Source organism: Armigeres subalbatus, chromosome 1 (genome assembly GCF_024139115.2).
Source record: "Armigeres subalbatus isolate Guangzhou_Male chromosome 1, GZ_Asu_2, whole genome shotgun sequence".
NCBI lineage: Eukaryota > Metazoa > Arthropoda > Insecta > Diptera > Culicidae > Armigeres > Armigeres subalbatus.
In genome coordinates, this window is record NC_085139.1 from 58222879 (window position 1) to 58367057 (window position 144179).

At 41.1% G+C, this 144179-nt stretch overlaps 8 protein-coding genes, 2 long non-coding RNA genes and 1 pseudogene across 17 annotated transcripts in view; 5 read left to right on the forward strand and 6 right to left on the reverse strand.

Moving 5' to 3' along the window:
* Positions 1-19350: 19350 nt before the first annotated feature.
* Positions 19351-38562, reverse strand: LOC134225904 (RNA-binding protein 25). 6 transcript variants are annotated; one of them, XR_009983353.1, is made up of 11 exons: positions 37933-38562; positions 37408-37742; positions 36405-37346; positions 36193-36343; positions 35466-36105; positions 34987-35399; positions 21097-21235; positions 20431-20591; positions 19765-19919; positions 19682-19704; positions 19351-19573 (listed from the first exon to the last, which is right to left on the reverse strand). XR_009983353.1 is itself a non-coding variant. In XM_062706350.1 (9 exons), the coding sequence occupies exons 2-8, from the start codon at positions 38008-38010 to the stop codon at positions 21143-21145; spliced, it is 2652 nt and encodes an 883-aa protein (XP_062562334.1). In that variant the 5' UTR covers positions 38011-38044; positions 38158-38562; the 3' UTR covers positions 20230-20591; positions 21097-21142. The 6 variants fall into 6 exon arrangements, 2 of the variants coding, with proteins under 2 accessions (XP_062562334.1, XP_062562326.1); XR_009983350.1 differs by lacking the exon at positions 19682-19704; XR_009983351.1 differs by having other exon boundaries at positions 19682-19919.
* A 7024-nt stretch (positions 38563-45586) lies between these two features.
* On the forward strand, positions 45587-49593 carry LOC134206190 (RNA-binding protein spenito-like; annotated as a pseudogene).
* A 2368-nt stretch (positions 49594-51961) lies between these two features.
* Positions 51962-53025, reverse strand: LOC134213262 (uncharacterized). Its single transcript, XR_009979467.1, has 3 exons — positions 52808-53025; positions 52566-52660; positions 51962-52492 (listed from the first exon to the last, which is right to left on the reverse strand). It is a non-coding gene; the product is annotated as an uncharacterized LOC134213262 (long non-coding RNA).
* Positions 53026-57203: 4178 nt separating this feature from the next.
* LOC134213692 (ADP-ribosylation factor-like protein 6-interacting protein 4) lies at positions 57204-58044 on the forward strand. Its single transcript, XM_062693376.1, has one exon. It carries the CDS (start codon positions 57367-57369, stop codon positions 58000-58002), a length of 636 nt encoding a protein of 211 aa, XP_062549360.1. The 5' UTR covers positions 57204-57366; the 3' UTR covers positions 58003-58044.
* A 1347-nt stretch (positions 58045-59391) lies between these two features.
* Positions 59392-81721, forward strand: LOC134225928 (zinc finger protein 26-like). Of its 2 annotated transcripts, none has more exons than XM_062706382.1 (4): positions 59392-59639; positions 59706-60058; positions 60417-60531; positions 80480-81721. In XM_062706382.1, the coding sequence occupies exons 1-4, from the start codon at positions 59617-59619 to the stop codon at positions 81483-81485; spliced, it is 1497 nt and encodes a 498-aa protein (XP_062562366.1). In that variant the 5' UTR covers positions 59392-59616; the 3' UTR covers positions 81486-81721. The 2 variants fall into 2 exon arrangements, with proteins under 2 accessions (XP_062562366.1, XP_062562359.1); XM_062706375.1 differs by having other exon boundaries at positions 59396-59639; positions 60405-60531.
* A 1722-nt stretch (positions 81722-83443) lies between these two features.
* Positions 83444-85322, reverse strand: LOC134214615 (zinc finger protein 135-like). Its single transcript, XM_062694229.1, has 3 exons — positions 85065-85322; positions 84661-84994; positions 83444-84570 (listed from the first exon to the last, which is right to left on the reverse strand). Exons 1-3 carry the CDS (start codon positions 85229-85231, stop codon positions 83533-83535), a joined length of 1539 nt encoding a protein of 512 aa, XP_062550213.1. The 5' UTR covers positions 85232-85322; the 3' UTR covers positions 83444-83532.
* A 6714-nt stretch (positions 85323-92036) lies between these two features.
* Positions 92037-92757, forward strand: LOC134216724 (uncharacterized). Of its 2 annotated transcripts, none has more exons than XM_062696503.1 (4): positions 92037-92116; positions 92172-92296; positions 92381-92527; positions 92593-92757. In XM_062696503.1, the coding sequence occupies exons 2-4, from the start codon at positions 92205-92207 to the stop codon at positions 92684-92686; spliced, it is 333 nt and encodes a 110-aa protein (XP_062552487.1). In that variant the 5' UTR covers positions 92037-92116; positions 92172-92204; the 3' UTR covers positions 92687-92757. The 2 variants fall into 2 exon arrangements, with proteins under 2 accessions (XP_062552487.1, XP_062551825.1); XM_062695841.1 differs by having other exon boundaries at positions 92075-92116; positions 92156-92296.
* Positions 92758-93206: 449 nt separating this feature from the next.
* Positions 93207-95018, reverse strand: LOC134215644 (zinc finger protein 62 homolog). The gene is made up of 2 exons (XM_062695049.1): positions 94856-95018; positions 93207-94796 (listed from the first exon to the last, which is right to left on the reverse strand). Exons 1-2 carry the CDS (start codon positions 94888-94890, stop codon positions 93686-93688), a joined length of 1146 nt encoding a protein of 381 aa, XP_062551033.1. The 5' UTR covers positions 94891-95018; the 3' UTR covers positions 93207-93685.
* Positions 95019-104077: 9059 nt separating this feature from the next.
* Positions 104078-105076, reverse strand: LOC134218273 (uncharacterized). Its single transcript, XR_009981353.1, has 3 exons — positions 104947-105076; positions 104525-104709; positions 104078-104408 (listed from the first exon to the last, which is right to left on the reverse strand). It is a non-coding gene; the product is annotated as an uncharacterized LOC134218273 (long non-coding RNA).
* A 9913-nt stretch (positions 105077-114989) lies between these two features.
* Positions 114990-136002, reverse strand: LOC134225940 (uncharacterized). The gene is made up of 4 exons (XM_062706396.1): positions 135820-136002; positions 134815-135748; positions 120178-120764; positions 114990-120118 (listed from the first exon to the last, which is right to left on the reverse strand). Exons 1-4 carry the CDS (start codon positions 135897-135899, stop codon positions 115153-115155), a joined length of 6567 nt encoding a protein of 2188 aa, XP_062562380.1. The 5' UTR covers positions 135900-136002; the 3' UTR covers positions 114990-115152.
* A 3748-nt stretch (positions 136003-139750) lies between these two features.
* Positions 139751-144179, forward strand: part of LOC134225947 (E3 ubiquitin-protein ligase RNF19B-like) — a 198116-nt gene continuing 193687 nt past the window's right edge. Inside the window, exon 1 of the mRNA XM_062706409.1 lies at positions 139751-140457. The gene's annotated coding sequence lies outside the window, so the exon portion shown is untranslated. The remainder of the gene's footprint in view (positions 140458-144179) is intronic.

Genomic DNA, 144179 nt, shown 5'->3' on the forward strand with positions numbered 1-144179 from the left:
TAGTATACAATATAAACAAAAAAATAAATCTTGCAAATATACTGCGGCCCGCTTCAACGAATGCTGGGAACCACTGCTCATCGGGCATATGAGGCCATAAAACCAGCCGGTAGGCAGTTTTTAATCCTCCCATATTTATTTAATTATGCTTAACAATTATGCTGGATAATGCGTACCATTAGTACGTCGCGGTCCTTTGAGGAATACAATCCAGTTTTCCACATTCGCCATAATGGCGGATGCTATAATTTTTTTGACATTAACTGCTTCCAGACACTGAACTGTAATCTTCATCCGAGACAGCTTTGATGTACTTCGTCACCAATGACAGCCAGAAGTTTGTTATTTCTTGTCAACACGAAAATCTATACGATATTATGTTTACCATTCATAAGAGGAAATAAATAAATCTCAATTAATCTTATATTTTATTTTTTCAGATATTGTATAAAAATTTCTGATGTTTTCCCAAAGACATTTTATGAGTATGGAGAGTCCAGCCCACCACATACAAAAGATTGAGAGTTTGAATGAAGCTTTTTCTAGTAAAATAGCTTGAGCTTGAGCTTGATTGACTGCTCGTAGTTGCTACTCCATTATGACCAGATCAGCTGTTCTTGCACAGGGAACCAACAGATGTTTGCTTGGGACTAGCACACATCTTCAATGTACAAGTACTGGTGATCTCATTTGTTAGTTCATACTGGCGCCTGCCACGTCAGAATGCAAGTCAATGTAGGGAAGGGGGAGGAAATGATGATGCAATCACTCGCCCACTGCAAGCCGAATATACCTCTGCACTTGCCACGAGTTCATGCGGAATTTGTTGGAATTTCTGGGTTAGGTTGGAGAGGCAGAGGTCCGTCTTGGCTGCCAATGTGATAGATAGTAGAAGGTAACTGATGGAATTTCTAATTGGATATAGGAAACGAGCTCTATGGTTCATTTCCAATTTAGGCAGATTACTGTTAGAATACTCAAGTTGAAGGTATAGGAATAGTAATGGAAATGGTATGGAAGTCCATTTCCAGTTCTAGCGATTGCTAGAACATGAGAAATAAAGAGAAAGATACAAAGTAGGAGAATAGAATGGACCTGGGATTGAACCCACGACCTCCTGCGTATGAGGCAGAAGCAGTAGCCAGATGACCACCAAGCCCGCTTCATGAAGCTTTTTCTAGTAAAATAATACATAAATTGGTTTTGGAATTCGTCTCAGTCAGGGCCTCATTCAGTTGGGATCCTATTCTTGTAGGAGACTCTTAAAAAAATATGTTTGCTGTGGTACACAAGCTTTTGTGAGGGCCTGGACACATGCTCAAAGCGCCCCCTCCCGTTCCTATAGGATCTGACAAAGGTGTAGGCAAATCATTACAGTTCAGGAATATCAAGATTTGTAACAGTTTAGTTTGCTTGCTAAATAGCTTACACAACCTCACTTGATCAGTACAGTTGCTGATGAAGAATGTGTATAGCCACCAGACATTCTTGATACTCACGCTCCTCTAATGTGGTAATATTTGACTATGCGTCCAATTTGGGAATCTCAAGCTCGTTCAGTAGCCGCTAGGTTGCGAAGGCCGACGGAGGTCCTTCGTAGCTTAGTTGGTTAAAGCACCAGTCTAGCGTACTGTAAGGTCATGGGTTCGAGTCCCATCGAAGGGAAAGTTATTACCTCCAATACATTTTCCAAATCAATATCTTCCACATAACGTACATATTTACATATGAGTTTTCATAACTTAGAAAATTACTTCAGGAATTCTTCCGGAAATTTCTTTATATATTTCTTTGGAAATTCCTTACGAAATTTCTTACGATTCCTTCAGAATTTCCATTACCGATTTCTTCAGAAAAACCTTTACGAATTTTATTCGGATTTCTTTAAAGAATACATACGAACATGAGTGCAGGAATTCCTACGAAAATTCCGTTGAGAATTCCTTCGGAGAATCCTTAAAGAATTCCTTCGGAAGTTTATTTAGCAATGCCTCCAGAAATTCCTTAAGAGTTTCTCCAAAAATTGCTTACAAAATCCTTCATTTTTTAAAAGCAAAACCTTTGGAAAATTCCTTGAGAACTACTTCGGGAATCCCTCCTTTTGCAATTTCTTTGGAAGTTATTCCATGAATTCTTTAAATAAATTCTTCAAGATATTGAATAAGAAATTCCATCGAAATTTCCTTAAGGAATTTTTTTAGAATTACTTCCAGCAATCCCTTAAAAACATTCTCCGGGAATTCCTTAAAAACATTCTCCTGCAGGAATTCCTTCGAAAATGCCTTCATGAGTTCTTTTCGAAAATCTTTCAGTAATTCACTCTGATTTTTTTTCTACAATTCTTGCTGAAAGTCTTTTAGGGTTTATTATTACCAAAAAATATAACAATGAATTAATTTTTAGATTATTTAATGAAGGAGGGGTTCTCAAGTATATTTTTGGAGGAGTTTTTGAAGAAAATCATGGAGGGTTTTGTACAGGAATTTCCAAATTAACTTTTGAAGGCATTTCCTAAAAAAGAACCTGAAAGGTTTTTGTAAATAATTCCTGAAAGAACTCCTAAAAGAATTTTTGAAGGTATTTCTAAAAGACTTTCCAAAAAAAAATCCTAGAAGAATTTCCAGAGGGATCCTTAAGCAAATTTCTGAAGTAATTTTTGAAGGAATTTCCAGAGAAATTCTCAATGGCATTAACGAAAAAATAGTGCCTACTGGCATTCCTTTGGACAGAAAGTCTTTCAGAAATTCTTTCGGTATTTCCCCCAGAAATAAATTCGAAATTTTCTTCACGTAATCCTTCAGAAATTTGTATACGAAAATCTTGGGAAATTCGATAAGGTATTCTTCAAAAAGTAAATTCAGAAATTCTTCTGAAAATTCTTTTGGAATGCCTTGCAAAGTTCTTGGGCGAATTTCTAGCAAATTCCTTAAGAATTCCTGAACAAGTTTCTGAAAGAATATCCGAATTGTCAAAGCCTCTCATGAAGGAACTTCCGACAATCTTGAATTTCTTCAAATTCCGTCAAGAGTCCGTTGAGAAATCCCTCTAGCGATTTCTTCGGAAAATTCGCATTTTTTTTAGGAAATGAATCTAGAAATTAAATAAATGTTGAAAATTCTCAAGATATTCCTCCAAAAATTCAAAAAAGGTTTTTTAAGAACTATTTTAAATCTTCCCTCAGGAATCGTTTAAGAACTTCCAACAGGATTTTTTTTAGGAAATTCCTTTAGTAAAACTTCTGGAATTCCTTAGCAATCCTGCACAAATTTCTTTTGAAATATCAACAGAAAATACTTTAGAAGATCCTTCGAAAATCCGTTTGAGAATTCCATAAAAAATTAACTAAAAATTCCTTCTGAAATTTATTTATGATTCCTTCGCAAGTTCCTTTAGGCTTTGAAAATTTGCTTAGAAATTTCTCACGGATTTTTTTTAGAAATTACTTACGAAATTTCTCAGAAATTACTCTATGGGTTCCTTAGCAAGATTCTAAGCATTTTTTCCTGAAATTCCCATAATAATTCTTTCAGAACAACCTTAAGCAATTCATTGGAAAATTCTCAGGTAATCTTCCTTTCATTTCCCTTAAGTTAAGTAATTCCTTAACTTTTGATTTTTTTCGGGAATCTCTTCAGAAATTCATTCAAAAGTCCTTTTAAAAAATCGGAAATTTCTTTGAAAATTCCTTAGAAAATTGCATTTGGGATGCATTAGGAAATTATATTATGATTTTTTTGAAAATGTCTGTCTTCCGGAAATTCCTTCAAAAAGTTTACCGGAAATGCTATCACAAACTCTTTTGGGCATTACATCAGGAATTCTCTCAGAAAGTCCATTAGGAATCCTTTCGAAAATTCTTCATTTAGGTAATTCCTTCGGAAATTCTTTTACGAATACCATCGGAAACTATTTCGTTTCTTAGTAAATTTCCGAATGAATTCCAGCAGGAATATTGTATGATTTTACTGAAGAATTTCCCAAAGAGAACATGAATGGATTTTCGGAAGAATACCTAAATGAGTTTCCGTGGAAATTCTAATAGGTTTTTACCAAGACGAGCTCGGTGGTCTAGTGGCTATCGCTTCTGTCTTATAAGCAGGAGATCGTGGGTTCAATTCCAGGCTCGTCCGTTTTCCTACTTTGTATTTCTATCTTAGTTTTTATTTCTGTATTTCACGTTCTACCAATACGATTCCTACCAAACGACTCCAAAACGATTCCACGCTAACAATTCCAAAACCTTCTGTGCCACCAGAAATCTCTGCATCTTTCTTAAGTAGGTGTCAAACTAAACGATGGTTTCTGGGGTCCTCCTTGGCCTAGCGGTAAGATTCTCGGATATAAAGCAAGAAGCTCGCAGTTAATAACTGTGGAAGCGTTAAATGAACACTAAGCAGCGAGGCGGCAATATCCCAGAAGTACATCCCCTTCTACCAATAAGAATACCAATAAGAAGAGGAAGAAGAAGTCCAACTAATAATCCTTACCCTTCCCCAGCGTTCGCCAGGACGTGGCCAGAACAGATCTTACCTGTTGAAGGGTGCCTTGCTTCCATCTAGTGATAGTGAGATAGTGATAAGTCTCTTATAAAAGACTATGTTTGTACCACTGGCGGAGACAGAGGTGGGACACCACGCGATGCAATCACACCATTGTTCTCGAAGGCTATTGTTCTTGCGCTTAGTGGTGCCCCACCAAAAAACAATAGCTGGCTCTGCCAGTGGTTTGTACCACCTGAGAATTTGTGCGAATTGCTCAATGCTAATGCTAAATTCTCAAGGAATGAAATTTCCCAAGTAATTAGGAGTTCCAAGCATAATCCCGTTTTTACTTCAGAAATTCTTTCAGGAACTCTGCCAATAACTTTTTTGGCATATTTAACCAATTTCAAAAATCCGCGGTAAAATTGATTTTTTCAGCCATTGATTTTTTCATCCACGCCGGTTCACGCCGCCGCCGCCGCCGCCGATGAAAACCAACGGCGCGCCGCCGTGACGCCGCCGCCGGGGCAAAAGTGACCACCACGCCGCCGCCGCCAATTATATGACCGGCGCACAGGTCTAGTGTGGTCTATTCATTCGCCTGATTATTTAAATATAACTCTGAAATTGAGACATGCTCCGATTATGTATCTGCAGTCGATGGTCGATGGAAAAGTCGATTATGTATCTGCAGGATCCGGTGCCAAAATAGAAAAGTTTTGAGAGTTAAAAACGGATTAAGTTTATTTTCTTGCTTCAAATATTTGATACATTTAAAAATGTAAAATTATAAAATAAGTTGTGTGCGCTTCATTTACCGAGCCCTGGCCAGGCCATAGTAAAAGCCACGAGGAGTAAAACTCACAAAAAAAAACCGCCCGTGCGGATTAATTGAAATTAGTGATTAATTAATTGATGCTAGTGCCTCACATACATAGATCATTCCAAATCTCGCCATCCTCCGAAATATGTTTCATTAAATAACAAACTCTCTGCTCTATGGACTAATACTGACAATGAATTGCAAGCACGAAAAAAATTTGAAAATGCGAGTATATTCGTTGAAACGGAGCCTTCTTGATGTACGGAATAAACGTAGTGCCGATATCGCGTCTGATCATCACCTCCTCATCGGCGAAATACGCCTGCGCATTGCGCGGATTCGTCGGCAGGAGGAAAGAGTTGGACGACGATTCAACACACGCCGACTGGAAGATGCCACGGTGAAACGGTCCTTCGTTGAAGAACTGGAGACGCGTGCTGCAGATATTCCGGAAGGTGGCAGCGTGGAAGACCAATGGACCACAATCAAGAATGCCTTCATCGCCACCAGCGAGAACAATCTGGGCGAACTACGCACCCAGAGAAAACAATGGATCACCGATGAGGCCTGGAAGAAGATAGAGGAGCGAAGAGAAGCCAAAGCCGCGATAGAGCGATCGAAAACCAGAGGAGCCAAAGTCTTAGCCCGTCAACGATACGCGGCTTTTGAGAAGGAAGTAAAACGCTCATGTCGACGGGACAAGCGAGCGTGGGCAGACTCTCTGGCCGACGAAGGAGAGAGAGCCGCAGCAACCGGGGACATTCGCCTCCTCTACGATATCTCACGACGCTTAAGCGGGGCGAAGATGAATGCAACGATGCCTGTGTTCGCGCCCAAAGCGAACGTGATAGAATGTTTGTCCCAAGTTACCAATCCTAAAGTTAATCACCCCAAAATCCCACATCCCATCCTACTAACCCCGAGTCGACCGCGGGTGTTTCGGTCCCATTCCTACTAACAACCATTTTGAAAATGAACACGCACTCCTCATCCAAACGGCAATTGATAGCTTGCATGCTTGGCTCGCGAAGTCCCGTTAGCGGAAAGTCCCGTTATGAAGCTGACGCCACCAGCAAGGACAAAGAAGAAGAAGAAGCCTAAGACGAGAGCACCGTCAGCAATGACGACTTGGCAACATGACGCACGGTGATTGGCCGACCAATCAGGAGGCAGATAAGATTCAATATCTTGTATATAAGAAATGTGCATTCGCTCAAGAGCATTCAGTTCCTTGTAAACTATTCTACGAAATACATCGTTGTTTTTGGATTAACCGGTTTGTTTTTCTTGGACAAGCCAAACAGCCTTTCTCAAGGCTTCAAGAGTTAAAGGATAATTTTCGTTTGTCGCTATCGTACGGATTTGGAGGCCCTTCAGCCGAAGGGCATTGAATACAGTCCACATCCCCTACCGAGCCAACTGGTGGCTCGTCCAGGCAATACTTCAGTAGGAAGGTTGCCACTGTCGAGGTTAATATTCCGCCTGTGAAAGACGCGAATGATCAGTTATTGACCGACCCAACTGACCAGCTGAAACGCTGGTTCGAGCACTTCGAACAACTTTTTCAAGTGCCAGCCAGGCCATCACCACCTCGGCATGATCTGCCTAGGATCCGACGTATATCACGCGTCAATACCGAAGCTCCATCACTGCTAGAGATTCAAACAGCCATCCAAAGCACGAAATCGAATAAAGCCCCAGGGGTCGACCGCATATCAGCCGAGATCCTCAAAGCTGACCCCATGACAACCTCTCAACTACTGCATCGTTTATTTCGTAATATTCAGGACACCGCAACTTTCCCGGTCGACTGGATGCAAGGTATCTTAGTAAAGGTGCCCAAAAAGGGTGACCTGACTGTATGCGATAACTGGCGAGGCATTATGTTGCTGTGTACCGTTCTCAAAGTTCTGTGCAAAATTATTCTAGCCCGGATTCAGGAGAAGATCGATGCGACTCTCCGGCGGCAGCAAGCCGGATTCCGTGCCGGAAGATCCTGTGTGGACCATATTGTCACGCTCCGCATCATTCTAGAGCAGGTCAACGAATTTCAAGAGTCTCTTTACTTGGTATTCATTGACTACGAAAAAGCTTTCGACCGTCTCAATCACGAGAATATGTGGGGCGCCCTGAGACGCAAGGGAGTTCCTGAGAAAATCATCGGCCTCATCGAAGCACAGTACGAGGCCTTTTCGTGTAGAGTGCTGCACAATGGGGTCTTGTCCGACCCTATCCGGGTCGTAGCTGGTGTGAGGCAAGGATGTATCGTAATCGACGCGATTCTGGTAGATGCGATTGACCGTGAACCAAACCGCGGACTGTTATGGCAGCCTATAACCATGGAGCACCTAAATGACTTCGAATTGGCGGATGATGTTGCACTCCTCGCGCAACGGCGCTCTGATATGCAGAGTAAGCTCAACGACCTTACCAAGCTTTCCTCTTCGGCAGGTTTAGTCATCAACGTCAACAAAACCAAATCGTTGGATGTAAACACGGTGACTCCTTCCAGTTTCACGGTAGCCGGGCAACCAGTGGAGAACGTTGAAAGCTTCCAATATCTTGGTAACCAAATGGCGTCAGGCGGCGGTACCAAGATCGACATAGGCGCACGGATCAAGAAAGCAAAGGCTGCCTTTGCGAGTTTAAGAAATACAGTATCCCCCCGCTTATCCGGACCTCGCTAGTCCGACGACTCGTTAGTCCGGATCTCGCTAATTCGGAATTTTCCGGATTAAAAAGTATCAACACCCATTTGAACACATTATGCTGTCAGTTTTCAAATTTGTGCTGTGATTTTGTTTTGGTTCATTTGTATGGATTTGACAGTCGGATTAACGAGAGAAACCCCGATAGTCTGGCCATACATTTGTCGGATCAGCGGGGGTATACTGTATCTGGAAAAACAGGCAGATAAGTGAACGCATCAAAATAAAAACTCTATCGTGAAATCTGTGCTGTTATACGCTAGCGAAACATGGTGTGTATCAGTGGAGAAAACTCAACGGTTGCAGGTGTTCATTAACAGATGCCTGCGGTATATAATTCGGGCCTGGTGGCCTCACAACTGGATCTCAAACAACGAGCTCCATCGTCGTTGACAAAAGAGGCCGATAGCAACAGAAATTCGGGATCGGAAGTGGGGCTGGGTCGGCCACACTCTACGTAGGGGCGGAAACGAAATCTGTAAACAAGCATTAGACTGGAACCCAGCGGGACACCGCAGCAGAGGCAGACCCAGAGGCTCATGGCGGCGAAGCCTCAATAAAGAAATAAAAGAAGTCGACCGAAATCTAACCTGGCAACAGGTTAAAGCGATAGCCGGGCAACGCTCAGGATGGAGATCTTTCAAGTCGGCCCTTTGCACCACCGGAGGTGTACAGGATCCATAAACAAAAACATTCGTTGAAAAGAGTGTAGCACAGTGTTCCATCGTCGACCCTGATAATTTGATTAGCTTGAAATGGTATCTAAATATCTAAAATGAATCAAATATTAGTATAAGTATCCAGAATGTAAATTAACGAGAAATATCCAATAGAATTTCATTAACCAATTTTCTGGCGTATGATAAACAAACAAAATATTGGCTGTTATTGGCAATGGAAAACATTTAGGTATGCATGGTTAGCTAAGATGAAAATTTCAGTTCAGTGTCGGGAAGCAGTTATTGTCAAAATTGGCCATTATGGCAATTTCTTAAAATCGATGCATTTTGTACCTGGTGGGATGCTGCTAGAGGGGTCGCATATTCAAAAAGTTTGGGAACTTCTGGTCTAGAGACATGTGCTGTGGAGTGTGGGTTCGATTCCCGACCCGGTAAGGAGAAAACTTTTCGTAAAGCGAAAAGTTCTCCACTGGTCCACTGGGTGTTGTGTAAATGTCCTGTCCGTTGTCTAATGCTAGATGTTAAGTGTTCAGTCTATGCGACCTCTGGTCGAAGACGGTGACCCTGTCTTTTATATCCCTAACTCCTCGTGATGCTAGCCGGGCTACGACAACCTTAGGGAAGACGAGGTAACCAACCCCGATGGAAACTATAGTCGTATGATGACAGGACCTTCCCTGTTTCCCTGGAGGTGCAAATCTGAGCTAGCTTCTGTTCTCTTCGCGGCCCTTCAACGCGATGTAGATAGCGCAATTATGGTAAGTTAGCCTTCCGAAGATTCTACTAAAAGGATTCTAAAAACCCAAATTTATCCCCCTGTGGTGATTATGCCTTTCTCGATTCAATGTGTTGAATTCGAATTAGTATGGTAAATGCAACGTAAATTGCCTATATTTAGGCGGTTAATAGCTTTGATGCGATTTTATCACGCTCAACTATGAGAGTAATGGATTGCGTCACGGCTAAATTGATTAATGATTTAAAATGTGCATGTAAACAGCGTATTTGATAAAAGAAAAATAGAAATATTACTCAAACCGTATGAGATATTAGCAAACAAAAACAATAGTGTCCAACTAGGAAAGTTTCTCCGTCGAACGAAACTAGTTGCACTCGAATCGGTCAAGTCCTTCTATATGAAACGTGTTTAACAATAAAAAATTCCCGGGGTTACACACACACACACACAGGTCAGACATGTGCTCAGTTTTTCGAGCTGAGTCGATTGGTATACAACTTTTGGAGTGAAATTATAGCCTTCTGGTACAACTTTGTTGTACGAGAAAGGCAAAAAGGCAGAGCAAACGAATGGATTCAACGGCAATCAAATATGGTGTATTTAAGGAAAGCACAATAGTAATGGTCAAATAGTAAATGAGTTCCGGATTCCAAAACAGGCCATTTTAATCCTTTAGATCGTGCACGTTCCTAGACCACTCATGCTGGCTCTTTTGTGCTATGTTGCAACCGATGTTTTTCCACTAATGTTGCATAAAATACCACAGCAGGTGTGCTGTTTTAACCCGTTTCGGTCTGACCTAGAAATCAAAATTGAAATAACCCGTGTAGGCTCATTTTTCGTCCGATTGCCATGAAATTTTCAGGGAACAAGCGTCATCATGTCTATTTTTTGGCACATGACTTGATTTGACCATGGTGCCAATCCGGCCGGATTTATTAAGGGGGGGTCCTGGGTCAGATGCAGTCAAAAACGGGTCATTTTTTTAAAACCATTGATAAATGAACGAAAGTGACCAGAATGCTGATGCAAACGTGGTCAATCATCATTGACCAGCATCAGAAGTTAGTTTTGATACATTTGAATCACCAGGACATGGTTCCGGATGTTCCGGAAACCTGGTTCCCAGGGGTATCCCTGGGGTGGTGGACACTTTTCAAGTGAACACAACCCAGTCTTGCGACATATCAAACTTCATGGTTTTGGAAGGGAATCCTAATAGATGAGTTTTTGGGAGGTTTTGGACACATTGGCCACATCCGGAAGTGTTCCCGGGATCCTGGTTCCCTCAAGGAAGTGGACAAATCACGATTAGCACCGAAACCCATCTTGCGGCATATCAAACTCCATGATTTTGAAATACAAGCTCAATAGATGAGTTTTTGAGAGGTTTTGGACAAATTGGCCACGTTCGGAAGTGTTCCCGGGAGCCTGGTTCCCTCAAGGAAGCGGACAAATTTCGATTAGCACCGAAACCCATCTTGCGGCATATCAAACTCCATGATTTTGAAATACAAGCTCAATAGATGAGTTTTTGAGAGGTTTTGGACACATTGGCCACGTTCGGAAGTGTTCCCGGGAACTTAGTTCCCTCAAGAAAGTGGACAAATCTCGATTAGCACCGAAACCCATCTTGCGACATATCAAACTCCATGATTTTGAAATACAAGCTCAATCGATAAGTTTTTGAGAGGTTTTGGAAACAGTGGCCACGTTCGGAAGTATTCCTGGGAGCCTGGTTCCCTCAAGAAAGTGGACAAATTTCGATTAGCACCGAAACCCATCTTGCGACATATCAAACTCCATGATTTTGAAAGAAACGCACAACACATGATTTTTTGAGAGGTTTTGGACACATTGGCCTCGTCCGTAAGTGTTCCCGAGAGCCTAGTTTCCTCAAGGAAGCGGACAAATTTCGATTAGCACCGAAACCCATCTTGCGGCATATCAAACTCCATGATTTTGAAATACAAGCTCAATAGATGAGTTTTTGAGAGGTTTTGGACACATTGGCCACGTTCGGAAGTGTTCCCGGGAACTTAGTTCCCTCAAGAAAGTGGACAAATTTCGATTAGCACCGAAACCCATCTTGCGACATATCAAACTCCATGATTTTGAAATACAAGCTCAATCGATAAGTTTTTGAGAGGTTTTGGACACAGTGGCCACGTTCGGAAGTATTCCTGGGAGCCTGGTTCCCTCAAGGAAGCGGACAAATTTCGATTAGCACCGAAACCCATCTTGCGGCATATCAAACTCCATGATTTTGAAATACAAGCTCAATAGATGAGTTTTTGAGAGGTTTTGGACACATTGGCCACGTTCGGAAGTGTTCCCGGGAACTTAGTTCCCTCAAGAAAGTGGACAAATTTCGATTAGCACCGAAACCCATCTTGCGACATATCAAACTCCATGATTTTGAAATACAAGCTCAATCGATAAGTTTTTGAGAGGTTTTGGACACAGTGGCCACGTTCGGAAGTATTCCTGGGAGCCTGGTTCCCTCAAGGAAGCGGACAAATTTCGATTAGCACCGAAACCCATCTTGCGGCATATCAAACTCCATGATTTTGAAATACAAGCTCAATAGATGAGTTTTGAGAGGTTTTGGACACATTGGCCACGTTCGGAAGTGTTCCCGGGAACTTAGTTCCCTCAAGAAAGTGGACAAATCTCGATTAGCACCGAAACCCATCTTGCGACATATCAAACTCCATGATTTTGAAATACAAGCTCAATCGATAAGTTTTTGGACACAGTGGCCACGTTCGGAAGTGTTCCTGGGAGCCTGGTTCCCTCAAGGAAGCGGACAAATTTCGATTAGCACCGGAACCCATCTTGCGGCATATCAAACTCCATGATTGTAAAATACAAGCTCAATAGATAAGTTTTTGAGAGGTTTTGGACACAGTGGCCACGTTCGGAAGTATTCCTGGGAGCCTGGTTCCCTCAAGAAAGTGGACAAATTTCGATTAGCACCGAAACCCATCTTGCGACATATCAAACTCCATGATTTTGAAAGAAACGCACAACACATGATTTTTGAGAGGTTTTGGACACATTTGCCTCGTCCGTAAGTGTTCCCGAGAGCCTGGTTCCTCAAGGAAGCGGACAAATTTCGATTAGCACCGAAACCCATCTTGCGACATATCAAACTCCATGATTTTGAAATACAAGCTCAATAGATAAGTTTTTGAGAGGTTTTGGACACATTGGCCACGTTCGAAGTGTTCCTGGAACTTAGTTCCCTCAAGAAAGTGGACAAATTTCGATTAGCACCGAAACCCATCTTGCGACATATCAAACTCCATGATTTTGAAATACAAGCTCAATCGATAAGTTTTTGAGAGGTTTTGGACACAGTGGCCACGTTCGGAAGTATTCCTGGGAGCCTGGTTCCCTCAAGGAAGCGGACAAATTTCGATTAGCACCGAAACCCATCTTGCGGCATATCAAACTCCATGATTTTGAAATACAAGCTCAATAGATGAGTTTTTGAGAGATTTTGGACACATTGGCCACGTTCGGAAGTGTTCCCTGGAACTTAGTTCCCTCAAGAAAGTGGACAAATTTCGATTAGCACCGAAACCCATCTTGCGACATATCAAACTCCATGATTTTGAAATACAAGCTCAATCGATAAGTTTTTGAGAGGTTTTGGACACAGTGGCCACGTTCGAAAGTGTTCCAGGGAGCCTGGTTCCCTCAGGGAAGCGGACAAATTTCGATTAGCACCGAAACCCATCTTGCGACATATCAAACTCCTTGATTTTGAAAGACACGCACAACACATGATTTTTTGAGAGATTTTGGACACATTGGCCACGTTCGGAAGTGTTCCCGGGAACTTAGTTCCCTTAAGAAAGTGGACAAATCTCGATTAGCACCGAAACCCATCTTGCGACATATCAAACTCCATGATTTTGAAATACAAGCTCAATCGATAAGTTTTTGAGAGGTTTTGGACTCAGTTCGGAAGTGTTCCTGGGAGCCTGGTTCCCTCAGGGAAGTGGACAAATTTTGATTAGCACCGAAACCCATCTTGCGACATATCAAACTCCATGATTTTGAAAGAAACGCACAACACATGATTTTTTGAGAGGTTTTGGACATATTGGCCTCATCCGTAAATATTCCCGAGAGCCAAGTTCCCTCAAGAAAGCGGACAAATTTCGATTAGCACCGAAACCCATCTTGCGACATATCAAACTCCATCGATAAGTTTTTGAGAGGTTTTGGATACGTTGATCACGTCCGAAAGTGTTCCCGGGAGCCTGGTTCCCTCAGGGAAGTGGACAAATTTTGATTAGCACCGAAACCCATCTTGCGACCCATCAAACTCCATGATTTTGAAAAAACAAGCTCAATAGATGAAATTTTGAGAGGTTTTGGACACATTGGCCACGTCCGGAAGTTTTCTTGGGCGCCTGATTTCTTCAGGGGACCAGACAAAGTTCGATTAGCACCGAAATCTTGCGGCATGTCAAACTCCATGATTTTAAAAGACAAGCAAAATATATGAATTTTTGAGAGATTTTGGACACATTGGCCTCGTCCGTAAGTGTTCCCGAGAGCCTGGTTCCCTCAGGGAAGCTAACAAATTTCGATAAGCACCGAAACCCATCTTGCGACACATCAAACTCCATGGTTTTGAAAGACAAGCTCAATAGATGGGTTTTTGAGAGATTTTGGACACATTGGCCAAGTCCGGAAATGTTCCCGAGAACCTGGTTCCCTCAGAGAAGTGAACAAATTTTGATTAGCACCGAAACCAATCTTGCGACATATAAAACTCCATGATTTTGAAAGACACGCACAACACATGATTTTTTGAGAGGTTTTGGACACATTGGCCTAGTCTGTAAGTGTTCCCGGGAGCCTGGTTCCCGCAGTGAAGCGGAAAAATTTTGATTAGAAACCCATCTTGCGACATATAAAACTCCATGATTCTGAAAGACAAATTGAATACATGATTTTTTTTTTGAGATTTTGGACACATTGACCACGACCGGAAGTTTTCTTGGGAACCTGGTTCCCTCAAGGAAGTAAACAAATTTAGATTAGTACCGAAACTCATCTTGAGACGTAACAAACTCCATGATTTTGATAGTCAAGCAAAATAATGAAGTTTGATATGTCGTAAGATGGGTTTTGGAGCCAATCGAAATTTAACCGCTTCGCTGAGAGAACCAGGCTCCCGGGAACACTCCCGGACGTGGCCAGTGTGTCCAAAATCTCTCAAAAATTCATGTATTGTGCTTGTCTTTCAAAATCATGGAGTTGGACATGCCCCAAAATGGGTTTCGGTGCTAATCGAAATTTGTCCGGTCCCCTGAGGGAATCAGGCTCCCGGGAACACTTCCGGATGTGGTAAATGTGTCCAAAACCTCTCAAAAACTCATCTATTGAGCTTGTCTTTCAAAATCATGGAGTTTGATATGTCGCAAAATGGGTTTCGGTGCTAATCAAAATTTGTCCGCTTCCCTGAGGGAACCAGGCTCCCGGGAACACTTTCGGACGTGATCAACGTGTCCAAAATCTCTCAAAAAATCATGTATTGTGCTTGTTTTTCAAAATCATGGAGTTTGATGTATCGCAAGATGGGTTTTGGTGCTAGGCAAGATTTGTCCACTTTCTTGGGGGAACCAAATTCCCGGGAACACTTCCGGATGTGGCCAATGTGTCCAAAACCTCTCAAGAACTCATCTATTGAGCTTGTCTTTCAAAATCATGGAGTTTGATATGTCGCAAGATGGGTTTCGGTGCTAATCGAAATTTGTCCACTTCCTTGAGGGAACCAGGATCCCGGGAACACTTCCGGATGTGGCCAATGTGTCCAAAACCTCCCAAAAACTCATCTATTAGGATTCTTTTCCAAAACCATGAAGTTTGATATGTCGCAAGACTGGGTTGTGTTCACTTGAAAAGTGTCCACCACCCCAGGGATACCCCTGGGAACCAGGTTCCCGGAACATCCGGAACCATGTCCTGGTGATTCAAATGTATCAAAACTAACTTCTGATGCTGGTCAATGATGATTGACCACGTTTGCATCAGCATTCTGGTCACATTCGTTCATTTATCAATGGTTTTAAAAAAATGACCCGTTTTTGACTGCATCTGACCCAGGACCCCCCCTTAATAAATCCGGCCGGATTGGCACCATGGTCAAATCAAGTCATGTACCAAAAAATAGACATGATGACGCTTCTTCCCTGAAAATTTCATGGCAATCGGACGAAAAATGAGCCTACACGGGTTATTTCAATTTTGATTTCTAGGTCAGACCGAAACGGGTTAAGGAGAATGACGATTGAAGTACCCAAGTCTATTCACATTACATGCAATCAGCGTATTTATGGCCTTCAAGGAAGTTCCTATTGGTAACATTTCGTGGATAAAGGGCGGGCTTTTCTCCCCATATATTGGGTCAATCTGTTACCAATGAGGATATCAAAGTTAATAAGAGTTCAAACACTAATAATAAAGGTTTCTGAGGTCTTTAAGAAACATTCTGGTGATTACCCTTAAGGACTCCAAGAAGTATCCAAATTCACACAATTTTTAGTCATTAATTATAATTATAGCACGTATAGGGTGCTTGGTGGCCTTGTGTCACTGCTTCTGCCTCATAAGCAGGAGATTAAGGGTTTGATCCCTGGCCCTTTCCAATTTCCTATTAGATAATTTCGTTGATCATATAACTCAATCTCTTTGCAAATCAAATTCTCATTGCTAGCAAGTATGATTCTAAATATAGAATTGTTATAAAAAAACAAAGCTGCCTGTTACTTAGTAGCAGTAAATAAAATGTAAAAATAGATTGGTATTCATTTGTACCCGCATACGAATGCTATATACGGTCGCTATGCTCGTGCAGGCCTCATACAAGTAAGAATGTGTGAGGTTGATGTACGGGTAGCGATGGTGTGGTAGACGTGTGCGTGGTAATAGAATCCAATAGCATTCAAATTCTAATTGTAAAAAATGAATCCCATTAGAATTCACTTTAATTCTTTCTCATTACTCTAGTACTTCTAATTCTCATTCATATATTCCTATCCCATAGATCGCATCACTTACCAAAGTGAATCCAGATAATATATCCCTTCATACTAACACAATATCCTATCCTAAGACTATCGTGGAGATGCAGAGGTATACTCGGTCTCTAGTAGCAACGAGAGTTGAACTAATAATCCTTCCTTCCCTTGATGACCGTAAGGACGTGGCCGGCGCCGTAATTGACTTAGTAAAATGCATTGAATTTCCGAAATTTGCACATTGAGAATGATAGCTAAGCCCAAGCTCCATTCAATTGGTTTCCTGTGCAATTTCGCAAGTTCTAATCAATCACGGAGTAGCAACTACGAATTGTACGGTTATCCTGCTCATGCTCATGCTCATTAATTATAATTATAGCACGTATAATCAGATTATTAAAAGCATTCAGGAAAAAGATTTTCAGAAACCGGAAAGGGTTTATGGAAATCTAAGGAAAGACTTGTATCTCTAAGCCCGCATAAAATCTCGTTTTCAAGGACTCCCCAAAAGATTATTTGATGATCTTACGATTCCCTGGTAGTATTGAGTGAAACTCGGTTTTTGTCTTTATGTCTTTTAAGTAGCGCCGTCCAATAAAACTTTTATTAGCCTTCCAAGGCGACTTCCTGTACACCAGCGGTTCTCAACTTGCGGTACATGTACCCCTGGGGGTACCTTTGCCGGTCATAGGGGTTACCTCGACTCAAAATGCGTAATGGCGGATGTATTCCCATAAAAACTTATCGAAACAGTTTTGATAAATGTGTAATTTTAGATTCCGAAACATTGTATTGTACATAATACAGTCGCGATTCGCTGGTTGGGCCACGACCTCGGCCCAACTAACGAATTCGATTTTTTAATTGGGTCAACTGACAGCCATTTGAAGACGTGTATTTCGACTTGAACATCACAAATGATGTCCAGTGACGCCCAATCCCGTTTTCCGTGTTTACATTGAATTTTGACGTTCGGTTGCTTTTTGGTTGGGCCATGGCCCAACCAGCGGAGGCCCAACTAAAAAGTGACCCAAGTATTAAGATCCCAACCAGCGGATCCCGACTGTATGCATAAAACCAGTAAATCAAAACCTCTTAATCCGGCCCATTACAACCAGCATAGTGTATGAAGGGTTTTGAAACAAAAGATTGGAAAAAGTTGGATGACTAAAATCTAGAATCTAATGGTTTGAAAGGCTCGGCAGCCTCTTTTCAAAAAGTTTTAGAAGCCTTCTTCTAAGAGGCTGGGAAAACCTCCTTTTTCAAGAGGCTGGCAAGCATCCTTTCAAAACTGGGATGCCTTTTTCAAGAAGCTCGAAGGCCTCCTTTCAAAAGGCTTGGAAGCCTCCTTTCAAAAAGCTGGGAAGTCTCATTTTGAGAGGCTCGGGAGCTTCATTTCAAGAGGCTGGGAAGCCTCCTTTCAACAGGCTGGTACGCCTTTTTACAAGAGGCTCTGAAACGTCCTTTCACAATACTGCGAAGCCTTTTTTTTAAGGCTGGGAAGCCTTTTTCAAGAGGCTCGGAAGCCTCCTTTCAAGAGGCTTGGAAGCCTCCTTCCAAGACGCTCGGAAGCCTCTTTTCAAGAGGCTGGGAGACCTCCGTTCAAGTGGCTGGGAAGCCTCCTTTAAGAGGCTCGGAAGCCTCCTTCCAAGACGCTCCGAAGCCTCCTTTCAAGAGGCTGGGAATCCTCGTCTTAAAATGCTCGGATGCTTCTTTTTAAGAGGCTGGTAAGCCTCCTCTCAAGATGCTGGGAAATCTCCTTTCAAGAAGCTCCGAAGCTTTTTTCAAAAAGGCTCGGAAACCTCCTTTCAAGAGGCTCGAAAGCCTCCTTTCAAAAGGCTCGAAAACCTCCTTTCAAAAAGCTGAGAAGCCTCCTTTCAAGTGGCTGGGAAGCCTCCTTTCATAAGGCTGTGAAGCCTCCTTTCATGAAGTGCAGAAGTCTATTTTTAAGAAGCTCGGGGGATTTAAGAAGTCATAAATAATATATAACTTTAATTTGAATTGCAAAATTGCATAAAATAACGAAGACTTCAGAAAACATTTTGAAGAGCCATATATTGCGTTGCGTTATAGGTCAGTTTCCATATATCTTATGAGTTATGCTTATTTTCATAACCAGCGAAAAAATTAGGGGGTACCTCAATGAACGTAAAAGTTCGAAAGGGTACCTCTCAAGAAAAAGGTACATCTACTACCATCCCAGCTAAACTGCTACCCTTCTTTTTCCTTAGCTTACATTGATTGTGATCAGTTATCGTTTTGACATGCACGAAATGAACATTCACTCTAGTTGGAAATGCAATAATTGTCGTGAAAATCGAGTAAAAAATCACAAATTATGTGAGGTTTGAGGGAAGGTCTTTTGAAGTACAAATATTTTTAAATGCACGGATTTTTCAACATTTGAATTTTTGTCCAGATTGGCGTTTCATCTATTTATCCTACCCACGACTTGAAACGTGGCCATTTTTGGTCGTTCATACAACAGGAGTTTGATGGAATACAAATAATAATATAAGCATGATCAAATAGTTTATCAGATATGACCAGTGCTACTGACAGGTGCCTTGCTACAATAGATAGTAGTATTAGCATCATAAGCATTCATTGAAGTTGCTTTACGCTGCATAGACTGAATCGATTCTTCCTCTGAATTAAGGCCAACTTGCATGTTTTTGACGCAAAATTTTTGATTAAAATCTATAATTGACGACTTTTATCTTTATCATTGGATAGTAAACCCCAAGAAAACAATTATACGATTGTGTACGATCTACTGTACACAGTCGCAGAACCAATTATTAAATTAATAAGACTTACATCTCATTAGATTAGATGATGTGATAAATGCATTTACGGATAATTCGAATCAACAGTCCAGCTTTGGGTGGTTTATTTGAATATTTAACAAATATGTGTCGTCTAGCATTAATACTCACCGTTCGTTATTCCAAGAGATTCTCTTATCTACCAGACGATGTCCTTCAGGCGAAACCGACGAACTGCACAAATAAACCGTTCAATTCATTACTTTCATAATAAAATACTTACTAGCCGCAAACGGAGGACATCCTTTTGAAAAATGTGCCCGAACGGTACCTGTTACAGGATTACAAATCAAACATTAGTGAATGCCCCAGTCACTTCGAAATATAACAAAGTGACAAGCGACTAGTACAGAGAACATGAATCAAAGTGGCATCTTACCTTCATGCCTGTAATCAAGAGCACTTATTTATAGCGTACGATGTAATTTGTAAGTTAACACTGACAACAGTGTGGATACTTACCTGATCCTCGGAGAATCAGTAACAAGGCGCGCGAAATCGAATCAGAGGGGTGGACAAATAAAGCATCGCCATTAACTCCATCTTCGATTCAATGGCAAGGACGACGACGACGATGATGACGGGCCGCCACCAATCCCAAATGCCATCGGCTGGTGCTAGAAGGCGCGAAATTTGTTTGGGAAGGCACGCACCACCGGAAGAGGGAAAGCAACCGCATTAGGAACATTTGTGGTCTTTTGTTATACATTTCAAACGGGAAGGTCAATTGGACAGGAGGGTATCAAAATGGAGTGGTACACGCTATCGGGTAGGAGGTGATATTTGGATACCGAAGTCTACTCTGAAATCTGATACGGTACGTTTTTTTTTGGGTTTGGATGTTTGGGCAATCGTTAACAGAGTCAAGAAGAGGGATCAAGCTGCTTTCTTTCGAATCACACGAAGCCCCGAAAGAAGTCAGCGGTCTTCTTATTTGAAACTGTTGCATGATTTTGTTTATTTTTCAAATATTCTGCTACATGCTGTTTTGCTTTCAAGTTAGCAACTAAATCTTGCTCCATTCCAGTTTCTCGTTATCTTAATATTCTCAAGAGTTTGTATAATTTGATTCTTCTGTATGTCGTTTGCTTTTTTTTTTGTAAGAGTAATTAGCTGATTTCTACTCACATATCAATCAGAGTTTCAAGGTCTGCTAAATCGTCGTGTCAATCATTTCGTCAGTGGATCATCACGATGGATGGGGTTTTTAAATCCTGGTCCGGGGGAGGGAAGCAGCACCGCCACAGCGGACGAAACGGTTATCTCAGCTCGCGTTCGTTCATTGATGCCTGCGTGTGTGAAATTTACTTGGGTAAATTTACTGACTTGGTGCGTGAGTAAATCGATTATGTAACTGTGATAGCTTTAAGATTTATTGATTTTAGATACTGTTTTAAAAGATAAAACACACATAGCTTTTTTAGGGATAAAACTAAAGCCTTTCCACGATAGTACTGTTTTTAATTAACAACATCTTCTTCGATTCCATATTTTCTACAATAATACGTCAATTGCATTCTTTGCGTAGTTTATAACATTATAAATTCCACATTATTTTATATTACATCTAATTGAGAGTGGAAATGAAAACTCGAGAAAACCTCCTACGACGTGACTGAGCGTGAATTCGATGAAGTAGACTAAAGCAAAACTCGAACACTCGTGAGCCTTCAGTCAGGAGCGTCTCATTTCTCAAATAAAAAAAAAAGATTTAAAAGAGCCCATTCCCTACCACTAATGTCGCGAACGATGCTCTCGGGCTAGCTAGGAGGTGCAACTAACACGGGAATATACCTGCAGTGAAGTGAAGCGAGTCGTCTGGATGCTGGGTCTGGTGTCCTTACTTTGTGAGGCCAACCTTCTTGGCTTCGACTTCGTAGATCAGCAAGCGCCACATTTTGACCACGAACACTTCGGCTTCCTCGTCGAGAACCTGCGGAATGATAAAAAAAACAAAAAGATGTCAAATTGGCTGATACTACGGTGGGTATCCAACTGGAGGGGATGTATTCAAGTATAATACAAACGGAGACTTCTTTTTCGCAAAGATTATATGGGCCATTCATGGCAGCTGTGGTATAAACTAAAACAGTGGCACCGGGAGTGGGTGGGACTGTGGGACAAGTAGGACATGTCCTACGCATGAATTTTTCTGGGTGGGACAGTCAAAGCATTGTCCTACCCATGATTTTGGTAAAAACATATGAAGTCATTGGCTGGCAAGAATCTGTGTGTTAGCAAAAGGTGAATTTAAAACTAATCACAGTCTCAACATTAATCGTATAGGATATAGGTTTCTGGGATCCTAAAGAAATACACTACTGATTGTTCTTCAGAACTTTAGTCACTTTATAATCACGAAAGTACACATATGTCGAGTCAAGTACGAGACACTGACTGTATCTGTCAAAGGTACAATAAAGTTTTTGTATGGAATACACTGCAGTGAATTGCATATATGTCCCATCTTTGCTGGGTTTCCTATTCATATGGGACAAATATGCGATTCACGGCAGTACACTAAACTGTTGAAGGAATATCATATTCATCCACATTACGACACTTTCTTCTCCCAAAAGAACGTTTTGGATGGGTGGCCCATACTGCCCCAAATGGTGGCCCACATTGCCCTGTATAGTCGGGAGCACACATCAAAAACAACACATTTTCAAAAGTGCATTCCAACATTTTGTAAACGCATTTTTCATCAATTCTCAACGTAATATGAAAGGTAACACTCCCTAGCATGAGTCAACTACATTTGAATGACGATTTTTTGAGTTTTTCGGCGCTTTTCGGAACGATTTCCTTACGTGCCCCGATCACCCCTACACTTTAATCAATAATGGTCGGTCGTCATTGTCCCTGAGGAATAAGCTTGCTGTCTACTAGGAAATTCCCCCTCCCCGTGGGAGTGAACGAGTTAGAAATGCATAACAGGGTTGTTACTGAGATCCTGAAATATGTTCCGCGCCAAATCCGCGCCGACTAAAATCAAATCCGCGCTATTTCCGCGCGACATGAAATCCATTCAGCGCCAAATCCGCGCGATCCGGAGCTGAATTTTAAGCGAATACACGTGAAATATCAATTTTTGTATCACAATTTTTTGAACGTCTTCTAAACGGACGCTGTTTTAAATCGGTGTCAAATTTTTTCCGCAATATATTTTTTCAAAAGTTTAGTTTAGAGCTGAGAGTTAGAGAAAATCCAGTGAGAATATTAGTCGCTGACGAGCGTAAATCTTTGTCGGCTGTCGGCGTGTGAAGACGACTTTTTGAAAATCGTTTCCGTTCATGGTGCCGGTTGTAGGTTGATATTGGTGGCATTAGCGGTCTTATCTGCTGCAGTTTGATAACTCCAACGTTTGTATCAAAATGCAAATAGGACTAATAAAACGCTGTAAGTATTACAACCCTTTTGAATGGCCCTATTCACCACTAGAAGTACTGAATCCAAGGGAACAAGAACTAAACAGTCAATCCTTTTTGTTTTTTAATTGTAATCTTGTAATCTTGTAATCTTGTAATATCAACGCACCCTCTGACCATAGCCTATCTGCGTTGTATTTAAATACCACTGAGCGATACGTCTACTGGGCAACACGTCCGGTGTGCACTGCACTAAGATCTCCTTAGATGCAACCGGACCGAGATCTTACTTAAGGCTCCCAAGGGTCCGTTTCTTTGTGATATGTTGCCATAAAATAGAAATATATGCACTTGCTTTTCTAATCTACGGCAATATTTAAATTTACTAATGATATTGATTAGTGACAAGTAAATTCATTCATCGATCAGATTAGAACGAGCTCAGTGCAATTAAAATATAAACGCAATACTTATCTGCAATTCACAGAAGATGTTGGGATTGTCCTTGAAGTAATCACGTTGTGAACACAGACTTCCTGTATTGACGGTGGTTGTTATGAATATGAATACCACTGCTGATACCGGAACAATAAGATTTTCTTCATCACTGGTCGTCTGGAAAGAGGTAGATAAAAGAATTGGGCCGCTTTCACTCGCCGGCCCGCAAAACATTAGTAAGTAATTAATCTTACTACAAAGACAAAAATACAGTTCTAATAATTCTGTCTTATTAATGGATATCACACATGCCCACCTGATACTCAACTTAACCAAAAACATATCCTCAATACTTAATAAAATGATAACTGTATATAGTTTCTATTATTGTCCATATATACCTACTATTCAATCTAGGATTCCAAATCGGATAAATTAATTCAGTTGCTAACTAGAAGCTTATCCTCAACGCTTTGGCTGTCAATAGTCTCCACAATATGAACCTTAAAGGTTATAACTTTGTTCAATCCTACATCTGTTTATATTAAAACTCAATCCTAACTGCTCCGAAACCGCTTTCAACACATAACTGCCCCGAGCACAGCCACTAAATGCGACCCACAGGACCCCAATCGAGGACGGCCTACACTATACCGTTGTGAGCTTACACCCTCTCCTGGGCTGTGCGACGCTGAAAACATGCTCCTAACGTTTGATGCCTAAAAATAAAAATAATTAAACTAATTACACTAAATCTTACACTTTTGATCGAACCCGGCTGACATTCGCGTTAAACAATGTGTTCCATGAGTGCTGATCACTCATGATAACGCCCCGAATCGGCGAATAAAATTCAGTTTAACGCAGAGTTTAAACCCTCTCTTGCGCTAAGTAATGCTGAAAACCTAACTTCTAGGAATTTTATTCGTAGAAACAAATTATACTGAAATTGGTGCGTGGCAAAATAAGTTATACTATTAGCTAATTTAGTTAAACCCTGACTACCCCACATTATACTGGCCCGTTTGGAGTCATCCAGTGGCACTTGGTCTTAGCATTCGTTTTCTTTTTAAATTCTATAACAATTCTCCACGCTTACCCCCATATTAGTAATATGTAGAACGAATGCTTGACTATTACTATACTAAGTATAGTAAAAGACCGGAAGTAATAATTGGGCCAGCCACCACCAAACAGTCAATCCTTTTTGTTTTTTAATTGATATACAAATTAATGTTAAGGCCAGATTTTATCATAATTAATTGAAGAAAAACTTTGCAAATATTTAAAAATCTGCAAAAACCGGAATTACTTCTGAAGTAATTAATTATGCTTCTTTGTTGTAGTTATTGATCACAAGATAAATCTGCGTTATTAAGGAATTAGACAATGAAGCTCTGTTTTTTAAACAAAATTTCTGTAAAATAATTCCATATCAAGAAACAAAAAATACAAAATCTAACAAGCTCCGTTGATTTTTAATTCAGAATTCCAGAGGAATATCAGCAGAAGTTTCTTTGGAAATTCAGCAGAATAATTTGCGTAAACTCCAACAGAAATTAGTCCGTTATTTTCTTCTTCAATTCGACAAGTTTTTCTAAAACTTCATACAGAATTTTTTTTGATCGTTTTTACTGGAATTTCATCCAAAAACTCCGAGACTCCTGTAGAAATTCATCATTCGTGCGCAGATTCATCCCAGAAATTTCTGCGTTTAATCCTCCGGAAAGTTTCGTGGAAATTTTCATGAAAATGTTCAAAAAAATCCAACTGCTCTTGGATCTGCTGAAGTGCAAAAGTCGATGCAAATTGTCTGTGAAAATTCTTCCGAGAGCGTCTGTAGGAATTCCTCCGAGTGTTGTTATAAAAATTCCCCTGTGAAGTTATTCTGTAATTCATTTGGGTAAATTCAAGTAAATTCTCAAAAATCAACCTTCGGAACACCTTCAGAGCTTACTTGCAGAAATCTCTTCAAGAATTCCTACGGAAATCGCTTTACAAATTCTTGCAGAGATTGATTGATGACTTCCCAGTGCAATTTTTGAGCACTTGTTACAGAAATTCCTGTGATAATCGCTATAACTCTTTTGCAAATTCAAGGCGGCATTTTTTCGATTTTTTATAGTCATTCCGCGGAAATACCTCCAAAATGTCTATATATTTTTGAGGATTTCAAATGCTGCAGCAAACCTCTTTAGGCTTTGGAAATTTATTTACTACAAATTTATACATGGATCATAGGTCCTTGTGGAAATTTCTTTAGGAGGTTTCTTCGTTTTCTGTTGGTAATCCTGTAAAATACCATCGGAGTTAACCGAAAAAAAAAATATGTTTTGTTGTATAAACCATTATTCGTTCTAGATGAATGTAAAATGTTCCAACATTATGAAAGAATTCATGACGAAAAACTTTTGAAGCATGATATAATATCGTAAAATAAATAATAAATAAGAAACTGACAAATATCTTGGAATTACAAAAAAAATTGACAAGATGAAGATGGGTGTTCATGTCCTTCAATAGACATGGTTTGTGTGCGTTTTAGAATAGATTAAAAATGACAACAAGTGGGTTATCTCTCCTCATAACATTTGTTTAAAGAATGACTCAGAATGTAATTCATGCCATTAAATATGGACTTGGACATATCCGAAAAATATTATTATTATTTAATCAGACTAAGGCCGAAGTGGCCTGTGCGGTATATAAGAGTCTTCTCCATTCGGCTCGGTCCATGGCTACACGTCGCCAACCACGTAGTCTACGGAGGGTCCGCAAGTCATCTTCCACCTGATCGATCCACCTTGCCCGCTGCGCACCTCGCCTTCTTGTGCCCGTCGGATCGTTGTCGAGAACCATTTTCACCGGGTTACTGTCCGACATTCTGGCTACGTGCCCGGCCCATCGCAGTCGCCCGATTTTCGCGGTGTGAACGATGGATGGTTCTCCCAATAGCTGATGCAATTCGTGGTTCATTCGCCTCCTCCGCGTACCGTCCGCCATCTGCACCCCACCATAGATGGTACGCAGCACTTTCCTTTCGAAAACTCCAAGTGCGCGTTGGTCCTCCACGAGCATCGTCCAGGTCTCGTGTCCGTAGAGGAATACCGGTCTAATTAGCGTTTTGTAGATTGTCAGTTTGGTACGGCGGCGAACTCTATTCGATCGGAGCGTCTTGCGGAGTCCAAAGTACGTACGATTTCCAGCCACTATGCGTCTCCGAATTTCTCTGCTGGTGTCATTTTCGGCAGTCACCAGTGAGCCCAAGTACACAAATTCTTCTACCACCTCGATTTCGTCACCACCGATGCAAACTCGCGGTGGGTGGCTCACATTGTCTTCTCTTGAACATCTTCCTATCATGTACTTCGTCTTCGACGTGTTGATGACTAGTCCGATCCGCTTAGCTTCCCTCTTCAGTCTGATGTAGGCTTCCTCCATCTTCTAAAAGTTACGTGCCATAATATCTATGTCGTCGGCGAAACCAAATAGCTGGACGGACTTATTGAAAATTGTACCACTCATGTTAATCCCTGCTCTTCGTATTACCCCTTCCAAAGCGATGTTGAATAGCAAACACGAAAGACCATCACCTTGCAGTAACCCTCTGCGGGTTTCGAAGGGACTCGAGAATGCCCCTGAAACTCGAACTACGCACATCACCCGATCCATGATCAACCGTGTCAGTTTATCCGGAAAACCGTGTTCGTGCATTAGCTGCCATAGCTGGTCCCGATCGATTGTATCATATGCGGCTTTGAAGTCGATGAATAGATTATGTGTGGGCACGTTGTATTCGCGGCATTTCTGCAGTACTTGGCGAATGGCGAACACCTGGTCCATGGTGGAGCGTTCGCCCATAAAACCCGCCTGGTACTGCCCCACGAACTCCCTTGCAGTTGGTGCTAGTCGACGGCATACAATTTGGGAGAGTACCTTGTAGGCGGCGTTCAGCAATGTGATTGCGCGGTAGTTGCTACAATCCAACTTATCGCCCTTTTTGTGGATGGGACACACGACACCTTCCATCCACTCCTGCGGCAAAACTTCCTCCTCCCAAATCTTGGTAATGACCCAGTGCAGCGCTCTAGCCAGTGCCTCACCACCGTGTTTAAAAGCTCTCCTGGTAGTTGGTCAACCCCAGGGGCTTTGTTGTTCTTCAGCCGGCCAATCTCCTCCTGGATTTCCTGGAGATCCGGAGCCGGTAGAATTATGTCCTGCGCGCGTTCTCCCAGGTCCATCAACATACCGCCATCTTCGTCTGCCACATCACCATTCAGGTGTTCTTCGTAGTGCTGCCGCCACCTTTGGATCACCTCACGCTCGTTCGTAAGAAGGTTCCCGTTTATGTCCTTACACATATCAGGCTGTGGCACGTGGCCCTTACGTGAACGGTTTAACTTCTCATAGAACTTTTGTGTGTTATTAGCGCGATACAGTTGCTCCGTTTCTTCACGGTCTCGATCTTCCTGCTGGCGCTTTTTCCTCCGGAAAATCGAGTTTTGTCTGTTCCGCGCCTGTTTATATCGTGCCTCGTTCGCCCTCGTGCGGTGTTGAAGCAATCTCGCCCATGCTGCATTCTTCTCTTCCACTAACTGCTCACATTCGCCGTCATACCAGTCGTTTCTCTGATCCGGGGGCACCGTGCCAAGTGCAGCGGTTGCGGTGCTACCAATGGCGGATCGAATATCTCTCCAGCCATCTTCAAGAGACGCTGCGCCTAGCTGCTCTTCCGTTGGAAGTGCCACTTCCAGCTGCTGCGCGTATTCTTGGGCTAGTCTACCATCTTGTAGCCGCCCAATGTTGAGCCGCGGCGTCCGACTTCGACGCGTGTTGTACACCGTCGAGAGTTTTGAGCGCAGGCATACTGCAACGAGGTAGTGGTCGGATTCAATATTCGCACTGCGGTAAGTGCGGACGTTCGTGATGTCGGAGAAGAATTTACCGTCGATTAGAACGTGGTCGATTTGGTTTTCCGTTTCTTGGTTAGGTGATCTCCATGTGGCCTTGTGGATATTTTTGCGGGGAAAGAAGGTGCTTCGGATTACATTCCGCGGGAGGCTGCGAAGTTTATGCATCGTTGGCCGTTGTCATTCGATACAGTGTGCAGACTATCCGGTCCGATGACCGGTCTATACATTTCCTTCCTTCCTACCTGTGCGTTCATGTCACCGATGACGATTTTAACGTCCCGCAGTGGGCATCCATCGTATGTCTGCTCCAGCTGTGCGTAGAACGCTTCTTTCTCGTCGTCGGGTCTCCCTTCGTGTGGGCAGTGCACGTTGATGATGCTATAGTTGAAGAAACGGCCTTTAATCCTCAGCTTGCACATCCTTGCGTTGATTGGCTGCCACCCAATCACGCGTTGGCGCATCTTACCCAGCACTATGAAGCCGGTTCCCAGCTCGTTGGTGGTGCCACAGCTTTGGTAGAAGGTAGCCGCTCGATGCCCGCTTTTCCACACTTTCTGTCCTGTCCAGCAAATCTCCTGCAGCGCCACGGCGTCGAAGTTGCGGGGATGTAATTCATCGTAGATCATCCTGTCGCAACCTGCGAAACCTAGCGACTTGCAATTCCATGTTCCAAGCTTCCAATCGTGATCCTGTATTCGTCGCCTAGGTCTTTGCCGATTATATCGAGTCACATTATCTCTTATATTGTTCGTAATGATTGGTTTTCTAGGCGGCTTATTGGGCCAGCGCAATCCTCCTGTCTCGTCGGAGGGCCGTCGTGCCAGGACTTGGGCTTGTGCGCTTTGAGCGGCACACGGTCGCTTTGGTGGGGCCTACTTGCGGATACATGCAGCTTTTTATAGAGGTTTAACAGGGCCCACTGTCAAACCCCACCACATCCTAGGCAAGCCCCACTAATGTTAATTTTTTTCAGATAATGAAAAAAAATTTCATCGAATTTTAACACCGGACGATACGCAAACGTTATCGTAGCCAATAATATCCCCCAATGCAAAATTTGAGCAAAATAGGACATGACTTAGGGGTGCTCAAAATTATTCCAAACTTTTTTTTTCTCACAAGGGGGAAATACTTTTTTTGTTTTTTGATGACAAAGGACTCAATGCATAAAACTTTGAGAATTAATTTTTTGAAAAAAAAATCGACTGTTTTGGGACTTTGAAAAAATTTCTTGTGACAAAAACAATTTTTCATCGAATTTAAAAACAGGACGTTACGCAAACATTCTCTAAGCCCTAGAATATGCTATGCAAAATTTGAGCTCCATCGGACATAATTTAGGGGTGCTCAAAATCTTGCTATCAAAATTTTGATTTTTTTGTAAGTTTGCCTTTAGAAAAAAAAAAAAAGACAGAAACACCGTCTTCGACCAAAGGTCGCACAGAGTGAACACTTAACATCTAGCATAAGACAACGGACAGGACATTTACACAACACCCAGTGGACCAGTGGAGAATTTTTCGCTTTACGAAAAAAAATTCCCCTTAACCGGGGCGGGAATCGAACCCACACTCCACAGGACATGCGTACACGTTGTGTTTTGAATTCATGCGGTACAGCGTAATAATAAACGCGTAAAAATAAGCCTCAGTGTAATAAACATTGCCTAGCAATATGATAATTTTCGCCCTAAATCTGATCTCCGATGGAGCTCAAATTTTTCATAGGAGCATATCTTAGGGCTTAGGAAATGTTTGCGTAAGGTGCGGTTTTTAAATTCGATGAAAAATTGTTTTCGCCTTAAGAAAGCATCCCTAAATCATGTCCGATTAGCTCAAATTTTGCATAGGGGGATATTTTTGGCTACGAAAACATTTATGTATCGTCCGGTGTTAAAATTCGATGAAAAAATTTTCATCATCTGAAAAAAATTCCGACACCCAAAAATGTTCTAAAAGAAAAAAAAATCGATATTTTTTTCATTTTTTTTTTTAATTTCGTGAGATCTCGACGTTTTATGCATTTTTAAGTCATTTGGCATCAAAAACAAAAATTTCGATTTTCTACTTTTTCTTTAGCCCCCCTTGGGAAAATTTTCATGGGTAAAAATTTCAAAACTTTGATGAATTTTAGGCACCCCTGAATCATGTCCGATTGAGCTCAATTTTAGTATGGGGTCATATTTTGGGGTAATGAAAAATAAAGTTACCTTTTGGGGTAACTGTTGTTCAAATCGTAGACAAACTCGGTAGTCTGGTGGCCATCTGCCTTTAAACAGAAGGTCGTGGGTTGGATAACCACTTTCCCTCCTCTTACCTCCAATACACTTTTCAAATCAAAATCTTCCACATAATGTACATATTGATTATTAACATCTGAGTTTTCAGAACATTGTAAATTAATGTCCAAGTCTATTGGTTTATTACCCGGAACACAGGCAATTAACTTTGATTGAACTGAACCTGAGTTGCGTGCTTTTGCCGATTTTCCTATCTTAATTATTCCTCTAACAGTTCTGGGTTGAGCTGCGAGATACGCCTTGCTAGGTCAACTGAGGTCTACTGTATTGAACCGCCTTGTGGTTCTATTGGGGTTATAATTGATCAAAAACCGTAATTCCTAATGGTCGCTCGAAGTATACCCCATGAATCCTCCATTCAGAGTCTGCCGTCCATCCCGCGCTGCAGGTCACATCAAAGTGGATACCTACCCCTCGTTCAACAAGACCACGTTGGCACGTTCAGTCTCGCTAGCGACTCTAGCAGGATATTACCTCTGGCGTTAGTGAAGCGGGATCTCAGTTTATTACCACCCTGCTACTACCTGGTTTCCCAACCAGTTGGTGCGCCTTAAAGACTATCTAATACATTTTTTTTTCTTGAGCAAGGGTAAGCGGAAATCTGCTAACAGACACCTGATGAGGTTAACTCAGGTAGTGTGGGGATGGGCTCAACCGACTAAAAACTACTAAATCCAACTCTTTCGCCAGCCCGTACCCCCCGGCCCGCAATTTAACCAGGAGATGAAACTAATTTCTGGATTCTGGATTGGATACCTCCACAATGTTCTGCACTTGTCCGCAATCCAACTGCCGTTCCCAGCAGGGAACGGGGTTAGAGACAAAAGGTTGAAAGGACAAAAGGTCGAAAGACAAAAGGTCGAAGGGATAAAAGGTCGAAAAGGACAAAAGGTCAAAAGGGACAAAAGGTCGAAAGGACAAAACGTCGAACGGGACAAAAGGTCGAAAGAAAAAATGTCAATAAGATCAAAAAGACGAAAGGGACAAAAGGTTGAAATAGACAAGAAACTGAAACGGAAAGAATCAATCTCGCAACGAAGTTGGCCTACACGGTTGGCAAAAAATCTGCTCTTTTATTTTTCACTTTAACAATTAGATAAAATTCATTCAGTGAGTACAACTAATAGATGGATGTTTGAGTTTTCTTAATATCACTTCGATTTGTCAAAATGGCGCACACCGCACATCAAATACACTGGCGTGTATTACACGCAGGTGTATTTTTAATGCACGCGTCTGCACGCGACTGAGGTTAATGCACGCGTCTGCACGCGACTGAGGCTTGCACTATTTTGACAGATCAAAGTAACATTTAGAAAACCTAGACATCAATCTATTATTTGCACTCATTGAATGAATTTTATTTAATTATTAAAAATGGTGAAAAATAAAAGAGCAATATTTTTGCAAACTGTATAGGACAACTCTGTCTTGTGCAATACAGGTTTTATTTCAACAATCTTTTTTATCTCTATCTAGATATTCTTAATATTGTTTTATAGTCTTTACTCCTTCTTTGAAAATTTCTTTGAAAAAACTTTGATTAATGTGATGAGTGTGTAATTTCTGCTTGAATTTAAATGCGTTTCACAAATTCCTTTGGAATACACAAAACTTGTTATCAGCCTGTTCTTGATCGACCTTTTGACCTTTCGACCTTTTTGTCCTTTTCGACCTTTTGTCCCTTTCGGCCTTTTGTCCTTTTCGACCTTTTGTCCCTTTCGACCTTTTGTCTTTTCGACCTTTTGTCCTTTCGACCTTTTGTCTTTCGACGTTTTGTCCTTTCGACCTTTTGTCTTTCGACCTTTTGTCATAGATTCACCGGTCCGATAGCAGGGCAACATCAATCTTGTTCTCATATACAGGGCTGTAACAAACTGATCATATTTAAATCCGCGAAATCTGCGACTAATGTCGTTTTCGTTTATTCGTACCGCTTCCACCGGTGTAGGCAAACTGGCACTGTAATCGTTCGTTTTTAAAAACGGTGCAGTTCCATTCTTGTACCATTTTGCCACCAGCATTTGTGGGCTTATTCACCCCGTGTGCGCGATATGGTTCTATCAATTCGTGCTCTTGAAAAATTGCTAAAAAAGCACGTAGTTTCGACGATGGCCGATTTGTGGCTTTGTTGTATAATCACCTTAAGCCGTTAAGGTATGGGAGGAAAAATGTCCTTCAAATAGCATTATGTCGAATAACAAGGGACATCTTTGAAAAAAAATCCACTCTCAAGCCTCAGATGTTATATTTAGAGTAATGTACCTTTGGTTAAGCATTTTGGACCACAGTGTTATGGGCTTCTAACGTTACTTAGGATTCTAAAAAAAGTTCTAGCAAAATTAGTCAAATCACAAGCATATGACCTTTTACAACACTAGGCACAAGCAAACAAAGAAATTAGGAATTTTGGATCGTGAAATGGCAGAAACGTTTTTGACCGGAAAAAGATCCAATAGCTTATTCATATTACCTACGTCATTTATGATAACTAATGTCATGATAAACAGTATATAGTTGGAATAAGCAGCCTGGAGTACTAGGAGTCAAGATAAAGGGCCGCTTTATGGCTCAACGGAGTGGACAGAGTTGATAAAAACCAGTATCATTACGTGCGACAACCAGCATGCTTTAGCTCTGTTTCGGAGTTCCCAGATGTGAATTTCAATGCATTCGATCCGGACAATAACACCCTTAGAGAGCAAAATAGCCAAAGTGTCGTTCCCCAAATTGTAATAATAATTTGCGATTTTCGCAACAACATTCATGCGAACCACTGTCAACAGAATTGAAAACAAAAACTAATTTCTAAACATAATTCAGCGTATCGGGTATCCAGTATTACAATATGATAAATTTGTCAGGTCAACAGATTGGGTCTATCAAATATAGTGTGAATATCAACCAACAATCATACGATAAATGAAATGTTATTAGTATATAATATTTTTGGATCCCAAAGTTTTACTCATAAATACTCATATAAAAAACATAGCATCTTGAATTTATCCAATCAGTTAAAGTTAAAGTCCAAAAAGTTAACATAAATCCGCGATTTCCGCGATAACATTTGAAGGAACCGCAATTTTCGCGACTGGAAGAGCAAATCCGCGACAGATCCGTAAAAATCGTGAAATCCGAGACTGTGTTTGGTGGAGCACAGACACAGTCGCGGATTTCACGTGATTTATCTACGCTATTAGCGCATCGATGAAGTCTGGCAAGTGTGAGCCTTGTGTCCTTCAGCTCCACACCTCCGACTGGACCCCTGCCGTCATACGATTTATGTCCAAAATTGAAGCACTCAAAGCAAATCAGGCATACTAACCAACCCACCTTCAACTTGGCATTATCCAGCACCTTCTTGACATCAACCAAGGGTACTTGGAATGTGGCAACCTTCTTTAACCGAGTCGCGGTATCCTGGATTTCGATGCCACACTGTTCTCTCAGTGGAACCACCAGGTCTCCGGCTCCGGTAATTTCATCCAGTCCCCGACACTGTACTACTTTTACTAAGCACAGGGCCTTAACATGTACCGCATTACCCAGCACCTCTTCTGAATCATCTCACCCTTCTGCATTCTGCGATTATAGTTGACATCTTCACCCATGCCAGCGAGTTTTTCATCGCTTCTCGTGGCCCTCAGTACATCTCTTTTATCTCGTTTGACAATAATTGCTATTGGAAGGTGCGCCCTTTCGCATACGGGCGTTGTAGCTTCCTTTTCCGTTTTTTAGGGTTTACGACCTCCCTCCATGCGAACTTCAGCACTCTTTTTTGATGAGGACACTTGCCCCGACTGTTCCTTAGGGTCAGCATTTTTTCTGACCTTCTGCCGACGTTTGGCTGTATTCTTACTCTCTTGTGGCCTTCCTCTTTCTTCTTCTCTCAAGCCAGTATGACACTAGCTCCTTTCTGATCGGCTTCCAACTCGACCTTACTGAGCTTAGGAGTTACACCAGTGAAGGTCATGCGTCTTCGGAGTCCAGCAGTCTGACAGAGCGTCAGCTGTCTTTCCTCAGTAAGGAGCCCGGCTCATTGCCAACTCCTTCTCAGTAAGTAGGCGGATCTTTCGTTCCGCCTCCTTACTGGCTATCAGCAGGGACCTCAATTCCTGTTTTGCCTCTACAACGATGTTGCAGGAGTCATAACAGACATCTCTAGATCCCTGCTATATAAATAAACAAAAAAAATCTATCTGAACATAATAAAGATATCATTGAGAGTCACCACTACCGATCGAACATTCGACGGGAGCTTTTGAAGGAATAAAATATTGTCAACTCAGCTGCCAGATATTACCAAGTCGCATGAGTTTAGCATTTGCTCTATTTTACTGTCTTTACTGTATTTCTTGTTTTATTGGCATTACATCCCCCACTGGGACATTGCCGCCTCGCAACTTACCGCTTGTGGTGGATTTGCGACGAGATCTTAGATGCATTTTATACTGATTGGTCCACCTTGGCGATGATATGAAGCTGTTACAAAAAATTGAGCAGCAGCGGCATCACGAACACAGCATCTAATCTAACTTACTTTTGACTACATTAGGAGTACTCCAAAGATTCCCAACATTCTTATAGAGATCCTTGTATTGCTCACTGGTACAATTACCAATAAAAATCAACCCACACTTTCAACCGGTCTATCACTTACCATCTGCACGTCATCCAGGATTCCTTGAGGCGTACTGCCGGCCAGTACTTTCGAACAAATGAAGTCCACCAACGTCGGTTCCGGCTCGCCAATGTACTCAATAATCTTTTTGTTTATCCACGGTCGGATCTTCTTCTCGATAGTGCTATCGATCTCGTTCCAGTCCAGTGGATAGTTGAACAGGTCGGCCTTCTCGGTCGGTATCTTGTCGATAATACTCTTGATGTGCCGCCGTTTTTCCTCCTGTGACTTGGCACCGTCGCGACCAGACCGAGTGCTACCGCCTCCACCTCCGGCGTCGTCACCACCACCTGCGCCGCTCTTACTTTTGGAAGAGCTCTTGGAAGTTGCATGCGTGACAGTTGGCGCAGGAACTGGTTGAGGAATCGAGTTCTGATGTTTGTTTTCCTCATCTAAAATTACATAAATGATCAAAATCAAGGATTCCAGTTTCCTATTATTGCTAGTGTTCTACTTACCCAAGGGGACCAATTTCCGCTTCTTCGGACCATTGGATTCTTCTCCGTCTTCCTCCAAGCTGTTGAAGACATCTTTCACTTCCAGCTTCTTCTTCTTGGCGTTGGCGTTCAAGCTAAGACTTATCGTCGGGGCAATAGGCTGATGTTTCTCCGGCAGCGAATTCAATCCGCTGTTGCTGTTCGCTTCGGGACTGTGCATCGACATCATGTTCGAATTGGACCGCATCGAATGTCGTGAGCTTTCGTCTTCACCACCCATTCCCATCATCGGGCCCGCCGCGGAACCAAACCCGAACGAGTCCCGCGTCTCCGAACCGGCATGCTGCGGGTGATGTCCCATGTGAAGGCCAGCGCCGTGATGATGGTTGTTAATGGCGCCCGGATCTGGTGACGCGAAGGCGTTGTCCTCGTGCCCACTGGAATCGGACTCGATTGGTTCCGCGTCAATGGCTGCCAACTCTCGGGATGCTTGGGCCAGTACATAGCGTTCCTTGTTGGCACGGATTCGCTCCTTGTCCCGCTGTCGTTCCAGCTCGCGTTGTCGCTCTCGCTCCAGTTCCCGTTCGCGCTGTTGCGATTGCTCCAGGTTGACGTCGATCAGGATCTTTGGTCGGTACAAGTCCTCACGTTGCTTCTTAGCCTGTAAATAATTGTTGGAAAGGGGTTATTTTTTAGTGCATTAGAACAGGCGGTTGGGATAGACGAAGAAGCACATGGAGAAACAAACCTTTTCAAATTCCAAAGTTGGATTATCGTATTCCCCGGAGAAGATTTTGTTCTTGAGCTCGTCCAATTCTTCCTGCTCCTTGTTACGATCCTTGGAATCTTGATCAGCTTCCCGAACGCGCTCAGCCAAGCGTCGCTGCAGCTCGCGGCCCCTTAAATAAAAATATTGTTTTCTTACTTAATCTGAAACGCATCCAATCCGTCAGAACTCACTTATAGTACTTAGGATCGTCCCGTTCGTCATCATAATCTTCCAAGAATTCCTTCAATCTCTTGGCTTCTTTCTCACGTTCTTCCTCTTTGCAGCGATCCTTCTCCCGATCCTTCTCATAATCCTTAGCCTTCCGCCTTTCCCGAGCCTCCCAGTTCCTCAACCGTTCCTGGTAAGCGGCTTCCTTCTCCTTAGCTTTCTTCTCAGCCTTCCTTCGGTCGCGTGCTTCCTCTTCCATTTCTTTCTCCTTCTGAATATCGCGCGGATTTCGACTCGCCAGTTCCCTCTCACGTTCGCGTTCCCGTTCACGCTCACGCTCCCGCTCACGGTCCCTGGCTTCCCGTTCGCGATTTTCACGCTCTATCCGTTCGCGGTTTTCCCGCTCCCGCTCGCGTTCCCTTTCGCGTTCTCTTTCCCTTTCGCGTTCACGTTCCCGTTCCCGCTCGCGATCCCTCGATCGTGAGCGACTCCGCCGTCTGGATTTTTTCTCCTTTTCCTTCTTCGGCGAATCCGATCTCTTCTTGTCTCCATCAGACTTTCTGTCCTCGCGAGCCTTTTTACGCTCCTTTTCCTTTTCTTTCTTGATTTCTTCCTCCTCGGTATACTTCCGGAACTTACCAATCTCTTTGCTGATTATGTCCCGCTTACCTTCCTCAATGTCTGCCGTTTGCAGTTGCTTTTTCTCCTTTTTCGGAAGGCCATAATCATCAGCCTGCTCCGGACCCATCAGATCATCTCTGAATTCATCGAGAATCCGACTGATTAGATCAATCGACTCATCATCCCCTCGCTTCTCGGACTCCTCACTGACGGCCCCGTTGCTCTCCTCTTTGTAATTGTCCAGCAAGGCTTTGTTCTTGGCGTCAACCTTAGCCACAAGCTTTTTTCCATCTATCTCAAGATCATGGAGCAATCGAACAGCGCGTGCTCCAGCTACAGCCCCACTGAAAAAAAATTGTACACTCGAAACGATAACCAAAATGATAAACCACACCCAATACTTACTCATACTCGCAGAATCCGAACGTGGACACCCGTTTCCAGTTGATAACTGTTCCGCAGGATGCGAGAATTTTTTTAATCATGGGATCAGGCGCTCGATCGCTTATGTTCCCGATAAAAACCGTAATCACCGGACCATCCATAGTGGGGGCAGCGTTCGGAACCTGAACACCACCACCTCTATCGTCCCGGTGGCGTTTGTCGTGGTGATGGTTATTGGAGTTGTTGTACATCTGTGGCCGTGACCCGATCGTAGGCGGAGGACCCCGAAAATTAGACCGAGCTACGGGCGGTGGTTGACTCATCGAAGGAGGCATACCTGCTGGGATGATGGAAGGCTGTTTGGAAAAAAAATAAAATCACTTTGATTAATTCATGAGGTTTTGAGAAAAATCACATATATCCAAACAAACTTTATCGTTTATTAAAAAGATTCATGAAAAAGTGCAAAGCAAAAGTTCATGTTACAATTTCTTACTAACTGTAATAAACTACCCCGAAACACATTTTTCAACTGAAAATACTTACAGGTATCATAGCCGGAGACATCCCGTACGGAATGCCCGCCGGCACTATGGCCGGCGGTGGTCTACTCGGGTACGACATCCAATCGATTTCGTCCGGCAGGGCAATCTACAAGCTGCAAAATCGCGGAGTTGTTTATCACAAGTCCTTCGTTAGGGAATCGAAAATCGTCGACCGGCCGGCTGTTTACCAACGCCAAACTACAAACGAACCAGAATTTTCACCTACCAAGCAAAGGTGAAACCGGCGGCAATCATTTGCTCGCAGAACAGTCCTCGGTTCCTAGGGCAACAATAACTCTGTGGAATCCAACGAGAAACTCCCCTAGTTCTGAAAATGACGACGCTGCACTGGTCGCGCACATACACAAGCGCACTACCCAAAACTTTTTTTTCAGCTGGCTGCTGCTACCTTCCGTCAAAGGGAGCAAATATTTCCAAATTACACTCACGCGCGCACTAGATTCACTTCTGTGTTTACAGCTTCCACTCCCCGGCTGTTCCGGGCATCGAATGATTATAGTTTCGACGCCGTTCGGCTAAAAAATGTACCGATTTTTAAAGAAAATTTGCCACCGTTTTCACGCCTCCTCCTGTTTGCTTTCTGCTGAACGGCGATGAGAGAGGATGGCTTCTTCTTCTTTAATGGGAAGACGTTTTTTGACAGCTTGCTGTGATGCGGTCGCTTTGAAGTTTGCGGCGAATTTTTGACGTTTATTGTTGCAGGGCTGACAAAACATGACAGTTAATTTTATGATAGCACTCAGAAAAAATCGAACCTTCTCGAATAAAAAGTTAACCATTCACCGAATCGTTTAAATTATTGCAGTTTGCGTTGATATCGCCAAATGCATGAAGATGCAACAAACTTGCAAAAGATCTTGCATACAGTGTTGCTGTACATTTTGTCATTCAAGAAGATTATATGATAATCGATGTTGTAATAATATGTCATGCTATTTAAGCAAAATACAATGTGGCTTTACTCTACATTCAATATATTGTGATAGAGAGTTCATTTTTCTTGGAAAAGCATGATGAAACTAATAAATAAAGCGAAAATAAGTGGAATTGTTTGATAACAGTTCCCAAAACAAAATGAAAAACATTTTAGCACCACTGCCCCGATGTACACATCGAACCAAAACTAAAGTAAATCCGATGATTAACACGCTTAAAATGGACACATCAGCATGTATTTTGACAGCTCGTTCCTGTGCAAGTTGCTTGCAGGTTGTCTGCAATGCTAATTTTCGTTGCAAATTGCAATATTTATTCAGATACAGTTGTGATTCGCTGGTTAACTCAAACCCAACCCACTCAACGTCGCCTTCGATAAATCAAGCCGCCGCGAAATTTACTTCTTCTTTTTTCATCGAAAATAAATGCGCCTTGTTTTGACGTTTATTTTATCCTGAAGGTTGGTATCGTGTTCAAAAGAAATTCCTTTTTCTATCCCAATACCATGTTAAATTCCGTTTACTGAATCGGAAAAGTAAAAAGTTGAAAAGAAATTTCTTCAACAGTATCCACCTGAAAAGAACAAAAATCAAAAAGGGAATTTGTAAGGTTCCCACGCAGGGATGCCAGACATACAGACTAGAAATACTAGAATAAGAGATCGGCGAAGACGCCATCTTGTTTCCAATCAAACCGTCATAAGCGGTTCCATTTCGACTTGTTTACTTTTTGCATCCATAAGAAGCAAGCAAAAAGTTCAAGTGCTGCCAGTATCATTGTCACGATTTCATGCATTTTCATACGTTGCCATTTCGACAGTTTTTCACTCCGCCGGTCTCTGGTTATAGGGTTGCTAATACAGACATGTCTGTATTTATACAGACATTTGGTCTTGCATACAGACATCATACACGGACAGATAAATCAACCCAAACTTTGAGTTCAATATACGCACTATTGAGAATATCGCAGAAAAAATTTACCCAAATTTGGGTAGTTTTCCCTTTCTTTCCCATGATTGCTATCAAAACTAGAGCAAGATGCAAACACCTCACCGAGGTTGCTCAGCCCAATAACCCAAATTTGAGTAAATTCAATATTCTCTATTTTGGGTTGATCAAGGCCCGCTGCGGATAAATTAAACTCAGCTTTGGGTAAATTGTTTACATGGGATTAAAGGCAAACTACCTAGTGCCAGAAAAGTCATTTTACTCAAATTTGGGTTATTGGCCCAAACCACGGTTTTGAGTGCAAACAACCCACTTTTGGGTAGTTTTGGTTTTCAGTGTACAGATTACAGACATTATACAGATTTTTGATTGAAGTTACAGACTTTTACAGACATTCAGTTTTCGAAAACTTTGGACTGCCAAACAAAATTCTGTTGGGCTTTCCAATTAAAACATTTTGGGTTTTCAAACAAAATTGCTATGGAGATTTCGTAAGGATTCCTATAAAGTTTCCAAACGGAGCTGAACCTTTTATGCTTCTGAACGGGATTCCTTTTGAATTTCAAACAAAATCCTTTTGAAATTTTAAACGGATAGATTTCTTTGATTCCTTTCCGAAACCTAAAAAGATTTTATTCAGAAGTCCAAAATTCGTTCATTCTGAAGCCCAAAATGATCCCGTTCAAATGCCCAAAAGAATTACATAAGGGTGCCCAAAATATAACCGTTCGTGCGGATTTCTATACAGAATTATGTGAACTTTTGAACGTAATCCTACTGGGTTTACTACCGGAATCCCTTCGAGATTTTGAACGAAATACTTTCGGGCTTTCGAAAGGAATCACTCTGGGCTTCGCAAAGAAATCCATTAGGACTTCCGAACGGAATTCTGATGGGATTCTGAACATAATCATTCTAGAATCCCGAACGGAATACTTGTGGACTTACCGAAGAAATTTTTCTGGGCTTTCGATTGGAGCGTTCTGGGCTTCTGAACGGAATCTTTTTCTGCTTCTGGACTAGGGATTCTCATTAGAATACTTAAGAAGGGATTTCCTACCGAAGCCCTGACAGAATTTTGTTCGGAACTGCAGTTCGAAATTGACTCGAAAACCCAGAATAGTTCCTTCCGAAAACCAAGAAAAACCCCGTTCAGAAAATCAAAAAATCTCGGTTCGTAAATCTAAATAAGTCCTTTCTCTGGGTTTCCGCATGAAATTATTTGGGATTCTGAAAGGAATTCTTCTATATTTCTGAACAAAATTCTCATAGGCTTCCAAAACAGAATTCTTTTGGGTTTCCTAACAGAACCTTGGTGGGCTGCTGAACGAAATTATTTTGGACTTCACTTTCGAACGGATTCCTTCTAGACTTCCCAAAGGATTTTTTTTGGAATCCTGAGTGGAGTCGAGATTTTTTTCTCATTCTGTACAAGGGTTATTCTATTTGGGATTCCGAAGTCTTAAGATTCCGTTTGGAAGCCAAAAGTATTTTGTTCGAAAGTGCAAAAAGAGTTCCGCTCAGAAGCCCAAAAAAGTTTGAAAGACTCAAGATTCTCCGTTTGTAAACCCAAAAGATGTCCGTTCCATTCTTTGGGTTTTGAAACGGGTTTATTACTTCTGTGCCTCTTCTTCGAACTTCCCAAAGGATTTTCAGTTAGGAAATTTCGTAAATATTATCAATTTATTCTAATGTAACAATATGCATATTGATACAAACATTATATTTAAAGCTTCTTAGTGGAATATCTTCACTTGTCATGAGACGAGATAGAATTATACCATTTGATTCCATCACTTGATTGTAACTTCAAGAATATGTATTTCGACCTCAACAGCAACCTGACAAGTACTTGACTCGACTAAGTCTTACATCGTCTTACAGTCTTGAAACGTCGATATTCTATGTTGTCAAGTTCATGATTTTTGAATAATTTTCTAATTCCTGTATACCTTCTAAACTTCATACAGACAAATACAGACATTTTGCTGAGATTGATACAGACTTATAAAAATAGTATCTGGCATCCCTGTTCCCACGCAAACTAATGGGAGCTGTCACTTTACTTTCGGAAAAATAGTCTGCTCGATTATTCCGCAAGTAAAAGTGACATTTTGCTCCATGCAGATCAGTTGTCAAAATTCCGCTTGGTAATATTGAACAAAATTCCGTAACCTCTCTACTTTTTAAGTGGATACTGGCCTTGAAAGAGTAAAAGAGACAAAGCAACGATGTTTTAAAGATTTTGTAATTTCGAAATGTTGCTTCTTGTTGGATTTTTGCAATGGGGTTTGCCCAATGAATGGTATATGTGTGAAACCAATAAATTTCCTCCAAAGTTTATTTTCATAAAACACATGCTTGGTTCATATATCAGGACTGATTTGCGATTTGGGCGTAACTTATTTTGTAAACAAACATTGTTCCATGAATTCCGGAGAATGCAAGCGATTTTATCCCAAACTAATTCCCTTGTCTGCATGGGCGTAGCCAGGATTTCGAGAAGGGGGGGGCCAACTTTTTTGGTCTTCCAAATCGTAGTTTTATAGTAGTTTTATAAAAACACATGAATATTAACACCTGAAACCAAATCCAAACCAAATCGAAACAATAATGATTAAAACTATAATGGATTTAAAAATGCGTGATTTATTATTCATCAGATATTTTTAAATAAAGTGAGAAAAATATTAACGAACTTAGTATTCTGAAAGAATATTAAATCGGCTATAACAATTATTATAAAAATCCTGCATTCTTCCATAAGTTTAAGAAAACTAGAACCATACATCTGAATTTCTAAACAAATCCTCTCTGAAATAATATTTATTATAAAATAGGCAGAAAAATCAATATGCAAGCTTTATCCAGGAATTCCTTCGACAATTGCTCCTGGCATTCTATCCGAAATTCTATCAGGGATTCTTTAGGAATGCCTCCAGCAACATCTTCGGCAGTGTCTTCAGGAATTCCACCATAAACTTTGCGGGAATTGATTCGAAAATTCCACCATTATTTACTCCAAGAAAATCTTCACGTACTTCTTTATAAGTTCTGCAGAATTCCCTGCAATAATTCAAATTATTTCGTGCTGTTTCCCATAATTTTTAAAAATAAGAATATTCCGTGGAAATTCCGCAGAAAACATTCCTAAGAAATTCACGAAAATCTTCGAATTTCTTGTGCGAATTCCATAAAATTTTCCGTGAATTGTTTCGAATAATTTCTTGTGAAAATTTCAAAGAATTTCTCCAGGATTCCACCGGAAATTTATACAGAAATTATACCGAAAATGAAATCAACAATGGAATTTTCGGAGGAGTTCTAGATTAATTCGCAATGAAATCCTGAAAGAATTCCGGTGAAAACTTCAAGATTTCCACTGGGAGATCCCCAGGAGTTTCTCCGAAAATTCCTCCTGGAATTCTCCCAGGAGTTCCACCGGCATTTCCACCAAGAATTTCTCTAGGATTTCCTTCGAGAATTATTCCGGTAGTTCTATCGGCAGTTCCTCTGAAAATTCTTCCGGGAATTTCGGCAGAATTGGAATTTATTTATTTATTATTATTAGGCTTCTTCAGGAATTTATATAGATTTTCCACCAGAAGCTCCTCCGAGAATTTCTCTGCGAGCTCCTCAGGGAATTCTCCGGGAGGTCCTCTGATGATGATGATGGTCCAGCTACAAACCCCAACAAAGGTTTCAGCTAGACGAGATTTGTCTATAAGATGAATTCTCTTGTTTCCGAGAATACTTCTGGTAGTTTCCCCGGGGTTCCTTTGAAAATTCTCCCGGGAGTTTCTTCAGAAATTCTTCCAGAAAATTCCTTCAAGAGTTCCTCCGGGAATTCCACCAGCAATTCATCCGGGAGTTTCTCCGGAAACTCCCCCGGGAGTTCCACCCGAAGCTATTCCAGGAAATTATTCAGGCTTTTTTCAGGAAATCATTTAGGCTTTCTTCAGAAATTAAGCTGGAAATTTCGCCCGAAGTGCTTCCGATAGTTACGCTAGGAGCTCATCCGGGAGGTCCTCTAGGAATTTTTCTAGGAGTTGCTCCTGAAATTCCTCCGGGAGTTCTCACAGGAGATCTTACGGGAGCTCCTCCGGCAGTTTCTTCGGGAATTCCTCCGGGAGATCCATCAGCAGTTTCTACGAGAATCCCTCCGGGAGTTTCAACTGCAGTTTCTCGGGGTATTTTTCTGAAAAGGAACTCCCAGAGTAATTTCCGGAGGAACTCCCGGGGGATTTTCTATAAGAATTTCCGGAGAAATTATCAGAGGAATTCTCTGAGGAACTGCCGGTGGAACTTCTGGAAGAATTTATTGAAGAACTACAGGAAGAATTTCTGTAGGAAATCCTGGAGGAACTCTCGTAAGAATTCTAGGATGAACTCCCAAAGGAACTTCCGTAAGAATTCCAGGAGGAACTCCTGGAGCAATTCTTAAAAGAACTTCCCGGAGGAATTCCTGTAAGAACTCCCAGAGAAATTCTCCGAGGAACTTCTGGAGGAATTTATAGATAAATGCCTAAAGAAATGCTAAATGAATTCCTGAAAGAAAGCCTGATTGAATTCCCGAAGGAACTACTGGTGGAACTTCAGAGGAACATCCGGTAGAATACCCTAGAGGAAGAGAAAAAATATTTCTGAAGGAACTTCCAAAATCCCATTTCCCGTGCAATTCCTGCCAATTATCGTCCAGGAATTCCCTGTAAAGTTCCTGGAGATATTACCGGAGAATTTCTTGGAAAAACTCATGGAAGAACTCCCGGATGAACTCCATAAGCACTTCCGGAGGAATTCCCACATGGAAGTCCTGAAATAATTCTTAGAGAAGTTCCTATAGGAATTTCCGAAAAATATCTGAAGGAATTCCCAGAAAAATACCAGGAGGAATTAATGCAGAAATTCCCAGATGAAATCCTGAAAGTATTCCCAGATTAATTGCTGAAGAAAATCTCTGCGGATTGTTCCGAAGAAATTTCTGGAAGAACTCTTGGCAGATATCCGAGTAAATTCCGAGTGAAGTCCGGAAGGAATTCTAGTACACTTCCGCGGAAAATCTCCCGGAGAAATTCCTGAAGGAATTCCTGGAGAAGTACCTGAAGAAACTCCCGAAAAATACCTGTAAGAATTTCTGGGGAAATACTTGGACGAATTCAGAAGAAATTCATGAAGATATTTCTAGAGGATTTCTTGAAGGATATTCTGAAGTAATTGCCGAAAGAATTCCAGATTGGAATGCTAGTTGATTTCGCTATTGAATGTTTGGAGGTATTCCGGAAAATTTCCTGGAAGTAATCCGTAGGAATTAAAGGAAGAGTTCCGAGAGGAATGCCGGAGAAGTTCCTAGAAGAATTTCCGAAGGAATTTCTTATAGATTTACAAGTGAAATTATGGAGCTAAATCGGAGGATTTCCGCCAGAAATTTTTGAAGAAACTTCTGGTAGAATGTTGGGAAGAAATTCCATATGTATTGTTGCGGGAGCTATTGGCTGGTGGCTTCGAACCGATGCTTACAACAAATAAAATACATATTTGTGATTCATTAGCTAAAAAGCTGAAATAATATATTTATTGATAGTTATTTACATAATTAGAAATAATGTATAACTCACAATTTCGGTGATTTGTCTGAAGCCGATTGCCTCCTTGCCAACAGAACCTCCACACTCGCTAAACAAGAGGTTTTGTTGTTATTCCTTACACATCTAAATTGGTTGATTTATAGCTAGGGGTGAGTATTATGCAATGAGGTGCGAAATGTAACATGTATTCTTGACGGAACTCTCGAATGCATGCCTGAAGGAAATGCCGGATTCTTCCTAAAGAGAGAATAACCGTAGAAATATCTAGAAGTAAATCTTGGAGAGAAGGAAAGATATCTTCAAGGAATTTCCTCGTGAATTTCCTAAAAAAAAATAGTGGGGGGTTTCAGGATAAGAAGGAATTACAATTACATGAGAAGGATTTTCGAACGATTTTCAGAGGAATTTGTGGATAACTTTCCGGAGGAATTTAGAAGTTCCCAGGGGAGCTTCTAGAAGGATTTCAAGGAGAATTTTTGAGCTCGAAATGTTTCGAGTTGTTTTGAACTTTCATATATTATGGATCCTGGATGCCCTAATAAGTTTTGGGAATTTTTTGAATTTCAACCACCATATGATTGAATCGTAAAGTGCACATGTTTGAGGGAATTAATTTCAGTACCCGTTCAATCTTTCCACAATTTAGGGGGGGGCGACGGCCCCCCCCTGCCCCCCCTTGGCTACGCCCATGCTTGTCTGGTAGAGGAAAGCCTAATACTAAAGACACACTGATGGTACAAGGACCGTGGTATACCACGGTTATGTACCCTAGTACATATTGTACCATGGTTTTCCACGTTGTACCAGCATGGTACAAGGTGACACACCTGTGGTACAACTTGTACCATGGTACGAATACCACCAGTGTGTCATTAGTATAATCTGTCGGATCCATACCGTGGTTTTCTCATAAAATGCTTGCTTTAAGGTTGGTATCGTGTTCAAAAGAAATTTCTTTTTCTATCTCAATCACATGTTAAATTCCGTTCACTGAATCGGAAAAGTAAAGAATCGAAACAAAATTCTAGTAACAGTATCCACATGAAAAGGTTGGTATCGTGTTCAAAAGAAATTCCTTTTTCTATCCCAATACCATGTTAAATTCCGTTTACTGAATCGGAAAAGTAAAAAGTTGAAAATAAATTTCTTCAACAGTATCCACATTGACGAATACATAGACCGAAATGTCCGGTACAAAGCCATCAGAAAATCGGGCACCATGTCTTCTTCTTCCTTTTGAAGAAAATACCCCTCGTGGGTGACGAATTACATAAATATTTTACGAGCGCTGACTTACCCCTCTTGACGTTTTGACAGTTTGTCTGTTTGTTTTTCTCCCTCACCTTGCGACGTCGTTTCGGTTCGTTTCGGCAGGAACTGGAAATGCTTTTGTTCGTTACCAAACGTTGGACATGGCTCACCGAGCTAAGGTTGAGTTGTCCGGTCAGTACATTGGCAAGTTCCAGTGCAACATAGGATACGGTAAAGCTACTCCGACGACCAGAATTTGGATTGGTGGTCTTGGCGCATGGACTTCGGTTACTTAGTTGGAGCGTGAGTTCGACCGTTTTGGTGCCATCAAAAAGATCGAATATAACAAAGGGGACACCCAGGCCTACATTCTGTACGATTCTATTGATGCTGCTACGGCTGCTGTGAAGGAAATGCGTGGATTCCCGTTAGGGGCACCGGATCGTCGTATTCGTATCGATTTTGATGATAACGGAACAACACCATCGTTCTCAAAGCGCAGTGGAGGTTTTGAGGAAGGCGGTGAGTCATACGAGGAAAATTCATCGTACGGCTATGCTGGAAGACCGTTCCGCGGCCGTGGAGGATTCCGCGGACGTGGTGGTTTTCATCGTGATGGCCCACCACACCACGGGGACAATGATGAATGGCGTCGATCAGGAGCATATTTGGCAATTATTCATTGCCCTATAGTCCAGGAGTCTAAAATTCAGTTTTTTTTTTATTTAATTTAAATTATTCTTTTAAATAATTAAAATTTAATTTTATTATACATAGTTGAATTGAAACTTGATTTTAATACAGTTTTAGTTTACTTTACTGACTACATGTTGAGGAGTTTGCTGTTGAAATTTTCACACTCGTAAATTGATAAAAGCTATACTGCCGTTCTACGCATAATTGTCCCATGTTACCTTTGATGAAAAAATCCAAACTCGAGTCAATTTGTTTTACTAATTTCAGAATCGATTGGATCTTGAAATTTAACAAATATTTTTGAAATATTATGAGCAGGAATAGAGCATCAGGGTCCTGGAAGGTTACGGTAGAGCTGTTCGGCTATTAATACGTAATTATTGTACGACCACTGATATGAATTTCCTCATCGGACAAAAACTTCACAAAGCCATCTGCCAAAAAATTTTAGAGCTTTTTAGTAAAACTTCTTCAATCAGGTCTTCACTACCCATAAGACGAGTTAGTATTATCCCATTTAATTATGCCACTCGTAGCTTTTTCAGGTACGTACTTCAACATCAACAGAAAGAAAGCCACATTGTTGAAACCGCACTGCGTATCCGTATCAGCTCGCCTTATAAATAACAAATGAAGCCAACTGTGTGAAGATCTAGAAGCGAGGATACATTACCAGTGTTAAGCGTGCTAAAATGAGGTGCTTCACGGCCTCGAAGTTCAGCGATCCTTTTGAACAAAAGTTGCTAATTTAATGCCTAAAATAAAATTAGGGGTTGTATATACTAACTACGTAACTACTATATTGAAATTATGCTATCTGAAAAAACAATCTTCATGTTCCGCATCCCGAACAAAGAATTTACGTGTTCCAATCAAGTAGCTTCCGAATTCCGAGAAACAAATTAGACCAAATTGGAGGACCAACTGTCATGTCTTCTAGAAATCAATTATGCAATGTATGATCAATGAATTTTCTTCAAGACTTGTTTCTAATTCGTAATTCTAAATCGTAATCGTATTCGGATTAGTTTTGGAATACTTGGAGAGCTTTTAATACTGAAATAAACGAACTATAAACATCCCTGCAAACATGGGACAAATATGCGTATGACGGCAGAGTAGACAATAAAAAAATCAATGCATCAAAGTTATCGAATTACCCAACTTGATCCAATTAAAATTATCAAATTAAATCATCAGTCAAAGCAACCAATTATCGAAGCAATCAAATACATAATCAAGCTAAGAAAACTTCAGTTCCAGCCAGCATCCAGAGAAATCTAAAACTTCATAACAATTCAATTTTTCAAAGCAATCCAATCAATCGTAGCAATCAATCAAAATAAGTTAGTTAATCAACAGAAATCCATATATTTATATAATAACTTAATAACTTAATCTCTTTGATGAAATAGTTTTTCGTACAATCTGCATGGAATTTATAAATTAGGATCATACGATTGCAGCAGACAATCAAAATATGTAATTCAATACATCTTCAGTTATCGATTCAATCAACTTAATTCAATTAAAACAATCTAACTAATCAGTCAAAGAAACCAAATCAATCAGAGCAACAAATTATCAAAGTAATAAAACCAACCAAGCCAAGCAAACTCCAGTCCCAACCAGCAACCAGTTAAGAACTGAAACACTCCCACAGTTATGAACTGCAAGGTTTCTAAGCCAAGTCATATTTTTTTCATTGTATACCATGATACTTCTGTCGTAAGCGAGCTTAGTACTATTCCATTTTATCCCATCACGCTGTAATCTATACGGATACGTATTACGACCTCAACTGTAAGGCGTGTCTTGTACTTGAGTCGAGTCAAGTACAGGACACCGATGAGGGGCTTACAGTTGAGGTTGGAATTCGTATCTGTAAAGATTACAACGAGGGGAAATAAAATTGAATAGTACTGAGCTCGTCTAGATTAACAAATTTCTGACGAGGTATGCCACTCTCGTAATATGGTCTTGTTTTGTAGGTACGCAACTAACTGCTTGGCTAATGAGGGAATTAGTTTAAGTTAATTTTTTTTTTCAAATTTAGTGTAATTGTTATATTTTGTCTTTCAACTAATTTCTATTAAAGTATGTTTTCATTGAATCCTAAAATAGTTTGAAATTGTGTAGGCGCAATAATTTTAATTTACAAGAGATGTGCCATCAGCCAGCCTAGGGCTGAACATCTTTGTAATAAAAACAAAAAAACTCCAATTTCGAACATTTTATTTGCTTTTTTTTCCAAAGTTGGTTTCTCCATGTGATATGCAATACTTCCAGACGACTTCAGCTATGTTGCTCGTGATGGCCGTCCAATAAAAGACGATTGCTCTACTTGTACTACTTGAAGAACTTTTCGTGTATGGCCAGCATTTCCTTCAGCTTAGCCGGTTGCGGCAAATACCGGTTTGCTCCAACAGTTGAAATGCATAGAATACGTTATGGGTGGCTATGTCCAGTCTTTTGGTCGCCACTATGTTTTTTTTTTCGGTAGTCGAGACTGTAGTAAAGCATACATTGCATTCTGCACTGGATTACATGAGAATCCATCGATCAAGTTGAACGTATTGGACATCATCTTGGCACGCATCTTCAACGATGCCAGCACGGCATTTTTTCACTTGGAAAGATCGTACAATGGCCCTCCAGGCTTGGGAGCTCACTACCATATCCATGCAGATCGAGCAAAGCTGAACCGAAAAACACGAAAAATACTTGAGCAGCATTGCCTTGACATCCAAACACATGTCGATAATTTCAGTTTATCCTCCGCGAATGTCAAAGTCACCCTTCGAGCGAGACAGTTCTATTTGATTGTCCATCGGCAGCTTCGAACGTATTGCATTTTTATACCTCTTCCTTGGCCTAAAATATGGGGTAACCTGTAGGCTTCCGTTATGGCAATAAATAAATTACAAATTACCTTTCGTAAACGTTGTCCTGATAGACCTCATCAGCAAACAGCACCACCGTTATTTTGGGCAAATTTGATGTTCTCACGCCAGCACCTGTCTGGTCGAGTTGCCGTGGGTGACGATGAGCAATATCCGCAGCTCACAGGTCTTCTTGGCATCTTTCAGTAGACGTCCAGTTCACATTGTTAGAATCCTCCAAATAGCAGAACAAGTGGCCATGTCGAACTCGGTTCATGATGGTCAGATACTGCTGGGTAGGGATTATAACACCGGGAAATTTGCCGTCGATTGGATATCTGGGTAGAGATATGAGCACTACGATAACACCGGACACATCGGCCGAAAGGATGGTTTTGTGGTCCAACGGAGCTCCACCGTATCGGTTCTGAATATACTGAGCAAAATGTTTCCGAATGATTTCGACTTCGTTCGCACCGGTGTATGAAAAAACACGATAGCAAAACAAGAAATCAAAATCAAGCATAATTTTTCATAACGACGTATGTAACAAAAGTAAACAAAACGAGGTTTTTAATACAACGTGACAATCACACGCGGCTTTATATAATACGCATCAATTTTACTGATTTCAGATCTTAAAATTCTTTAATTCAATCTTTTTACGAATCGACGTATGTAAAAATTTCTATTTTTGAAGTCTCACTGTTACATACGTCGCTTTAACATATGGGAACTAAGAGCGACCTATGTAACAAAAAAGCAAAACAAAACAAAACTGCAGTTGCGTCAATCGTGCACTATGGAAAACCGACCAATGTACATCGACGAACGTGCAGCATACCGGTGACATTGCCGTAAAATCCAATTGGACACGCGAAATGACATTCCTCTTGAATGCAAGAAAACATGCGCAGGGCCTTCGCCCTTCAGTCGAGCAGCAAATTCGATCAGTTGTATCATGTTATTCGCAATAACATGTTATTCGAAGGTGTTATTCGACTATCAGAAATGTATGGGAATATTACCTTCGAAAAACATGTTATTGGCCGAATAACACCAAAGCGCGAATAACATGTCATTCGACCGTAGTGTGGATATAGTATTAGATATTTTTATGAAATATATTGATTTAGATTATTAATTTTGATATTTTATATCTAATTACAATGAAAACTAGATTTGTTTACAATTGTCAGTTCCGCCCTTTTGAAATGTTAATGCCGAATTGATTTTTGAATCAGAAACAGGAGGTAAACAAAAATGGAAATGACAACTGTTGTCAAACTGACGTGATTTGAATTGAGGGGCTTCTCAATGGTCGAGTGATTGTAATAATTGTAATCCGTCACTCCCCAGGGGTATATACCCGGATAAAAAATATAATTAAAATATCATAAATTTTACTGTAACAACACCATGTAAAACAAAGGATTTACCATTAAATATAATGGAATTTTAACAATTAAATCACATAGGAAATAATGGTTTTCCACGATAAAATGAATGGTAAATGGGACTTTTACAATAAAAAAGGGGGGTTGTTATGTATCTTTACAATAAAAAAATCGAAAATTTTCCATACATTTTTCAGAGCAAAACAATTGATTCAACGGTTCTCCAATGGGACGATTTAGAGGGACAAAACAATAGAAAATAATGTATGTTAAATGTTTTCTCTCACTTTTTTTATTGTTTTACAGTAGAAATATAATGAAATTTAGAATACATTTTACTCTAATATTACAACAAAAATACAATACAACTTTATGTCCTACAATTTATTTTAATTCAATTTAATTTTATTTTAGTATAGGCTTAATGTTCAATCAGTTTGAACTTAATTTTACTTTAATTTCAATTCAATGTGATTCAACAATAATTTTATTTTGAATTTAATTCCAATTTACTTTAATTTTATTTGAATTTCATTTGAATTCAATTTAAATTTTGTTTTCATCCAGTTTTTGTTCGATTTCAAATTAGTTTTCATTCAATCCAAAATTTAATGTGTTAGTATTGTTGTTTGGCGCTTTGCTTTTACTTAGTCACTGATGCATTGACGTTAAAATCAAATGCGCCGATCATGCACCTCGCTATACTCGCTGAGCACAGTGTAATTTCAGCCACCAGAAAAGAGAGCTTGATGTCTCCTCTAGGACTTACATACGACTTGTTTTTTCTTGAGTGGGTGAATCGAAGTTAATCGTTTTCTCTAACACATCAGGTTATGTGAGAACCTGTAAAAAATGTAAATTATAAAAGCATGTCAGTTTTCTTGTATAAAGTACTTCGAAAAAAAGGAAAAGTTACCTGTATCAGTTATTATTGTATCTAATTGGTAAGATAGGCCAATAATAGCTGCCGAACCATATTCAGTCTTACGTGGTTTTACCATAAACTTCCTTCTGAAAAGGAACAAGGATACATGTTAACAAAAATGTTCCGAACTGCTTCGGCGGTGGAAATTAAGAACCCCTTCCTAAAGGTACTTTTAAAAGTTCTCCCGCATCAAAATCATCCGGTATTATGATGTTAACATTATAGATACTCACCACGACACAGCAGCCTATGATCCGCCGCTTGCCCACTCCCAGAATCCGTATAATGAAGGGACACTTCCCGCACCACAACATCAGTTTCATTTTTTCATTCCACTAATCATAAACAAAAAGTACACGCTCAAATAAATCCAGCCAATCTCCGAGTAAAATGTTATGCAAAAGTTTTCGTTCCTATTTATATTTTTAATTCAACCTGGTCATAACATGAATATTTCAAGACCTGAAATAAAAAGTATTTATTTAAAAATCGATAAAACTTTTTTTTTCATTTAATAATTAATCCTTTTGTTACTCTATTGTATTCATTTGTTATTTCATTAATACAGTAAACAAATTAAATGTTTAAAAATTATATAATTTTTTCTTCAAGATGGATTTTCTGATCACCCAGTTACAATACTTGAATAATATATTTAGTTTTGGGATGAGCAATACAAAACATAAGCGAACAATAAAAACAAGATAGAATGTATTGGTAACAGTTAAATTTATTGTGCATTTAAAGTAAGCACAATAAAAGATTTTTATGACCGTGAAAAAACTGCAATAAACGTACAATAGATTATTTTGTTTACCATACAATCTATTGTACTTCAATGGATTATGCCATACGAGGTACTGTAAATTTTTATCCGGGTAGTGGTGCCCGAAAAAATGGCCACCACTCCGTCTATGTATTCGTCAATGGTTTAAAGATTCTCGCGGATGGGAGCATCACCACCACAGCTAAGACTATCATGGAATATAAAGACAATAGTTTAAATATGCATTTCGGCAGCAAACTATAGCATGTAATTCGTGGCCGAAACAGCAAAGGAGGATAACTTTGCGATCGCTGTGCTGTGCTTCCAGGTTCGAGACCCATATGAGGACATTCCTACCATCAACTTCCAGGGAAATTTTCTAAACATTATCATCTGCTGAATAAACATAATAAAAAAATAATGACTAAGAAATTACAAAATTTTTGATAAAAACAATATTTTGTTTTGCTTGAATTTCTCTATTCATATCATTCGATAGATCTTCATTATCGACAGCTGATCAGCTGACCGCAAATGCTCATCACTACTAAATGATCGAACGCAAATTACTGAATGATCGTTAACATCCTTGAGCATACACACTTAACGCATTTCACAGTATTCGGTAATTTTTACCGAAATCTCAACAGCAGATCTGTTCGGTGATTATTTTACAGATTTTTTGTAATTTTTTCCATTGTTCAACTGTCAAAATCACCGAAAATCAGTAAAATTATTTACCGAACAGTTCTGCTGTTGAGATTTCGGTAAAATTTCACCGAATTCGGTGATTTATTTTAAGTGTGTAGTGTATTGTTCTGCTATAGATGACCTTGGTTTCAAGCATGCCTAACATATCCGCATAATTTTGCTGCCACTGTTTCCGCCGACAGTGAATAATTTATGACAACCGCAAGTAGCTAGGACTTCATCGGTCCGAATATTGCTCGATAGTTGGTACTGGTGCATCAAACTAATCGCACGGATTACGTGTCGTTCGCACTGAGACGGTTCTGTAACGTTACCATTCCCCAGAGTCCCATTCATCTAAAAACGTATCCCCAGAATGCATCATACCTCAGGTAACCATTTCCCATAATGTACTACTGGTCCCCGCATTTGTGTTCTATAAAAATAATACAAATTTTCAAATGTTGGTCTAACATGTTTGGCAAATCCGCGTAACACACACTTCAAACTGTTAAACAGCTTTGTATATTTGTGATTTTTTATGTTTTAATAGTAATATCCTCTCTGCCGCTCCGGCACTTTCGAATTGTCGGAGCTAGGATACGGCAAATGCAAAGCTGAAGTTAGCGCCAACTGTACACATTCGGCGTATACGGCCTAATAGCTGCATACTTAACTGGCAAGTCATGTTTATTCAATAAATTAATCCAGTTTTCAACCATCTGAAATAATAAAAAGATATATATTAGACTCAAATATAATTGTAAGACAATAGAATAGAATAGAATATTGAATATCAACCCAATACAAAAATTTGTTTGACAAGGCAAACATTCGGGGGCTGCCAAGGCAACTAAGATTCTACTATAAAATCTGTACACAGCATGTGTCAAAATTGCTACCATAGTTGATCCGTGGCTATAATAAAAAGCTGGATACGTTAAACCTAACTTCGGAAGTGGTGCGCTGTTTTCATTTGGTGATGTGCTATACAGCGCATCACTTCCGAAATTAGGTTTAACTAGAGGCCTGAATAAGAGAAACGCGGATAGAAAATATGACTCTGCCAACACTGCATTCATTCTTCTTCATCAAAGAACAACACATGAAAAGGAAGAAATGGTTTATGTAGATAAAGTCTCACAATCCGCTATTTAATGTGTCCACATAATTAAACAATAGAATCCAATAAACAATGCAATTTCATTTCATAATCTATAAATAACTTGCATATATTATTGCAAACTTATGTAAAATTTGTTTATTTAAAAATGGCATAAAATCGAATTTAGCCGTTTTCAGTATTTGAGCCAACATTTTGGCTGCTTGACAGGTCTCCTGCTCGATTGGCTGCTGTTTTTTGACGGTTCGATTGGCGGCACATACTTATCCGCGTTTCTCTTATTCAGGCCTCTAGTTTAACGTATGGATTGAGAGATAAATCCAATTTCGATAGCGGCTATAATTCGGTTTTCTAGTGAATTTATAATATACTATTATGAGTTAATTTCATGCAATTTAATTATATATATTTTTTAAGATACAGATCCGGTAGGACCAAGGGTAGGACAGATATGATATAAAGAAGAGAGACATGAAATTTATAAAACTATTATTTATTACGTTGAAAAAAACACAAGAATGTTTATAATAAAATAATTTGATGTGGTAAAAAATTGAAGTCAATTTAATGAAAAAATATTCATAACAACTCGATTCAGAAAAATCCCTGGTTCTATTTTACATAACACATTGCGCAGTGTAATATTCAACAGTCGATGGATTCAACTGGTTGCAGCGATTTCGATGTAATATTCAACAACTTTTTTTGCTGTGTAGGTGAAGGTTTCTGCTACCTGTTGATGCTGTTGGTTTGCGTGGGAGAGCTACCAGAGCGGTCCTGTCATACATATTATTGCGAGAAGATTGAAAAATTCGAACTGGGGTCCGACGGTCGATTGTCGGAAAGCTGTTCCGCAAACGTCAAATCACTTGATCCACGGAATTTTTGGTTTATATTTTCGGTGTGAATTATTAAAATCAACGGGAATATGCAACTTTAAACGAGTGTTACATGCCGCTATATTTTTTAAACAAGTTTTATAATACTTTGAAGGCATTTTGTCATATATTTATGTGATTTAGAAACATTTTAGATTTTTCGAATATTCTTAATATTAAGAAATATCAACACTTTTCGTACAGTGCATACCATTTTGAAGTTTCCGACACTCAGTCTGCTTCTTCTTCTTCTTTGCTCCGCAAAATTAGAATTTCTCTTTTCTCGCAATACTTAAACTGTACGTACAGTACTGTACTATAGTGTACTGTACTATAGTGTTAGATCAAAAGATATTTTAGTTATTTACAAGATAAAGATTGGCGCTTTGGTTCCCTTTGTTCTGCTGTCCGAAACATGTTGGGTACCGAACTGTCAAATCGTATGTATTTTTCATTCATGACATTTAGCACCCTATCCTCGCCAGCAAAAGATATTCCGGATAGCGACGACAAGCAACAATCTCTATCTTGTATCTTGTCCTTTGTTAGGTCTCCTGTCATTTTTTAGGTTTCTACACGGAGATTTTCGTTTACCCATTACTGGGTACTTTTGGTGCTATTTCTTTCTCTCTGCAGAAAAATGTTCCCATTTTTTGAAGTTAGGTGACATAACCCATTAATGAGTATGCCGCAGAACTTCAAAAAAATGGGAAATTGTTTTTAGCATATAGAAGTACCCACACTCCAAATAATCTAAACGTTGTTTCCACCTGAATTTTCAGGTACATTTTACGTGCGCACGTAGCTGCAAATGCTTCAGAAAATTCAGGTGAAACTTACGTGTCCGGTGAATTCTATCCAAAACTCAGGTAGAACTTACCTGATTTTCACGTAGAATGAAATTTATATCGGAAAATCAGGTAAAAGTTACGTGAATTTCAGGTGGAAAAAATCTATGTATTTTTTCAGGTGGAAAGAACGTGCAGATTTTTTTGGGTGCATTAATGGATAAATTGAGTTTCTCCGTGTATAAAATGGCTTAATATATAATATATTATAATGAGTAAATTCTTCTGGTTGTGTAAATTCGCCCGCTCGCGCATACATCCCTGTTCGCTCCGTTTTCTCTTTTAATATTCCCTTTTTTTTGTTAAAAAATAATATATAAACAAGAAAATCAAAAACTTTGTTTACAAAATAGTGCCCGATAATAAAAAAAAAAGTTGTGCGAGAAAGGCAAAAAGTGTTCTACCGGTTCTACCTTCTTGTTTCGATTTTCTTTCTGAATATTTTCCAGTCTGAATCTCTGTAAAGATTTCTTACATATCCAGCAGAATGAAGGTCAGTGATGAACAATCCTCTTCCAAGCAAAAAAAGCGTCGCAATTCGTCAGACAGCAGCAGCAGTAGTGATAGTAGCAGCGCCAGTGACAACGATACCAAACTGCGTAGAAACAGCTCCGGAAGTAGCCGAAACAGCAGTCCAGAATCCAAAAAGTCAAAGAAATCTCTCCGAGAGGCAAGGAAGGAAAAGCGGATTCTGAAAAAGGCACTCAAGAAGGAAGCAAAGCGTGAACGTAAAGAAGTAAAAGCCCGGGAAAAAGCATTGCGTAAACAAGCACGGGATCAACGACGGGCGGACAAACGCCTACGGAAGCAGCAGAAGAAGGATCAAAAACGAAAAGATGACACGAAGGTGCCGGAGAAGCCGAAGGAGGACTGCGGTGTGCCCCTGGATCTGATGAACACCCGGGCACGGGCGCCGGAAACCAGGGAACAGTACGAAGCCCGCCAATCGGTGATCCGAAGGGTGGTCGATCCGGAAACCGGTCGTGCCCGGCTGATCAAAGGCGATGGGGAAATTCTGGAAGAATGTGTGAGTCGCGAACGACATCAGGAAATTAACCGACAGGCCACCGCTGGCGATGGGGCCGAATTCCAGCGGAAGACGATAGGGTGGAAATTTGATTGAGATGACAAAAAGGTAAATAGAAGGAAAAAAATCTAACTTTCAGCTCAATCTTAAATTTATTCAGAGAAAATTTTCCCTACACAATGCACTTTTTTATTCGATTAGATTTTTTTCTTAGCGGAAAATGACGATTAAGTAACAATGTCCAAACAAAGTTGTTTCGAGTAGTTAAAAAAGTAAAGCTTTTGAATTTAATGAGGAACAGTTAAAAGCATTAAAAAGTTATAAGAATAAAATATTGGGTGTTCCCATGTTTTCCACGCTCGGTATGGTGATTAGCGAGTGTGGCAAAATCAATCATTCACTGTACTTTTTTACTTTTCTGGCAATTGGCAAAATTTCGTGAGGCCAGTGTTGTAAAATGTCATTTGCATTCGTTGGTATAATTTTCCCAGAACTTTTTTCTGAAGGTAGCAATCATTCCTGATGTATGACGAACTTATAGCGCTTAAATGTGCCTACAACTTTGTCTAACAAGACATTGCTGTAAATATGTAATCTGAGGCGTGGGAGGCAAAATGTCATTCAAATGACATTATGTCAAATGACACGAGACATTTTGGAGAGTTTTCACTATCCAGCCTCATATGTTATATTTAGAGCAATGTACCCTTGGACAAAAATACAGCCCTACTCAAGCGTTATGAGTACATCTAAAATTATGGAAAAAATTTGGCTTCTGAAGAAAGTTATGAACAAATTAGTCAAATGACATGCATATGACATTTTACAAGCCTGCGTGAGGCAATAAAAGAGTATAAAAATGGCCAGGGCTTTTTTGCGAGGAGTTGACCTAATATTGCCTTAATGTCAAGATGCCCCAATTTATATAACAGTCCTATGTCAATTTTACAGATTTTGTTTTTTTTTTGCCTTTCTTTGTGTTAGGAATAAGTATAATATTGCCCTCTGTTTTAGAAACACTGATCAAAGAACAGAGTGATATTTATTCTCATAACAGTTACATTCCAAATTTTGATGCTCTTGATAATAATTCTCTAGAACTGTACTCAAGGCTTATATAAAAATGGCCTTTTCTATTAATTTGATTTTTTTTTATTTCTTCATTTTATTTACGTAAAATGAGTTTGAAAATTTCAACAGCAAATTTCTCTAAATAGAGAAAACTGACTTGGGACTGTTATGCGTATAGTACAGTGAAAGATAAATTTACGCAAGCGCACAAAGTTGGCTTCCAAAAAATGAATTTAGTTTGCGTCGCAAGTGATCATAATTTCACTCCTATCAGCATATTCTTTCCAACAAAAGAAATTTTCGACCATCATAGTTACGGCAGCGACAATCCTGCTCTGTAGATGGCGCACTATATACCATTTCAGAAGGCGTGCAGCTCCCCTGGTCGATCTGTCGTCGTCAGTGTCACCTGAAAAAGGGATTATAAAGTATCACGGCGTTCGATGGGACGTTTATGTAAACGTCATTTTCGATACTTTCTACCAGTGTCCAGTCTCCCCTGTCGCGCAGGAATTGTAAACAAAGGCCTGTCACCCGTCCGTCACTACGGGAGTGATGGTGTAAACAAAGTGCAAAACTGCAAAAAGAAAGGGCGTTTCGCAGCCATCTTGAATCGCATTTTTCACGAAATTTTTCGCCATGGAGGAAGCTCTGCCGGAAGTGTAATTATTTATTGTTTTCTTGTTTTGAAAATCATTGTAACGAGTCTGTGTATTTGTGTTTTGCAGTCCCTGTCACGATCCAACTCAGTTCTGTCGGTTGTGCTTCTCACAGAACAGCATACACTGGGTCATTCGGACGTTCGGGACCGAAGTGGATCTGCCCTTCGTCAACACTATCGGCGAGTGTTTGGGCATATGGTTGAGCCTGGAGGAGGATTTTCCGTACGCAGTATGCCGGCTGTGCACCATACGCCTGGAAGGCATCATAGAGTATCGAGAGATCGTTCGGCGCTGCGATGCCGCACTGAAGGCCAAACGCAAGGCGGATCCCGCTGCCATGGTGCTGTTCTACGATTACCCGGAGGATAAGGTGTTCATCAATGGACCGGAAAAGCCGGGAATTTTTCCGGACGACCCTGGTGAGCCTGCTGTGGTTTTAAATTGGGCTGAACTTGAGTTGGGACATTATTTAGAGCTTTTCAGTGGAATGTCTTCACTTGTCATGAGACGAATCAGTGCTTGATTTTAAATTTATAGATACGTATTTCGACCTCAGTGTCTCATAAATCAAGTCAAGTGCAATACTGAAGACGGCCTTACTGTTGAGGTCAAAATACGTATCACTAAAGTTACAATCAAGTGGAATTAAATGGGAGAGTACTAATTCGTGTCGTGACAAAGATGTATTCATACTAGCTTTACTCATAGGATAAGCACGATAAGTCTAAATTCCAACTGTTCATGAATCTAAATCATTTATTGTAGATTTTCAAGCAGCAATGATCCAGCCAGAAGTGTCACTGAAGGAAAGCAAGAGCGGAGAATCAATGGGAGCTTCAGGTGTTGCGTTGACTCGAATGAGTCAAGCTGAAAAGCAGTCGGCACTACGAAGGTAAGTGTCAATCATTATGTCTGTTTGTCTGTGTATATTATACTATCGACAGACATATGATTTCTGTACAGTGATACACGTACCATGTTGTACGCGTACAGCAGCAGGATGACACACATATTTTTTACCAGAGGCATTCCACGGGGGCATGTCAGTCGATCCTGAGCGACCATTTCGAAAATATTTGAAACTCTGCACAGTTTTTCAATTTCATCTAAATCGTCATTTTTCGATATCAAATCTTCATATTGAGTCACGACTAACTTTTCAAAAGGGTGTAAGTGAAAATGGTTCAAAAATATTTAAAAAGCTGCACAGCAAAAACGGAATGTTCGATTATTATGATTTTTTCAGCAAAGTTAGACAACTAAATGGTGATTCTTAAGAAAATGTGCACAGTAAAAAAAAAAATTTTTTGCCTTTAAAAATATAATTTTTGTCACAAAAACTCAAATATCTCAAAACCCTATCTTTTTTCGAACGTAATTTTTTTAGGGAAAACGGTCCATTATATTAGCTATCTACCATTAAAATTTGGTGATGGTAAACTAATAAACAAAAAAGTTATGACATTTCAAACATTTCACAATTTTCACATTTAGTGAAAAAAAAATTTTTTCTGTGTAAGTTATTTCGAGAATTGCAGTTTGATGCAGATTTTATTGTTAAGGGACGTGATTTAAACAAGTTGTTTTCATGATATTTTGATTTAATTATTCATAGCATCTATAAGAAACTTAGATACGATCCAGTGTTGTGATCAAAAGTATTGATAGTGTCATAATTTTCATTGCACGTGACTGGCGAAAAATTCTTTTAATAGTGTTGAAACCTGTTGATAATAACGTTGATAGAAACATATCAGAAATGTTATTGTTAAGACAAAAGCTGCAAAATCAAAGATTTATATACACGTGTACGTCTATAGTTTACCTGCAAAAAATATACCTCTTAGAGAATAGACTTTATGATCGGGAGGAAACGGGTATCTTCAACAACAACAAATGCATGATAGGTACATACCATGACAATGCTCACGAAAAAGCAAAAAATTACTACTACTAAGGTTGTTAAAGATCTTATAGTAATTTTTTCTTCAGTCAAGCAAATGACACCAAACTAGTCAGTAAAAACTTAAAAGTGATTTTGTTTATTGAAATATTACGAACAACATGAGTAGCCGCTTTCTCAACTGTTGTAGGCCGTTTGATGGAAAAAAGTGTTCAAAAGAGTTACGAAATCTCACCGAAAGCACCATAGATAAACTGAAAGCGACTGGTTATGCTCCAATGTCCACATTGAATACAAATTTACGCATTTGCACGTCCTGCCGTCTAAACGTTGACAAAAGAGCAATCTGTATATCATCGGTTGAGCAGAGCGCAGGAAGTTCGAAAACGACAGCAACTGAGGAATTGCCAGATGTATCGACAACAACTGAGGAATTACCAGAAGTATTAAGTGCTGAGAGCCTTGCCACCGTACCATCAGCGAAATCTGTTTCAACAAATCAATCGGAAGATGAGTGTATCCAAAAGGTCAACATCGAACGCTTTAACGAGGGCATAGCTGGGATAAAAGTGACTCCGATTAAATGGAGTAAGATGGACTACGTTTATTACCCGGAGAAAAAATACCGTGAAATAAACGAAGCTGTACAAAGAAACCTCTTCAAATTAGGACCTGATGATGTGGAAAATACAGACTACGATGAGGTAATTATAAATATGAAGGAAAGGTTCTCGAATGCAGCCACGACAAGGAAAGAAAAATTATTGATTTTGTCGATGCTGCCAAGTTCGTGGTCTATTCAGGATGCCATTGATGAGTTCAAAACCAATAGAAATACAGTAAAAGAGGCAAAACAATTGAAGAATAACTGTCTTTCAACCAAAAATACTAGGTCTAGTACTGCATTAACAGATGAGACAAAAGAAATAGTAGTTCAATATTTTGAAGATGATGAAGTAAGTCGAGCTATGCCTGGTCAAAAGATTATGTATCAGTAAAAAAGATGGAAAGCGTCAAGCAATCCAAAAACGATTAATGATGACGACTTTGAAAGAAGCGTACACACGCATCAAGGAAATTCACGATAATATTAAAATAGGTTTTTCCTCATTTGCAAGCCTTCGGCCAAGGCAATGTAAGCTTCTTTCCAATTCAGGAACACATAATGTGTGTGTGTGCACAACCCATGAGAATATTAATCTTATTTTACATAGTTTGAAAAGAATCAATTTAACAAAGGATATTAAAATGTTAACTGGTAGTCTTTTGTGTGAAAATAAAACATCAAATTGCTATCTACGATCTTGTTCGGATTGTCCAGATTCTTCATCATTGGAAAATACTTTATTCGCTGAGTTTGAAGAAAAATATATTGATCAGTTATCATTTGAGCAATGGGTGACCACGGATAGGTGTGACATAGAAACTATTGTAAAACCTGTAGATGAGTTTGTGTCATATTTTTGCTTGAAATTAGAAAGTTTAATCCCTCACGATTTCATTAAAACAGAACAATCCAGCTTTTTAAAAATACGAAAAATACATTACAAAATGGTGAATTTTTAGTCATTTGTGATTTTTCTGAAAATTACAGCTTTGTATTGCAAGATGAAGTGCAGTCCCATCACTGGAACGTACAACAAGCTACAATTCATCCATTCGTTATTTATTTTAATGGAAGTACGCAAATTGAACACTTAAGTTTTATTATAATTTCCGAAGATTTAAGACACGATTCAGTATCCGTAAACTTGTTCATTGAAAAATGATTAACTTTTTACGCGTTGATAAGCATAAAGAAGTCAAAAGATATATTTCATGTCTGATGGAGCAGCGTCGCAGTACAAAAATCGTAAGAATTTTTCGAGCCTATGTCAATTTAAATCAATGTACGGAATTGATGCAGAATGGCATTTTTTGCTACATCACATGGCAAAGGTCCTTGTGATGCTATTGGAGGAACAATAAAGCGCATGGCCACAAGAGCAAGTTTAGCCAAAGAACGTGAGCATCCAATTAAAACTGCGAAAGAACTTTTTGGTTGGGCAAATCGTAGAAAAGAAAAAGATTTAACCAAATTATCATTTTGTTTTACTACTACTGAAGAGTACGAAATAAAGGCTTCAGAGCTCAGCGAGCAATTTAATAACGCGAAAACGATCCAAGGAACCCAAAAATTTCACTGTTTCATTCCATTGTCGGAAAATAAAATTAAAGCAAAACTATACTCAAACTGTGCTGATAATAATTCAAAAGTGTTCGATATTTTTAAAAAATTGAATAAAAATAAATAAAAATAAGTATTAATAAACTGTTTTCATGATATCATAACCCATACCAAAATTCAAACCCAAAACTCTTAGAGTTTCTATAACAACATTGTGTAACTGCCACATTTAATTTAATACTTAGGATAATATTAATTCATTTTTATTTATTTATACATATAATATTTATACATATAATATACATAATATCGATGAATACATAAATATGGAATATCATACAAACAACTTGTTTAACTCACGCAAGGCCCTTAACAATAAAATCAGCATCAAACTGCGATTCTTGAAAAAAAAAATACACGGAAATTTTTTTGTGGTTACGATATGTGAAAATTGTTAAATTTTTTAAATGTCATAACTTTTTGGTTTATTAGTTTACCAGCACCAAATTTTTATGGTAGATAGCTAATATAATGGACCGTTTTCCCTAAAAAATCACGTTCGAAAAAAGATAGGGTTTTGAGATATTTGAGTTTTGTGACAAAATGATATTTTTAAAGGCAAAAAAATTTTTTACTGTGCACATTTTCTTAAGAATCACCATTTTGTTGTCTAACTTTGCTGAAAAAATCATAACAATCGAACATTCCGTTTTTGCTGTGCAGCTTTTTAAATATTTTTGAACCATTTTCACATACACCCTTTTGAAAAGTTAGTCGTGACTCAATATGAAGATTTGATATCGAAAAATGACGATTTAGATGAAATTGAAAAACTGTGCAAAGTTTCAACTCAATAGAAAATCATGAATTAAAAATTTTCTTAAATTTTGATGCTGTTGCTTGGAATCGCTCACCATTCGCTGTGTTACTATTGTATTATCTGCGTTACATACAGATTTTTCTTACAAAATAATAAAAATTTATTTTCCATGACCTGTAAATATATTAATAAAATGTAAATACATACTTCGTTAAAATCCGGCCTTTTGCTGATTATTTAAAACATTTTTATTGTTGTTCAAAACACACTTGGTGAATATTCGATTGATGTAAAGAAACACTACTATCTGTAAAATTGCTAAAAAGTTAATTTGTCCTTATCAAAATTATTTTACCAATATGTACAGCTTTTTTATGATTATTGGGATGGACAAAAATCGCAAAACCCCTATTTACGCCTAAAAAAACTTCTATAAAAAACGGTTCCCGCTAAAATCGTGGAAATTCTTCAATATGCAAAATTTTCATAACTAGTCTACCAGGCATTGTCCGTTGTCTTACAAAATATGTAAGTATTTATTATTATATTCTTTATTATCGTGATCTCAAAAAAAAAAAATGTAAGTGTACAATCTGAACAATCACTGTGAATTTTTCATTCTTCGGATTTTGAAGGCGTTTTCCTGACTTTGTAGATCTTTGCTGATTTAAGGATACTCCAAAAGGATTTCTCACATTTTCTGATATCTCATTTTCTTAGATTCTAGAGCTTCAATTGGATCATTGCCATGACCTTAACTTTACAGAATATCTTCAGACACGTTTAACTCCGTAAATCAAACAAGTTCTTAATATTGCCACATTCTTTAAATCCTCCCGGGTAATCAAATACAGCAACCGTTCGCTAACTGGGCTAAAACACCAGCCCAGTTAACGAAAGCCGCTTTTTAACTGGGCTGACGAGGGAACTCGCGATGCATTGTTGTGATCGTCTTTTACATGAAGCTTGAAGAATATACCATTTAGAATCCCCTCGTCACCGAGTCTTTGTTGTTGTTTTTTTGACGGATAACTGCTTTTTAACTGGGCTTTGGCCCAGTTAGCGAACGCCCAGCTAAAAAACAGTCCAGTTAAAAGGCGCCCAGTTAGCGAACTGTTGCTGTACTTCAAATTTCTTAGATTCCTGCGTTATTCAGAGTTTGACAAATATTTTGAATTTTCGTTGATTTTTCAGTACATATACGGAAATGGCGAAATGGCCTAGATCCTCAAAAATATTTAAACCTCCATTCTCCAAGTTCAGTAGACCCTCTAGAGTGTCCCAGATTTCTTTTTTCGGCTGGTTTTTCGGATCTGGATCAATTTTTTTAATCCAATTTCTTACCAATACCATAGCTTATCCAGAATTTACAGATTCATCATGTGGTAATGCGGGACATTTTCCGGGCAATTCGGATCAGTGATGGGAAATGTCAAAAAAATGTCATGGGATTGCTATTACTAATGTGCTAATATTTTTTTTCAAAAGTTATTTACATTTTGGATTTTTTGATTGACATGTAATGCTTAAAGGATCCTATAACTTTGTCAAACAGATCATTGTTCTAAATATAAAGTGCAAGACATGATAACTAAATTAAAAAAACGTCACGAAATGTCATGACATTAATGTCATTTGATACTAATTCGGCTCTCACGCCGTTAATTTCAGATTAAGAGCAATGACCAATTAGAAAAGTTTTAGGATCTTTTAAGGGCTACATTTTTATATAAAACATACAATTGTAAATAACTTGTGAAAAAAGTTATTAACATATCAGTCCCATGACATTGATATGACATTTCCCGTCACGGATTCGGATCAAGCAGGCTGAATCCAGGACAGTTCTGCATAATCCGAGAAGTCTGGACACTTTATGTTAAAACTAGTAGAAGGATTGATGGAGATATCTGTGCTGTTAAGTATTACTTACATAAATCAATTTTCTAATTCTTTTTGATCGATAATCGAATATAAAACACTTAAGAAGTGTTCTTGTAGGTGATGAAATATTCATTTAATTGTTAGGAAATAATTAGTTCAAATATAAATAGAAAATATGTTGACGTTTCCTTTTTATAAGAAATATTTACAAGAAACTAAGAAAAAAGATCAGCGTTCCACACTCGTCTGAAAACCAGAATTCGAAAAAGCTGATAACGGCAAAAGAAAATCATTTAAGGTCATCAATTATAACCAAGACAAACAGTTACAATATTTTTATAAATAGGGACACGACAGTTATTTCCGTCCATCGTCATAGGGGCTAAAACCATCGAAAGCAACATCCATTTGCTAGAGCTCCACTATAGCAGAACGTATCTCCTGAGCTTAAGATTTGATACGAATGAGTTTGTCAAAAAAGTGTCTCTTTCATTGGTTTTCGAGACTATGACGAAAAGACGAAAATACCTGCCTTAACCCTATATGCCTACTGAACGAATCATTTAGTAAATTTAGTGAAATGATGTGGCATATAAATTTCTAAAATAATAGTTTGATTTAAAATGGAATATAAAATCATATCGCCGACGAACACGTTAATTGGTCACTTTCATATTCCAACAAGAAAAAAGACATTTTTCTTATTATGTTTTAACGTCAATGATGGGCAGTGACCGCAACCAGATGGCGCCATTGTTTGCGTTACTAGCATTGCTTGCATTTAAATTTGCTTTGCACTGTACCTGTAACGTTGTATACAACGGGCGCAGAGCAGGGTACGTATCAGCGTAGAATCATCATTGCTTGGGTAATACCACCGTGATTCTGGGTGACAGATATATGATTTTAAGTTGTACAGTGATTTTCGCATCATATATCTGTCACAAGTATTAGACTAGCCCAGGGTTGTATGGGGTGAAAAGTAGAAGGTTGTACCCGAGACACAACCGCAAAATCAACGTAGAATAACGTATTATACTTGTGACAGATATATGATGCGAAAATCACTGTACAGCATAAAATCATATATCTGTCACCCAGAATCACAGTGGTATTACCCAAGCAATGATGATTCTACGCTGATACGTACCCTCCTCTGCGCCCGTTGTATTCAACGTTACAGGTACAGCGCAAAGCAAATTTGAATGCTAGCAATGCTAGTAACGCATACAATGGCGCCACCTGGTTGCGGTCACTACCAATTATTGACGTTAAAACATAATAAGAAAAATGTTTTTTTTTTCTTGTTGGAATATGAAAGCGACCAATGAACGTTTACGTCGGCGATATATTTGTATATTCCATTTTTATTTAAATTACTTTATTTTACAAATGTATATGCTACTTCATATCACTAAATTTACTAAATGATTTGTTCAGTAGGCATATATTTATAAAAATATTGTAAATGTTTGTCCTGATTATACTTGATGACCTTAAATCATTTTCTTTTGCCATTATCAGCTTTTGAAATTCTGAGTTTGAGACAAGTTTGGAACGCTGATCTTTTTTCTTAGTTTGTTGTAATTTATTATAAAAAGGAAACGTCAACATATTTTCTATTTATATCTGAACTAATTATTTCCGAACAACTAAACAACAACGTGACGAAATAACGTACATGAACACTGCTTAAGTGTTTTATATTTAATTATCTATCAAAAAGATATTAGACGATTTTTTTCGTAAGTAATACTTAACAGAACAGATAAATCCAACAATCCTTTTACTAATTTTAACATTTAGTGTCCAGACGTCTCGGATTATGCAGGACAGTCCCGGACTCAGCCTGCTTGACCCGAATTTCCCGGAGAATGTCCTGCATTCCCACATGATGAATCTGTAAATTCTGGATACGCTATGGAATTCGTAAAAATTTGATTTTAAAAAATGGTCCAGATCCGAAAAAGCAGAAGCAAAAAAATCTTGGGACACTCTGGAGGGTCTACTAAATTTGGAGAATGGAGGTTTACATAATTTTGAGAACCTAGGACATTTCCGTATATGTACTGAAAAATCAACAAAAGTTGAAATAATGTGTCAAACTCTGAATAACGAAATCTAAGGAATCTGAAGTATTTGATTACCCGGGAGGGTTTAAAGAATGTGGGAATATTAAGAATTTGTATGATTTACGGAGATAAACGTATCTGAAGATATTCTGTAAAGTTGAGATCATGACAATGATCCAATCGAAGCTCTAGTATCTTAAAACATGGGATATCAGAAAATGTAAGAAATCATTTTGGAGTAAGCTTAAATCTGCAAAGATCTACAAATCTACAAAGTCAGGAAAACGCCTTCAAAATCCGAGGAATGCGAAAACGCACAGTGATTGTTCTGACTGAACACATATATTTTGTAAGACAACGAACAATGCCTGGTAGACTGGTGAGGAATATTTTGCATATCGAAGAGTTTCCACGATTGGAGTGGGAATCGAACCCTCACCTCATAACAACACAATACACTCAGACGGTCGCTGATAGCACAGCCACGAGGTCTAGATTATAAAAAAATAACATTTAAAAAATATTTGAAAAATCCCAAGATTATAGGATATTTTTTTTATATCGATTTTATATGAAAATGAGCAGTTAGTATTCACTGGTTGTTGTAAATTGAGGAAAGAAAAGATTCTTTTCTTTTTAGGAAATTTAGGCGTTTTAGGCGAAGTGATATTTTTGGGCGTAAATAGGGATTTTGCGTTTTTTTGTCAATCCCAATAATCATAAAAAAGCGGTACATATTGGTGAAATAATTTTGATTATGACAAATTTACTTTGTTAGCAATTTTACAGATCGTAGTGTTTCTTTACATAAATCGAAAATTCACCAAGTGTGTTTCGAACAACAATAAAAATGTTAAAAATAATCACCAAAAGGCCGGATTTTACCGAAATATTTATTTAATATATTTAAAGACTATGTAAAAATGGTAAATGCATTTTTATTATTTTGTTAGAAAATCTATATGTAACGCAGATAATACGATAGTAACAAAGCGAATGGTGAAAAAATATGTGTGTCATCCTGCTGCTGTACGCTTACAACATGGTACGTGTATCACTGTACAGAAATCATATGTCTGTCGATAGTATTAGAGTGCAGCGACTCAGAACAGTAAATATAGGTTTCTTGCCTTTAATTATTTGTCGATTTTATTTTTCATATTTATCAATTCACGCGCCAGATGACTAATAGCCGAAATGTAGGCAATTAACTGCGTATAACAAGTTTTCAACAGTGCCTGATAAAATTCATTTTTCAATAGTTTAGCGCCTTTACTCAATTGCTTTTAATAGTTGTGCAAAATCTTAAAGAGTTTGTCGATCGATTGATATAAACACCATCAAAATCTGTTTGAAGATGCCTGAGTTATTAGCGCGTACTTCCTGACCACTTTTCGTGACAGTCTCAAATTTGATTCTGCAAAATGACCCCTTAATGTTTTCCCGAAGGACGTACTCTACAGCCAAAAAAATCTGCACGTTGTTTCCACCTGAAAAAGTACGTAGATCTTTTCCACCTGAAATTCACGTAACTTTTACCTGATTTTTCGATAGAATTTTCATTCTACGTGAAAATCAGGTAAGTTCTACCTGAGTTTTGGACAGAGTTCACCGGACACGTAAGTTTCACCTGAATTTTCGGAAGCATTTGCAGTTACGTGTGCACGTAAAATGTACCTGAAAATTCAGGTGGAAACAACGTTTAGATTATTTGGAGTGTACTTCAAAAAAGTTGTCGTATTCTACGGCACACCACCTATAATAGGATTGTGCCTGTTGCTGGCAAAATCAACCTCTTAAATATTCAGCTCAATCGCTTGTTGCATAAGCTGGTGCATTTGATTTTAGGGATGATCCATTGATTACGTAACGCAAAAATTGTGCATTTTCAACCCCCCCTCCCCCTATGTCACACTTTTTGTATGAAGCATCTAAAAATTATGTATGGGTCGTCACACTTCAACCAACCCCCCCTCCCCCCTCTAAGCGTTACGTAATTTGTGGACGCACCCTTATGTTTGTTAAGGAAAAATAGGTCTACTAGGTTTGAAGTGGGGGAAGCCCATACGGCGTAAAGCCATTTGGCATAATGCTATTTGGCATAAAGACCATTTAGAATAACGACCATTTGGCATAATTTGTTGGGTACCTCGAGGCCATTTGGCATAATCGTTGAAAAGATGTATCAAATGCAATGGCATTCGTTAAACTTCTTTGAGGGCATCACTGAAATGTGCAGTGCAACATAGTAGCCTGAATTTGTGTGTGCTATCTTTCGCGCCACGAGCAGCAATGTTGCCTGTTGATGAGTTATGCAATTAGCTCCAGAAAACCACGGTATAGATTAAATTCGATTACTAATTATTGGGACGATTAATCAACATGCGGTTTTCGTTGAGTGAAGGCTGTTGAGTATCCCTTTTAGCTATGTAGGTTTTCTTTTAAACTGCGCTTAATGGGAAAATGTCATTAACCGTATAACGAAAAAATAAATTTCCCCATACTAATTTGCATGCAAACTTGAAACGGCTTGTGCTAAATCAGTTTTAATCCAATTATTTTATTTATTCAGACTAAGGCCGAAGTGGCCTGTGCGGTATATAAGAGTCTTCTCCATTCGGCTCGGTCCATGGCTACACGTCGCCAACCACGCAGTCTACGGAGGGTCCGCAAGTCATCTTCCACCTGATCGATCCACCTTGCCCGCTGCGCACCTCGCCTTCTTGTGCCCGTCGGATCGTTGTCGAGAACCATTTTCACCGGGTTACTGTCCGACATTCTGGCTACGTGCCCGGCCCATCGCACCCTACGTGCCCGGCCCATCGCACCCTACGTGTCGTCCGATTTTCGCGGTGTGAACGATGGATGGTTCTCCCAACAGCTGATGCAATTCGTGGTTCATTCGCCTCCTCCACGTACCGTCCGCCATCTGCACCCCACCATAGATGGTACGCAGCACTTTCCTTTCGAAAACTCCAAGTGCGCGTTGGTCCTCCACGAGCATCGTCCAGGTCTCGTGTCCGTAAAGGACTACCGGTCTAATTAGCGTTTTGTAGATTGTCAGTTTGGTACGGCGGCGAACTCTATTCGATCGGAGCGTCTTGCGGAGTCCAAAGTACGTACGATTTCCAGCCACTATGCGTCTCCGAATTTCTCTGCTGGTGTCATTTTCGGCAGTCACCAGTGAGCCCAAGTACACAAATTCTTCTACCACCTCGATTTCGTCACCACCGATGCAAACTCGCGGTGGGTGGCTCACATTGTCTTCTCTTGAACCTCTGCCTATCATGTACTTCGTCTTCGACGTGTTGATGACTAGTCCGATCCGCTTAGCTTCCCTCTTCAGTCTGATGTAGGCTTCCTCCATCTTCTCAAAGTTACGTGCCATAATATCTATGTCGTCGGCGAAACCAAATAGCTGGACGGACTTATTGAAAATTGTACCGCTCGTGTTAATCCCTGCTCTTCGTATTACTCCTTCCAAAGCGATGTTGAATAGCAAACACGAAAGACCATCACCTTGCCGTAACCCTCTGCGGGTTTCGAAGGGACTCGAGAATGCCCCTGAAACTCGAACTACGCACATCACCCGATCCATCGTCGCTTTGATCAACCGTGTCAGTTTATCCGGAAAACCGTGTTCGTGCATTAGCTGCCATAGCTGGTCCCGATCGATTGTATCATATGCGGCTTTGAAGTCGATGAATAGATGATGTGTGGGCACGTTGTATTCGCGGCATTTCTGCAGTACTTGGCGAATGGCGAACACCTGGTCCGTGGTGGAGCGTTCGCCCATAAAACCCGCCTGGTACTGCCCCACGAACTCCCTTGCAGTTGGTGCTAGTCGACGGCATAAAATTTGGGAGAGTACCTTGTAGGCGGCGTTCAGCAATGTGATTGCGCGGTAGTTGCTACAATCCAGCTTATCGCCCTTTTGTAGATGGGACACACGACACCTTCCATCCACTCCTGCGGCAAAACTTCCTCCTCCCAAATCTTGGTAATGACCCAGTGCAGCGCTCTAGCCAGTGCCTCACCACCGTGTTTAAATAGCTCTCCTGGTAGTTGGTCAACCCCAGGGCTTTGTTGTTCTTCAGCCGGCCAATCTCCTCCTGGATTTCCTGGAGATCCGGAGCCGGTAGAATTATGTCCTGCGCGCGTTCTCCCAGGTCCATCACCATACCGCCATCTTCGTCTGCCACATCGCCATTCAGGTGTTCTTCGTAGTGCTGCCGCCACCTTTGGATCACCTCACGCTCGTTCGTAAGAAGGTTCCCGTTTATGTCCTTACACATATCAGGCTGTGGCACGTGGCCCTTACGTGAACGGTTTAACTTCTCATAGAACTTTCGTGTGTTGTTAGCGCGGTACAGTTGCTCCGTTTCTTCACGGTCTCGATCTTCCTGCTGGCGCTTTTCCTCCGGAAAATCGAGTTTTGTCTGTTCCGCGCCTGTTTATATCGTGCCTCGTTCGCCCTCGTGCGGTGTTGCAGCAATCTCGCCCATGCTGCATTCTTCTCTTCCACTAACTGCTCACATTCGCCGTCATACCAGTCGTTTCTCTGATCCGGGGGCACCGTGCCTAGTGCAGCGGTTGCGGTGCTACCAATGGCGGATCGAATATCTCTCCAGCCATCTTCAAGAGACGCTGCGCCTAGCTGCTCTTCCGTTGGAAGTGCCACTTCCAGCTGCTGCGCGTATTCTTGGGCTACCCGACTAGAAGGTCATATCAAAATTATATCATCCTATGTTATTATGTTACACTAAATTTTTATAACAAAATTTGTTAGAAACATGGTGCAGGATGTTGTTAAAATATCTAAATTTCTATCAAAAACTACACTACTGGAAACAAAAAACTATCAAATTTTTTTACAATTTTATCATAAAAATAACATATTTTGTTAGAAATTTATAACAGAATCAGATACAAAATATTGTTTCTGTGCAGTTGGAATTTTTACAGGTCGTGATAGGTCTCCAGATTGTGATCAACAATCATAGTTTTTTGTTTTTGTTTGAATAAGAATATTTTTCGAGCACATGAAATTAACAACATTACAAATAAGGCAACCTTTTCAAATTATATCAGCGTTGTGATATCTATGGCTGGAAGACTTTGCTACATCTATTTTAATTGCCTACTATTGGGCAATTCTGTGTTAAGCATTTTTCAAATCATATTATGATATAATCCTGTTACAGCATTTGAAAGATAATGGCTACTGAGAACAAAATTGTATCAAAATAAGTTATAAATATCACAATATGTTAAAATTGTGTTCAATTTTTGTTATGCTCTTCTAGTCGGGTAGTCTACCGTCTTGTAGCCGCCCAATGTTAAGCCGCGGCGTCCGACTTCGACGCGTGTTGTACACCGTCGAGAGTTTTGAGCGCAGGCATACTGCAACGAGGTAGTGGTCGGATTCAATATTCGCACTGCGGTAAGTGCGGACATTCGTGATGTCGGAGAAGAATTTACCGTCGATTAGAACGTGATCGATTTGGTTTTCCGTTTCTTGGTTAGGTGATCTCCATGTGGCCTTGTGGATATTTTTGCGGGGAAAGAAGGTGCTTCGGACTACCATTCCGCGGGAGGCTGCGAAGTTTATGCATCGTTGGCCGTTGTCATTCGATACGGTGTGCAGACTATCCGGTCCGATGACCGGTCTATACATTTCCTCCCTTCCTACCTGTGCGTTCATGTCACCGATGACGATTTTAACGTCCCGCAGTGGGCATCCATCGTATGTCTGCTCCAGCTGTGCGTAGAACGCTTCTTTCTCGTCGTCGGGTCTCCCTTCGTGTGGGCAGTGCACGTTGATGATGCTATAGTTGAAGAAACGGCCTTTAATCCTCAGCTTGCACATCCTTGCGTTGATTGGCTGCCACCCAATCACGCGTTGGCGCATCTTACCCAGCACTATGAAGCCGGTTCCCAGCTCGTTGGTGGTGCCACAGCTTTGGTAGAAGGTAGCCGCTCGATGCCCGCTTTTCCACACTTTCTGTCCTGTCCAGCAAATCTCCTGCAGCGCCACGACGTCGAAGTTGCGGGGATGTAATTCATCGTAGATCATCCTGTCGCAACCAGCGAAACCTAGCGACTTGCAATTCCATGTTCCAAGCTTCCAATCGTGATCCTGTATTCGTCGCCCAAGCAATTGCCGATTATATCGAGTCGCATTATCTCTTATATTGTTCGTAATGATTGGTTTTCTAGGCGGCTTATTGGGCCTGCGCAAACCTCCTGTCTCGTCGGAGGGCCGTCGTGTCAGGGCTGTTTAGCGTCCCACCTAACACCAGGACTTGGGCTTGTGCGCTTTGAGCGGCACACGGTCGCTTTGGTGGGGCCTACTTGCGGATACATGCAGCTTTTTATAGAGGTTTAACAGGGCCCACTGTCAAACCCCACCACATCCTAGGCAAGCCCCACAACTCGCAGATGGCCTGGGGAGGGATCGTCAAGCCCTTGGACATAGTCCCTGCTGCCCTGCTGCCCTTTAATCCAAATGAGCTCTAATTTTCAGAGGACACTCAGAACATGGTAAAGAATCAGATGAGCACTGTGGAGCAAAATCGATTTTTTGAACCACCCTACTGTCCATATACCACGTGGACTTTTTAGGGGGGAGGGGGAGTATGACGAATGTCCGCGGCTCATACAAATTTTTGAAATATATGAACAATTGTTCACGCTGGGGGAGGGGGGTATCTGGAACTGACCAAAACCTGTCCACGTGGTATATGGACAGTAGGGCAGTTCAAATTTCAAAAATGTTCGAAAATTCCAACTCCCATGTGTCTATTAGCATCATTTTGGTAATATATGAGTCCTGGCAAAATTTCAGGCAATTCGGTGGCCATTTAGGGGTGGCGCGAAGTCAATTTACGTTTATATGGAAATTTGTATGGGAGAAACTTAAAATTTATTCAAGTCTTCCTACAACTGACTATTTGTGATTAATTCAAATAAACATCCCCAACATCCCTTTTTGGAATCTATATAAAGGTAGCCTCACACCTCGGGAATTTGGTTCGCGGATTTTTTCCCCATGCATTTTTGCATATGCGATGTTTTCGGAATTTGGACACGGAAAATCAAAATCCCGGCCCCATTTAAAATACACGGGGCTCAAAATCCGCTGGAAAATTTTCCCGAGGTGTGAGGCAGCCTTAAATGAGACCTCCGGATAACACATTAGTTATGAGTGGATTGAACTGCTCTATTGACAGTGTGAATATGATATAAATAAATGGCTAAAATGGTGTAATTAGCCTCAACGTAGCAGTGGAAATATAAATTAAAATTAATGAGTTATCCACTGGTTGAGCTCAAATAGATTCCAAAAATGGAGGTTGGGATGTTTATTTGAATTCATCACAAATAGACAGTTGTAGGGAGACTTGAATAAATTTTAAGTTTCTCCCATACAAATTTCCATATAAACGTAAATTGACTTCGCGCCACCCCTAAATGGCCACCGAATTGCCTGAAATTTTGCCAGGACTCCTATATTACCAAAATGATGCTAATAGACACATGGGAGTTGGAATTTTCTAACATTTTTGAAATTTGAACTGCCCTAATGGACAGCCCCTAATTTCCATTTTTAGAAGTATGTATTTACCTGGAATAAGGCAAAAGAGTAGATGACTCTTTCTTTAAAAGTATGCATTTGCCCGAAAAAAGGCGAAAGAGTAGATGACTCATTTTTTTAAAGTACGCATTTGCCCGGGATAATGCAAAAGAGCAGATGACTCCTTCTTTAGAAGTATACATTTTCCCGGAAAAGGCAAGAGAGTAGATGACCCCTTCTTTTAAAAGTACGCATTTGCTTGGAATAAGGCAAAAGAGTAGATGACTCCCTAATTAAAAGTATGCTTTTGCCCGGAATAAGGCAAAAGAGTCGATGACTCATTCCTTAAAAGTACGCATTTGCCCGGGATGAAGATGACTTCTTCTTTAAAAGTACACATTTGTCCGAAATAAGGCAATAGAGTGGATGATTCCTTCTTTAAAAGTATGCATTTGCCCAAAAAAAAGGCAAAAGAATAGATGACTCCTTTAAAAGTATGCATTTGCCCGGAAAAAGGCAAAAGAGTATATGACCCCTTCAAAAGTACGCCTTTTCCGAAAGAAGGCAGAAGACTAGATGATCAATTTTTCAAAAGATCGCAACGAGAAAGAATTCTAATGAGTAGATTAAAGTACACATTTGGACAAAAAAAAACTTTAAAAATTACATTTTTCAGAAATAAGGCAAATTAGCACATTATTTCTTCATTTAAATTAAATTTTACCCGGAATTAGCTTCTGCCTAGAGTTTCTAGAATTCTTTTAATTTGTATGCCGAATGGTCGTTATGCCAAATGGCCCTAAAATTATTATGACTATTTTTCTTTATTATGCCAAACGGTCGTTATGCCAAAAGGCCCCTGGCCATTCAACTTGTTTATGCCCAATGGCATTATGCCAAACGGCATTATGCCATTTGGGGTAGCCCCGTTTGAAGTATAACGAATTGATGAATGTTTTATTATAACAATTCATCATGGCTATCTATGGTACAATTATTCGACAGTTACTATCATAACATTTCCCTTTAAGCATGAATCATTGTACACTGGAGTCGCTTTTAAGCGACTTTTTTACGCTGTTTTTGGGATTCATTTCATTTATTTAGTCTACATCTAAACAGATAACACTGAATCAACAATTTGACGCCACAATACACGGTTCGAGACCGCATCTCTCCATCCTCGAATACGCCCCACGCTCGCCAAGTCGTTTTGCACCTGGTCTGCCCATCTCGCTCGCTGCGCTCCACGCCGTCTCGTACCTGCCGGATCGGAAGCGAACACCATAGGAAGGTATCCCCGTCTATCGTAACACTGCTTCCCAGGCGGGCCCTGTCGCGCTCGGTTCCGCTCACAAGCATGTACTTTGTCTTTGACGCATTCACCACCAGTCCAACTTTTGTTAATTCACGTTTCAGGCGGGTGTACAACACCTTTGCAAATGTTCGGCCGACAATGTCCATGTCATCCCCGAAACAAATAAATTGACTGGATCTGTTGAAAATCGTTCCCCGGCTGTTACACCCGGCTCTCCGCATGACACCTTCTAGCGCAATGTTGAACAACAGGCGCGAAAATCCGTCACCTTGTCTTAGTCCCCGGCGCGATTCGAACGAACTGGAGGGTTCGCCCGAAATCTTCACACAGTTTTGCACACCATCCACCGTTGCTTTGATCAGTCTGGTAAGCTTCACAGGAAAGCTGTTCTCGTCCATAATTTTCCATAGCTCTACGCGGTTATACTGTCGTATGCCGCCTTGAAATCAACGAACAGATGGATCGTTGGGACCTGGTATTCACGGCATTTTTTAAGGATTTGCCGTACAGTAAAGATCTGGTCCGTTGTCGAGCGGCCGTCAACGAAGCCGGCTTGATAACTTCCCACGAACTCATTCACTAATGGTGACAGACGTCAGAAGATGATCTGGGATATCACTTTGTAGGCGGCATTAAGGATGGTGATCGCTCGAAAGTTCTCATACTCCAGCCTGTCGCCTTTCTTGTTGATGGGGCATATAACCCCTCCTCCTCCGGTAGCTGTTCAGTTTCCCAGACTCTGACTATGTTTGTGCAGGCACGTGGCTAGCTTTTCCGAACCCATCTTGATGAGCTCAGCTTCGATACCATCCTTACCAGCTGCTTTATGGGTCTTTAGCTGTTGTATGGCATCCTTAACTTCTCTCAAGGTGGGGGCTGGTTGGCTTCCATCGTCCGCTGAACTGACGTACGCATCTCCTCCGCTGCCTTGACTTTCACTGCCTGTACTCTCAGCGCCATTCAAATGTTCCTCGTAGTGCTGCTTCCACCTTTCGATCACCACACGTTCGTCCGTCAAGATGCTCCCATCCTTATCCCGGCACATTTCGGCTCGCGGCACGAAGCCTTTGCTGGATGCGTTGAGCTTCTGATAGAACTTGCGTGTATCTTGAGAACGGCACAGCTGTTCCATCTCCTCGCACTCCGCTTCTTCCAGGCGGCGTTTCTTCTCCTGAAAAAGGCGGGTCTGCTGTCTCCGCTTCCGTCTATAGCGTTCCACGTTCTGCCGGGTACCTTGCTGCAGCGCGACCGCCCGCGCTGCGTCCTTCTCCTCCAGAATCTGTCTGCACTCTTCGTCGAACCAATCGTTCCGTCGACTTCGACCCATATACCCGACGTTGTTCTCCGCTGCGTCGTTAATGGCTGCTTTGACTGTATTCCAGCAGTCCTCAAGAGGGGCCCCATCGAGCTCACCCTCTTCCGGCAACGCTGCCTCGAGATGCTGCGCGTATGCAGTGGCGACATCAGGTTGCTTCAGTCGCTCTAGGTCGTACCGCGGCGGTCGTCGGTACCGAACATTGTTGATGACGGATAGTTTTGGGCGCAGTTTAACCATCACCAGATAGTGGTCAGAGTCGATGTTTGCGCCACGATATGTCCTGACGTCGATAATGTTGGAGAAGTGCCGTCCATCAATCAGAACGTGGTCGATTTGTGATTCTGTCTGCAGTGGTGATCTCCAGGTGAACCGATACGGGAGGCTGTGTTGGAAGTAGGTGCTGCGAATGGACATATTCTTGGAGGCGGCGAAATCAATTAGTCGTAGGCCGTTTTCGTTCGTCAGCCGGTGAGCGCTGAACTTTCCAATAGTCGGTCTAAACTCCTCCTCTTGGCCAACCTGAGCGTTCAAATCTCCTATCGTGGCTTGGGCAGCTGTCGTACTCACGTTCCAGCTGCGCGTAGAATGCGTCCTTATCATCATCAGTGCTTCCGGAGTGTGGGCTATGGACGTTGATTATGCTGAAGTTGAAGAACCGGCCTTTGATCCTCAACCTGCACATTCTTTCATTGATCGGCCACCACCCGATCACGCGCCTTTGCATATCGCCCATCACTATGAAAGCTGTTCCCAGCTCGTGTGTGTTGCCGCAGCTCTGGTAGATGGTATGCTTACCTCTAAACGTTCGCACCATTGATCCCTTCCAACAAACCTCCTGCAGCGCTACGATGCCGAATCCAAGGTCCTTGAGCACATCGGCGAGTATGCGTGTGCTCCCGATGAAGTTGAGAGATTTGCAGTTCCACGAACCGAGTTTCCAATCGCTAGTCCCTTTTCGTCGCAGTGGTCTTCGTCGATGGTTCCAGTCCATACTCTCTTGTTGATTGTTCGTTGCTTATGATTTTTTAAAGGCTGGCTTGCAGGGCCTGACACCAAACCCCCTAAATTTCCGGAGGACCATGGTGCACAGTTTCACTTAGAGTCCCTTGCTGGCACTCGGACGATGATCAGCCGCCCCTAACATGAAGAACAGACGCTGTTGTGAGCTGATCCTGACATGGAGAACAGACGCTCAATAAGATTTGCACCTCCGGAGAGAAGCAAACCCCCCCTTCCCTGTCAGCATACGACCATAGTTCCCACCGGGGTTGGTTACCCGATCTTCCCTAAGGTTGCTCGCATCCCGGCCAGCACCGCGGGGAGGTAGGGATAGGAGTTGCTGGGTAAGAGGCTAAGGACCGCGAGATGGGGTCTATTTTATTCCTTCAGGTACGCGAAGTACCAATGGTACGCTTTACCCAGCATTTGGCACCAATACATTACCAGTTTTCTACTTCCATGTCTATAGTTGCTAAATGGAACAAACTCATTGTTGATGATAGAAATTGCAATGCTGATAAAAGAAAGGTTGACCTGTTAGTTTAATATTAAATTTACTGAGTTTGTTGTAAAAGCTGTTATAGTTAGTGAATACCAATCATTGAAGGAAGAGCATACAAATGTATACCATTTGAGTTGTACCCGTGTTTTAGTGTAATTATTCATTATTTTTATCTTTCAATTTGGCCAATGTCTTAGTCTGCCAAGAATATGTATTTTCCGCTATTTATTTTCGAATCTGATTGGCCCATAATTAAAAGAATTTTTTTATTCTTCCCTCAGTTATATGGACTCGTACGTTAAGTGGACAACGGATATTTCCACCAAGAAAGATGACGATGAAGCTACAGTAGTTGCCCCGGAATCCCTGGAACACGACGATCTGTCAGAGTTGAGCGTCCTCTGCGAGAAGTACGTCAACCCAGACCGACGAACTCCGCCGCCCCTGAAGAAGCAAATTCAGCTCAGTCGGTACACATGTTGCTTCTGTCAGCTGACGTTCCGAACAAAACAAAACCTGAACGGCCACAAGTTTGCTGTCCACCGTTCCCAGAAAAACACTACCGAATGCACGGAATGCCGACAGATTTTCCCGTCTCCTGCTCACCTGAGACAACATATGCTCCGGCACAGAACCGATCTTTACATCACCTGCGAGACATGTGGCATGCAGTTCATGACAAACAATGAACTCCAATCGCACCTAAAAAATAATGGCTGCCGTTTGATGACGTTCGGTAAGTGCGAATACTGTGACAGGACCTTCTCTCGGCGGGGACGCTACATCTTCCATCTCAAAAATCTTCATCCAGATAAACCGATCCCCGAATATAAAGAATTGCCCCCAAAGCGAAATAAATCCGCCAAGCCCACAAATAGCTGGGAGGGAGAAAAGAAAGGTCGTTACGTAGTCATGCTGGAACCGCTCTCAGAAGGAGCAACTGACGCCAACGAAACAGTCACAGACAATCCCAAACTGGTTTGCATCGTATGCTACGAGAAATTCCTTGACCTAGAGGCCTACGACAGCCATCTGCCACAATGCTTCATACAAGATGAGGACAATGAAACGACTTCCGGTTCACAACGAACCCCACCGCCACCGTACGAGCTATGCGACTGTAACGCCTGTACGGAGATATTCGAGGCGATCGATCCCTTCGTCGAGCACCTGCGAAACCACGAGACACCGCTGCTAATCAAACCACACGATTGCTGTCAGTGCAGCGGGCAGGAGCCCAAGTTCCTGATGTATCCGAACAGCCCTTCTTCGATTCTTGGCGAATAGTTGCTGACGGTCGCGTAGATTTTAGAAGTTCTCATGTGATTGATGTCGAGTTCATTTTGTGCATCTCTTTATCATAATTCTCAACGTTAGTGTATTTTTAGTCGTAGTGTCATGAATCATTCAGATTGAATGTAGATTTGGCAGAGCCGAAGGTATGTCAGGTAAGGGCACCCTTATTTAATTAAACTGATTTTTGTTTATTTCTCATAATAAACAAGTAGCACAATTCCGTCGGATTTTAGCGCACTTTTGAACTTGACATAGAGAACCTCCCTGGGTATTACAGCAGAGAATTCACATTGAATTAGGTACATTGCTTATGATTATATTCCGCCGTCCCATCCTTGCTGTGTGAGTGGCATACCATTAATCAACGCGCCAATGCACACCTGTGTTAACACCATCAATTTTTTAAATTGTGACAAACCAAAGGAACATTATATAATTGTCCGAAATTTAACGTGGATATAGCTTTACTGCCGTTATACGCATAACTGTCCCATGTATAGGAGGAAGATCAATAACTTCCATGACCGCGAAAAGAGTGGAAGTGCGAGTCGGAACCTATAAGTAAAACGTATAACGTAGTTAAAAAAATATTTAGTTGTGAAATATACTGTGTAAGATTTTTTAAAAGGATTGCCGGTGTGCCAAGTGTGATAACCGAGAAGGGCGAGTGAGAAAACGGAGAAAAAGGTAAAAATCACATTCGTGACGTCACAGAGGGTGCTAACCATGCGGTCAGGTCCAGAGCGGCCTTTTTCCCCATCGCTTGGTGTCACAAGCGGTGGATTGAATTTCCCAGGGTTAGCCTCGGACGATTCGGACAGGGCTCCGGACACAGCAACGGTCTTTAGTGGAAGAATTCCGCCATCTTGGCGAGAGTGCCATTCCTATCTGTGTTCCGTCAGCGGCCATTCCGTCATTACTGTATCCACGTGGCCGGTGCGTCGCCATCGACATCGCGGGACAGCTTTCGGCGTCACCCATCGCAACAAAAAGTTGCCACGCCGGTCGCTAGTAAGTGCGGCCATTTTGTTGACGCATCGTCAAGCTCTCGTTCGGCGGATCGCCAAGCTAACGCCCGGTGCATCGTCAAGCTCTCGTCCTGTGGATCGCCAAGCCCTCGCCCGGCGCATCGAGCTATCATCCGGGGGATCGTCAAGCCCTCGCCCGGCGCATCGTCAAGCTATCATCCGGGGGATCGTCAAGCCCTCGCCCGGCGCATCATCAAGCCATCGTCCGGCACATCGTCAAGCTCTTGTCCTGTGGATCGCCAAGCCCTTGCCCGACACATCGTCAAGCCGTCGTCCGGTGGATCGCCAAGCCTTCACCCGGCGCATCCACAAGCCTCCATCCAGTACGTCGCCAAGCCTTCGCCCGGCGCCTCATCAAGCCTTCACCCGGTGCGTCGCCAAGCCTCCATACCGTACGTCGCCTGGCCTCGAGCACGTACGCCGCCCCGGCCTTCGCCCGGTTCATCCTCCAGCCTTGATCATCGTCAAGCTAGCGTACAGGCGCATCGTTCAACCTCCATCCGGTACGTCGCCAAGCCTCCGTCCGTTGCGTAACCCAACCTGCGTCAACGTCAACCTACCTGCCTCCTGCCACCCATTCGCCACCGGATGCCGGTGATCACCAATAACCGCAAGTACCCCCTCAATGTTATGTGACGTCACTCAATCAACAAACCCCATGCAGAGGGGAGTAAATCGCATGTAAAAATGTACATCAGGTTGTAGCACTTTTTTCCACACAAGCAATCCCTAAGGTTGTTTACACAGTTTTCTCTTTGTGCTCGTTCTCGGACTCAAAAAGGAGTCACCAGGCCTCCACTTTTCCCCCGATTTCGTCTGTTTTCGTCTCGGTTGGATCGGCTAGAGAAAATGATCAAGGTCGATCGTTTTTACTGCACACAAAAATGAAGGAATTGGTCATCACTCAAATACTATACACTCTTTTTCTTAACAGAATCTATTTTTCCTCCATATCTACAACAGTTTAGATATAAAATTTAAAAAAAAAGAAAAAAATTAAAATGGAAAAATTACAGTGAATCATCATCCAACGTTATCGTAATTTGCTGGCGAAAGGCTGTTCCGTACAGATCAAATCCATTATCAGGCTGCGCCTCCTGGAACACCAACTCATCTTGCTGATCATCTACTAAGACGGTTTCTGTTACTTCGCTATCTATTTCCTCACCGTCAGCTTCCAAATACGTCGGAAATAGATCATCATTGGTATCATCATCGTCAACGTCGTCATCGTCCGAAAGGCTAACCGTTTCCATTTCATCCATTGATTCCAGCGCTTGATTTGTACTGTCGATCTGGCCGTTTTCCTCTGCCGGTCGCTCGTTGTCTTCCGTGTTCGGGTCATAGGTCGAGTGTTTCAAATTTAGATGCGTGAGTAACTCCCCTGTTTTCAGGAAAAATGCATTGCAGGGTGTGCACTTGTTCTCCGGAGAACTGTCCTGGTGTTCGACAGTTTGATGTTCGGTGTACGAATCTACACTGGAGAAAGACTCCCCACAAATTGGACAGATATAATACCTGGCATGCTTGACAATGTGCGCGTTGAGGCTGGTCCTATTTGAAAAGACGAGTTTGCACATTTTACATTTGAAATATCGTCCGACGGATACGCCCGCCTTATGCAGCAACATGTGGACGGCTTGTTCTTGCTCGTTAGGGAATTTCCTACTGCACATCCCACAATTAAAAGTCAGATCGTGCTCGTCCACTTCGTGCTTGCTGAGTTCTGCAACGCTTTCGAAGTATTTCTTACAAATTTTGCATTTATGTTTAAATGTCATTGGTTGCCATTGTTGCGACATTTTACCGATGGATTTATGCTTCAAGGCATGGTCTTGAAATTTTTCGACCTTTCGAAACCGTTGCAAACATAACGAGCAGTACAGTAGCTTACTGCTTTTTTTTCGGTGCGTTTTTTTCATGTGTTTCATATATTGCCCGGATGGTACCTTCAAATCGCACGCGTGGCACATCTCATACTGTTCCCTCGATTCAACGGAAGGCAGTTCCACGAAGGGTAACAGCATGATTTGCTTTGGCTGGGCAACCTAAATAGAAATAAATTTAATTATGTTAAAGATAATTAGGACTGAAATTTAGGAAAGGAGGAGTGATGCTTATGTGGTTCTTTATCATACCTCATTTAAAGGCTGATCATGTGCTAGCGTAACGACGTTTGTAATCTTTATACTATCGGTAGGTGGTTCTTGTCCGGTAGCCAACGCAGCACGATGTCGTTTCAGGGCTATATCGTGCTTATAGCAAGAATTTCTAAACAGGCTAACACTCTCCAGACCTGCTTTACAACCGAAACAGATGGCGAAGCACGAATCCTGTTGGAAGTCTAGCTGGATGCCAGCATTTTGAGCGATGTACTGGATCCAACTCTTGACAATTTCCGGCTGGCTGATGCACCTCCAGGTGTTTGTCGAGAAACACAGACGGCAAAATGAGATGGGATCGCCTGTGGGCCTATTTGGAGGAAAAAAAATGTACCTATAGTGCGGGTTGAAAAACGGGATAAATTGTGGAATCTACTCACACTTCCGGAATTTCTGTTTCCTCATATCTTCTTCTGGTAGCGGGAGCGGCGAAAACATAGCACTGCTTCAGGGGCTTTGTAGACGACTCTGCCATCTCGCTCTCATGGTCATCCGGATAATTCCGGACCAGAAATTCTTGAAATTGATTGGAAAATGGACTTTCCATAGGAAATTTAGAATTTTTTGTGCGGTAGCAAAATCACTTGTAAACAAAATTCCTGTTCTGTATACTTCTAGCCCCAATTAGAAGATAGAAGGTGAGGAAGAAGACCAAATGCAAGTGCATTAGTGGATGATAGAAAATGTAAACAGCAAATGGTGACGTACATATTTGCACGGCTTCTTATGGGAGCTCGTTCGAATGTAGTAGTGGAAGGTTTTTCGCCATACACGAAAGGCACGCACACAGTATATGGATTTCCATACCTTAGTATTTATTTCATTGCTTCTACCAATAGGCCTTTTCATGTGACACTGCCTGCAGGGCTGCCATATATCCAGTTTTCCGCGAGCGGTAATGGCCGCCAGCGATGTGCTTCCAGTAAAGGTGTGAGCCAAAGTCCTCTATGTCTGTATTAGTCGAAAAAATAATGTAAACATCGCCACCCACAGTGGGCGGGCGGAGTGAAACGTCACGTCTGTTATAAAAATTGTACTGAGTATGCCAGACGTGACGTCACATTCGGACGCCTTCGGTCATCTTCGGCAACTCAGCTGAGAGTTTCTCTCTCAAAAGAGCGAATTTTCGTTGAACAAATCTCGAGCAACATATGATTAGGGCCGAAAAACCAACATTGCTGAACCAAGGAAAATGAGGTTCAAGTTTTCTAGGACTAATTTAATTCATTTATTGAAGTAGAAACTCATTTCATTGCCAAAACCACATCAATGCTATACGTAAATGGTTATATTATAACAGCAGATTAAGATTAATTGAAAAACCATTTGAAATCTACAAAATTTCAGCTAAAACGAAAATCGCGCCGTTTACTCGCATTACCGGCAGCACGTCTGGTTTTTAAGCCGTTTGCTCAAAGCTAGGTACATCATCGGATTTGTTTAGATTTGATAGCCAGAGCAGTTCTGCTATGTGATATATTGAAAACCGAGCACGAATATACGTTTTAAAATAACTTGAAGCTAGTTTTTCTAAATAAACAATATAAAGTGAACGGCCTAAAAACCAAAGCAAACATTCCGCATGGTAGTAAAGGGCGCCAACAAAGGACTTAAAAACCACTACGGTGCAAATGGTTCATGAGCCGTTCACTCAAAATAGCAATAAATGTAATTCTTAAGAGATATCAAGTACGGAGTGTTATCTAGGATGTAGAATCATTTACAAAGCAATCGTTTATGCTAGAAAATCAAAAATCATGGTTTTGGTTTATAAGCCGTAATCATATGTTACGCGAGAAATACTACTTTAGGGTTTGGGCCACACCTGTAATAAAGCACATCGGGCCGCCAGCTTGTCTGCGGGTTAGTCTCTGATTTGACTTTTCTGGAGGTCAACTGCACCCACCGTTCGAGCATTTTGATCAATGTGGTATATAAAAAGGCTTGAATTCACTTAATCAGCACTCTCTTTTATGCCACATTGGTCAGAATGCTCGGAGCGGTGGGTGCAGTTGACCTCCAGAAATGTCAAATCAGAGACTAACCTGCAGGCAAGCTGGCGGCCATTACCGCTCGCGGAAAACTGGATACAGATTTATCTAAGGGCATCTTTAGTAGAGTTATAAATCGTATGGGAGTTAGGAAATGAAATTGTAACTGTAAAAATGCCATCTTCAACAGACATTATAGTTTTAAAAATTCGAACAGTTTCGTCGGGAAATTTATAACTGGAATACTGCTCAGTTGTATTTTTGCACGAATTTGCAACGAGTTTTATTTCGTTCAAAACAATAGAAGATGACGTCATCAGATAATAAAAATACTGTTTCATCGACATCATAACAGTTTGACATTTGAATTGACCTCGGAAGATTATTTTTTCGTTTTCCAGTATAAAACATGTGCAGCTTATAACTGCTACTGAAGATGCATTTCTTGTTTTATATCTTTGACAGTTATAAAATGTAAAACTCGGGAAATAAATATAACTATAGTTATATATAACTGTAACATTACTAAAGATGCCCTTAACCTCAATACACTACTGAAAATCCACACATATTTATTGGCAAAAATCCATAGATTTAACTTATGATGTATATCAGCGTACACATAACCATTCTCCACGCGGACTACTAATAAAATATATATCCAAATAAACTTTATGTGTGGTCTCGAATTAGCAATTATTTAATTTATGTGTGGTTCTATATCGATTATATTAGGGTGGAGCTATTGCAAAAACTTATAACGGCGACACATATATCTTATATAGATATTTTTGGCAGTGTACAGACTGATACCCCGCATAATTGAAAACGTTATGCATTATTGTTGTTATTATTCATTCGAATTAAGCAATATTGTTACTATTCACGTAAAAGTTTGTTTAAAATATGACTATATGTTTATTTAGAATCAATGATATGTACAACTTTTTATCTACGACACCAGGATCTGGTGTTATTTGCGTATTTCCAACAGTCTGAAGTAAAACGGCTCATTGGCACCACGAAATAGATTTCAGCGAGTAGGGCTGTGACGATATCGATATATCCGATAATATCGATAAATATCGTATTGAAATTATCGATACGATAGCCGATATTTCAAAATCCGATATCGTCGATAATGGAGTCGATAATATCGCCGATATGACTTTATTTGATGATGACTGTAAACTTTTCTGTCACAAGCAGTGTTAAAACATGTTAATTGACTAATTTGATCTAAACTTTTCTCACAGACTTCTGAATAAAACAACTTCTTCTGAGTCCAAATACAAAAGTTTGTCATTTGATAAAACGTATCTTTTCAAAGTTGAAAAATTTAATTTTTACTGGGAAAGAAGTATATGACGTTTCCTTATTATCTACTCTTTATCTTAATACATTTTATTAAGTGGTAAAGCTCGCAGTTTGGAAAGGCTAATAGGAGCCAAATTCATTTAAACAATTTTGTGGGCTTCGTGGCCGTGCGGTTAGCGACGTCAATCGTCTAGACGCATATACTATGGAGTGTGGGTTCGATTCCCACCCCGGTAAGGAGGAAACTTTTCGAGACCGAAAAATTCTCCACTGGTCAACTGGGTGTTATGTGTCCGTTATCTAATGCTATGTGTTAAGTGTTCAGACGGTGTTCCTGTCTTTCTTTCTTTAGAATTTTGTCAAAAGCTTTAAACGTTTAAAAGATTCAATCCGGATTTTTTGTACATCTCATTTCAATACAATTTTGGTTATGCCGGTACTAAAAGTGAAACAAACTATGAAAAAGTAGATGTACTTAGAAAAACTTTCTAGAGCATCCAAACCTTCCTTGACTTTTGATCGAGTCATTGAGTTAGATTTTGAAGATGTGTATAGATCGCTTTCTCCGTGCATTAGCCTTACTTTTGAGCTGGGATAGTCCCTTGGGACATCTATTCGTTATTGTAAACATGCCCCAATAAAATGTGTACCGTACAGCAAACTATTCTTGAGTATAGATGTTAAAGGCCTGTATCGGTTACATATGAAATTAGATTTCAGTATCGTTATTCTGAAAAAGGTTCTCGGAAAATTATATAAATGTGTGTCGACATTTGCTGATACAAGTGAATCTATGAGTAGCAATATTTTTTCCGTATTGAAAAGGGAAATAATTTCTTTTCAAGCCGCTGTGAAATGTTTGCCTCAAGTTGCAGTTGTTCCATTGTTAGGCCGGTCCCAATGCTGAAGTTGCAGTTTCAGTTTGGTACCGCTTGATGTTATAAAATTTATAACTGTCAAAATAGAACTACAACTTGGTGCCCGCAACGCAGAGTTGTAAACGAAATGCAACTTGGTTTTATTTTTTCATAAAACAAAAATAAAACAAACTAACATTTTTCGCGGTAGTTTTTACCTTGCATACGAACAACAATGAGTTTGTCCATCATCTCAAACAAACAAACACAATTAAATAAATTTGAAACTCAGTTTCATTCAAGTTTCAAATCAGGTTTTATTTGCAACAAACCAGTCGAGCAGTTGCAAATCAGTTTCAAAAAGTGCTCGAAAAATAAAACTGCAAATCTGCGTTGCGAACTGCTAGTTTCAGTTCTAGTTTGATTTCCAAACACGCCATACAAAACCCAACAGCATTGCGACCGGCCTTAGGGCGCATATTAAACGAAATACGTCCCAGCCACGTCCCAGTGTGGCTTTAAAAAACGTTGAGTAGCTAAAATTACATCGTGGAATCGTTGATTATTTGTTGCATAGCACATTTTTGCTATCTAAGATCAAAATGTTAGAATAAATATTATTTCTGAGCTTTGTATTAATTATCGGATATCGGACCCGATATCGATATCCAAAACTCGATATCGAAACGATATCGATATTTTATTAATCCGATATCGATATTATCGATAAATGCTACATCGTCACAGCCCTATCAGCGAGGGTTTAAATTTTTACATTACCGGTGAGTATTTTTCACATGCATTTTCATTTTAGTTGTGCTATTTTGCTCGTTCCTTACAATCAATTAATTATTCGTATTTTTTCGTATTATTTTCAGGGATGCGGCTTTCCAGGAGCCTTCACTTGCTCACAGCAAATAAATGTCAAAATACTATACAGAGGTTCATTTTAAATATGAGTACTTTTTAATAAATCATAATTAAAATGCAATGTGTTTTTCTTGTCTTTATTTAATAAGTGGAAAATACCATTTTTTTTTGCTTCTACTAGAAGATAAGGGATACGGTGCGTCGATTTTTTTTTCTTATATCATTCTACTGTTAACATATTGCATCCCTTATTGTTTCATCTAAAAACAAGGATTGTAACTGGACCGTATCACAAACTGTGCAGCTAAAAAAATGTACTGTAAAATGCCATTTTTTGAATGGTAATTATACTTAACCGCCCATTAAGGTAGCCTCACACCTCGGGAATTTGGTCCGCGGATTTTTTCCCCATGTATTTTTGCATATGCGATGTTTTCGGGATTTGGGCACGGAAAATCAAAATCCCGGCCCCATTTAAAATGCACGGGGACCAAAATCCGGCGGAAAATTTTCCCGAGGTGTAAGGCAGCCTTTACCCACGTTGTTGATTAGTCAAATATTTGGTAGAATAGGGTAACTGTCCTATTTTGGACCCCTAGAGGAAGTGTATCCCAATATATGCTTATATCTATTGAAATACAGGTTTTATATGGGCGGAAATGACACAATTTTAAAGATGAAAGTCTTATTTCAAGACAAAATTTTCCAAACGACTTATCTGCTTTTGTAAACAAAGATTCAAACGACGATTTGGCGAATCTGATAGCTCTCCCAAGCAAACCAACACCATCAACAGGTAGCGGCAACCTTCACCTACCTATTGATGGTGTTGGTTTGCGTGGGAGAGCTATCAGATTCGTCAGATCGTCGTTTGAATCTTTGTTTACAAAAGCAGATAAGTCGTTTTGAAAATTTTGTCTTGATTTATGAAATATGAATTCGAAATGAGCTTCAGTTATTGATAAATCAGTGAAATTTGTCATTTTCTGAAATGAAAATATTCTTCGTTTTGGACAGTGTACATTTTGGACACCCTCAATTTAGTCTCTTCAAAGTCGAATATCTAATTTACCGTGGTCAAATGAGTCGAAGCCAAGTCTTATCTTTAAATTGGCATGCATCAATGAGAAGATTCCTGCGCTTTAAATTCACAATTTCTACAAAAACTTATTGTGTACGTTCTGAGGTTTTTAGTGATGTACACCTTGAAGCGTAACGCGTTGTAACGCTCGCCTTCTCGAATTCTTGAACAAACTAATTTCCTCGACATTTCATCTAAATATTGCTTTTTCGCACGGGAAACCAGTGAAATAGATGCTGAAAACTGTTAATTTCCTGAAGCCAATGGGTGAATTAGCAGCGGCATTGTTTTTAGTTCAGAAATCAGAAAAATGTCGCCAGGAGGGTCCAAATCAAGTTGGTTACCCTAAGTCATGTGGCTCTCAGAAATCATTCGCTCGCACGAGTGATTTTGCTTGCAACGTCTGACGGAGCCTTTACTTAGGTCCTTTTGAAAAGCTAAGCGAGATTTAATCAGACAAAATTTTGTCTGACAAACATCACAGGCTATTGACATCCTATTGTTTAGCCCATCGCCAGATCGTAGCCAAGATGTCCCGGGCTATAATTTTTTTTCATACTGCGTTTCAATGATGACAGTGGTCTATGTCTATTGATGATGATGACACCGTGCTTGTCACCGGCTCGAAACATCAGGTGAAAATGAAAATCTCGGGTACTTATTCAAAAGGACGTATGTGATTTTGTAAACAAAGATTCAAACGTCGATTTGTCCGATCTGAGGGCACTCCCACGCAAACCAACACCACCAACAGGTAGCCGAAGCCTCTCTCTATCTGTCTATAGACCAATGCAAACTCTAGCTTAACCTCACTTATTTTGACAGTTCACAGAGCTTGTTTACAAGGTGTTAGAAGAAATCTCGATGAAGGGAAAATTAAATTTCATATTTTTAGTTTAAAAGTGCTGTGATTCGAATATTTCAGTGATATTCTTTGCATTCAGCATGAAATCAATCACAGAAGACATCTACATGCGAATAAAATGGCGAAACAATTTTATCGGGAGCTTCACCGGAGGCTAAGTCCTGGTGAAATAGCTCTGTGAACTGTCAACCTACGTCATCATGCACTGGTCAATGGTGATGGTTTGCGTGGGAGGGCAATCAGATCGGACAAATCGACGTTTGAATCTTTGTTTACAAAATCACATACGTCCTTTTGAATAAGTACCCGAGAAATTATTTTTAATTTGATTCGTTTGATTCAGTGTGCAGCGCGAAAAATGCTTCTGTGATAGTGTTGGTACTATCTGCGTACTTTGGAGATGATGAGGTAATAAACAGAGTCAGAAACTTGGCAATAAACAATAACAAAAGTAGGTATATATTTAGAAACAAGTTTGATTCGTCCTTAGGTTTTGAATTTTACAGTTTATCGATGAAGATTAGTGGAAAAATTTCAAAATGGGTCGAAAATGTTCGGTAAATGATTGTATTAATAATGTTTCCAGAAACATTTCAAAATCATTCTACGGTTTTCCCAAAGACAGTGAAACGTAAGTGTCATCGGTTCATATAACTGGAAATAAATAACGTACTTTATCAAACTTTACCGTCGATTATCTCTGTGCAATCTACAGATGTTTGATGTGGGTAAAATTTTGTGGCTGCAAAGACCTGGAACGGATATTCTTCAGCGATGGTCCTTCGGGTTTGTGTAAAAGACGGATATGCTCGGATCACTTCGCAACAGAGTCGTTTCGAAATGCACAGCTACTAGACAGAGGGTGAGTCCTGCCCATATCTAGGTACATATTTCATGTAAATTATGTTAAACTGATTTCCTTTCTAGGATTCTAGCTGGCGCTGTTCCAGTTTATCCGGCCCATCAGCGGAAAGAAGTTGTAGGCGAATTCGTCATATTCCACCTGTATTTTAATGATTAGCATAGTTTTAATATTTAAGACTTGATAATTAGACGAATGTAATTACAGAATGGTCATATTTCTTTATGCAAGTATAGTTCTACCATCGGTCGAAGCATTTGTGCTTATTCTGCGTCTCGCATGAGGTGAGGCGTTTGGAATGAAGTGAGAATCGTTTTTATTATACGATCGTCTCACATGAGATACGAGTCATTCGAAACGCAGAATAGGCACAATTAATAGTATTTATTTAAAAATACGTTCTTCCCGCTTTCGTGAATCTTGCCATCGGCGAAGCTTGGCATATCTTTATTCATAAAACAGATAGGCAGCTTTGCCGTGGAATGTGGTTTATCTCTAATTTTGACCCGAAAATGTAAAAGCATGAGACAAAACAGGAGCGCGTGCTTTCATTCCTTTCGTTGATTATTAATACCAGTACAGTGGAACGTAGATTTTACTCTGAATTGCTCTTTCGTTTTGGGATTCCTGATACCTTCATTGTAAGGTAGGCAGTTTTCGTATTTTATGGGATATTTCCTTTTTTTTCATTTATTCAATCATTATTTAATATTGGGTCTGAATCGCAGTACTCATTTTAAAATGAGACAAGAAAAAAAAGAGGCTTGCAATCATGAAACCTGAAACTAAGCGTTTTTACGAAAGAATTTGTGTAACGCAAGGTAATTGACATCATTAGTAGCAATCCATCTATTGTAAGAGAATTAATTATAAAATGTATCTATATCATCTTCCCAAATTCATGAGAAATAGCTTCATGCGATATGATACAAAGCTATATTTTGAATAAACACTGATTTGGACAAATAGAGACCACCAAATTGTTTTTTTGGTATCAGTTAAGTTGTAATTATCAAAATCCTAAAACGGAATTTCTCCTTTTCCATCGAAAAACCGCTAAACTTTCCACAAATAACCCCACATTTATATTCAGACACACATCAAGAGATAAAGTCAATAATTCAAACACTCAATGCAACCCTCATCGAATCCGCCATTCTATTGCACATCGTCCTTCGGTGCGCCTTCCTCATATGTCTGACCGCAAAACTCGCATCGACTTGCATCGCCCACATTCCGTTCGTGGAACATCGTCTTGTGCTGCTTCAGGTGCGACTTGGTCCGGAACCATTCGCCACAGTGATTGCACGCATACGGTATCTGGCCGAGATGCGCCACCAGGATGTGATACTGCAACAGGCGACGCTTGTCGAATGGCTTCGTGCAGACCGAACAGCTGAACGTCTCCTGTGGTGGATCGTTCCAGTGGTACTCCTGAATGTGCACCAGTAATGCCTGATACGGTGAGAACGTTACGGCGCATTTTTCACACACATGAATGCCGTCCACCTGGGACGAGCTCTTGGTGCTGTTAGAAGAGCTGACGTGCACCTGTAGCTGATGCCTCGATCGTTGCTTCACGTCGACAAACACACTCGGACAGTGATCGCATTTGAACCGTTCGAGGGAATAGTTTGGGGAAGCCTTATCATGATAACGATCCTTATGACGGGATAGTCCAATCCGGTGACTGAATGTGGCATCGCATTCGTCACATTTAAAAGCTGGGCTTGTTGTCGCAGCCTCTGGCACATCTATCGATGAGTACGCTCGTGTGCAATGTGGGCATTTATACATCTTGGATTCATCTGGATGGCGCATCCGGAAATGCGCCACTAATACTGATAAGCTCTGGAATGCCTCCGAACAAAACTTACATCTATGCCAGCTGTCATCGGTCAGCACGTATGGCAAGCTGTCATCATCCCCCAGCAGAGCTTCCGGATCCGCTTTGATGGCAATTTCTTCTGCTACTTCATCTAGCTGTGGTACGGAAATCGCTTCCTGTAATAGAGCCAACTCGCGTCTTCTGGTGCGCACAAAGCTGTCAAGTTTCTGACACTGGTCCCGGAACCGTTCAAAGTCCTCCAGCTTGAAGCGACAATTCTGGCATACTGCACATGGCAAATCCTCGTCAACAATAAAAGTAACTTGCACATTCTTGGCAATCAGATCGATGAGACCTTGGCTGGGTTCCCCAGGATAGATGGGCTCAACCAGGGCACTAGACAGACACAGTCGACAGTATGACACCGGATTGTTGCTCGGACTAAGGAAAAATAAAACACCACATTCGAATCATGTCCGGTGTAAATCGATCGTACTTACATTTCCAGCAGAGTGGCAACGGTTGCGGCATCCATCGAACGACCGCAGTGGTTTGTGGCTTTCCAAAATCACCGCAAACAGTGGAATTATGTGTTCCTCTGTGTTTTGTTTACAGTCTTCCCTTTTTGATTGTGGTTGATGATGCAAAATCGATAATTTGTTTACATGGGGGGTCCACTGTGTGTAATGGTGTTAGTGATGAACAAAGTACTTGCAACATTGTGGTTCAGTTACATTTGTCTCGCATAAGTGTATGTGGAAAAAATAGTATGTATAATTCGTATAATTGCATGCAAGTGCCAACGTTACTATACGCATCCTTGGAATCCTGAGCACCTGGTCTGGATATTGGTGCAGATGGCCAGGAACTTCCTTTAGTCACATCAAACTGAAGGGGCAAGAGCTAAGCGGGTCGGACTATAATGATGAAATGCGACTTTTGTACGCCTATTGGCACGTGGATAGTTTGGTGTAAGTTACCGATGGCGGATGCCAACGAAGTTTTGGCGGTAAGGAAGTTGGGGATTGGCTGGTCGACATGATAAGTAAGAATAGTGCTGTCCAATGAGCAGCTCGAAGTAGCTCGAAGTTGTTCCCGTCCTGCTTGTTCTTTTTTGTCAACAAATGGGCATGAGCAGGATAGGGAGAAACTTCGAGCTACTTCAAGCTCTCATTGGACAGCATTAATAATTAAGCCACCTGAGGTCAAGCGGTGTTTTGGGTGTCCCGGATCTGGTCACACATTTATGGCGGTAAGCACCAACGAGGATAATACTCGATTTAATACGAATTAAATAAAATCCAGTATTAAAGTTAATACTTCGAACGGTAAGCTCCAAACTCGTATTAAGTACGCAGCCACTTTTCGCACTTCACGATAATAAGAATGTATGTGTGTGAGAATGATAAAATCATAAATAATGAACGATGACTTTTGCTGTTTGTTTTGTTATCATTTCCATAAGATTGCAAAAGATCCAAAAGATTGATTTCGATTCCCCGGAAAGTATTTAAAAGTCCATTTTAAAATGTGTAAAAGTATCTTTTTCTGTGTTTTGTTTCGACTGAAACATTGCTATTGTGTTCCGCAGTTTGTGGGATGTCCACTGGTATACTCCGCTGTGCCAATCCCGGCTTTTGGACCAGCGATTCCGGAGCAGAATCTGGCGCAATCGGCAATGCAGTATATTCCAGACGCCCGAAGTATAATCGCCTGTATGGCGCAATGTTTCCATCGCTGCTCCACAGGACATCGGATTGACGAAAAGTTCCAGATAAACCTCGAAGCTTAGCAGTTCGAACAGAACGAAGTCTCGGTGAACCTGTCGGAAAACATTATCATCGAAGAAAAGCGGGAAGAGAAGCAGGACAACCAGTGAAATATCTCGCGGCACTTTATCGGGCGCCTCAATATCCCACCGGAAGATCCTATTAAATAAGGCCGACGAATTCGGCAGACGGAATTTAAACCAGTACCGAAGAAGGGAATTACGAGCTGAAATGGGGATACCGATCGTCCAGACCTGAGAGTCTAGACTGGCGATGTGATGAAAAATATTACCCGTTAGATGATAAAAAAGAGTGGAGTATTCACCGGGTTATTGTCCGACATTCTGGCTACGTGCCCGGCCCACCGCAGCCTTCCGATTTTCGCGGTGTGAACGATGGATGGTTCTTCCAACAGCTGATGGAACTCGTGGTTCATTCGCCTCCTACACGGACCGTCCGCCATCTGCACCCCACCATAGATGGTACGCAGCACTTTCCTTTCGAAAACTCCGAGTGCGCGTTGGTCCTCCACGAGCATCGTCCATGTCTCGTGTCCGTAGAGGACTACCAGTCTAATGAGCGTTTTGTATATTGTCAGTTTGGTACGGCGGCAAACTCTATTCGATCGGAGCATCATGCGGAGTCCAAAGTATGTAAGATTTCCAAATTTACATACATATAGGTACCAACATAGAAATTTTTGAAAAATAATTGCTGAAGGAATTGTTAAAACTGTTGGAGTTCTTGTTGTAATTTTCCAAAATTATGTATAAAGGTAAAATATTCTGGAGATTTTTTTCAAAATCTAGGGGCATTAAGAAAATTTTCGAATTCTAAGGGCATTTATTTTAGCAGTAAGGATTGAGAAACTACCCGAAATTCCTATCGATAATCCTGGATAAATACTTCGAATTTGCTAGAGAAATTTTTGAACGATTCTACGATCAATCTGGAAATTCCGGAAACAATTCTCTTAATTTCTGAAGAAAAATTCATACTCTCGATTTTTTTAAAGCAATCCTCTCGGAGCATTTGAAGCAACTCTTTTAAAGATACTGGGGAATTAATTCCTGGGAAGTCCTTTTGAATTCGTGGAGGATATGTCATCATGAAGGATTTATCTTGAAATTTCTGGAAATAATTATCAAAACTCAAGAATAAATTCTCCCATCAGAGCTCCAAATGAAGTTATTTCGAAACACTTGGGGTATTTTCTAGAAATTCTAGAAAGAACTCTTTGGTTTCCAGAATTCTCAGAGTGAAAACAATATTCACTTAGAATTCCTAAAGAAATGTACTTTAACTTCCGGAAAAAATTATTCTTTCAAAACTAAAGAGAATCATTCCAGGAGTAATCGTCTTTACATACCTGACGAAATTCTTGGAGGAATCCTTCTGGAATTCCTGAAAAAATCCCACCACAAATCAATGAAAATCATTCCTTCCAGTTAATCTGACGCATCTCTTGAAATCATGGAGAAATCTTTTCGGAGTTCATGGAGAAGTTCTTTCAAAATCTCTGGAGGAATCCTACCAAGACTGAATTCTTCTTGAAATCCTGGAAGAATTCCTACGGAATTCCTGAAGGAAAACTTTGGGAATTCTCCCCCCAGTTTTTCAGAAATGATTTTGCCAGAAATTTAGGTAGAATTGGTATGGACATTTGAAAGGGATTGCTACAGAAATTTTGAGCGATTCATCCGAGAATTTCGGTGGAATTCTTTCACGAATTCTGGAAAGATTCCGCAAGGAGTTTCGAAAGAAATCTTGTAGGGTTATTAGGTTTCCTCTAGAAATTCCGATAGAAGTTCTCCAACAATTCTGATAAGATGCATCTATGAATTTTTGAAGCATTCCTCCAGGAATTTTTAATGGACGAAATCGCATAAATTTCCAGGAGGTATTCTCTCGGAATTCCAAGAGCAATTTTCTCAGACGTCCACGAGGAATGCTCAATATTCCAAGAGTTCCTTTTGAAGGTTTTTTCAGGAGAAATTCTGAAGAAGCTTTAAAAGGAATTCCCGGAGAAACTCCAGGATAAATTACAGGATAAAATCTTTAAAAAACTCAAGGAGGAATTCCTGTATGAAATCCTGCAAGAATTCCTACGGAAGATCTTACAGGAGTTCTTCCAGGAATTGCTGCCTGAATTCTTCCATGAATTCTTGCTGAAGTTCCTCCAGGAATTCCCGCTGGAATTCCTCCAAAAATGCCAGCAGAAGCTTCAGCAGGAATTCCACGAATTCTTCCTGGAGTTTCCCTAATAAGTTTCTCCACGACGACATTCTGAAGAAACTTTTAAAAGAATTCCGGAGGAACTCCAGGATGAATTATTGAAAAAAGTAAAGGAACTTCAGGAGGAACTCCTGTTTGAACTCCTGCTGGAGTTCCTTGAATAATTATTCTGGAGATCCTTCAGAAATTCCTGATGGAGTTCCTCCAGGACACAAAGAGGGAGTTCCGTCGAACTACAACTTGAAAGAAATTCCTGGAGAAAATTCAGAATGATCTATAGACGATTTTTCTGTTGGAATGGAGCAACTTCAGCAGGAATTTGTGGACAGAATCCAGGATGAAATACTGGTATATTTTTAGGAGAAATTCTTGAAGGCATATCCGGAAGAACTTCTAGAGGATTTTGGAAAAAAAACATCCGGAGGAATTCCTGTAGGAACTTTCGAAGAAATTCTTGAAAATACTTCCGGAGAATTTTCTAAAGGAACTCTCGGAGGGATTCCCGGAGGAACTCCCGGAGGGATTCCCGGAGGAACTCCCGGAGGGATTCCCGGAGGAACTCCCGGAGGGATTCCCGGAGGAACTCCCGGAGGGATTCCCGGAGGAACTCCCGGAGGATTCCTGGAGGATTCCCGGAGGAACTGGGAGGGATTCGGAGGAACTCCGGAGGATTCCCGGAGGAACTCGGAGGGATTCGGAGGAACTCCCGGAGGGATTCCTGGAGGAACTCGGAGGATTCCTGGAGGAACTCGGAGGATTCCCGGAGGAACTCCCGGAGGAATTCCCGGAGGAACTCCCGGAGGATTCCGGAGGAACTCCCGGAGGATTCGGAGGAACTCCCGGAGGATTCCCGGAGGAACTCCCGGAGGATTCCCGGAGGAACTCCCGGAGGGATTCCCGGAGGAACTCCCGGAGGATTTCTGGGAGCAACTCCCGGAGGATTCCCGGAGGAACTCGGAGGGATTCCTGGAGGAACTCCCGGAGGGATTCCTGGAGGAACTCCCGGAGGATTCCCGGAGGAACTCCCGGAGGGATTCCCGGAGGAACTCCCGGAGGATTCCCGGAGGAACTCGGAGGGATTCCCGGAGGAACTCCCGGAGGATTCCCGGAGGAACTCCCGGAGGGATTCCCGGAGGAACTCGGAGGATTCGGAGGAACTCGGAGGGATTCCCGGAGGAACTCCCGGAGGATTCGGAGGAACTCGGAGGGATTCCCGGAGGAACTCGGAGGGATTCCCGGAGGAACTCCCGGAGGATTCCTGGAGGAACTCGGAGGATTTGGAGGAACTCCCGGAGGGATTCCCGGAGGAACTCGGAGGGATTCCCGGAGGAACTCCGGAGGGATTCCCGGAGGAACTCGGAGGATTCGGAGGAACTCCCGGAGGATTCCCGGAGGAACTTCCGGAGGGATTCCCGGAGGAACTCCCGGAGGGACTCCCGGCGGACCTCCCGGAGGGATTCCCGGCGGAACTCCAGGAGCGATTCCCGCAGCCACTCCCGGCGGGATTCCCGGAGGAACTGCCGGAGGGATTCCCGGAGGAACTCCCGGAGGGATTCCCGGAGGAACTCGGAGGATTCCCGGAGGAACTCCTGGAGGATTCCCGGAGGAACTCCCGGAGGATTCCCGGAGGAACTCCCGGAGGATTCCCGGAGGAACTCCCGGAGGGATTCGGAGGAACTCCCGGAGGATTCCCGGAGGAACTCGGAGGGATTCCGGAGGAACTCGGAGGGATTCCCGGAGGAACTCGGAGGGATTCCCGGAGGAACTCCCGGAGGATTCCTGGAGGAACTCCCGGAGGATTCGGAGGAACTCGGAGGATTCCCGGAGGAACTCCGGAGGGATTCCCGGAGGAACTCCCGGAGGGATTCCCGGAGGAACTCCCGGAGGGATTCCCGGAGGAACTCCCGGAGGGATTCCCGGAGGAACTCCCGGAGGGATTCCCGGAGGAACTCCCGGAGGGATTCCCGGAGGAACTCCCGGAGGGATTCCCGGAGGAACTCCCGGAGGGATTCCCGGAGGAACTCCCGGAGGGATTCCCGGAGGAACTCCCGGAGGGATTCCCGGAGGAACTCCCGGAGGGATTCCCGGAGGAACTCCCGGAGGGATTCCCGGAGGAACTCCCGGAGGGATTCCCGGAGGAACTCCCGGAGGGATTCCCGGAGGAACTCCCGGAGGAATTCCCGGAGGAACTTCCGGAGGAATTTCTGGAGGAACTTCCGGAGGAATTCCTGAAGGAACTTTCGGAGGAATTCCTGGAGGAACTTCCGGAGGAATTCCTGGAGGAACTTCCGGAGGAATTCCTGGAGGAACTTCCGGAGGAATTCCTGGAGGAACTTCCGGAGGAATTCCTGGAGGAACTTCCGGAGGAATTCCTGGAGGAACTTCCGGAGGAATTCCTGGAGGAACTTCCGGAGGAATTCCTGGAGGAACTTCCGGAAGAATTCCTGGAGGAACTTCCGGAGGAATTCCTGGAGGAACTTCCGGAGGAATTCCTGGAGGAACTTCCGGAGGAATTCCTGGAGGAACTTCCGGAGGAATTCCTGGATGATCTTCCCGAGGAATTCCTGGAAGAACTTCCGGAGGAATTCCTGGAGGAACTTCCGAAGGAACTTCCTGGAGGAATTCCTGGAGGAACTTCCGGAGGAATTTCTGGAGGAACTTCCGGAGGAATTCCTGAATGAACTTTCGGAGGAATTCCTGGAGGAAGTTCCGGGGGAATTCCTGGAGGAACTTCCGGAGGAATTCCTGGAGGAACTTCCGGAGGAATTCCTGGAGGAACTTCCGGAGGAATTCCTGGAGGAACTTCCGGAGGAGTTCCTGGAGGAACTTCCGGAGGAATTCCTGGATAATCTTCCCGAGGAATTCCTGGAAGAACTTCCGGAGGAATTCCTGGAGGAACTTCCGAAGGAACTTCCTGGAGGAATTCCTGGAGGAACTTCCGAAGGAACTTCCTGGAGGAATTCCTGGAGGAACTTCCGGAGGAATTTCTGGAGGAACTTCCGGAGGAATTCCTGAAGGAACTTTCGGAGGAACTTCCGGAGGAATTCCTGAAGGAACTTTCGGAGGAATTCCTGGAGGAAGTTCCGGGGGAATTTGTGGAGGAACTTCCGGAGGAATTCCTGGAGAAACTTCCGGAGGAATTCCTGGAGGAACTTCCGGAGGAATTCCTGGAGGAACTTCCGGAGGAATTCCTGGAGGAACTTCCGGAGGAATTCCTGGAGGAACTTCCGGAGGAATTCCTGGAGGAACTTCCGGAGGAATTCCTGGAGGAACTTCCGGAGGAATTCCTGGAGGAACTTCCGGAGGAATTCCTGGAGGAACTTCCGGAGGAATTCCTGGAGGAACTTCCGGAGGAATTCCTGGAGGAACTTCCGGAGGAATTCCTGGAGGAACTTCCGGAGGAATTCCTGGAGGAACTTCCGGAGGAATTCCTGGAGGAACTTCCGGAGGAATTCCTGGAGGAACTTCCGGAGGAATTCCTGGAGGAACTTCCGGAGGAATTCCTGGAGGAACTTCCGGAGGAATTCCTGGAGGAACTTCCGGAGGAATTCCTGGAGGAACTTCCGGAGGAATTCCTGGATGAACTTATGGAGGAATTCTTGATGGAACTTTTTGAGGAATTCCTGAAGCAACTTTTGGAGGAATTCGTGGAGGAACTGCCGGATGTATTCCTGGAGGAACTTCCTTAGGAATTCTTGGAGGAACTTCTGGATGAATTCCTGGAGGAACTTCCGGAGGAATTGCTGGAGGAGCTTCCGGAAAAATTCCTGGAGGGACTTCCGGAGGAATTGCTGGAGGAGCTTCCGGAAAAATTCCTGGAGGGACTTCCGGAGGAGTTCCTGGAGGAACTTCCGGAGGAGTTCCTTGAGGATCATGCGAAGAAGTTCCTGGAGGAACTTAAGGAGGAATTCCTGGAGGATTTTTCAGATGAAGTCCTCGAGGAACTTTCGGATGATTTCCTGGATGAACTTATTAAGAAATGCTTGGCGAAACTTCCGACAGAGTGCCTGGAGGAATTCCAGTAGTAATTTTCGATGGTGAAGGTGATGTCCTCAAAATTTCTTATGAATTTCGTAATGCCTCAAAATTTCTTATGAATTTCGCAGAAATTCCATCAGGCAAACCTTTACCAAATTCATAGGAGTTCCTTCCGATATTATCCAAGACTTGCTTCAGGAATTCCCAAAAGCTCCTCCATGAGAAAGAAGTAGCGTCTAGAAATTTCCCACAGACCCTTTCAAGATTTCGTCTAGGAGCTCGCCAGGATATCCTTCAGGAACTTACTAGGAATTCCTTCAGACATTACTAACCAAGAATTCTCCCAGGTATTATCCCAAGAATACCCTCAAGAATTTAGCAAGGAGTTTCCTCAAGTATTTCCCCATGAATTCCCCCAGTAGTGCCACAGAAATTCTCTCACAATTTCAGAGTAATTCCTCCAGACACTGATAGGGAATTCTCCGAGAAATACCGCACAATGCCTTTCAGGCATTCCCCAAAACCTCTTAGCATCTCTCCAAGAAGTTCCCAAGAATTTAGCCAGAAGCTTGATCGGAAAACCTTCAGGAACTTACCAGGAATTCCTCTAGACATTACCCAAGATTTTCTCCGGGAATCCTTCACGAACTACTTCAATAATTCCTCAAATACTCTTCCAGAAATAAGCCATAAGCCTCTAGAAAGTCACCAGAAATTTGCTCAGATGAATCCTGCTGGATACATCTAGGAACTGCTCCAGGAGCTCCACTGAAAACTCTTGTGAATCTCACCAAGAATTCATCAAGGTAAACCCTAGGACTTTCTCCAGGTATCTTCCACGAATTCACCAGACATTTTGCAGAAATTCATTAAAAATTCATCAAGGAATTTTTCAAGGGTTCCTCCAATAATTACCCATAAACTTCTCCAAGAGCTCCACACTTCTTCCGGAACCCACAAAGAATTTCTCCAGGTATTCATATAGACATCTCAAGAATCACTAGAATATTTAAATATTTTCGCATCGGTATACTATCCTGAATTTTTCAACTAACTTTATGCTTGATCGTTAAAGGAGCTTGATCGGAAAGTATTCAAAGTTTTCGTGTGTAAGAATAATACTTGGTAGTAAAGAGCAGAGGGGCCTTCCTTAGGCAACGAATTAAAAAAATGCTCACATGGCTCATAAACCTTGCAGTTATTATTTTTGGAGGTGCTAAGTGAACACTTCGCTGCGAGGCGGAAATGTCCCAGAGGAGGATGTTATGCCAACTAAGAAGAATGACTGAATATATTAGTTGTACAAATCAATGGGTATTGTTAAATTTATACAACATGCAGACTACGGTGAGCTGGAAACGTTGTGAGTACGTCGAAAGAACCGCAAATGTAAAATATGTTCAGAATGGCTTAGAAGCGATCTTAGCTTTTAGCAGTTGAAACGGACTTGAGAAGGCTGAACATCAGGGTGACTGGAAGCAATAGGCCAGGGATGATTTTCTAGCGCCAAAGGATACTTCATTCGGTTTAGAATCATCTAGAAGAAGCTGTATTATAATAGTCAACCAACTATGTAAATAGTTACGGTATAGCTGTGAATTTCTTTCGGATACCAAACAGGAATTTCAAAAATTCATGAAAAATACTCACGGGCCACTGACAGTTTTGAAAACCTACAAAAATGAATGCTATTTGTATACTATTAATACTAATCTGTAAAAACTAAAACAATAATCCTGCTCTCATGTAAATATAAGTTTATTTAAAATCTGTACTGATCAATAAACATAAATTGTGTCCTTTCATCCATTATTCACAATACATGCACTATCCTTGCACTGCGGTCAGTTCTGGGTTCCTTTAGAAAATCTCATTCACAATTATTTATATTTTGCAGTAACGGATATATCCTCAAACTCGTCCAACGGCTGTCCTGGATTTTAGATTTTTACTATCTTTGGGTTGATTGGTTGGCCACGACCCTCCCGCCCATCAAAGATCGAACTCCCCTTCCGAGATTCCGAAAGATCTTTACCATGTTTTGTTTTAGTTCTTTGATATGAATCCTTGCCTGTTAAAGATAAAGAAAAAAGGGTAAATCAAAATGAATATGAAAATGCTTCAAAAGCATCTGAATCACACTTTTCCTCAGCGGGAATAATGCATATATAACATTCTTTAGCTTACCACTATTGTAGGGCCGAATCGATGCTGATGAAACGTGGAAAACTGGAAAAACTAACTGTAGGAAAATCTCCAGAAAATTTTCCTTTTTGTCGTTGCAGCTTGCCACTTGTTTTTGTTTTGGGGGTTTCGGTCTCTTCCGTCTCTTCGCAGTGAAAATATATTTATTCGAATCTGACAAGACAGATCTGACAAGAGGGTTAACTTGTGTGCGTATCATCAAAAAATCAAGCATGCAGCCACTCCAAGAAAATCTCGGATTAACTTAATACGGCAAAATCGGTGTATTAAGTTCAAATCCGAGATTAAAATCGCGTATTATACCGCTTGGTGCTTAGCGAAATCGAGGATAATACGAGATTGGCGTATTATCCTCGTTGGAGCTTACCGCCATTAAAGAATGTAGGGAGTTGGATCGTAAATACCTTTTGTCGTGACTTTACGTCCGTCCTTCAGCGCAACCGTTTCAAAACTGACTTGATTCGTATTCACTCTGCATACACGCTCAAATAAGAATACTTAATTCCATCTATTCAGACCAACTTTCGAAATGAGCTGCATACATTTTTGCTCTATACTACATACTATATATAGGGGAACTGTTCCGATCTTCATCTCACTGTACTTATATTCATCTCATCGCTAAACAAAGAAATACGGCATCAAATTCGTCGCTTCTATTTATCAACATGCGTGCTCACTGCTGAAAAAAATCACAAAAATAATAAACAAACCAAATTCCTTTCCATTGCTTTGTTTTTGATGGGACGGAAATAGAGAGCTATGAGATGAAATGGCGAACCGTTCCCCTACTAATATACTTTTGAGTTGAGTTTTCCAAGTTCAAAACATCCTTCCAGCATCAAAATCAGAAAATAATGAACTTTTTCTAACACCCATATTTATACATTCTGACACTCTATGGTCCAATGCACCAAGTTCATCATTGACGTTTGAGCGGTGCGCTGTTTACTAAGAATGAATACTTTTTCATTCATCGAGTTCATGCAAGTGTTCATTTTTAGTAAACAGCGCCCGTCTCAAACGTCATTGTGTTCATTCGGTGCATTCATTCATGCAAGACCATGACCATCAGTTGCCGATTTTGTTTTTGTTTTTCTAACACCCATATTTATACATTCTGACACTCTATGACTATCAGTTGCCGATTTTGTTCATGCCTTCTTGGGTTGAGTGTTCCAAGCTCAAAACATCCTTCCAGCATCAAAATCAAAAAGTATTCGAACTATTTTTCAAACCCGTATTTACACATTCTGACTCTCGATGACTGCCGATTTTGTTCATGCCTTCTTGGGTTGAGTGTTCCAAGTTCAAAACATCCTTCCAGCATCAAAATCAAAAAGTATTCGAACTATTTTTCAAACCCGTATTTACACATTCTGACTCTCGATGACTGCCGATTTTGTTCATGCCTTCTTGGGTTGAGTGTTCCAAGCTCAAAACATCCTTCCAGCGTCAAAATCAAAAAGTATTCGAACTATTTTTCAAACCCGTATTTACACATTCTGACTCTCGATGACTGCCGATTTTGTTCATGCCTTCTTGGGTTGAGTGTTCCAAGCTCAAAACATCCTTCCAGCATCAAAATCATATTCGAACTATTTTTCAAACCCTTATTTACAAATTCTGACTGTCGATGACTGCCTATTTTGTTCATGCCTTCTTGGGTTGAGTGTTCCAAGCTCAAAACATCCTTCCAGCATCAAAATCAAAAAGTATTCGAACTATTTTTCATTCCCCTATTTACACATTCTGACTCTCGATGACTGCCGATTTTGTTCATGCCTTCTTGGGTTGAGTGTTCCAAGCTCAAAACATCCTTCCAGCATCAAAATCAAAAAGTATTCGAACTATTTTTCAAACCCCTATTTACACATTCTGACTCTCGATGACTGCCGATTTTGTTCATGCCTTCTTGGGTTGAGTGTTCCAAGCTCAAAACATCCTTCCAGCATCAAAATCAAAAAGTATTCGAACTATTTTTCAAACTCTTATTTACAAATTCTGACTGTCGATGACTGCCTATTTTGTTCATGCCTTCTTGGGTTGAGTGTTCCAAGCTCAAAACATCCTTCCAGCATCAAAATCAAAAAGTATTCGAACTATTTTTCAAACCCCTATTTACACATTCTGACTCTCGATGACTGCCGATTTTGTTCATGCCTTCTTGGGTTGAGTGTTCCAAGCTCAAAACATCCTTCCAGCATCAAAATCAAAAAGTATTCGAACTATTTTTCAAACTCTTATTTACAAATTCTGACTGTCGATGACTGCCTATTTTGTTCATGCCTTCTTGGGTTGAGTGTTCCAAGCTCAAAACATCCTTCCAGCATCAAAATCAAAAAGTATTCGAACTATTTTTCATTCCCCTATTTACACATTCTGACTCTCGATGACTGCCGATTTTGTTCATGCCTTCTTGGGTTGAGTGTTCCAAGCTCAAAACATCCTTCCAGCATCAAAATCAAAAAGTATTCGAACTATTTTTCAAACCCCTATTTACACATTCTGACTCTCGATGACTGCCGATTTTGTTCATGCCTTCTTGGGTTGAGTGTTCCAAGCTCAAAACATCCTTCCAGCATCAAAATCAAAAAGTATTCGAACTATTTTTCAAGCCCCTATTTACACATTCTGACTCTCGATGACTGCCGATTTTGTTCATGCCTTCTTGGGTTGAGTGTTCCAAGCTCAAAACATCCTTCCAGCATTAAAATCAAAAAGTATTCGAACTATTTTTCAAACCCTTATTTACACATTCTGACTCTCGATGACTGCCGATTTTGTTCATGCCTTCTTAGGTTGAGTGTTCCAAGCTCAAAACATCCTTCCAGCATCAAAATCAAAAAGTATTCGAAATATTTTTCAAGCCCCTATTTACACATTCTGACTCTCGATGACTGCCGATTTTGTTCATGCCTTCTAGGGTTGAGTGTTCCAAGCTCAAAACATACTTCCAGCATCAAAATCAAAAAGTATTCGAACTATTTTTCAAATCCCTATTTACACATTCTGACTCTCGATGACTGCCGATTTTGTTCGTGCCTTCTTGGGTTGAGTGTTCCAAGCTCAAAACATCCTTCCAGCATCAAAATCAAAAAAAATTCGAACTATTTTTCAAACCCTTATTTACACATTCTGACTCTCGATGACTGCCGATTTTGTTCATGCCTTCTTGGGTTGAGTGTTCCAAGCTCAAAACATCCTTCCAGTATCAAAATCAAAAAGTATTCGAACTATTTTGCAAGACCCTATTTACACATTCTGACTCTCGATGACTGCCGATTTTGTTCATGCCTTCTTGGGTTGAGTGTTCCAAGCTCAAAACATCCTTCCAGCATCAAAATCAAAAAGTATTCGAACTATTTTTCAAACTCTTATTTACAAATTCTGACTGTCGATGACTGCCTATTTTGTTCATGCCTTCTTGGGTTGAGTGTTCCAAGCTCAAAACATCCTTCCAGCATCAAAATCAAAAAGTATTCGAACTATTTTTCAAACCCCTATTTACACATTCTGACTCTCGATGACTGCCGATTTTGTTCATGCCTTCTTGGGTTGAGTGTTCCAAGCTCAAAACATCCTTCCAGCATCAAAATCAAAAAGTATTCGAACTATTTTTCAAGCCCCTATTTACACATTCTGACTCTCGATGACTGCCGATTTTGTTCATGCCTTCTTGGGTTGAGTGTTCCAAGCTCAAAACATCCTTCCAGCATTAAAATCAAAAAGTATTCGAACTATTTTTCAAACCCTTATTTACACATTCTGACTCTCGATGACTGCCGATTTTGTTCATGCCTTCTTAGGTTGAGTGTTCCAAGCTCAAAACATCCTTCCAGCATCAAAATCAAAAAGTATTCGAAATATTTTTCAAGCCCCTATTTACACATTCTGACTCTCGATGGCTGCCGATTTTGTTCATGCCTTCTAGGGTTGAGTGTTCCAAGCTCAAAACATACTTCCAGCATCAAAATCAAAAAGTATTCGAACTATTTTTCAAATCCCTATTTACACATTCTGACTCTCGATGACTGCCGATTTTGTTCGTGCCTTCTTGGGTTGAGTGTTCCAAGCTCAAAACATCCTTCCAGCATCAAAATCAAAAAAAATTCGAAATATTTTTCAAACCCCTATTTACACATTCTGACTCTCGATGACTGTCGATTTTGTTCATGCCTTCTTGGGTTGAGTGTTCCAAGCTCAAAACATCTTTCCAGCATCAAAATCTAAAAGTATTCGAACAATTTTCAAACCCTTATTTACACATTCTGACTCTCGATGACTGCCGATTTTGTTCATGCCTTCTTGGGTTGAGTGTTCCAAGCTCAAAACATCCTTCCAGCATCAAAATCAAAAAGTATTCGAACTATTTTTCAAACTCTTATTTACAAATTCTGACTGTCGATGACTGCCTATTTTGTTCATGCCTTCTTGGGTTGAGTGTTCCAAGCTCAAAACATCCTTCCAGCATCAAAATCAAAAAGTATTCGAACTATTTTTCAAACCCCTATTTACACATTCTGACTCTCGATGACTGCCGATTTTGTTCATGCCTTCTTGGGTTGAGTGTTCCAAGCTCAAAACATCCTTCCAGCATCAAAATCAAAAAGTATTCGAACTATTTTTCATTCCCCTATTTACACATTCTGACTCTCGATGACTGCCGATTTTGTTCATGCCTTCTTGGGTTGAGTGTTCCAAGCTCAAAACATCCTTCCAGCATCAAAATCAAAAAGTATTCGAACTATTTTTCAAACCCCTATTTACACATTCTGACTCTCGATGACTGCCGATTTTGTTCATGCCTTCTTGGGTTGAGTGTTCCAAGCTCAAAACATCCTTCCAGCATCAAAATCAAAAAGTATTCGAACTATTTTTCAAACTCTTATTTACAAATTCTGACTGTCGATGACTGCCTATTTTGTTCATGCCTTCTTGGGTTGAGTGTTCCAAGCTCAAAACATCCTTCCAGCATCAAAATCAAAAAGTATTCGAACTATTTTTCATTCCCCTATTTACACATTCTGACTCTCGATGACTGCCGATTTTGTTCATGCCTTCTTGGGTTGAGTGTTCCAAGCTCAAAACATCCTTCCAGCATCAAAATCAAAAAGTATTCGAACTATTTTTCAAACCCCTATTTACATTCTGACTCTCGATGACTGCCGATTTTGTTCATGCCTTCTTGGGTTGAGTGTTCCAAGCTCAAAACATCCTTCCAGCATCAAAATCAAAAAGTATTCGAACTATTTTTCAAGCCCCTATTTACACATTCTGACTCTCGATGACTGCCGATTTTGTTCATGCCTTCTTGGGTTGAGTGTTCCAAGCTCAAAACATCCTTCCAGCATTAAAATCAAAAAGTATTCGAACTATTTTTCAAACCCTTATTTACACATTCTGACTCTCGATGACTGCCGATTTTGTTCATGCCTTCTTAGGTTGAGTGTTCCAAGCTCAAAACATCCTTCCAGCATCAAAATCAAAAAGTATTCGAAATATTTTTCAAGCCCCTATTTACACATTCTGACTCTCGATGACTGCCGATTTTGTTCATGCCTTCTAGGGTTGAGTGTTCCAAGCTCAAAACATACTTCCAGCATCAAAATCAAAAAGTATTCGAACTATTTTTCAAATCCCTATTTACACATTCTGACTCTCGATGACTGCCGATTTTGTTCGTGCCTTCTTGGGTTGAGTGTTCCAAGCTCAAAACATCCTTCCAGCATCAAAATCAAAAAAAAATCGAACTATTTTTCAAACCCTTATTTACACATTCTGACTCTCGATGACTGCCGATTTTGTTCATGCCTTCTTGGGTTGAGTGTTCCAAGCTCAAAACATCCTTCCAGCATCAAAATCAAAAAGTATTCGAACTATTTTTCAAACCCCTATTTACACATTCTGACTCTCGATGACTGCCGATTTTGTTCATGCCTTCTTGGGTTGAGTGTTCCAAGCTCAAAACATCCTTCCAGCATCAAAATCAAAAAGTATTCGAACTATTTTTCAAACTCTTATTTACAAATTCTGACTGTCGATGACTGCCTATTTTGTTCATGCCTTCTTGGGTTGAGTGTTCCAAGCTCAAAACATCCTTCCAGCATCAAAATCAAAAAGTATTCGAACTATTTTTCAAACCCCTATTTACACATTCTGACTCTCGATGACTGCCGATTTTGTTCATGCCTTCTTGGGTTGAGTGTTCCAAGCTCAAAACATCCTTCCAGCATCAAAATCAAAAAGTATTCGAACTATTTTTCAAGCCCCTATTTACACATTCTGACTCTCGATGACTGCCGATTTTGTTCATGCCTTCTTGGGTTGAGTGTTCCAAGCTCAAAACATCCTTCCAGCATTAAAATCAAAAGTATTCGAACTATTTTTCAAACCCTTATTTACACATTCTGACTCTCGATGACTGCCGATTTTGTTCATGCCTTCTTAGGTTGAGTGTTCCAAGCTCAAAACATCCTTCCAGCATCAAAATCAAAAGTATTCGAAATATTTTTCAAGCCCCTATTTACATTCTGACTCTCGATGGCTGCCGATTTTGTTCATGCCTTCTAGGGTTGAGTGTTCCAAGCTCAAAACATACTTCCAGCATCAAAATCAAAAGTATTCGAACTATTTTTCAAATCCCTATTTACACATTCTGACTCTCGATGACTGCCGATTTTGTTCGTGCCTTCTTGGGTTGAGTGTTCCAAGCTCAAAACATCCTTCCAGCATCAAAATCAAAAAAAATTCGAACTATTTTTCAAACCCTTATTTACACATTCTGACTCTCGATGACTGCCGATTTTGTTCATGCCTTCTTGGGTTGAGTGTTCCAAGCTCAAAACATCCTTCCAGCATCAAAATCAAAAAGTATTCGAACTATTTTTCAAACCCCTATTTACACATTCTGACTCTCGATGACTGCCGATTTTGTTCATGCCTTCTTGGGTTGAGTGTTCCAAGCTCAAAACATCCTTCCAGCATCAAAATCAAAAAGTATTCGAACTATTTTTCAAACTCTTATTTACAAATTCTGACTGTCGATGACTGCCTATTTTGTTCATGCCTTCTTGGGTTGAGTGTTCCAAGCTCAAAACATCCTTCCAGCATCAAAATCAAAAAGTATTCGAACTATTTTTCAAACCCCTATTTACACATTCTGACTCTCGATGACTGCCGATTTTGTTCATGCCTTCTTGGGTTGAGTGTTCCAAGCTCAAAACATCCTTCCAGCATCAAAATCAAAAAGTATTCGAACTATTTTTCAAGCCCCTATTTACACATTCTGACTCTCGATGACTGCCGATTTTGTTCATGCCTTCTTGGGTTGAGTGTTCCAAGCTCAAAACATCCTTCCAGCATTAAAATCAAAAAGTATTCGAACTATTTTTCAAACCCTTATTTACACATTCTGACTCTCGATGACTGCCGATTTTGTTCATGCCTTCTTAGGTTGAGTGTTCCAAGCTCAAAACATCCTTCCAGCATCAAAATCAAAAAGTATTCGAAATATTTTTCAGGCCCCTATTTACACATTCTGACTCTCGATGACTGCCGATTTTGTTCATGCTTTCTAGGGTTGAGTGTTCCAAGCTCAAAACATACTTCCAGCATCAAAATCAAAAAGTATTCGAACTATTTTTCAAACCCCTATTTACACATTCTGACTCTCGATGACTGCCGATTTTGTTCGTGCCTTCTAGGGTTGAGTGTTCCAAGCTCAAAACATCCTTCCAGCATCAAAATCAAAAAGTATTCGAACTATTTTTCAAACCCTTATTTACACATTCTGACTCTCGATGACTGCCGATTTTGTTCATGCCTTCTTGGGTTGAGCGGATGCTTCAAAAGAAGGTGACATCCGGGTTAGTGTCATAGAACCATAACATATAATATATTATATGACCTCCATGAACTTGCAGGTATTGGAAAAATCGACGACTGGTTTCAACGGCTTCTACCCAAATTCCATCTTCGATGCGAAACATCTGAAAACCCCTTGCTCCAACATTTGGTGCACTAGAACCTGTGATATATAATTAGATTTTTTTTTAAACACCCATTTCCTTAGACTATCCATTTTCTATTGTAATTACGAAGGTTTTTTTTCTAGTAACATTTTTCCTTCTCGAGCTTCATGTTAAAAATGTTAAAACTATTCTTCTTAGAAGTATTACTGTTAAATTATCACTGATGTCAGGCATCGCCATCTCGGTCAAAAATTTATTGCAACAAATTGTAAATGAATGATCAAAATAGATAAATAAATTGAAATTGAAATTGAAATAATATATTATAACAGAATTTTGCTATAGGATGACCAATAATTAAGAAATTATCTTCTATGGTAAAGTAAAGCTTATTTTATGGAAGGTGAAATTTATCATTTTTAATCATTCTAACTTTTTTTGTCAAATTTATGCGCTGAGAAGATAAAACAATGACTTCTACGCTATAAATTAGTTGTTTGTGAAAGGATTATAGAGTTCGCTGCATGGAAAGTAGAAAAATGATTGAATTGACAAGAATATTGGGAGTCTCCAATCTGCCCCGGGTGTTCATAATGCCCCCTCCCTGGTCCCCTAGAGAGTATAGAACAAAGAGTAAAGTATAAAATTCCCGTAACACGGTAGATCACTTTGACGTAGTGTGTTGCGGTGTAAGATCTACCAAACAGAGCCCTAGCTTAATCTATTTTTCTAGCTAGGGCAATAAGTTGTGGTAATTAAGGATTCATCGTATTTAGTCCCCGCTACCAAGAGCAGTCTCAGAAATAAAACATAATTAATGTTACCTTGCAGACAGTTGAAAGACTCGAGTTCCTCTTGTTTGAGGCTAAACTGTATGCAGCGGAAACAACTTTTCAAGCAATTAGTTAAAAAACCTCGGTACCCGGTCCTAGGCTGAACTGACTGTTGGAAAAATCGAGTTAGGGGTTTAAATACGTACTAACTCTCCATGAACTGGTGAAAAATGGTAGTGAGAGGAACACACGGAAGTTCTTATTACTGAACATATTCTCTTGCTTGAAATGGTCTTGTAGACAGAGCTAAATCCCGGGTTTTAAGAGTTTCACTGGTGATATTCTAGAAGCAAGACAAGGATGTGGCTAGGGCTCCGATGCATGACCAAAAACAGTATTACTGTTCTGTTTTCTCAAGAAAGGATTGATTTCTTATTGATAAGGGGCGCGCCTTCAATGGGATTGCTCTCTATGAAGGGTCTAAATAGCGGGACCTTGTCATGGTGGTCTTGAGAAAACAAAACAACAACTGTATCGAAACCGATACTACATTGCTTCTTAATAGCACTGGAGTAATTCGACATGCACTTAAACACTGAGAATACGGGTACCGCTACAATAGATCTAATAATTGGTCGCAGTGGCACACCCGAACAGGAAAAAAAAGTATAAAAAATAAAAATAAAAACAAAGAATAAAAAATAAATAAGAAAGAAGAAAGTAGGCAGAAGGAAATAGGAGGAAGAAAGACGGATAAAGGAATTGAGAAGGAGGAAAAAGGAAGAAGGAACAAAGAAGGCAGAGTGAGGAAGAAAAACGGAACAAGGAAGAAGGAATAAGAGAGAAAGAAGAGGAAAGAAATAACAAGGAAGAAGACAGAAGGAAGAGAAAAGAAAGAAGAAAGATCGAATAAGAAAAACCCAGATCAATCCACCTAGCGTTGGTGGTGCCTTTATCGGGTACCTACATCGGGTTGAAAGTTCTGCCTTGTCGATGCAGCACCGTTTGCACGGTTTTGCGTAGAGCCCCTCGTTGGCACTCGGACGATGATTTTAGTGAATAGGAGATTTTAGAAATTTAGTTTACGTGGCGAAAGAAGAGCTGGAGAACTCATCTGTTGACTACAATGGAGTTACACACAAGCTGAGGCGTCCAAAGCGAAGTGAGGAAAGTGGAACGGTCAAGCAGTTCAAACCGCTTTAATTTTTTCCAACCTAGCCACAAACTGTCAATGGTTGTCCGAAAAACTTCACAAGCTATCAAACAAAGCAGCAACCGAAGCATTTTCTTGGGGACGGAGTCAATGTTGGGTCAACGTGTTTGAGCGTGTGTACGTTACATAATGAAAAATAAAATCGGGACGGGTAACACCAGAAAATGGTGAAATAAATATGAATTGCGTTTTCGTAAAGCTGAAAATATGGCGTGTGAGCTTGAAATAAATGAAATAAAACAAAGTTTTAAGGGATTAAAGTGATATGAGACGGAAAATATCACTTCCAATTTCTGAAAATATCTAAACCAAAATATAACATAAATTCATTTAGAGATTCGTAGATACCAGAATAATTTAATTCATATTTTGCCCAACGTTCGAAAATCCCCAAATCATTGGAGATCTCATACATACAAACTATAACATAGAGTCACCACTTGAGGGTGGAATTTCACAACTACAACAAAATTGAAACGCGCTGCAACTTTTACCACACTAATTCGGTTTATTGATATAATGGGTACCATTACAATACGACAGGGATGGGGGATGCTACATTTATAGTAAACTTCTTGAGACGAAATTCGACATAGACTACTAAACACAATATTTCTATATTTACTGTAGAATATAATATTCTTTGAATACTTACGAATCTCCAGTCACGCCGCTACCTTCCGAGTTGGGAGTTCTTCTCTCCCGCCGCAGCCGCTTGGCTGGCAGCTGGTCCTCCGTGGCAGGTTGTGACTCACTGCTGGATGCCCTGGCCGAAGCGGATCCCTTCCGGGTGATTCTGTCCAACGACGGAGAAACCGAGCTGCCCCGGCTAAGCTCCATCAGCCTGTCGACGTCAACCGGGTCGAGCAGTACCATTAGCCGCTTTTTTCGTTTGTGCACATTGCGTGTGGAAATGCGGCGACCTTCACTGGCGGGGGTTGCCTTTCGCTTGACCGAACTCCGTTCGGACGTAACCGAAGACGTTTCGGAAATCTCCGAAGCATCGTTCGAGGACTCTACTATGGTGAATGGCGAATCATTTGCGACGGATGTCGGTGAGTTGTTGGTCGACCGATTCTCTTCTGCCGGTTGGGTTTCATCTTTGCTGTTTTCTTCGGGGGGATTAGGCTCATTCTCAGGTTTGACTGGGAAATCTTCCGCCCGTTCTGCTGCGGAGTGTCCTGCTTCTGGTGCACTTGGAAGGACTTCCGGTTCTTCAGCAGTCTTTTCTAGCTGCTTTTCATTTGATTGCTGTGGCACTGCTTCTATATTGTTGACATTTTCTGGAGGCTCGAGAGGAGAATCATTCTTTATTTGTTCTTTGTCAACCGATGGCACATCAGCTCCGTTTGGTTTTGTCTTTTCAGTTTCGTTATTCTCTCTCTGAGCAGTTTCCATTTTAGTTGATTCTACCAGAGCCGTAGATTTGCTTTCATTTTCATCTGCATGACTACTAGTTGCTACCTGCGGTACATCATCCCTTAAAGGTGCTGTTTCGTCTAATACTACTGAGTTTTCTAAAACTATGTCCCGTTCGAACTGCTCGTCAACCAGTTTTGACTCATTGGCTGAAACTTCGGAATTAATCTCTTCATCGGATGTCTTTTGCTTTACTTTTGGTTGTTTACCAACCCGTTTTTGTTTCGATTGCTTTGCGTTTTTCCGAACAGGAAGTTTCCCTTGCTTTTTCTGTACTTCTGAGGGCTTTCTTGGCGGTATATCTGTGACTCCTTGCGCATCCGATTTTCTTTCTTCTAAATTCGTTACAGATGATATTTTGATGTTGCTAGATGTGTTTGCTTCTTCTACATCCAACTTTGTTTCTTCCGCCTTTGCCTCCTCGATAGGCGAGGTTTTGTTATCAGGTGTTAATTCTTGTTTGGCTTTTTCAACATCCGTTGGTTCATCTTGCGAGTTAGTATCCTTAACAAGTGACGTTTTTATCTTGATAGAAGACGAGTCTTTTGTCTCTTCGCCATCCGGCTTTTCATCTTCTGACATTGTCTCTTCCACGAATGAATCTTTTAATTCATTAGCCCGAGCTTGTTTCGCCTTTGGTTTTCTGCTGACCCGCCGTTGTTTTGTTGCTCTCGGCTTCGTGACAGGTGCTTGCTCTGGCGTCTTGACTGGTGCTTGCTCTGGCGTCGTGACCGGTTGTTGCTCTGGCGTCTTGACTAATGCTTGCTCTGGTGTTGTGTTCGCTGCTTGCTCTGGCGTTGTGATCGGTGCTTGCTCTGGCGTCGTGACCGGTGCTTGCTCTGGCGTCTTGACCAATGCTTGTTCTGGCGTCGTGACCGGTCCTTGCTCTGGCGTTGTGATTGGTGCTTGCTCTGGTGTCGTGACTGGTAGTTGCTCTGGAGTCGTAACAGGTGCTTGCTCTGGCGTCGTGGCCGCTGCTTGCTCTGGCGTCGTGACTGGTGGTTGTTCTGGCGTTGTGACCGGTGCTTGCTCTGGCGTCATGACCGGTGCTTGCTCTGGCGTCATGACCGGTGCTTGCTCTGGCGTCATGACCGGTGCTTGCTCTAGTGTCGTGACCGAAGCTTGCTCTGGCGTCGTGACTGGTGGTTGCTCTGGCGTCGTGACCGCTGCTTGCTCTGGCGTCGTGACCGGTGCTTGCTCTGGCTTCTCCTGCTTTTCTGAGGGCTCTTTGGAAGTTGCATCTGTTTCAACTACTTCTGGTAGCAGTACCTTCTCATCAGGTGACTTGTTTTCTTTTGATACTGATTCATCTTTTAATGTGGTGTCTGCTGTTTTCGACATTTCAAAGTTTGAAACAGCATCCGGCTCCTGTGGAATTTTTGTCTTTTCGACTGCCAATTCTACTTCGACTGCCAATTCTACTTCTATCGTCCTTTCAGCAGTTGTTTCTGAAGTTTTCTTATTGGTATCAGAAGTCTGCTGATCTATCATTTGCGATGAATCGCCACCATCAATTAGTTGTGCAGATGATGCAAGTTCCTGTTCACATTGTTGCACCTTCGCTGGCGCTTCTTTTCCATCAATTGTTTTGTCTAACGGAGCTTGATCTGCAGTTGACTCTGGTTGTTTCGTTTTCTCGGTGGATTTTAAAGTTTCGGGGATGGCATCTTCTTTCGTCTGTTCTTTTATATCTACGGTACATTCTTTGTGTTCTGATGACAATTCCTGAACAGCCATTTTAGTTTCTTTGGATTCAACTACCTTTATAGGATCCTCCACTTCCATTGGTTCATCACTCGATACATGTGCAATCGAATCTTCCTTTTCAGCGATCGCATTCCCTTCTTCAGAGTTCTTTGCAGCCGCTGTATCTTCCTTCGTTTCAACCTTTGAATCTTTAATTGCATTCGTTGTGTGTTCTCCTGATTCAGCAACTTTAGATGAGTCTGCCTGGTTCGAACCTTTTCCCTTTTCACTCATTTGGTCCACAAGCATTGGTTCATCACTTTCATCGGCTTTTGGGACATGCACCGTACCTTCAGCTATTTTCTCTGCATTAGTCGCTATTTGTTCAACTGCTTCCGGTTCACTTGAAGCATGATCCTTACCCGGACAAATTTCTGCTTGCTCCTTCGCGTCTCCATCCTTTACATTGGGATCGGTGATTTCCACTTTTTCCTCATTTTCAACCTCAACAGCAACCGTTGCTTCTTGTGTTGGTTCCCCTAATTTCACCGTGTCTTGCATGACCTTAACATCATCCGCAGCAGGAACAACTTCTCCATTCTCGAACTCCAGCTTGACATCATTAACCTTCTCCTGACTTGAACCACTCACATCAGCATTTTCCTGTTTAATTTCAACGGTCTTTGCCTTTGCATCCTGTACTTCTTGCTTGATCTTCTTCGTCTTATTCGTACTCACATCGGCTTCAGCTTCCGATCCATCGACGGTGCTGTTCGAGCTCTTCTCCGCCTCTTCCTTGTGCTTCTTGTAATGATCTTTAAAGCTCGACAGATTCAGGTAGAACCGCTCACAGGCCGGACATTTGAACGTGACTCTTTCATCCGGATGTACGGCCTTGTAGTGCTTCCTAAGCTGGGCCGTATCCGTCACCTGCACCTGGCAATGGTTACAATTAACTTTAAATTCGCTCTGCACATGATTGGCTGCAATATGTCGTTCCCGGTTGCTCTTACTAATGAACAACTTCGGACAGTACGGACAGTTGATAATCTTGAGGACCCGCGTCGACGTGGGGCTATGGTACCGCTCTCGGTGCGTGTCCAACCGAGCCCGGTAGCCAAAGTCCAAGCCACAGTCTTCACATTTGAGACATTTATTCGACTTATGAGCGGACATGTGCGCTTGCAGGTTCTTCTTGGTCTTGAATCGCATCTGGCAGCGACTGCACTGGAAGGACAGCGAGTTCTGATGAGCCAAAAGGTTACGCTTCTGTTGGAACATTTTCGAACAGCAGTGACATTTGTAGCGGAGCTGGTACTGGTGCTCTTTAGGATTGTACTCAATTTTATGGTGGACTTGCATGTGCTGCTTTCGATAACGAATAGGTTGAGTACAGAGAGGACATTTGTACATCATCATAAACGACGGATGAGCTTTAATCAGATGCTTCTCAAGGAGTTCCTTTGTCGCTAGTTTTTTCTCACACTTGGTGCAAGGATATACCATCGTTCCTGTAATTGCGTCATACTCCGTGATCACCTCTGTGTGGGCTTTATCTTTGTGTTCGATAAGCCTGGCTTCGGTGGTGAAACTATCGTCGCAAGACTGACACTTAAACAAAGCGATCTCGGAATGTTCTTTCTCCATGTGCTTCAGAAGCCAATGACGGGAGGCAAAATCGGCATTGCAGTGTTGACAAACGAACGGACTGATGCCCATATGTACCACCAGAATATGAATCCTCAGCAGTGTTATTGTTTTCAGATCTTTTTGACACGTTGTGCACACGCAGTTTTTCAACGGAGGATCTCCTTGATGCTTCTGACGAATGTGATCCATCAGCAGTTCTCTTGAATCGAATTTAGTAAAGCATCTCTCACAAACCTGTATCTTCTCCGAGAGATTCTTCAACCGTTGGGGCTTTTTCTCATGGTAGATTCTTGTATGCAGATCATAGTACTTCTTCTCGACAAAGGTCATTTCGCACGAACCGCATTTGAAGCGCTCCAACGAAAAGCTGTGCGATGTCCTGTCGTGGAAGATTTGGAAGTGCTTATCCAATCGCTTCTGAGTACTGTACATCTGGTCGCATTCGGTGCACTTGCATGGGTGGTCCAATCTATGGAAATGAGCATGGCGATCGCGTATCGGAGCCGAAGGGAAGCGACGTTTGCAATGAGCACACTTGACACATTTCCACTCCGAAGGATGTTGAATTTTGGTGTGCTTCCTCATCAGTTGCATGTGACGGAATGTTTCCGGACAAAATTTACACTGATAGGTCCGGTTGTCCAGCCGGATGAAGGTATCGTCTTCTGATTCACTCTCGTCCTCGGCAACATCCATACTGACGTCGGAATTTCTGGTAGAATTTACCGCCGATGTGAAATTGCTCAAGTTCAGGGCACTATTGCCTGACAGATCCATAGCCATGGAAGCATTCAGTGCTGCGACATTCGGTTTGATGTCCAACTGTGCAGCCAATCCAAGCTGATTATTCGGATCGATCAATCTAAGAAAACGAAAGTAGATGTACTCGAGTTAACACAATCCATAGAAAAAGTTACTCACCTGCTAAACTCCCGTAGATAATCCAATGCTCCGTTCTCCAACTGGGACAGTAGCATAGGGAAATGTTCTGCTGCGAACGGCAACGGTGGTTGCGCTGTCAACGGTTGTGGGATCCCGGACGGAAGCCCTGCTGCCGCTGCATGTATCAAAGTAGACGAAGGCGGCGGCACTGTTGAAGCTGGGGCTCCTATCTGAATTTCCGGGCGGATTTCGCCTTCCTCCAGTTCATCCGACGGTGTCGGTACCTGATGGTGTTCCGGTAGAGGAATTTGATGTTTGACGTTGGCGTGCACTTCCATCTGGTGGAGCGTTTTGAAGTACATCCGGCACATCCAGCAACGGTATCGGATCGTGAAGGATGAATCCAGTTCACTTTCGCTGATTGTTGGATGTTTCTTCTGCAGATGCATCTGCTGATGCTTCACAAGGTTGCGGCAGTTGTTGCACTTCCACCAGGTTGGGTCCTGGTGGATTTTGCGATGGTTACGGAGTTCTTCTGTACTTGCGCAGTTTACACTACAGTCTATGCAGGCGTAACGGTTCATTCTCTTGCGCTCATCTGCTTCTGCTGATGCGTTTGTGTTTGTCTGTATAAGAAAGAAAAATGAAGAATTTGGTATGTTATGCGTATTCCAGGGTGGCCACTGAAAGTCGATTTTCAAATTCCCGGTTTTTTCCCGCTTTTCCCGGTAATTTTTGTCAAATTTTCCCGGTTTTAATTAAACTTGAAAAAAATCAGGGTAAGAGTTTTATTTACCTTTATACTTAAATTAATAATTAAATAATTTGAACAAAGATTTAACCCGAAGACAATCTTCGATTTAAACACATTTTAGGCAATCAAAACATTCGATTCGTAATTTATTCTATTTTTCCTTTTTTAATTTCTAGAAGTAATGTCCAGAAAGTAAATCTTGGATTTTTTTATTGGAAACTTTAAACGTTCCCGCTTCGCCTTATAAGCAGGTGGTCGTAGGTTCAATTCCAGACTCGTCCCTTTCCTACTTTGTATTTCTATCATAGTTATTTCGGTGTCTTACGTTCTACCAAAACGATTCCTACTGTTAAATCCTTCCACAACACTAACAATTCCAAAACCTCCCGTGGTACCTATAAGAGGTCGTAGAGTTCTCTGCATCTTTCTTAAGTAGGTGTCCAACTAGCCATCCTTCCCCCTCCTCAGCAATCACAAGGACGTGGCTAGGATAGATCTCGTCTATTGGAGAGTGCATTGCTTCCTCTTTAGAATATTATAGACATATTCATGAAATATTAAAAATTACCATTTTCAATGATTTGTAGAATTTTTAAATATAATTCCAAACAACCCTTGAACATGTATTAAAATATATATTATTTACTATATTCATTTTTATTCGAATTCTGTACAGTTGGAAATTACATGCAAAAAACAGATGTTCATACAAAGGCAAACTTGGACATTAGAAGAATAACGTAAAGATAAAAAAATTCATTTGAAAAAATGAATATTTCAATATTCGATTCTATGCATTTATATCTTCTAATATTTATTATATATAGCCGGGGTAAATTATTCATATTTTTGCCCAAGTTTTTGTTTAACAGATATAATTAATCACAAATCGTTTAGGTCCTATACTAGACGATATCCCCCAACCCCATAACTGAGGATATCCTACAACAAATGTACACATAAGTACAAAATATAGCTAGTCAGTCAAAAAGCCGATTACTCGAAATTGGAATCAAAATGATCTAGAAGCAAATGAATCTGGAAAAAAACTACTTATTTTTTATTCCTCACACATTATGTGCTAAAATCAAATAACTCAGTTAGAATGCGATTGAATAATGAAAATCAAAGAGAAAATCTTTCCCTTTATATCAACTTCATTGAACCCTTTGAAGAATTTTGAATGTAAGTTGCCCAAAATTTATTATTTCCCGGTTCATGTTCTGAATTCCCGGTTTTTCCCGCTTTTTTTCCCGGTGACTTCAATTTCCCGTCTTTTTCCCGCTTTTCCCGTTTTTCCCGGTTCGGTGGCCACCCTGGTATTCTAATTCAAAAAAGTACCTTCTGTGATTAAGTTCGCGATATTTTCTCAAGCCATTTTTAATGATATTGGAAATCGTACAGTAAGCTTTCTTGAAATCATTTATATTAGCCTTCGGGCTAAATGCGTCTAATTATAATGATAGTTATAAATGTCCAGCATTAGCTACATGTACCCAGCCCAAGGTAGAATGCCGACATACTATGTTTCATCTTTATTGTATCATGGAAGGGTGATAACGAACAACTTCCATGTAGCTGTACTTTTTTGGTCAAATCTTTCATTTAGACAACAGATTAAATGGAAAATAATTGATATAAGGACCGTTCACAAATAACGTAACGCTTTAAGGTCACTCCTGACGGAATCCAAGATTAAAAGTGCTCGCGTTTTCGGGGGCACACCACTCGATTCAGAGGCGGCGCACAACTGTCATATTTGTTGATTTAGCTTTGCTGCGTCGCAGCATGCGTGAAATAATAAAAATGACGGTTGTGCGTTGCTTCCGTATCGAGTGGTGTGCCCCCGAAAACGCGAGCACTTTTAATCTTGGATTCCGTCAGGAGTGACCTTAAGGAGATGGAGGAAGTCTGGCCGAGCGTTACAATTTCTACAAATAAATTAAGTCATCAACGCAAAATTATTACAACAGAGAGGGAAGAGGTCTAAACTTGCCCAAATTTGCGTTTGTGAACGGCTTATAATCTTTTTTTTCTGTTCCCTGAGTAAGGATTAAGGAAGGGTGAAACCTTCTTGAAAAGGCGAGCGGGCTAACTGTGCGACTGCCCTTGTCCCGATAAGTACGTTCAGATGTAACATTCCTGATCTACGTCGATCAGGCCATAAAGTACCTGTGTCAATCCTTGCATGGACCTCACTGCTTTCATAGGTACCCATGGAATCATTATAGGCGACTATCTACAACGGAGGCAACGATTCGGAGGAGGGACCCTTTCAACATGAAGAACAATCTAGAACTCAACAAAGGAGCAAGTGTGTCGAATCCGTTCGTCACATGTGGTTTGACGAGGTCTCCGCCTCAGCAGACCAAAAAGGCGGTAGAACAGCACCAGGCGGTAATACCGCAACGCAAGTAAGCAACGAAGGCGATGATAATTAGCAGCAGCTGCCCACGAACAATTGCTGGAACGTGCCTCATCAACAGCTGAAGATACTAGCAGCAAAGAGCTGGGCAGAAAAGCTCCACGAGTTTGTCGTCAAGGAGCTGGTGTTATATACCCGGAGGGCTCTTGGTTGGCCATGACGGCACAACCTAATGCAGAGGGCAAAAAATGCTGAGAAAGAATTGACTGATGCAAAACACGCCCTTGCATCAGCGGAGCTGCAAAATGAAACACCTGGACTGATTCCGGAAGAGTCCAACTAGAGCAGAAAAGAGAAGTTAGTGCAACCGGAAAACACACCGGCATCCGTGCCTAAGAGGCATAGATCCTCGCCCGGAGACGAAAGACCAGAAGGCTCCAAAAAAGCAAAGCTCCATATCGCAATGAAGGAGTAATTTAATTTGCTAGACGTCAAAATCTCAATCCGGCTAAGAAGGGGGGCATCCGGTACATAGTGCGCAGGAATAAAGCTTCCGGTAGATGCTGCCGACAAAGCATTAAAAATTGGTAAAGTTAAAGTTGGTTGGTCGGTGTGTTCTCTGAGCTTCTCTCAGCAACCAGAGGTGTGCTTCAGGTGCCAAAATTTTGGCCATCTGGCACGAAATTGTAAATGTCCAGATAGATCGAAACTTTATAGAAGGTGTGGAGAGGATGGCCACAAAGCGCAAAGCTACAAGAAGCCACCGAAATGCCTAATCTGTAGGAATGATGGATGTAGAGTAGATACCACGTTACTGGCGGTCAGAAATGTCCAGCATATACACAGGCGATGTCTGGTAATTCACAGTGGAGGTAAAACAAATTAATCTCAATCCCTGTGATATCGCGCAGAAACTGCTGTGGCAATCCGCAAAGGAATCGAAGTGCGACGTTGGAATAATTTCGGATCCATAGCGTATTCCATCAGGAGACGGCAATTAGGTAGCGGATGACGCTGGAACCGCCGCAATATGTACAGTAGGAGTATGTACCAGTCGTCATCGCTGGTGACTTTATGGCTGGGCGTTAGAGTGGGGCAGCCGTCTCACTAACCAAAGATTTTTGAGTCTGCTGGAAGCACTTGCTAGGCTGAACATACATTTGGTTAACGAAGGATCGACGACCACCTACCGGAGAGAAGGCAGAGAGTCCATCATTGATATTACCTCTTGGAGTCCTGGAATAGGAATAGCAAACCCAGCAAAGATGGGACTGATATGCGATCATAGACAGTATACTCATAGCGATCATTAGGCGGTCCGATACTGCGTCGGAGCGAAGATAACGATGCAAGCACGTGAGTGTGGTACCAAAGAGCTTAGGTGGAAGACAGAAACCTCTAACAAGGATGTGCTAGCATAGGCAATTAGATTTGAGCTCAGTCTGGTAAACCTGAGTCCAGGCGAGCTGGTTGCAGCATTGACTCGAGCCTGAGATGCAACCATGTCGAGAAAAGTACAGCCACGATATGTCCGCCGTCCAGTCTACTGGTAGAATGGAACGATCGCCAAACTCCGTCGCAAACTGTCTTCGAGCAAGGTGGAGAATGCAGAGAACCCGCAACAATGTCGAAAGAGAGGAGCGTAGATCTGTGTTCAGCGGAGCAAGAGCTGTTTTCGAAAAGGAAATTAGGTTTAGCAAGGCAGCCTGCATGCAAGAGCTTTGCCGTAACGCAGGTGCAGGGTTGTTACGAAGATCCTGAAATATTTTCCGCGCCAAATCCGCGCCGACTAAAATCAAATCCGCGCTTTTTCCGCGCGATATGAAATCCATTCCGCGCCAAATCCTCGCGACTTTGAACTAAATTCTAAGCAAATACACGTGAAATATCATTTTTTTTTATCGCAATTTACTGAACGTCTTCTCTTCAAGTTCGTTTTTTATAATATTCTTATTCTTCTTATTATTCCAACTGGAACTTAGCCTGCTTTTCAACTTAGTATTCTATAAGCATTTTCTCTACATACTAAGTAACCCGCAGATAGTATTACAACCACTCTAGATGGCCCTATTCACCACTAGAAGTACTGAACCTGAACTGAAAGTGAACAAGAACTAAACAGCCAAAACTTTTTCAATAAGCACCGCTTTTTGAATGATATGATGGTTTTGTTACGTTATTGTCAGTTGATTTTTTGTCGATATAAAAAGAATGTTAAGGTCAAATTTAATCATAATTAATTATAGATAAACTTGGCAAATAATAAGGAATCTACCAAAAGGGTGAGTTCTTCTGAAGAAATGAATTATGCAACTTTGTTATAATTATTGTTTACAAAACAAACTTGTGTAGATATTAAGGAATTAGACAATACAGCTCCGGTTATAAACAAAACTTCCATAAAACAATTCTTTGAATTCGTACCAAGAAACAAATAATACAAAATCTAATATGTTTGCTTAAGCTCCGTTGATTTACCAGTTAGAATCATGATTTTCAAGCGTTAATTACTTTGGAAATTCCAGAGGAATATTTTCAGAAATTTCAGCCGATTTTTTTTGGGAATTTTTCAGAATAACTTAAAATTTAGAAAAACGTTAAATTTAGCAAAAATCAGGTCGTTATTTATGTGTTATTTCTACTTCAATCCTTGTTTCTTGCACAACATTTTTAGTGGAAATTAATTTGTAATTTTTTAACCGTTTTTATTTGTTTTGACCATATTTGAATTGAAGCCAAAATCTCTGAGACTGTCTGCAAAAACTTCTTTGAGAATTCCTGTAGAAATACATTATTATTGGGGACAGATTCATCCCAAAAATTGCTGTGGTTGATCCTCCTGGAATTCTCCAGAAAATTTTCTTGGAAATGTTTGCAGAAATCCAACTACTCTCGGATCTGCTGCAGAAGTCGCTCTTTAATTGTACAAAAGCTCCCCTGGGAATGTATTCGGAAATTCTCTTGGAAATTTTTTGTTCAAGGAAATTCTTCAAAAACAACCTGCAGAAAATCTTTAGACTCTACTTGTGGAAATGTCTTCATGAGTTTCTGCGGAAATCGCTTCAGAAATTCTTGCAGAAATTGAATAAATTCCGCGGATATTCCTTCAAAATTTTCTTTAAAACTTTTCCGATTTTAAATGCTGCAAAAATCCTCTTTAGGCTGTGGAAATTCATTTACAAGGAATTTATACAAGGATCCTTTTTAAGGAGGTTTCTTCGTTTTCTGATGCTATTCCTGTAAAAATATACCATCGGAGCTATTCAAAAATAACGCAAAAAAAATCTTAAAAAATAACTTTTGAGAATCATTTTCTGCGGAAGCACCTATCAAAATGAAGCATCTGCATAAAAGCCAAATGAAAGAACATTTTTATGTTTTTAATTGTTGAATAAACCCTTATTCGTGCTAGTTGAACGTTATGAAAGCAATACAAAATGTTTCAACACTATGAAAGCATTCTTGACGAAAAGACTTTCAAAAAATGTTATCATGCTAAGTGCTTCATCGTTAAAAAAATAACCAATCAGAAACTGACAAATATCTGGGAATTACAAAGAAATTGACAAGGTGAAAATGGTTGTGCATGTCCTTTAAAACACATGATTTGTGATGTTTTAGAATCGAATAAAAATGGCAACAACCCTCCCTCCCCCCATGTAAGATTTTCCCATACAAATATTTTTTTTATTCATATGGAGTGTATGAAAATAACAAACCCCCCTCCCTCCTTAAGTGCCTACGTTATTAGTGTACGACCCCTAAGGGTTTGGACATATCCAACAACATTTGCCAATTAAAATAAAGCCCATCAAGCCCATCAAAAGACTAAAGACTAATTCTCAAATAAACGTCCATAGATCTAGCATTTTATTTATTAAATTTTCGCCTAAATCTAAATCCGCGCCAAATCCGCGCGAAACCCTAAAATCGTTATGTAAATCCGCGCCAAATCCGCGAAAACCGCGAAATCCGCGAAAATCGCGAAAATCGCGAAATCCGCGTAGTCGTAACAACCCTGCAGGTGGTAACCCATGGGGGGATGCATACAGGGTCGCTATTGCAGATTAGACGTCCATCGATACAACCAGTAAGATGCCCAGAAAAGCTTATGACAATTCGACACTGTTGTTTCATAAGGGCCAATGTTGCAAAGGTAAACAATGCCTTTTCCTGCAAATTCCTCAACAACTAGGACCGCTCCCAGCTAACAACCAATTGGAACTGGTGGCGCTATACGCCTTCTATCGAACGGAAGTCTAAAATACCGCCAGACGTCTCTAATCTTCCTGAAATCAGCAGAAGAAGTCAATGTTTACGTTTTCGACTTGGAAGCAGTGATCCGGGCGAACCCGGATATGTTCCGTATCACATTGCAGAAGTGCATTGATGAAGGAAACTTTCCCGATTGCTGAAAGCGGCAAAAACTAGTAATGCTTCCGAAGCCTGGTAAGCCACCCGGGTACCCATCGTCCTACAGACCTATTTGTCTGCTAGACACGGTCGAAAAGCTCCTGGAGAAGGTCATCCTCAACAGATTAGCTATCCATACAGAAGGCGATAACGGATTATCGAGCAGACAGTTTGAGTTCCGGAAGAGCAGATCCACAATTGACGCTATCCGGGAAGAAGCAGCTGAAGCAGCCAAGAAGCAAAAGAGTATAGGTATTCGCTACTGTTAGGATAGGTATTCGCGCTGTGGTTACCTTAGACGTGAAAAATGCGTTCAACAGTGCTAGTTGGGAAGCAAAAGCCAACTCTCTACACAGGATGAGGACACTAGTTTACGAAACACATGAGAACTATAGAGAGTAGGAATAACAGCTGGTGTTCCACAATGTTCCATCCTGGGACCGACGTTGTGGAATGCGATGTACGCCGGGTTATTGCAGCTTAGACTACCAAGAGGCGTGAAGATAGTTGGGTTTGCAGACGACGTGTTGCTCTTGGTAATCGGTGAACCAGTAGATGAGGTGGAAGAACGTGCTATGGAGGCCATAGGAATAGTGGAGAACTGGATGTGGGGAAAATAGCTGGCAATAGCCCACCATAAAACCGAAGTGATGATAATCAGCAACCGGAAAACAGTTCAGCAGACTACAATCACGGCCGGGGAGGTCACCATCGAGTCGAAGCGAGAAGTAAAGCATCTGGGGGTGATGATCGATGACCAGCTCAACTTCAACAGCTACGTCGATTACGCCTGCGATAAGGCAGCAAAAGCCACCGCAGCATTGACCAGACTAATGGCGAATAGCTCTGCGATTAGTAGCAGTAAATAAGATAAGTAAGACTCCTAGCTAGCGTTTCTAGAAGACTCCTAGCCAGCGTTTCCAAATTTTATTGGAGGAAGATTGTGCCTGCTATGGACTACGTGGAACGACGGGAGCACGCAAGATTGCGAGAGTCGATTCGTTCCCAAAGTGGCAGCTGGATTGGGACAGTAGTTCGAAAGGAAGGTGGACCTATCGGCTCATTCCGAACCTGCAGTCGTGGGTGAACAGAAAACACGGAGAAGTCAACTTCTTCCTGACGCAGTTCCTGTCAGGCCATGGATGCTTCAGGAAGTATTTGCAGAGCTTCGGACACGCAGAGTCTCCACTTTGTGTGGCCTGTCCGAACTGTGAAGAAATATCGGAGCACGTGATATTCGACTGCTCACAATTTAGGGCAGAACGGAGTTGGATCTTAACAGTCAGCACTCGTAGCATAATCTCCGAGAACATCGTTCAGGAAATGTGTGAAGATGAGAATAAGTGGAACGTGGTGAACAGAGCAGTAACGCAGATCATGTGGTCGTTGCAGCGAAAATGGCGTGAAGACCAGAGGGCGCTGGACAGTGAGTGAAGATGAAGAGCCGTGCCGTCCCTAAGAAGTGTGAGCAATTGTACGAGCGCCAAATGCAAAACGTGGCGTAGTGGGGATACGCAGTCATACTTTCATCAATAATGATGAGGAGAATGCAGCGAGCTAGCAATGCTTGCTAGAAGCTGGACAAGTGAAGTGCATGAGCACAGCCCCTCCCCGAAGTATTGACATCCAGTAAGTCCCGTAGGCATTAGAAGAGAGTAACCAAGTAAAAAAAATACACAGACATACGCATGCACATACACAAGGGGCAGCAGGGACTATGTCCAAGGGCAGTACGACCCCTTCCAACGGCCTCTTCCAGTAAGGGGGCCTGCCTAGGACGTGGTGAGGCTTGGCAATAAGCTTTGTTAAACCCTCAACAAAAAGCTGCATGTGTCCGCAAGCCGACTCTATCAAACCGACCGTTTGCCGCTCAAAGCGCACCGGAGCCCAGGGAGTGCCAATTGGCACATCAGCATCAATACCAGTGAGACCCTGATTATGACATTTTGGCCGCGTGTTAACGGACCTTGCCTCGGATATCGTAATATTGTGAAAGCGAGGGCTGGCAGTCTGACATTCTACTCTCTAAGTAGAGCCGGGTGACACTGACTCGAAACGGCGAGTGGGATAATGGCTAGGCTGTCTTCCGACCTCTAAAACTGTGGTGGGCCTTGTAGCACGTTGTCCAATCCTGCCATCAAGCTTTGCCTGCTGGGTGGGTGTAGGCTCAGATGCCCTTTCGCTTACATTGATATGGCTCTGAACACGTAAGTGTCAACCCTGGCATGGCCTCCCTGCAATCCGTAAGGCGGACAAAGATAACCATCATTAGAGGCGACTACTCCAATAGGATTCGACGGCAACCACAAGGATACCGAAATTATAATACTACTACCCGAGATGCGGGTAGTCGTCAAGTAACTCGATGATATCATCGAGTTCGCGAGCGCAAGACAGAAAATCAGGAAAGGAAATGAAACAGAACCTTCGGATGCTCCACCAGGCTGTTCGAGTCACAAGACAAGAACAGGATGCGTTTATCAGGCGGGTGGGGGGTAGATAGAAGGCCGACAAAGGTGCCCAAACCGATGCCTTCTCCTTCCTTGGAACTGCGGCCCAAGAGGCGATTGATTTCGTCCTGAACGGCCAATGAAGAAAAAAATTGCACCTAACCGGAACGGCTCAAACAGCGAGGCGGTACCAGTCGACCGGTGCCACCGGCACAAGGGACCGAAAATCCCTGGCAGCTGACCAGTAGGGCAAAGCGGAAGTCGAACGCATCTCGACTTACAAAGAAAGTTAAAGACAGAGGCGAGGCCTTGTTGGTGTAAACTTATAAGAATAGATACTAAAATCGATGGGGGCGGCCGAAACGCTTTCGGCTTTGGGTCAGGACGTGCGAAGCGTCAGACGTACCAAGACCGGTGAGATGATCTTGGTTCTGAAACGCGGAGCGAGAGCTAGTGGGACGGACTACAGGAAGCTTGGGTGACGGCGTGTGTTTGTTGGGGGCGGAAGTGACCCTCCATTGCAAGCAACTGGGCGAGGTCACAAACGCAGACGACGTCTTCTCTACCGCCAGAGACCAGTGCGGTACAGAGGCCGAGGAGACCTTTGTATGCCTAAGAGACGGTCCCGTTGGCAGGTAGCCTACCTCAGATTATTGGTTGCGGAAGCCAAAAAGGTAATGGAGTGAGGGATCGGCTGATCGGTATGTCCAGTGCTAAGAGTCGTAGCAACCTGTGTCGTCGTTGTGGTGAGGAAGGGCACAAGGCGCAGGAATGTGATAAGACACCAAAGTGCCTCTTCTGCGCCACGTTATGAGTAGAACTTCGTATCCCATGAGCATGAGCATGATTGACCGCTCACAGTTGCTACTCCGTTATTGCCAGGTCAGTTGTAATTACACAGAGAACCAATAGATGAAGTTTGGGACTAACATCATCTTCAATGTGTAAGAACTGGTTACCCAAAAATAAGCAATACCAGCGCCTGCCGTATCCGAATGCAGGTCAATTAAGGAATGGGTAGGAAATTGTTGACGTGATACTCGCTTTGATAGAAGCCGACGAGTCATCTGCACTTCCCCGAGAAATCACTGGAATGTTTGATATATGGGGTAGGGATTGTGGCAGGGTTCGTTTTGGTAAACGGTCTGCCGTGTATAACGTGTAGTTTGATTTAAAACAAAAAATAATTGAACGAACGCTAAATATTTTAATGAACTACACAACTGGATGCGGACTAAAATTTTCTCTTTATGATCAATTTAATCACCAGCACGATGAATTTTTCTTGGTGGGACAATCAAAGCATTGTCCTACCCATGATTGTGGTAAAAACCTATAAAGTCATTGGTTGGCAAAAATTTGTGTGTTAGCAGAAGGTGATTTTAAAGTTAATCAGAGTCCAAACAATAATCATAGATGTTTTTGGGATCCTAAAGTTATAGACTACTGATTGTTGTTTTGGACTTCGTCAAATCGTCGTTTGAATCTTTGTTTACAAAAGCAGATAAGTCGTTTTGAAAATTTTGTCTTGAAATAGAAATTGTTGAAATCTGCAAATGCGATTAAATAATTTTTTTTAGAAGTTATGATAAAGCACGATTGAATGGGTTATTAGAAGCCACGAAAAAAGTCTTCTTCAAATCTCTATTGAACCAAAAACATACCAAAGACCGCTTTAAATCTGATCCGTAAGGGATTCTGAGCTCCCAAAACAGATTTATCGACAATCATGCGATTTTTTGGAAATTTGTTTTGGATTGCTTGATCCCAGAGGTAATGTGAAATCCTACTAGTTAGAAATAATTGATTGAAACAATTGATTTTTTTTTTAAATTTCTGTCACCCGTGACTTCTTCAGGAAGCTTGTAGAGATGTTCGATAATCGATAATTGGAAAGCAATGTCCTAAAAATAGAGGAAATTTTCTAAAATTATATAAATATTCCGGCCTAAGTCTTGATTATTTTTAGAATTGATTATATTGCAAGCATATTTTTTTCCATATTGAAATGGATTCCATATCAACATAGAACAGTTATGCTTTCAGCGGAAGTATAGATAGAATGTGCATCGACTTCTCAATACCAGAACTGTTGCTCAAATCGGAAACATGCTCGGCGGTCTAGTGGCTATCGTTTCTGTCTATGAGCAAGAGGTCACGGGTTCGATCACAGGCTCGCTCGCCTCTTTTCCTATTCTGAATGCCTTAGTTCTTTCTGTGTTTCACCTTCTACCAAAACGATTCCTATCGTTACAGTTTCCACACTAACAGTTCCAAAACATCCTGTGGCACCGATGAGAGGACGTAGAGTTCTCTGTTCCTTTCTTAAGTACAAGGTGTCCCAATTAACCTTGCTTTTCCCTCCAGCATTCACAAGAACGAGGATAGAACTGATCTCGACTGTTGATGAGTGCCTTGCTTGCAGTGATTAGTACAATTTTTGTTAACGGTAGGTACATCCGTTATAAAAGTCTTAAAACACCTGCAAATTTATGCGAATCGCTGTTAATACCAGAACTGTTCCCCAAATCGGCATTTCCTATTTGTCCTACCCACGACTCGGAACGTGGATGCGCCTCTGGAAGGGGTCAAGTGTTAATAGAGGTGCTAGCGAAGTTCGACACAGTACTAGTCAATGATGGTTCCGCTAGTCCGTTCAGAAGGAATGGAGACGAGTCATGGATTGACGTAACGTTTGCCAATCCTGGTCTGGCACCAGACTTGGGCTGGAGGTTGGATGTGAGTTACACCCATAGTGAACGTCTAGCAATTCGCTTTAAGATCAACTATGGCGTGCAACATCCGAGGTCCGGGGATCCATGTCAGGTCCGTGTCAGGTCTACAGCGAAGTTTTCACCGCGGCCCTGGGACTGGAAGCCAACACTGAAGGTCTAAGCGGGGATGCATTGGTAGCTGTCCTATCACGCATGTGCAACGCCACAACCCTTGGAAAACCTTGCCGAGAAATGACAAACGCTCGGTATACTGGTGGAGTACCGAGATTGCGGCCCTTCGATCGACTTGCTTCAAGGCTAAACGAAGGATGCAACCTGCCCGCACCGATGATGAAAGAGTGGACCGCCGTGAAGTTTTTCGAGCTGCGAAACTGGCCTTTAACAAGGCTATCAAGAGCAACAAGAGATCGTGTTTCGACAACCTATGTGAAAGCTCCAACGCGAATCCGTGGGGTGACGCCTACAGGATAGTAATGGCCACGACTAAAAGGGGCTCTTCACTTCCCCAACAGTCCCCGGAAAGGTTTGCGAGGATTATTGAAGTACACTTCTCGTCCCGAGCCACAAGTCTCTGGCCTCTTGCACCGCAAGGCAATATGGGTGCGGCCGAAATGGTGGCTCTGGTGACGAAGGTAGAGTTACTCGTGGTGGCCAAATCGCTGGTAACGCACAAGCTCAAGGGCCTGATGGAGTTCCGAACAGCGCTCGCAAGGCAGCAATCATAGCGAAACCGAATATGTTCAGGCTATCTATGCAGAGATGCATTGATGAGTGTAGATTCCCCGAAAGATGGAAACGGCAGAAATTGGTGTTGTTGCGGAAGACCGGGAAGCCAACGACAATTGGAGTTTTCGAGAGTAAAGTGTGGCGTACCATCTATGGCGGGGCGCAGATAAAAGACGGTACATGGAAGAGGAGAATGAAACACGAGATAACACATAAATAAAGTTAAAAAAAGAAGAATGAAACACGAGTTTCAAAAGCTGTTGGGAGAACCATACATTGTTCGCAACGGAAGACTGCGGTGGGCCGAGCACGTAGCCAGAATGTCGGATAATAACCTGGTGGAAATGGTTCTCGATAGCGATCCGACGTGCACAAGAAGGCAAGGTGCGCAGCTAGATCAATCGGGTGGAAGACGATTTGCGGACCCTCCGAAGACTGCGTGGCTGACGACGTACAGCTATGGACCGAACTGAATAAAAACGACTGTTATGTACTGCACAGGCCACTCCGGTCTTAGACTGAAGAAATAATAATTATAACAATAGAAGCCCAAGCAGTTCTGATTGACTATTGAAAGCACGCACTTAGTTGATCATTGAGGAAACCGAATAGGTGAGTACGCACCTACAACCCACAAAATCCCAAATGCTTCTTCATATTATACTACACAAGTTTACTAATTTTGTATTTCTACTAATTATACATAATTGCAAAGCACAGAAGAATAGCAAACGGCAATCCAACAGATTTAGCAATCGCTCAACGCTGCGTTTAATATAAACCTGTATGATTGTTGTTATGTTACATCCCCCCACTAGGACATTGCCGCCTCGCTGCTTAGTGTTCAATCAGCACTTCCACAGTTATTAAATGCAAGGTTTCTAAGCCAAGTTAATATTGTAGCATTCGTATATCATGAGGTTAATACGATAATACTTTTATGCCCAGGGAAGTCGGAACAATTTCCAAACCGAAAATTGTCTTGACCGGCACCAGGAATCGAACCCAGCCACCCCAGCATGGTCTTGCTTTATAGCCGCGAATCTTACCGCTAGGCTAAGGAGGAGCCCCCTGCAATGCAACAACCAAATTTATTAACAAACATTGAGTTTTTTTTCTGCCCCTCGTAATGATGTTCCCAAATCCCAAATATTAATTGACCCTGATTTTACCTTATGTTTGTAAAAGTTAAATATCTTTAATAATCCAAGCATGACATAAATAATAACTTACCGGTTGTGGCTCTGTCTTAACTACAGCATCACCAACTGCCGCAGGATCGCTCTCTGATCCCGCACTTGGAGGTACTCCCTCCTCGTCCTCCAAATGATCCTCAGCAAACTGTCCGAACTCGTCCGGACTGATGCCATGTTCGGTTTTCAAATGGGCCACCAATTGCTGCGAGTAGGCAAAATCAAAACCACACTGTTTGCACACATGAGGCTGCTTGCCCAAATGGACCCGTAGGATGTGATTGCGGAGAATCGTAATGCGACTGAACTGTCTCGAGCAGGTGCCGCACACAAGCGTTTCCTGCTTCGGATCATTCGAGTGTTGCTCCTTGATGTGGTCCTTTAGCAGCTTGTACGATTCGAAAGTAGTCATGCATTTCTCGCACACCTGCATCCGGATGACACCCAGATCGCCATCAGCATTAGTCGGTTGATGAGATCTAATGTGCTGCAGCCTAGCTGTTTTCGTCATGAAAGATTTGGTGCAGTGTTTACATTTGTACATCTTTGCCTCGTCCGGATGTTGCTCCTTACAATGACCCATGAACAGCGACATTGACCGAAATTTTTCCGAGCATACTCGGCACTGGTAACAGCGATTTTCCAACCGTTTATACGGAAGATCTATCTCCTCTTCATCGTCATCCTGCAGTGGTTCAGACTTAACCACCCGATCCAACCCTAGCCTTCTTCTTCGTATGGCAATGTCAACCTTCAGGCAGTTCTGTCGGAAAAGGTCAAACTGATCCAGAATCAACTGGCATGACGTACACACGGCACAGGAAGAATCGTCCTCCATTGTCAGCCCCACTCCAATGTACTGGCCAATCAGTTCCAAAACGTACACATTTGGATCGGTTCCCGGTGGAAAAAGCGGAACTACATCAGGCGTCGTCAAACACAAGCGACAGTACGTCTCTGGGTTGTCATTTGGCCTGCGAATGGAGAAAAACACAAAGCTTCACTGCACAAAACCACTAGCCGAAGAAAACACATTGGAACTTACACGACCGGAAGATCCTGCTGGGAAAATATACTGTCCGATGCAAATGGATCCTCCCTTGAGGAGGACATTGAGAGATCCATCTTGTTCTGGATGTCTTCTCGTTTTCTGCACCGTCGTTGTCCTCCAGAATGAAAATTTTTACTCTTTTCTTCTTTCTGTCATCGGCGATTTTTCGCAAAGCAAGCCGTGGAGCAGTGTTGTCAGTTGTGTAGTTTTCACTCCGTATAGGTGAAAACCGCAGGTATAATGTACAAATTTATTGTTATTACCTCTCATTCATTAGTCATAGATGTTTGTTATCTCTCATAAATTCAAAAGCATTTAATCAATCGTCAAATAAATGTTTGAACTTTATTCATTAAAATTAATAAACCATGAACATCAGAAATAACCAACCTATTTTCCATGCCGGCAACACTGACCGAAACGAAGAGCGTGAAAAGGAAGATCGATTAGTGTTTTTGCTTGCTGATGCGCGATTGCACCAACACATTCTCGGTGGTGTTTATGCGCAGAACGGCACCGAATGCGCACGCGAAGTAGGAGAGAATAGGAGGGCAACATAAATATGCTGCTGGCGGCCGGCAATGCGAAGACGAAAGACAACAAACAACATGGCGAAACACATGCAGCATAAATGCACAGATATGCGGACGTGTTGATTGGTAAATAAATATCAAAGGAATGATGTGACACGAATGATGCCTTGAAAAACATATTCATACCAGCACTGCGAAAATTCCACACATTTTTATTGGCAAAAATCCATTAATTTAATTCATGATTCTAATTAGTGCACGCATAACCACTCTCAACGCGAAGTACAAATATAATCTATAATCAAATAAAATGTATGTGTGGTCTCTAATATGCAGTTGAATGTGTGTGGGTACAAATAGCACAAATTTGGGTCGCCAAATTGCAAAAAAATATCTGTGCGACAAATATATTCAATATAAAGAATTTTCTCGGTGAGGGGAACTGTTCGGCACTTCATCTCATAGCTTCCATTTCCATCCCATCGAAAACAAAGCAATGAAATGGAATTTGCTTTGTTTTACTTTTTATTTTTGTGATTTAGGTATTTCTGCATGTTAGCAAAAAGAAGCGTTGGTGCTGTAGTATTTTTTTTATTATTATACAGTATACCCCCGCTGATCCGACAAATGTATGGCCGGACTATCGGGGTTTCTCTTGTTAATCCGACTGTCAGATCCATACGAATGAACCAAAACAAAATCACAGCACAAATTTGAAAACTGACAGCATAATGTGTTTAAATGGGTGTTGATACTTTTTAATCCGGAAAATTCCGAATTAGCGAGAACCGGACTAACGAGTCGTCGGACTAGCGAGGTCCGGATAAGCGGGGGGATACTGTATTTAGCAACCTATAATAATCGGATGCCCGTTTGTCTGTGATAATGGCGTACGTGAGCTCGCACTGCAGTGTGATGGCAGTGTTGCCAAATTTGAAGTACACAGGATTCTGTTTTTACACGATTTTTTTTCGCTCGTATTTATGATCGTGTGACTTTATTTTACCACCAAACTCTTCGTAACATGTTTCAAAAAATCCAGACTAAATCAAAGAAAAATCACATGAAAATTATTATGCGTTAAACATTTAGGATGAGTGGAAGATTGAGAAAATGTAAATCATGTGAAAACAGAATCCAGTGTATTTATTTGCAGCAAAGTAGAATCCTCGGAATCTGGGACTTTGAAACTAAAAAAAAATTAAAAATCATGTTTTTGTTAATATTGGCTGGTTCACACGTGCAGCACTTTGTAGGTTTTTGTTTTCAATATTTTAAATAGTTAGAGGCTTAAAAAAATATGGGTTCTTTGGGAAAGTTGACCTTAAATAAGCCAAAGAATCGACTGAGACAATTGGCTCTTTGATGTTGCACGAAGAAGAAGAAGAAGCAGAAAGATGATAATCGAAAAAATCTCCACGGGAAACCATACGGAGAATTCTAAAAGCAATTTAATTATTTAATAACGGTAAGCAGTACAGGGTTGGACTTTTCTTATATATACTGTGTTTTAAGTATAATATTAGAAAATAAAATTTCGAATAGAAATATTGTATTTATTTATTATTTATATATTATTATTATTATTATTTTATTACGACTCTTAACAACCCGTACATTCTAATAAAATTGCTTCGCCACCAGGAATCAAACGCAGCCACCCTCAGCATGGTATTGCTTTGTATAGCTATGCGCCTTACCGCTAGGCTAATGAGGGCCCCAATATTTATACAGTATCCCCCCGCTTATCTGGACCTCACTAGTCCGACGACTCGTTAATCCGGATCTCGCTAATTCGGAATTTTCCGGATTAAAAAGTATCAACACCCATTTAAACACATTATGCTGTCAGTTTTCAAATTTGTGCTGTGATTTTGTTTTGGTTCATTTGTATGGATTTGACAGTCGGATTAACGAGAGAAACCCCGATAGTCCGGCCATACATTTGTCGGATCAGCGGGGGTATACTGTACTTCAAACTAAGAAAATCTGCATGCTGTTTCCACCTGAAAAAACACGTAAATTTTTCCACCTGAAATTGACGTAAACATTATACAATATAAGAAATTTCCGAACCCATACTGCTAACCGTTTTTATTTAAATTGCTTCTAGAGTTTTTGAAGAGTTTCAAAATTTTCTACGTATGCTTTCCTGTGCAATTTTTTTTGGTATCATCGTTTCTGTTTCTTCTTCTTCATGTAACAATATATGGACTGCCATATATGTCTATTCACAAAGATTCAAAATTTGATTTGATATTTAATATCTTCAAGTTTAAAACATGTCTTCAAATCTGGCATCTCTGGCTGCTAGGGCTAATCGAAGCGCCGCTTCAACGAAATTTCAGTTTTGACATCTTAATTCACTACCACTACTTTGGAAATATAAACAAAGCCGAACAAATATCACACATGCATACAAATCTATTTTACAAGCAACATAAATCGAGGGGCATATGGAAGGAACCACACCATAATATGTAATTATTGTGCTTCCAGTTGAAAACCGAAGTGAGCTCTCGCGACAATTGAGTTTTTCCTTATTTCCTGATGTCGCAACTGCATCGCGACTAGTGCGCATCTATGCCACCGTCGTGCGCCATGATGCGCACTAGTCGCGACGTAGTTGCGACAAAAGGAAACGTGAGAAAACTCGATTGTCGCGAGAGCTCACTTCGGTTTTCAACTGGAAGTACAATACTAGTTACTTGATTTGTGTTGCGCTTTCGGCTTTCTTACTATAAAATGAGCTACTGTTACTAGACAGTTACTTCGGAAATTAATTTATTTCCTACACTACAAAAATTCCACACATTTTTATTGGCAAAAATCCATTAATTTAATTCATGATTCTTATTAGTGCACACATAACCACTCTCCACGCGAAGTACAAATATAATCTATAATCAAATAAAATGTATGTGTGGTCTCTAATATGCAGTTATTGAATTTATGTGTGGGTACAAATTGCATATATTTGGGTCGCCAAATTGCAAAAATTTATGTGTGCGACAAATATATTCAATATAAAGAATTTTTTCGGTGTACTTGGAGCTTTATGCTGACTTATATTGGAAAAACTATAAAACAAAAAATCACAAATCAAGACAAAATTTTCAAAACGACTTATCTGCTTTTGTAAACAAAAACTCAAACGACGATTTGACGAATCTGATAGCTCTCCCACGCAAACCAACACCATCAATATGTAGGTGAAGGTTTCCGCTACCTGTTGATGGTGTTGGTTTGCGTGGGAGAGCTATCAGATTCGTCAAATCGTCATTTGAATCTTTGTTTACAAAAGCAGATAAGTCGTTTTGAAAATTTTGTCTTGAAATCAAAGATTACTTTTTTAGTTATTTTCCTCATCAATTTTAGAACCCCTTGCAGCCGGGATCGAAAGGTGTTGCTCCTCCGTCGCGTCGCGAGGTTCGCAAACGTACTGCTGCGACCTGCGTGCGACATTGCGGCCAGTTCAGTGGCTGAAAAGCAGTGGCTCGGTGTGTTTGTGCGCGAAGAAACGTCGCTCGTGGTGTTTATCGCGGGTCCAGCAGCGGTTTTCATCTTTTCTTCATCATTGAGTGGCTCGTCTGTCACTGCAGACTCAAGTGTTCCGTGCGGGTAAAAAGTGTACGTATTAAATAATCTGCTACTCGGTTCGGGTTGCTTGCGCTGTGAAGTGGATGGTAGAGTGGCCAATCCGGGTCACGGAGTGCAGTGGAAGGAACAGTGCGAATTTCATTAGGCAAGAACACGGCGGAAATTATCGTTCGGAAGATTGGATCTGTCAAAAGTGCGGAATAATTCAAGCTGGATGTGCGATTGCTGCGATTGTGTTGATGACGGAAATTGTAGTGTCGAAGTGAGCTGGGCTGGGAGGATTTTAGTCGAAGGGTAGACGAAGCAGCCTTGCATAGATAAAGAAGTGCAGAGATCAAGGTCTCGTTTGTGAATTTTACCTTTACCAGAGTGTTGAGTGAGCTCAGCGGATGTGGTAAAATACCCATTATTTGGATACTATTTGTTGATGGTGGAGAAATATAGCCTTCCGGAGAAGCATTACCAGCCCGGAGGAGATATTAGGGCTCTCATAGAACAGGTAAGAGTAATTTGTGTAATCCAAGATTCTGTAGAATACAAGTAGTACCTATTTTCATTGAGTAATAATGATGTTTGTAAACTACGCAAGAGAGACCTAAAATGGAGAAAATATGCATGACTCAAACCAGTCAGTCTTCAAAACAGATCAAGCACAAAATGCAAAGGCAAGATCTTGAGGCAAAGTATACCAGGGTTGGTAGCGAAGGAAGTTATAAGTTCTGTTCCCTTTTCCATTAGTCGGGGTTCTGTTGAATCGCATCAAGCACCAATAACAAAATGCTCAATGTTTTTTCTAAGCTTATCTTCAACAGTATTTTGTTTGGAAGGCTCAACATTTGTTAGCATAACGGAGCCGTATTCAAGTTATTGGATTTATTAATTTAGGAATCTTGTTATTGGTGATTTTGCTTCTTGATTTGGTACCTATAAACCAATTCAAAACAATCAAGATTGATGACATGTTAGGAAAAATAAGTTCAGAATAAAAAAGAATCGGGTGTACTCGTGATCCTACCCAGTCTATAAGTTTCTCTTTCGTACAAAAGCAAGTACACATCCTTGTAATTCGAGTCTTGGAACAGCTTGTGATTTCAAAGGAGCAACACTTGATTTTCCCAGAACCAATGCAACATGCGATTTGAAAATTGTGCACCAAGTAATTCACGCTGGAAAAGGCTTTATTGTTTGCGTCCGAAAAGACATGAAGCGCTACACTTGTAAACGATGATATATTAGGGTAATATTTATAAATATGTTGGTATTTAATTTTCACTAAAAGCTGCTGTTTGTTGGAGCTATTAATTCGATTTCGCGAGTCCATCGGCCCAAGCAGTTCGTAGACGTTATAAAACTGGAAACAATATCTTTGAATGGATTTTGATAGGACGTAGTACATTTAGGGGACTAAAATACCCATCAAAAACTACAATAACTGCAGCTTAGTGGAAATGTCAGTTCCAGATCGGTCACCGTTGTCGAGCTTCAAGCTTGGGAAAATTCAATTCGATAGTAAGGTCCTACTGTAAACCGAAAACATTCACATGAGTCAGCTCTTAACGAAGGTTTGATATAATTCAATACGGTATTCAAATTGGTACCATATTTGACAAGCTTGAATCTACCTCGTCAATGATCATGCTCACCTGGTAAAACTTTTCTTTGATAGCTGTCCCTGTCTTTTGTTTTGTCTCCTTTCATCAATACTGTCGTGTCGTTACAAAAAAAAAGCGGCAAATACCAGGTGTTGAATGTTTGATTCATTTCCTTGATAACGGATGCCAAAATCCTCAACTTTGTTTAATGTCTTCAACAGTTCAGCCAGTTCCAAATCTTGATGATTCCAGTAATGAAAAACGTGAAATCGATCAGAAAGTTTTAGCTATATCAGGTTCTATTTTTCCGAGGATTGTTCAACAAAGGTGGGACTACGTAAGCTTTAAACTTCTTATTGAATATTGCACCGTTTTAAATGGAACGATAAGACCAACAGTGATGGCAGAATCATGCTCAAGCATGGAGTATGGATTTATTATCCATTGTTTTAAGAAACGAAAGAAAATTCGATTATTTCAATGAAGAACACGTAGAAATCATGCAATGATGCAAATCGTGGTTCAAATCATGAACGATTATCTGGACTATGAGTTGGGTGTGGTTTGAATCGCGCTTAATTTGAATCGTGGATGACATTTGATAATTTGAGTTCATACTAACCCTGAAGACCACATTTCGAATTGTCTCCAGTTTCTCCTAGTCAAGAAAGGGGTACAAGCTTTTGATCAAGACTTACACGTGGAAGGTTCCTGGGGGCTCTTGGAATGTTATTGTAGAAGTAAATATATAATTGCCATTATTGGCGTAATCCACGTTCACGAACTATAAAACGATTCAGAAGCGGTATAGTTATTAGCATTTTACTGAACTGATTTCGTTTTTTCTACTCTATGGGGTCGTACACTTATTACTTAAGCAATTTTTCTGGGTTTTTTCGACCCCCTCCCCCCATGTAAGATTTTTTCATACAAATGATTTTTTATTTATATGGAGCCTTATAAAAATTAACTTAAAAACAACAATAGCAACCTTGTCCTTGCATCCTGATCTGGATTCTAAAATCCATTCATCGGCTAATGTCTGATCCTCTTCTGCTTCTTACACGCTAACGCCGCTACTGGTGCCTTCCTCTTTACACTCCAAAAACTCCTCTCGTTCATAGAGTCCAAACATCTCGCTCTTGGAACATCGTGCTCCATCGTTAAGTTCTAAAGAATCTTTGCATTGAGATTTGTACCAATTGGTAGTCCGTTTGACTCCTGATACGTCCATGCCCATGACCATTGGCTGCTCATTTCACTTTGTGAACTCGATCATCATTATCAACATCAATAACATGCAAGACAAATGTCCAATCGGCTGCAGCTTCTAATTTGTCGGCTATACGGCTGAACAATCTTCAAGTCTCAATTTAAACAGATTTCAGCGACTATTCTTCAGATACTTTCCGCTGTCCTGGAAGGCCGTTCTGAGACTTTACCAAGCTTCTTTGGTTGTTTGAACTTTTTGGAATAGATTATATTTTGTACCTTTCGAAGCTCAGCTAAATCGTCCCTAAAGCACGAACCTACCGGTCCTCGCTAATCTCATCATCAGCAGGCGAATTCACAGCTCGCCAGCTTTGCTCATTATTCATCGTTATCCACATAGTAAATGCCAACACAACCAAATCTCCACACTCTTTCAACTTCTCCAGAGACTCTGCTGGAACTCTCTTAGTTGCTGATTTCCGCAATAGTCTGACTGTCAGTAGGACTGGTTTGAACAGGAACCTTTAGTGATATTTTCTTCTCAACCAGAGCTTCAAATAGGATATGAAGTAATCGTGATGTATATGAAATATTTGAACAGGTAGAACGGAACTGCCACTAGAAAATTGACATGTTTACATGCTCTGTCCCTTCTATTACAATCGAGACGCCAACTGACTATTGGTTTTGCTGCGTCTTGATTACATTTGTACCTAGTACAAAGCATAACGCTTTCTTCGCATTCCTCTCTGATCTAAAATATAATTCACCTTACCAACCCTGGCTGGTTAAAACGGTTTCGCATCAAGTTTGAAAGAATGTAGAAAGAATGCCTGAAAATAATCCATCACCACCAGCACTAAATAGCTCGGCAGCTCCGCCGCAGATGATGATGGTGCAGCGGCGAGCGCTCAGCGCTTTAAAATTGAATCTATTTATAGTAACGAAAGTGTGACGTTCGGGAATCAAATCCATGGATGTATGTTGCCATAAACAGTTGTCGTCATCATCGTTGTCCCCAAATCTCTGCCGTCGGTGACTTCGGTCTTGGATGCATCTAACTCGAGCCGCTTAGTCGGTATATGTTGCTCGGTGGAGCAAAAACTGCTACACACTCGGGAGAGTATCGATTTCCCAACGGCTACGAGTATACTACGATAACAGCAGCAGCAGCAACAAACAACAACATCATCATAAGGTTTCGAACCGGTTCGAGGATGTTTCAAGGTTTCTAAGGTTTCCTCGATTTCCTGCGATTGTTTACCCGCGAAACCTCGAGACGGGGAGAGGTGCATACACCTTCAAGGCGCTTTCGAGCTACACGGTACGACGATGGCACTGGTATTGAATCCCTTTGCCACTGAGTAGCCGGCGCGTTTCCTCTTTCTGCATATTAAGTGGTAGCGAATTACCCTTT

Bases quoted from the DNA above. Each gene is read 5' to 3' on its own strand.
- LOC134216724 (XM_062696503.1), top strand. From the start codon at position 92,205: ATGGGTCGAAAATGTTCGGTAAATGATTGTATTAATAATGTTTCCAGA. The intron at 92,297-92,380 runs GTAAGTGTCATC...TGCAATCTACAG, and splicing joins TTTCCCAAAGACAGTGAAAC to ATGTTTGATGTGGGTAAAAT. The intron at 92,528-92,592 runs GTGAGTCCTGCC...TTTCCTTTCTAG, and splicing joins GCACAGCTACTAGACAGAGG to GATTCTAGCTGGCGCTGTTC.
- LOC134214615 (XM_062694229.1), bottom strand. From the start codon at position 85,231: ATGGAAAGTCCATTTTCCAATCAATTTCAAGAATTTCTGGTCCGGAAT. The intron at 84,995-85,064 runs GTGAGTAGATTC...TCCTCCAAATAG, and splicing joins GAAACAGAAATTCCGGAAGT to GCCCACAGGCGATCCCATCT. The intron at 84,571-84,660 runs GTATGATAAAGA...ATTTCTATTTAG, and splicing joins ATGATCAGCCTTTAAATGAG to GTTGCCCAGCCAAAGCAAAT.
- LOC134225904 (XM_062706350.1), bottom strand. From the start codon at position 38,010: ATGTCGTACCCGAGTAGACCACCGCCGGCCATAGTGCCGGCGGGCATT. The intron at 37,743-37,932 runs GTAAGTATTTTC...TTTTCCAAACAG, and splicing joins TGTCTCCGGCTATGATACCT to CCTTCCATCATCCCAGCAGG. The intron at 21,236-34,986 runs GTAAGTGATAGA...ATCATTCCGCAG, and splicing joins TCCTGGATGACGTGCAGATG to GTTCTCGACGAGGAAGCCGA.
- LOC134225928 (XM_062706375.1), top strand. From the start codon at position 59,617: ATGGAGGAAGCTCTGCCGGAAGT. The intron at 59,640-59,705 runs GTAATTATTTAT...TGTGTTTTGCAG, and splicing joins GAGGAAGCTCTGCCGGAAGT to TCCCTGTCACGATCCAACTC. The intron at 60,059-60,404 runs GTGAGCCTGCTG...CATTTATTGTAG, and splicing joins AATTTTTCCGGACGACCCTG to ATTTTCAAGCAGCAATGATC.
- LOC134213692 (XM_062693376.1), top strand. From the start codon at position 57,367: ATGAAGGTCAGTGATGAACAATCCTCTTCCAAGCAAAAAAAGCGTCGC.
- LOC134225940 (XM_062706396.1), bottom strand. From the start codon at position 135,899: ATGGATCTCTCAATGTCCTCCTCAAGGGAGGATCCATTTGCATCGGAC. The intron at 135,749-135,819 runs GTAAGTTCCAAT...CTCCATTCGCAG, and splicing joins CAGCAGGATCTTCCGGTCGT to GCCAAATGACAACCCAGAGA. The intron at 120,119-120,177 runs GTGAGTAACTTT...TCGTTTTCTTAG, and splicing joins TATCTACGGGAGTTTAGCAG to ATTGATCGATCCGAATAATC.
- LOC134215644 (XM_062695049.1), bottom strand. From the start codon at position 94,890: ATGGATGCCGCAACCGTTGCCACTCTGCTGGAAAT. The intron at 94,797-94,855 runs GTAAGTACGATC...ATTTTTCCTTAG, and splicing joins GTTGCCACTCTGCTGGAAAT to TCCGAGCAACAATCCGGTGT.